At 36.8% G+C, this 142920-nt stretch overlaps 12 protein-coding genes and 1 long non-coding RNA gene across 21 annotated transcripts; 3 read left to right on the top strand and 10 right to left on the bottom strand.

Annotated features, from left to right (window-relative positions):
- Positions 1-23174: 23174 nt before the first annotated feature.
- LOC148697841 (uncharacterized) lies at positions 23175-24489 on the bottom strand. The gene is made up of 4 exons (XM_088690308.1): positions 24204-24489; positions 23899-24102; positions 23389-23484; positions 23175-23215 (listed from the first exon to the last, which is right to left on the bottom strand). The coding sequence occupies exons 1-4, from the start codon at positions 24487-24489 to the stop codon at positions 23175-23177; spliced, it is 627 nt and encodes a 208-aa protein (XP_088546434.1).
- An 829-nt stretch (positions 24490-25318) lies between these two features.
- On the bottom strand, positions 25319-25879 carry LOC137714815 (uncharacterized). Its single transcript, XM_068453946.2, has one exon. It carries the CDS (start codon positions 25877-25879, stop codon positions 25319-25321), a length of 561 nt encoding a protein of 186 aa, XP_068310047.2.
- A 5252-nt stretch (positions 25880-31131) lies between these two features.
- On the top strand, positions 31132-33022 carry LOC137715086 (alpha-1,3-arabinosyltransferase XAT3-like). The gene is made up of 3 exons (XM_068454308.2): positions 31132-31326; positions 31458-31535; positions 31710-33022. The coding sequence occupies exons 1-3, from the start codon at positions 31209-31211 to the stop codon at positions 32873-32875; spliced, it is 1362 nt and encodes a 453-aa protein (XP_068310409.2). The 5' UTR covers positions 31132-31208; the 3' UTR covers positions 32876-33022.
- Positions 33023-34453: 1431 nt separating this feature from the next.
- Positions 34454-39995, bottom strand: LOC137714486 (ribonuclease 3-like protein 2). The gene is made up of 4 exons (XM_068453688.2): positions 39471-39995; positions 37231-37389; positions 36741-37093; positions 34454-35109 (listed from the first exon to the last, which is right to left on the bottom strand). The coding sequence occupies exons 1-4, from the start codon at positions 39840-39842 to the stop codon at positions 34899-34901; spliced, it is 1095 nt and encodes a 364-aa protein (XP_068309789.2). The 5' UTR covers positions 39843-39995; the 3' UTR covers positions 34454-34898.
- Positions 39996-41521: 1526 nt separating this feature from the next.
- On the bottom strand, positions 41522-43496 carry LOC148697840 (ribonuclease 3-like protein 2). Its single transcript, XM_088690849.1, has 4 exons — positions 43009-43496; positions 42541-42696; positions 42072-42448; positions 41522-41953 (listed from the first exon to the last, which is right to left on the bottom strand). Exons 1-4 carry the CDS (start codon positions 43360-43362, stop codon positions 41779-41781), a joined length of 1062 nt encoding a protein of 353 aa, XP_088546975.1. The 5' UTR covers positions 43363-43496; the 3' UTR covers positions 41522-41778.
- A 1390-nt stretch (positions 43497-44886) lies between these two features.
- Positions 44887-49484, bottom strand: LOC137715419 (uncharacterized). The gene is made up of 9 exons (XM_068454748.2): positions 49182-49484; positions 47759-47830; positions 47372-47461; positions 47168-47210; positions 46961-47067; positions 46271-46366; positions 45929-46119; positions 45726-45795; positions 44887-45258 (listed from the first exon to the last, which is right to left on the bottom strand). The coding sequence occupies exons 1-9, from the start codon at positions 49332-49334 to the stop codon at positions 45148-45150; spliced, it is 933 nt and encodes a 310-aa protein (XP_068310849.1). The 5' UTR covers positions 49335-49484; the 3' UTR covers positions 44887-45147.
- Positions 49485-70287: 20803 nt separating this feature from the next.
- LOC137715616 (exopolygalacturonase) lies at positions 70288-74271 on the top strand. Its single transcript, XM_068454960.2, has 5 exons — positions 70288-70430; positions 71500-71575; positions 71827-72138; positions 73137-73676; positions 73876-74271. Exons 1-5 carry the CDS (start codon positions 70288-70290, stop codon positions 74122-74124), a joined length of 1320 nt encoding a protein of 439 aa, XP_068311061.2. The 3' UTR covers positions 74125-74271.
- Positions 74272-74438: 167 nt separating this feature from the next.
- Positions 74439-78257, bottom strand: LOC137715615 (Putative pyridoxal phosphate-dependent enzyme, YBL036C type). Of its 3 annotated transcripts, none has more exons than XR_011065575.2 (8): positions 77938-78257; positions 77768-77834; positions 77244-77290; positions 76933-77020; positions 76295-76428; positions 75692-75790; positions 75355-75492; positions 74439-74651 (listed from the first exon to the last, which is right to left on the bottom strand). XR_011065575.2 is itself a non-coding variant. In XM_068454959.2 (7 exons), exons 1-7 carry the CDS (start codon positions 78157-78159, stop codon positions 75412-75414), a joined length of 738 nt encoding a protein of 245 aa, XP_068311060.2. In that variant the 5' UTR covers positions 78160-78257; the 3' UTR covers positions 75211-75411. The 3 variants fall into 3 exon arrangements, 1 of the variants encoding a protein (XP_068311060.2); XR_011065576.2 differs by lacking the exon at positions 74439-74651 and adding an exon at positions 75211-75237; XM_068454959.2 differs by lacking the exon at positions 74439-74651 and having other exon boundaries at positions 75211-75492.
- Positions 78258-87230: 8973 nt separating this feature from the next.
- LOC137714487 (cytochrome b561 and DOMON domain-containing protein At4g12980-like) lies at positions 87231-90070 on the bottom strand. Its single transcript, XM_068453689.2, has 3 exons — positions 89401-90070; positions 88709-88963; positions 87231-87910 (listed from the first exon to the last, which is right to left on the bottom strand). The coding sequence occupies exons 1-3, from the start codon at positions 90046-90048 to the stop codon at positions 87614-87616; spliced, it is 1200 nt and encodes a 399-aa protein (XP_068309790.2). The 5' UTR covers positions 90049-90070; the 3' UTR covers positions 87231-87613.
- Positions 90071-96938: 6868 nt separating this feature from the next.
- On the bottom strand, positions 96939-105726 carry LOC148697839 (uncharacterized). Of its 2 annotated transcripts, none has more exons than XR_015960588.1 (5): positions 105553-105726; positions 97676-101248; positions 97319-97537; positions 97107-97208; positions 96939-97020 (listed from the first exon to the last, which is right to left on the bottom strand). It is a non-coding gene; the product is annotated as an uncharacterized LOC148697839 (long non-coding RNA). The 2 variants fall into 2 exon arrangements; XR_015960587.1 differs by having other exon boundaries at positions 97107-97205.
- A 4226-nt stretch (positions 105727-109952) lies between these two features.
- Positions 109953-110798, bottom strand: LOC137714928 (uncharacterized). The gene has a single exon (XM_068454089.2). It carries the CDS (start codon positions 110759-110761, stop codon positions 110267-110269), a length of 495 nt encoding a protein of 164 aa, XP_068310190.2. The 5' UTR covers positions 110762-110798; the 3' UTR covers positions 109953-110266.
- A 3273-nt stretch (positions 110799-114071) lies between these two features.
- On the top strand, positions 114072-125687 carry LOC137716518 (uncharacterized). 3 transcript variants are annotated; one of them, XM_068455976.2, is made up of 23 exons: positions 114072-114317; positions 114823-115044; positions 115641-115671; positions 115797-115981; positions 116612-116747; positions 117171-117267; positions 118033-118202; positions 118601-118761; positions 119213-119401; positions 119609-119695; positions 119857-119937; positions 121055-121198; positions 121368-121450; positions 121870-122005; positions 122111-122194; positions 122420-122578; positions 122658-122745; positions 123748-123825; positions 124046-124112; positions 124224-124323; positions 124600-124716; positions 124802-124858; positions 125342-125687. In XM_068455976.2, the coding sequence occupies exons 1-23, from the start codon at positions 114207-114209 to the stop codon at positions 125474-125476; spliced, it is 2718 nt and encodes a 905-aa protein (XP_068312077.2). In that variant the 5' UTR covers positions 114072-114206; the 3' UTR covers positions 125477-125687. The 3 variants fall into 3 exon arrangements, 2 of the variants coding, with proteins under 2 accessions (XP_068312077.2, XP_068312076.2); XR_011065687.2 differs by having other exon boundaries at positions 114093-114317; positions 116612-116771; positions 124041-124112; positions 125342-125538; XM_068455975.2 differs by having other exon boundaries at positions 114094-114317; positions 116612-116771.
- LOC137715991 (tRNAse Z TRZ4, mitochondrial) lies at positions 125603-134448 on the bottom strand. Of its 4 annotated transcripts, XM_088690847.1 has the most exons (15): positions 134199-134423; positions 131980-132029; positions 131506-131870; positions 131033-131122; positions 130809-130853; positions 130630-130684; positions 130371-130414; positions 129752-130249; positions 129372-129637; positions 129136-129283; positions 128927-128977; positions 127921-128324; positions 127150-127828; positions 126673-126997; positions 125603-125741 (listed from the first exon to the last, which is right to left on the bottom strand). In XM_088690847.1, the coding sequence occupies exons 3-14, from the start codon at positions 131653-131655 to the stop codon at positions 126680-126682; spliced, it is 2748 nt and encodes a 915-aa protein (XP_088546973.1). In that variant the 5' UTR covers positions 131656-131870; positions 131980-132029; positions 134199-134423; the 3' UTR covers positions 125603-125741; positions 126673-126679. The 4 variants fall into 4 exon arrangements, with proteins under 4 accessions (XP_088546973.1, XP_088546972.1, XP_068311479.2 ...); XM_088690846.1 differs by having other exon boundaries at positions 131506-132029; positions 134199-134411; XM_068455378.2 differs by lacking the exon at positions 125603-125741 and having other exon boundaries at positions 126593-126997.
- Positions 134449-142920: the final 8472 nt, after the last annotated feature.

The raw sequence follows: 142920 nt of genomic DNA, 5'->3' as shown, positions 1-142920 counted from the left end.
AGCAGCCTTGTCTTCAGGTTCTAGAACCTGAAGGCCGAGACGTGTTCCTTCCTTGGCCGCAGTTGCAAGATCAAGAAGTCGATAGCGCGCCCAATGCCACATTAACATATTTTACTCCCCAGCCGAGCTCGGCCGACACAACCGAATGACGTATTTTGCTTATTAATTACTCAGCATGAGCGCCACGTAGGCTTCGTAATTTTTAGGGTCAACAGCTTCATATGTGTTATGTGTGTCTTATGTATTTCATGTATTTTGTGTTTATACATCTCTATCATGATTTTCATGTTCTTCCATAGGGTTTCATGTATCAATTTAGTGATTTTTTAATATTTATTGGAATTTAAATATTTTTAGGTTAAAATGTTCATAAAATTAATTTAGGATAGTCTACATAATTTTTTTGTTAAAGTTAATTTAAAAAAAAAAAAGTCTAAATTCATTCTTTAATAATTTAGGGCTAAAATTTTAGGCTAGAAAGGTTGGAGTAGAAAGCTGTTTCTGGGTTAAAACCTAAATTTTCTGAGCTAAAAATTTTAGGTTTTTAGCCAAGAGTTGGAGATAGTCTTAATAGATAAGAAAAAGAAAATCAAATGGGTGTTTTTTTCTTTCCACACCCAATAACCCTAAACCCACCACCACTATTTTATTTTGTGGATGACTTTGAGCATATACAAGTTCTAATTGTTTTAAAATCTTTTTATTTATTTCAGGCCACATTTGGAATTTTATTAAATAATTTTTTAAGTTGGGTGTAAAGATAAGATATGACACACCCTGATAAAAAATTTGGAGCGTGTTGGCCATCACGTGAGGGTGATGTAACCAAGTGCACAATGCAGAAGAAAAAGAGTGAAAATACGAGAAAAATAAAGTCGACAAGATAATTTACAATAAAAAGATCAGTGAGCACTAGTGACAAACACGGAAGGAAAATGCAAAGTAGGAGTTCAAGTATCCTAGATGCAATCCAGAAAAAACAAACACTACACAAGTGAAACTAGAAAATCCTACATGGAGGGTACTCTGTCAGAAATGCCTCGATGCCTCTTCTGTCACCCACGTCCTCGCTACCTAAAACCTGGAGGGGCGCAAAACAGAAAACGTGAGTGGGCAAAAAAAAAGTTTGTTTTTCAAACCATTTCAATATCAAGTAATAACCCCTCTCTGTAAAACCCGTATACTTTCCAGAAAATATTATATGTACTCGTATATCAAATCATGCTAAAACGATAAAGCTCAAATATGTCATGCCGGAATATGCCGTGTCAGAATATCCAGACAAATAGTATAAACATCAAGCAGGTGAGATAAAACAAAATCACAATATGCCAATAATATCAATATGTAAGCCAAAGTCACCTATAGTAACCTGTACGGCTGAAACTATAGCTCCTCAACTACTGTCCTGCATACAAGTCAGAACCACCTATAGTGGTCTGTATGATAGGCTGGTGTATCTAATTACGCTTAGTGCTACGATCACGTGAAGGCTGTGCAATGTATCGCAAGTTACCTATGAGTCGGAACCACCTAAAGTGGTCTGTACGACAGGGTGGTACCTGCCTTGGATCCAAGCTAAGCGTACGGTGCGAGAGGTGAACGATCACGTGAAGGCTAGGCCCTACTCTGGCGGAGCACAATCACTTAGGTGCAAGAATATAAGCTATAACTCAATCTCATCATCACCAAATCTAACATTAACAACATACTCACCTGACTTACTTGAGCGTTTGCAGCACCAAAGCATACATGTATGCAACTACTGATGCATAACTAAATATGCAACACTATGCATGGCATTTAAAAACATAAAAAACATTTAATTTCATTTTCTGGAAAAATTCTCAAGTATACAGGTATATACGGAAAACCAAAAGCCCACTCACTGATACATAGAAGGGTCATAAGCCCCGAGCCTCACGTGGCTACACTCGTCTTCCGGATAGTCCTCACCTATATGCGAAACAACTATAAAAACGTCAATTTAACGCACATAACCAACCTTAGGCAATAACTTCTCATATATTGCTCAAATGGGGTGTTTGAATATACCAACGTGCTCTACTCAACCTCACGAACATCCCCACATTTTTAAAATAATTTTCTGGCCTCCCACACGCCTCCATGCGCTGGCAACGTGCCTAGCACGCGTGTGGAACCTTAACGCCATTAGGGAATATTCCGTTAAAACCCTAACAGACGTTAACGGCCGTTACATGACCTCGTTAGAATATTCCGTTAACTCTGACGAAATATTCTCCTTCTTCTCCGGTGAGCCTCGTCGATCACCGCCGTTTGCAACTCGAATTCTCGCGGGAATTGGGAAAAACTTCAACCTTTAATATCTTCTTCATTTCTCAACCAAATTCCATTAAATTTGTTCCAAAATGAAGCTTACAACGAGTACAACAAAACCTTACCACTTTGGGGGACCTAAAACCAACGGAATTTCGCCGAAGAAGCCTCAATATTTTGGCCAAACCTGCAACTCGATGAACTCGAGCTTCTCGACGTCCAAAACATTTCAAAATTATTCCCCGAGCTTCGAGCAAAGATTCTAAAGCTCCCTATAACCTTAGAAACATCTAAAAACCTCACAATCACGTGTGCATGAACAGTGCACCAAATTGGGGTTCTCGGGTTTTCAAAGGTCTCACGTCCTAAAAATGGTATGGATGAGTTCCTAGGCTTTCAAAGAGTCCAAAACTAACCTTTAAACCTTTGATCCGTGCGTGGAAAGTTAGTTTGAAGTTCGTTCGTACACGTGCAAAGGCAATGGGAGAAAATGGAAGAAAGTCCGAGAGAGAAGGGAGAGAAGAAAGTCACGGTGCGTGTGTGTGTGGTGTGTGGTCCAGATGGCAGCCCACCAACCAAAAACAAAACAAACCAAACACCCTATAACACTAAATAACGTCCAGGGGCAAAATTGTCTTTTCACACATACGATACAAATAATTCGGGACGGGCTGTCACAAGGTAAATGAGTTATTGCGATTAATTTCATTTACCTTTGAATTATGACCTGCTTAATCTTTTTCATTTATTAATGGGAATTGTTATTAGCACTCCAAAAATCTCATTCTACACTCCAAACTTTCTATATTAGGAAATAAAAATACACTTGTGAGGAATGTAGAATGAGATTTTTGGAGTGCCAATAACACTTCCCTTATTAATTATTTTTAATTAATTTCCTATACGGTAGTTTGAAATATAACCATCTATTCATTATTCATTTCATATTGGGGATGATATTGAATTAGACATGATGATAGAAGTTGTATTCATTTAATTTAGCCTCATAAAGAATAATGGATTGTTTTTATAAGAGGAAATTAATTTTTATTCCGTTTTTCTTTTTGTTTAATTTTAGTTTGTGTACCAGATTTCAATTTTTCTACCCATTCTAGGTCCAAAGTGATACGTTCTCTCGAGAGGACTTTCTCTTCCTATATACGAGTCAGGATCTCTTCGTTCTCCTTAGTTCGGTTTTTCTGATACTTTATTTTAAATTTAAGGTTCCATCACAATAGCCCATTAACCACAGGTTGAGAAGATCACTCTAATGACAATAGTTCAGACGCGATGACCAAGTCTTTACCAAAGTCAAGGATCAATGTTGCATAAGTTCGATAGGAATGATTGTTTCATCCACATAAGTTGGGAGAGGGAGATGACCCCTCCTTATTTGATGAAGAGAAACAATGACGTTAAAAGAATGAGTAAAGGATAATAAAAGAAAGAGAATTAAGGTGGCTAATGCATGGCTATTGGTGATGAAGAGTAAAGTAAGGAAAGCTCATGTCATGTAACATGACATCTGAGTACGCAGTGATGGATTAGATGTCTTTGGTAAATGTTTCTTGCAAATAACCCATAGCAAGAGTGATATTACCTCTAGATGAACCTTAGTCCAGTTTAGGTATGAACACAGTTACTTTCTATATAATACACGCTTCATATGGCCAAAATACCACTTTAGATTCAATTAATTTTATGTGGCCGCATATTGCTTCCATAAATATACTCTTAAAAAATCAACAACAAAAAAAAAAAAAAAAAAAAAAAAAAAAAAAAAAAAAAAGAAGGTGAAAATCATGTTTAAATAAGTTTTCCTATTATAAGTAAGTATCTTCATGTTTAAATAAGGTTTTTGTTAGCGTGAGTCAATATTAGGAAAAATAAGGAATGTAAATAATAGGAGTCCTTTATTAAGTAGGTTTGTGTATATGTTTTTTGTTTCCTTGTAAAGCTATGATAGCACATGTATATATTTCAAAACAAGTAATAGAAGATTATATCCCGTAAAAGTTCTATTTGGTATCAAGAGCCAAAACCCTAGTTTTTTTTTTTTTTTTTTTCTTTTCCGCTATGCTTGGTTGACCTTATTTCTGCAAATCTTCTGCAGAAAACAGGTTGCCGTGTGGGTGTGGTGCTGCGGTGTGTATTGTTGCCGTGTGGGTGTGTGCTGCTGCTGTGTGTGCAGACTGTGTGTGGTGTGTGCTGCTGCTGTGCAGCACAATACCTTGCTGCTGCCGTGTGGGTTGTGGACAGATTGCTGGGGTTTCTGCAAATTGCTGTTTTTTTTTTTCTGCAACTTGGGGCTGCTGCCGTGCAGGTTGTGTACGAATCAGAATTGGTTATCCGTTTGTACTGCTTCAGTTTTTTATCTGTGTGGTATCGTGTTGGACTTCTCTGCACAGTTTTTTGTCTGTGTGGTGTGGTTGCGTGTACGTAGTATCGTGTTGTTTTTTGGGTTGATTTGGTGATTTGGTGAGCAACACCGAATGGATTCAGGAGGCAGTGGTGTGATGCGGTTAGAGGGCAGTAACTCAACCAATAATCAAGTCGTGAATTCTATCGTTATTCAGAGTGATGCGTCTGCTGTACCCAATACCGTGAAGTTAAATGGATCAAACTATCCTCTTTGGTCCAAGGTTTTGGAGATGCACATCGCTGGACGCGGTAGGAAGGGCTTTGTGACTGGGAGTACCAAGGAGCCGGCTGAGGCTAGTGCTGAGTATGAGACGTGGGAGACAGGGAATGCAATAGTAAAAGGGTGGTTGATCAACTCCATGGAACCTACTATTATGGGTTTTTTCATTCACCTACGTACTGCTAAAGAAGTGTGGGAAGAGGTAGCTCGGACCTACTATGATGGGTCAGATATTTCTCAGATTTATGAATTAAAGGTGAAATCATTCAGACTCCGTCAAGAGGGTCGGCCAGTTGGTGTGTATTATGCTGATCTCAAGTCCGTTTGGCAGGAGTTAGATCAGCGGAGACCAATCCGGATGGTATGTGCTGTGGATCTCAAGACGCTTCGAGAAGAAATTCAGATTGATCGTGTGTACGCTTTTTTGGCGGGATTGGATGATGTGTTTGATAAAGTGCGTAGTGATATTTTACGTACTCAACCTTTACCTTCTGTTGAGGAGGTGTTTTCTGTTGTTCGACGTGAAGCTCAACGACATGCTACCATGATGGGTGGAAGTAACACTCAAGGAGGGTTGTCGTCCATGGCAATGATATCTCGGCCGGCTGGTACAAATCGTTCTAGTAATTATTCTAATCAATCCTTAAATTCTCGTCCCTTCAACCGCAAAAATAAAGATGATTTGAAGTGTAATTTCTGTGGACAAACCCGTCATACTGAGGATACATGCTTTACTAAGCATGGAGTGCCTGATTGGTTCCCAGAGTTAAAGAAAAAATTGCGTGCCAAGGAGCGTGGAGCAGCCGGGTCCAGTAGAGGCCGTGCCTCCCTTGCTGCGGCTACACCCACTGTTCAGGAAGCCGTGCCTAGCCCCAGTGCCTCTGGTCAGAATTTGTTGACTCGTACTCAGGGTGCCTCGTCGTCCGACACAGGTACCATGGGACATGTTCTCTTAGCCTCCGAGAAACAGCACCATACAGGTTGGATTCTGGACTCTGGGGCAACGGATCATATGACATATGATAAAAATATGTTTCAATACATGACTACATTTCACAGGAAAAATATATCTACTGCTAATGGTACTTTGGCACCCGTGTGTGGTGCCGGCACTGTGCATCTCACCCCATCACTTCCCTTACATCATTGCTTGCTTGTTCCGTCTTTATCCCATCATCTATTATCCATACCACAGGCTACTGAACAATTGGATTGTGTTGTTCTAATGTATCCGTCTTTTTGTCTACTCCAGGATATTCAGACCAAGGAGATAATTGGGCGTGGCACTAAGAGAGAGGGGTTGTACTACGTGGACGACGTCGTTTCTGGAAGAGCAAATGCAGTTCGCGCATCCCGGTCTAGTAATTTACAAGCAGTGTGGTTGTTGCATCGTCGGTTAGGCCATGCATCTTTTGGGTATTTAAGGCATATGTTACCTAGTTTATTTAGTGGAATAAATGAATCAGACTTACATTGTGAAGTATGTATTCTTGCTAAAAGCCATCGTGCTTCTTTTCCGCCTAGTATGAATAAAAGAGCTTTACCGTTTGAACTTGTGCACTCTGATGTTTGGGGGCCATCTCCGGTTGTTACTTCTTCTGGGATTAAGTGGTTTGTTACGTTTGTTGATGATTGCACTCGTATGACGTGGCTATATGTGTTACAAAATAAGAGTGATGTTGGTATGGTATTTCGGAATTTCTCTCAAATGCTTCGGACCCAATACTTCTCTGTGATTAAAGTTCTTCGTTCTGATAATGGTGGTGAATATATTAATCGTGAGTTGTCAGAGTTTCTTGGTGATCAAGGCATTCTCCATGAAACAACTTGCCCCTATACTCCACAGCAAAATGGGGTGGCTGAAAGGAAAAATCGCCATATCTTAGAAACGGCACGTGCACTACTTCTGGGTGCTTCTGTTCCTAAGGTTTTTTGGCCTGAAGCGGTTACTTATGCCGTCTACGTGATTAATCGTATGCCCTCTCGGGTGGTTCAGTTTCAAACTCCGTTTCAAGTCCTCACTCAACATGTTCCTGTGGTGTCTTCTCATACTCTCCAACCCCGGGTCTTTGGGTGTGTGGCGTACGTGCATATTCAGAAAATTCATCGCACTAAGTTGGATCCGTGTGCACTTCGCTGTGTGTTTGTTGGTTTCTCCCCTCACCAAAAAGGATATAAATGTTATCACCCTGCGACTCGTCATATGTATGTTACCATGGATGTGACTTTCTCTGAATCCGAGTATTTTTATGCGCCCGTATCTTCATCTTCAGATCCCTAGGGGGAGAGCTCTAGTGATGATCTGAAATGGTTGGACTTGGAAGGAATCCCTGTGGTTGATGCCGTGCATAATGGGGCAGTGATTATACATGCTGAGAATGATAAATCTGCAATTGTTGCCGATAGCAGCATGCAGTCAGGACCGGTTCCAGATGAGAGTGATCCCGAGAGTGATAAATCTCCAACAGTCACTGAGAGCAGCATGCAGTCAGGACAGGTTGTTGACGAACCTACTAATGTACCCCCTTCTCTCTCTAGCTCCACAGTGCTGCCCAATGAATCTTCTCTGGATATACCTGAGGTAAGTATTGTGGATGATTATGTAACTAATACAAGTAATGATGTAAATACATATAAGCTGCCACCGAGACAAAATCGGGGTGTGCCTCCTAACAGGTTTTCTCCGGAAGGCAAAGTGAAGTATCCAATAGCCAACTATGTCTCATGCAATGGTCTTGCACCAGAGCGCAAGACTTTGGTGGACAATATGGAGGCTACTCGAGTACCAACCCGTGTGGAGGAGGCTCTAAAGGATCAAAAATGGGCAAACGCAATGGATGAAGAAATGTTGGCGCTACAGAAGAATAATACCTGGGAGGTGACGTGTTTACCAGAGGGAAAAAAAACAGTTGGCTGTCGTTGGGTGTTCACTGTCAAATACAAAGCCAATGGATCAATCGACAGGTACAAAGCAAGGTTGGTAGCTAAAGGATACACCCAAACATATGGTGTAGATTATCAAGAAACGTTCTCTCCGGTTGCCAAGATGAATACGGTACGAGTTCTGATATCTTTAGCTGCTAATATGAACTGGCCATTAAAACAGTTTGATGTGAAAAATGCCTTTCTTCATGGGAACTTGGAGGAAGAAGTATATATGGATTTTCCTCCTGGGTACAGTGCTGGTAGAAGTACCGGAGTATGTCGGTTGCGTAAGTCTCTTTATGGGCTTAAGCAATCGCCTCGTGCGTGGTTTGATAGGTTTACTCAAGTCATGAAAAAGATTGGGTATTACCAAAGTCATTCTGATCATACATTGTTTGTCAAACGGAGACAGGAAAAAGTGACGGCTCTAATCATCTATGTAGATGACATGATTATTACTGGGGATGATTGTGATGAGATTTCAAGGTTGCAGAGAAATCTTGCGGCTGAGTTTGAAATGAAGAACCTAGGGGATTTGAAGTATTTTCTTGGAGTCGAAGTTGCTCGATCGTCGAAAGGTATTTTCTTGTCACAACGTAAGTATGTTTTGGATTTGTTAAAAGAAACTGGTATGCTGGGATGTAAGCCAGTTGATACTCCTATTGTTGAAAAACATCATCTATGTTTGGATCCGAATCAGAAATCAGTTGATAAGGGGAGATATCAGAGACTTGTAGGGAGACTAATTTATTTGGCTCATACACGTCCAGATATTGCCTATGCAGTAAGTGTAGTAAGTCAATTTATGCATTCACTGAGTGAAGATCATATGGCTGCTGTTATGCGTATCTTAGCTTATTTAAAGTCTGCACCTGGAAAAGGAGTTCTCTATCGGAAGCATGGACATTTAAGGATTGAGGGGTTCACGGATGCTGATTGGGCAGGAAGTGTAGGTGACAGACGGTCTACTTCGGGATACTTTACTTTTGTAGGAGGAAATTTGGTTACATGGAGAAGTAAAAAACAGAAGGTAGTATCAAGATCCTCGGCTGAGGCCGAGTATCGAGGAATGGCTCATGGCATTTGTGAGATTCTCTGGCTTCGAAAGCTTCTTGAGGGGCTTGGGTTCAAGCCAAAGGAAACCATGAGACTCTACTGTGATAATAAGTCAGCAAGAGATATAGCTGATAATCCGGTACAGCATGATAGGACAAAACATGTGGAAGTTGATCGACATTTTATTAAAGAGAAGCTTGAAAGGAAGATTGTGTCAATACCTTTTGTGAAGTCAGAGGAGCAACTTGCAGACGTTCTAACTCATGCAGTATGTAGTCGAAGGTTTGATGACTCACTTGTCAAGTTGGGCATGTGTGATATCTATGCACCAACTTGAGGGGGAGTGTTAGCGTGAGTCAATATTAGGAAAAATAAGGAATGTAAATAATAGGAGTCCTTTATTAAGTAGGTTTGTGTATATGTTTTTTGTTTCCTTGTAAAGCTATGATAGCACATGTATATATTTCAAAACAAGTAATAGAAGATTATATCCCGTAAAAGTTCTATTGTTTTTTCAATAACTTAGTCTAACTTGGAAGTCAGGCTTGTCTAGTTGGTTAAAAGTTGCCTCAAGTTTCCCTTATTAGATATCCTAGTGCATCACTGAATATCATTGAAGTAATATCTTGTTACATGTTTTTTACTGCATGACATTCTTGTTTTTAGCTGCTTTGTTGAGAGCATAGATGTTGAATAATATATGTCTCGTAATAAACCTCAGTATCTTGTTAGTTGACACAAAATAAATAATAACCACCCTCTCTGTTTAGACTAATGATACCATTCCTTTTGTTATCATCATTGTTATGTTACAAGAAAATATAAGGTAGTTCATTTTGGACTTTGTGTACATGTTGTTTGGTCTACCAATATAAATCAACCACGTACAGACGGTAGGGTCCTGTGATCACTAAGTTCTCATACAGATTCTTGAACTTTTGGACAAGAAACGATAAGGGCCGTCCATCAAGAACTATATATACTTCGACATCTCCAATGGAAGAAACCCTAGACTGTTCAATTTCTCAATCTGCGGCTGTTTCCTCTTTCTTTTTCTCCTATCCTCCTTCGTTACAGTCTATTTTCTTTCGTTCCAGTTTGTGTGTGTAACCAAAACTCAGCCAAAAACAAATATAACGACCTCACAATCAAGCCACGGAGAAGGATCATCCAAGGGGAACCAAAAGGCTAACAGAACAGGTAATTATTTGGATAATCGTTGTAACAACCGTCCCTAATTTTACTATTTTATTAATTTTAAAACAATGGATTGACGAAAATGCCCTATAGGCAAGATTGTTGACTTTTGTTGACTGTCATTTCGTGACGTGTATGAGCTACTAATTTACCGTATCCTCGAAGTACAAGATGGTACGAACGCGTAGGCGCATGCAGAATTGAAATCAGAGTTACGTTGGAGATTTTACGGAACTACGAATCTGAAAGGTTATTTTTGGAAAAAAAAATTATCATCTTAGTTATTAATATATTATTTTAAGTAGGGTTTTTATGTTGTGGGGCCCACACCCACCACTCATCTCTGCCACGTGTCATTCCTCTCCAACTCTCTCGGAACACTCGATCAATTCTCCCTCACTCCACCTCTCTCTCTCTCTCTCCCTCTCCCGTAAGACTCCCTTTCTTTCTACCTCAGTGAAACCTAGCAACACCAAGAACAACCACCACCTTGCCGCTGCAACTTCAGTGAATTACACCAACCAACCTAGGCCAGCGCACCATCGTCCTTTTCTTCCTCGTTTCAACCTCCACTTCTATGGTGAGGATCGTAATTTTCTGGTGAAAGTGAGTCGAAAATGCATCGGGATAAATATTTCTCGTCTTTTAGCTTAAATCTAAATGTGATAAGTGGTTTTGGACTGGTTTTATGACAGCAAATAGCTCAGGGAAACTATTTCCTAGATTCCAATGAAGTCTGCAAGTTTCAGACTTTTTTTCTGGCCAACTCCGGCCACGATGAGATACCACAATGGTATAATCTTACTCCTTATCTCCCGAGCTTCAATTTGACTACTTATATGTTGATAATGGTTGAGTTTTGATCCTGATTGGAGTTGGGATTTTCCGCCTTTCTCTTTCGTTAATTCCGGCGACTGAACCCACGATTGGGACCAGGTAGACTCAACCAAAAAAAAAAAAAAAGGGCCCAAGCCCAAACCCGACCCAAGTCTTTGGGCTGTTGACCCAATCTGGCCCTTTTTAAAAAATATTCCTAGAATATTCTTGAAATATTCCTTGTGTTGACTTTTGTGAAATTTTCTTGGAGACCCTCCTAGGTTAATTTCGATGCCACGAGTCCATTTTTGACATCCATTTAGTGAAATTTCGAAGTTTTAATGTAGTTGACTGGCTCGGCGTCTCAATTGACTTTTTTAGGGTTGACCGTTGACTTTTTACGAAAATTGTCCGGGACCTTTCTTAGCGTATTTCGTCGTCTTGATTCCAAATCACCACTCTATTTTCCCAAATTAAGTTGTTTTAGTTGAGTTTTACTAATGGGTCCCAATATTATGCTTAGGTGCAATTACTATCGAAAACTCCGACTTCCTTCGATCAAACGGCTACGACTTCGTAAGTATCTATGAGTGAGTTTTTTCTTTTATATATATATATAGTGTGTGTGTGTGTGTGTGTGTGTGTGTGTATGTGTGTGTGTGTGTATTTGTTTAGTTTCCATATATACATCTAATAACGAATTTTGTATGTGATGCCATAATTAAATTAGCGTTTATAAGAAATGTCGTAATAATAAGAATTAGGAAATCATTATCATCTTACGAGATACACAGGTAAGCATACTATACGGGGATACCTTAATTATATTTACAGCCAGGAATACTATTATATTGACTAGAATTATTGAATTATTGTGGCATGATCATATTTACGTTATTTGCTCATCGTGTGCTACACTGGTGTTAATACTCGCCAGGGCCAGGGCCATGCTTCATGTGTATGTTCACATCGCACTGCACGCTCACTTTGGATCTATTGTAGGTGCTAGTCCTATCCTAGATTTCTATAGGCAATTAGGACTCATATGTGATGTGTATAGCGCCAGTCTTCACGCGATTGTAATACTATAGCGTAAATCATTATTACACCCAGTCCTATTTATGTCAGAATACCTCTGCATGACCTCATGTGTCAGTATATGTTGATGAGCACTTGACACGATATGTTGTTATGCGAGATTATGTGATTATCAAACATTAAACATTCATGAAATATTGTGACGTATTGAATTCTTAAGATATTGCAGGTTACGATAAGTATTTTCATACTATACGTGGTATGTATATTTTGAAAACTGTACTCATTTTATGGCGAGGGGTTATTATATTTTCGAAAAGGTTTTTACAAAGCTTTATTTTTAGGCCCACTCACCCTTATTTTTCGCCCCTCCAAGTTTTAGTGGTAGAGCTTTCGTGTCGACGAGAACTTTCTAGCAAAACATTGTTACGGGGATACTTCCGATGGTATAATACTTCTTCTACCTTTACTATACTTTACTTATGCTTTGCATCACGTGTGATTTGGGTTCAAACCTGCTCACATGCGCACTCTTATATTTAGGCACTTTTAGGTTTAAATTTATTCACATTTTTCATGTCACTACACTTTATGGCTTTATCACCTTCCTGGTGTCGGCCATCACAGTTCGATTCAGAGTTTAGGTGGACATCCTTGGTCGAGGTGTGTCAATCATGTCCAGAAAAAATTACAATTCTAAACTCAATGTCTTCGGCAATCCTCGCCTTACACCTATAAAAATTGAAGGTCATGTGATGTGATGTATGATGAATGGTGCAACTGTAACTTTTGCTCATATCATGTATCATACGATTCTTTCTCAAGCCAGGACATACAGGCCCAGTTGGACTGTCAAACTTCCCTAGTTCACAAAATTTGTCTACATCAGGACATTCAGTCCGACTTAAATGAAATACCTGTCCACAATTCTCCTCCTCTCAAAAGAAAGCATGTGCATGACTCTTTAGAAGCAATTGAAAAGATCAATGATGCAATTGTACCTTTTGCTCATAACATGTATCATAGGATTCTCTCTCAAGCCAGGAGATACAGGTCCAGTTTGGCTGTCAAACTTCCCTGGTTCACAAAATTTGTCTATATTAGGACATTCATTCCAACTTAAATGACATATATGTCCAAAATTCTTATCCTCTCAAAAGAAAGCATGTGCATGACTCTTTAGAAGCAATTGAAAAATGAGTGATAAATTTGAAGGAGAAATTTGTGAAGTATGCTGCGAACCATGCAAAGTTTATCATCCTGGTCTCTCCCTTTGAGGAAGGTGAATCCACTGGAAGCGACTTTGGTTTTGATGATGGTGTCTCATCTGATGATGGAGATATTCAAGAGTTGGAAGATGAAGGTGATAATGATGAAGACGAATACTTCCAGGGAATGATAGAGTACAAGTGAATGATGTCTCTTCTAGTGGTCATTTGCTGATAAGGCTTTTTATGTTGGTCGATGGAGTTAACAATGTTACAGTAACATGGACATTGTTTGACTTGTTTTGACATTATTTCCACCCTATTTGGCCATGGAAAGACAAATAGAGAAAAAGTAAGACAAAGCTGCTAGAAGGGAGATAACACTCTTATAGATAATAGCATGCATATGCAAATAGATTAGCATAATATACAAGTCAACAATCATAATAAACAGTACAAACAGATGAAACAACATGTATGATGCGCACAGATCTGACAAGTATAAACATAATCAAAATGTCAATAAATTAAGCAAAGTATACTAGCCAACAAGCAGTTAAATGGACACAATTAAATACACACTGCAATCATTAGAAGAAGTGGAGACTCTCCATAAGTTTATACTTATTATACTTAAAAGAAGTGGAAACTCCTCCAAAATTAAAAGGCGGTTAGTAATATGTTCAACAAAACAATAAACGATTTAAAAAGAAAATCAAGTATCCTATAGTAAGTGGATAAGATGTTACAGAATTAATAGAACTAAATAAAATGACTTAAAAAACCTAAACATCATCGACAAACATAAAAAGCCTCATCAGTAACGACCACCACTTGATTGTTTGGATCTTGTAAAGCTTAATTCCTCTTCCAGTCCTGCACCCTTCTCTTGTCCTTTATCATTCCCAGAAAGTAATTGTCTTCGTCAATATCACCATCATCCTCCAACTTTTAGTATCTTTATCCGCAGATGATGCACCATCATCAGAAACAGAGGCATTTCCAACGGATTCACCTTCCACAAAGATAAAGACCATGTTGATAAACTCTACATGGTTCACTGCATACTCTGCAAATTTCTCCTTCAAATTTATCCCTTTTTTTTCAATTGCTTATAGAGAGTCATGCACATGCTTTCTTTTGAGAGGAGGAGGAATTTGGGCAAATATGTCATTCAAGTCGAAATAGATATCCTAATTTAGACAAATGTTGTGAACAAGACAGGGAAGTTTGATAGTTCCACTAGACCTGTATATCCTGGCTTGAGAGAGAATCATATGATACATGATATGAGCAAAAGGTACATGTGCTCCATTCATGATACACAAAATCACTTGACCTTCAATTTTTGTAGGTGCAGGGCAAGGATTGTTGAAGAAATTGAGTGCAAGAAAGTTCTAGGTACAGCTAGAAATAGGTTTCTCACTTGTTCTCACAAAAATCCAGACTAAAATATTTGACCAACTTCAGAAAGACTGTAAAATCATCATGAGATGTGTAGGGAAGTTTCAGTACCTAACTAATAATTTGGGGGGAGAACTTGATGAACTTTCCTCTAATATACACCACATGGTCGTTTTCAAAAACGCATGTGGAAAATTGCTATAGAATCCTTGGACGATAGACAGGTTGGAGGAGTATTCACTGCATGTTGAGAGATATTTGTGGGACCGTGGTTTTTTCTGCCCCATGACACGTGGCACATTGGGGTGAAAAGGGCCAAAATGCTAATAGCCCATAAGGCATAGTTCGACAGTCTTAGTCCAACATGCTAGAGTTAAGTCCATTGAAAATGTTACTTCTCGTACTAGACTTGTATATCCTGGCTTGAGAGATAATCATATGATACATGATATGAGCAAAATGTAAGGTGCACCATTCATGATACAAAAAATCACTTAACCTTCAATTTTTATAGGTGCGGGGCGAGGATTGTTGAAGACATTTAGTGTAAGAAAGTTCCAAGTACAGCTATGAACAAGTTTCTCACAAAAAATCCAGACTGAAATGTTTGGCTGACTTCAAAAAGACTGTATAATCATCATCAGATATGTAGGGAAGTTTTAGTTCCAAACTAATATTTGTGGAGAGAACTTGATGAACTTTCCTCTGACATATACCACATGATCGTTTTTCGAGAACACATGTGGAAATTTGCTATAGAATCCTTGGACAATAAACATGTTGAAGTTCTTTGGAGGAGTATACACTGCATGCTGGAGATATTTGTGGGACCATGATTTTCCGGCCCATGACCTTGGGGTGAAAAGGGCCAGATTGCCAATGGCCCAGGTGTAGTCCGACAATCTTAGTCCAACATGCTAGGCTTAAGCCTATTGAAGATATTACTTGTCGTAAGGAAACCCTAGTTCAAGTCAAATTAGGATATCATGGGGATTTAGGCAACATAATCATAACACTAGGAGAATTAGATTCTTTCCTAGATATCTCCCAAATTAATTGGGATTACTTTCCTTACAAGGACTCTCAAGATCTCTATAAATACCCCAACCTGAGTATTTATCCACTGAAATTTTTTATAATCCAAACTTTCTCTAGACTTTTCACTTCTCCAATATACACTTATTCTCTCTACGCCTAACATACGCTCATCTTGCATATATGCTGCTATCTACGCGTAGACACATCCATGGAAACCCCATCTCTTAATGCCTCTCTAAGGGTTATTCGTCATCTAAGAATGCACTGGCACTCATACCTTCTCGCAACCCTGGAATGTTAGTGAATTCTACTTTCCCTTCTGAAACCATCGTCCACTTATAGACCTTCTGATACAAGTCTGCATCTGACTGAGTTTGGGGTCGCAAATTTCCCTGAACACGATCATCCAAATAATTACCTGTTCTGTTAGCCTTTTGGTTGCCCTTAGATGATCTTTTCTCGTAGCGTGATGGTGAGGCCATTTGATTTGTCTTTTTTTTTTTGTTTTTTCTTTAACACACACAAACTAGACGAAAGGAAAATAGGAAACAAGAAAGAGGAAACTGCAACAGATTGAGAAAGTGAACAACCTAAGGTTTCTTCCCTTGGAGATGTCGAAGTATAAATACGTCATGATGGACGACCTTGATCGTTTCTTGTCCAAACGTCCAAGAATCTGTAGGAAAACTTAATGAACATGACTCCACCATCTTTGAACGTGGTTGCTTAGTATTGGTAGATCAAATAACACATACACGGAGTCTAGAATAAACTATATCATATGAGTATATTTTCTTGTAACCAGACAATGATGATAACAAAGGGAATGATATCATATGAGTATATTTTCTTGTAACCAGACAATGATGATAACAAAGGGTGATTATTATTTATTTTGAGTTAACTAACAAGCAACTGAGATATACTGCAAGACATATATTATTCAATATATATACTCTTAACAAATTAGTTTAAAACAAGAATGTCTTGCATTAAAAAACGTAACAAGATATCGTGTATTACTTTAATGATATCTAGTAATGCACTAGAATATCGAATAAGGGAAACTTGATGCCATTTTTAACCCTCGAGACAAGTCTGACTTCCAAGTTGGACTAATTTCTTGAAGAAACCTTGTTTAAGCATGAAGATACTATTACATCTTGCATAATAAGAAACATAATGATTTTTCCCCTTTTGGTTGTTATTTTAGAGTACATTTATGGAAGCAATAGGCAGTCACATAAGATCAATTGAATTTAAAGAGGCATTTTGGCCATATGAAGCATGTATTATACAGAAAATAACTGTCTTCATACCTAAAACAGGACCAAGGTTCATCTAGAACCATTACCAGTGAAGACATCCTAAACCATCACTAAGTACTCATATATTCAGATAGGTGTTGTCATGTTGCACAACATGATACTTTCAGGACATGTAAAATTTTTAATGATGAAAACTGTTCATTGCAAGGGTGACTTCTCAGTTGTTAAGCTTCAATACACCCATAATTTCTCAGGGATATCTCAATTGCTACAACAATGTAAATCAGACTGGAAGGAATGATGACAGAATGGAAACTTCAGTGAATGAACATGTGATATTTGAGTAGTATGGAACTACAATCAAGTATCAGAGTACATCAAGCTTCTTGTGGTATAGATAAGATCCTCAAGATCCGAATAGAGAACATGAGTATCACAAGAGCACCCAAAGATTTAGTTCAACGTTTAAGTACCAGACTAGATGTTTCAGAAGTCTTTCTATTAGAGATGTGGTTGAAGAAAAATTATATGCAGGAACTAAGAAGTTACTGATAGATACAAAAATCTCATGACAATTGGTCATAAACATATATTTTTCAGTAGTTATGCTCTTAAAAAAAAAAAAAAAAAACCTTTTTGCTTGATTTATACATTTTGATCACATGCTCTTAGAAAAAATTACTAAACAACTGTCCAGATCCATAGGCCAAAGTTAACAGAGGTGAGGAACCTTGAATATCAGTGATGAGTTTCTTTATTTTTGAACAAATGATAATATAGCCCAAGATTTTCTCGTTGTGACTTGCTAGTGCTTTTCATCTTTTAAAGTGAAAGAACTGATACTTGTGTGCAGTGTTTAAAAATTTGGCGATTAATGCTACTCCTTCACAACAATTCTAGACCTGGCAATTTTTTACATGATCTGTTAACACAATACGAAAATAACAAATTTTGGGTCAACATAATAGCTAATCAGGTCGTTATCGGGTCACATGATGAGGACCCGTTAATAATGGATCACATGATGAGGACCTGTTAATAACGGGTCCTTAACATGTTTACACGAGAATAACATGCGGGTAACCCGTTTTGACATGTTAAGAAACAAGTTATTTTGATGATTTTAATTTTTTTAAACAACTAAAAACAATTACTATAAAATACAATAGTCATAGAGAATATGTATATATGTATATTAATTTGTATTATTGTATTTTATTCTATATAAATTTAAAAATTTATTTTTTATTTCTATAGTATACTATAGGCAAGTAGTGAGATTACAAAATTATAAAACACCTTAAACATAAAAATATCAAGTAAAAATACCAAAGCATTGAAAATAGAAATATCAAGTAATTTAAAAATACCAAACACATGTGAATGGTTGACGATGTTTGGTTTTTTATTCTTAGTTTATGTGCAAGAGAGTGTTAATGTGGAAAGCATTAATGAAAACATCGCCAATATAACTCTTGAAGACGATATATCAAGCCAAAGTTCCAATACTATTTTCTTAATGATTGATGAAAATTGAAGGGTTTTATTGTTAAAAACATGCAAGGTTTCTCAACCTTGAAACGCAACTTCCTTTATTTTGCATATCTTTAAATATTTGGTATTTTGTAGTAATGTACTACCTGGGCTTTAAGCCATTCGAAGGAAGAATCGAAAGGGCGATCCGGAAATCAGCCGAGGGAGCATAATCAAGACATTTTGTGTTTGATTTCCAGACATATTTCGCTCACACCTATGTTTTAAACATTGATAGGCCATTATTAAGCGTCGGGTAGGGTCCTAACTGGTGGCCTAGGGTTTTTTTTTTTTTTTCTTATCTTAATTATTAAATTTATTATATGACATATAAATAAGTGCATATTTATACTTAAAACAAATAAATAAATAAAAACTATACTTCTAATGGGGAAATATAAAATGCAAAATATAAATCAATTATAAAGTACTACAATTTGTTGACAACATCAAAGAGCTATGGCAAAGATAGACGAACACATTGCATCCTTGGTTTTCTTTTTTTGTTTGGGAAAGAGTGAGTCAAGATTCAAAGTCAATTAAAAAAAAAAAAGACAATCACCTATTCCACCTAGGCCCGCTTAGGCGCCATACCTGATTTTCTAACCAACTAGTATTTAATCGTGGTGCTAGCCAGCTGTATAAACCCTTTTTTAGAACATCGATTCACACTGCTTTCATCATCTGTCCTTCGCCTTTCTTCATTGGTCATTAGACCACATATTTTTCATCAATCTATAGAATTAAAAATAAAAATTAAAAACTTCAAACGAATTGGTTAACAAACTAGCTCTTAAGTTTTAATTTTGTACCAAAATGTAGTGAAGACTTATAGAAACCTAAAGTATTCCACTGTCCAAGTCGAAGTCCATATTGAAAGCTACCAATTTGTATTTACTACAACGGATGTGATCGATATTAAGATTTTACTAGTCTCTAAGAGAGGAATACGACTTGCTAGAATATACCCACCAGTTTTCCAATGGTGGAAAGTACTGCCCTTTGCTTCTAGTAGAGTCAGCTGGACCTTGAGTTTGGAAGTGGTATGGTGGAGCGCGGTCCTTTTCTTTGAGTTGTTGAAATTCCCAGTGCCTCAACAAATTCTATTTCTTTCTTGCACAGGTAGGGATGGAGGTTGAGATATTCACAGCACCGCGATAATTCAATGAGCAAGCCAACTTCGTCCCTGAACTCAAGTCTTCCCCTTGACCCATGTATCCTATCAAGGGAAGGGTGATCGACGGGACCAGACTTTACATCTCTTCCTTGCCAATTGGCTTTTTCTTCGTATGATTGTGTACCCAAAACTCATTGAGAACTGAAAGCAGTAGAAAAGTGGAGAAAAATAAAATCCAAACCTCAAAACTCGGAAGTGTAATTGTATCAGTATCAATGTGACTCCTTATTGTCTTTAAAGTGTTGCGGTCATTTGTGGAAGAATTTAAGCTAGGGTTGTAAACATTGATTGCATAAACTCAACTCAATTAATTATGAGTGAGGTATGGACTTCATTATATAGAGATTACAAGATGAGGTTGGTTACAGTATAAACATATTATCTGATTACATGTGAAATTCAAAACTAAGTTACACATGAGTTTTAGATGAGGAAGGATTGTGATTCATTTCTATCTGTTGAAGAGGTTGAAGAGTATCCAACTTGTGTAGCTGACTTGGAGAGACCTTTACCATGCATTTCTGACGTGGAGAAAGATCTTGAATAGTTGGTTTATCACGCCCCGTAAGCTGAGTGGGCGTTGACAAACATGAAGCTTGGAAATGAGATAACTAAAACGAGCTGTGGATAAACCCTTGGTTAAGAGATCTGCGATTTGGTCAGCGGATGAAACATATCCCATAACCAGTTCATTGCGAATTACTTTTTCTCTAACATAATGATAATCAACTTCCACATGATGCATACGAGCCTGATAAACTGGATTGGAAGCTACTACCAATGCACTGATATTGTCACATCACAATCGTGGTGGATTGAGAGGCAGATGAAGATCACGGAATATGTGGCGGAACCAAGACAAAGTGGCAGAGGTATAGGCCATTTTTCGATACTCAGTCTCTGTACTAGAGCGAGACACACCTCTTTGTTTTTTAGAACTCCAAGAGATTAAGTTATCCCCTAGAAAAATGCAATGACCACCAGTGGAGCGACGATCATCGGGGTCACCAGCATAGTTTGCATCTGCAAAGGCTGTTAGGGACAACGAACTGGGTTTGTAAACTATACCGCGATCATGAGTGGCTTTCAAATAACGAAGAATGCGCTTGACTGCAACCCAATGTGTAGTGGTGGGTGAATGCATATACTGACAGACTTGATTTACAGCGAAAGCAATGTCAGGTCGTGTGAATAAGAGGTATTGGAGAGCCCCAACAACACTTCGAAAATTTGTACCATCATCCAAGGGCTCACCCTCATACAGTCTAAACTTGCGGCTAGGAAGGGCTGGAGTAGACAATGGTTTGGCGTCAGCCATTTTAGTGCGTTTGAGTAGGTCCAGGATATATTTTGATTGTGTTAAATACATGGCCGTCGATGTTCTCGTAATTTCCATTCCCAAAAAATAATGCAAGGCCCCAAGGTCCTTCATTGAAAATTTGTTTCCCAATTGTTGAATCAATGTGGAGATGTGGGATGGATTATTACCTGTAACAAGAATGTCATCAACGTAGATGAGTAAATAAATAACAGTAGTTCTATTGAAGTAAATGAACAGCGAAGAATCTTCCATTGATGCATGAAACCCGAGCTCTTCCAAATGTTGAGAGAAACACTGAAACCAGGCACGGGGGGCCTATTTTAAGCCGTATAAGGACCGTCGAAGACGACATACATGTGTTGGAAATTGTGGATCGACAAAGCCAGAAGGTTGGCGCATGTATACTTCCTCAGTTAAAGAACCATGGAGAAACGCATTTTTGACATCAAGCTGGCGTATTTGCCAATTAAAATGAAGAGCCACAGAGAGAATAAGTCTGATGGTAGCATGAGTGACGACAGGACTAAACGTCTCGCTGTAATCGATTCCTTCTTGTTGACGAAAAAAATTAGCAACAAGACGTGCTTTAAATCTTTCAATGGAACCGTCAGATTTACGTTTAATACGGTACACCCATTTATTTGGTAGAACATTCATGGCAGAATGAAAAGGAACCAGGGACCACATTTCTGTTTGTTGCAGAGCATTGAACTCTTCTGCCATTGCCATACGCCATTCAGGGTACCTATTTGCCTGTGTAAAACAAGTAGGCTCAACTATTTCATTAGTCACATCAGAAACAAGCGCATATTTGGGATTGGGTTTTTGAATGCCATCCTTTGAACGTGTGACCATGGAGTGAACAGGTTGAATGTGTCCTGGAGAGGAAGATGAGACAGGAGCAACACCTATTGCATTCGTAGAGGATAGGATTGGGGATAGGGCAGGTATAGAGTGTACAGGTGAGATGGGTGATGGTGATGGAATAGGATTGTTTAATATAGGTGAATAGGTAAGATGAGGTTGTGTGGATGATATAGTGGGAGGGATGGGGGGTGCAGATTTCGTGGGAAAGTAGGTGGAATAGGGTTAGGTTGTGTGGATGTTATGGTGTGATGCATGGGATGGTGTGGGTTTTGAGGGAAAGTAGGAGAAATAGGGTTAGGTTGGGTGGATAGTAAGGTGGGATGCGGATTTGGTGGGAAAGTAATGGAGCTAGGATTCCTAAGGGGATTTATTAAAGGATAGGGATCAATGGTCAGTACCGTAGATGACTGGGAGGATGAAGGCTTTGTAGAAATGGATTCTTTGTAGGGAAAAGTGGTTTCATCAAATAAGACATGACGTGACAAAAATATGCGACCCGTGGACATATCTAAACACCTATAACCTTGTTGATTTAATGAATAACCTAAGTAAACACAACGTTTGGAACGAAATTGTAACTTATTAGTATTATAGGGACGAAGATATGGAAAATATGCACACCCAAAAACTTTAAGAAAATCATATTTAGGAGATTTGTGAAACAACTTTTGGAATGGAGACTCATTATGGAGAACTCTAGTTGGTAAACGATTGATCAAATAAGTTGCTGTATGAAAAACATCATCCCAAAATGAAGTTAGTAAGGATGAATGAGCAAGTAGTGTGAGACCAGTTTCAACTATATGACGATGTTTACATTCAGAAATGCTGTTTTGTTCGGGATGATGTGGACATGTAAAGCGATGTAAAACTCCATGTTGAGTCAAAAAGGTTTTAAAAGTGTTGTTTACGTACTCTCCTCCTCCATCGGTTTGGAGTGATTTAATTTTAGTATTAAACATGTTTTCAACTAGTTTCTTGAATGACGCAAAAGTAGAAAAAAACATCGGATTTTAATTTTAATGGATATAACCAAGAGTAGCGAGAATAATCATCAATAAATACTACATAATATTTAAAACCATTGATAGAAAATGAAGGTGAAGTCCATACATCGGAATGAACCAATTCTAATGGAGACAAAGACCTAGAAGCTGACAATTGAAAAGGTAACTTGTGACTCTTACCCATGGGACATGAGTGACAGAACTCACTAGTGACAACGCCTTTAATGGGCAATTTATTCCTAGAAACCAAACTTTTTAAAATATGAGTAGATGGATGACCTAACCTAGAGTGCCAAATTGAATTGGACACTCTAGTACCTAAAAATGCAGACACACCTTTATTTGATGATGAAACACCAGAGAAGGGGTATAAACCATTTCTACTCGGGCTTTGTAAAAGCATCCTCCCCGTGTGAAGGTCCTGAACAGAATACGAATTAGGATATAAGGTTAGAGAGCAGTTATTTTCATTTGTAAAGCGATGGATGGAAATAATATTGGTTGATGCATGTGGGCATAGGAGGGTATTGGGTAATCTAAATGTGGAGTTAGGTGTACGAATGCAAGTGTTGCCTATGTGTGAAACTGTCAAACCTGTTCCACCAACAACTCTATTGACTTGGTCCATGCCATTATAAGGATGAGGATTTGAAATATTGGCAGAATTATTTGTGATGTGAGCATTGGCCCCTGAGTCAAACAACCACTCCTATATGGCAGGTGCTGTGGCAGAAGCAGAAGGTGCCGTAGCAGCAAAAGCTTGCAATCGGGGTGCAAGGATGCGTCCCTCATAAGACATGTTTAGGTGGTTGAAACATTCGATCGCAGAATGGCCATGACGACTACAGATTTGACATTGAATGCGTCTAGTAGTTAAAGTACCTTGGGAAGGAGCTGTGCCGAGAATCCCATCATTTTGGCGAGAGTGGGAGCCTGGGTGAGGGTTAGACCCGTGGTGAGAGTGTGACCCTTGATTAGAGTTGGACCCTTGGTGAGAGTGAGGAGAGTTGCAGTGGCGATTGGAAGATCCACGACCACTATTGAAATGACTACGACTTCGAAACCCAGTAGAGGATCCTCGTCCTCAAAAATATGCAAGTGTACGATTGCCATAGCGGCCTGCTACAAGGGCAGTGAGGCTGTTGTCAGTACCAAATGCAGAATGCATTTTCTGTCGTCTTTCAGTGCTAAGGAGAAGTGATTCCAAAGCACTGTAGGTAATGGCCTCATCACGAGCTTGGGCTGAGGCAACGGTGCTTTCATAGGCAGGGCCTACATTGTTGAGAATGATGGCAACAACGTCGGAGTCTGAAATAGGAGCACCAGAGAGAGAGTATTTGCGAGACAATTAATTTTATCCAAAAATTCGGAAATGGAAGAATCACCTATGTGAGTATTCATCAACTCACTGTGGAGTTGGAGAAGACGACCGGTTGACTGAGAAGCATATCGATCACGTAGGGTTGTCCATGCAGAATGGGAGCTAGTTTTCCCAATTAAAGCAGCAAGTACGGTAGGGTGAATAGAAGAGTTGATCCAGGACATAACAGTGGCATCCTGTTGGATTGAAGTTTCGAAGTCGGGATTGACTGTGTCATTGATGTTGCCATCATCATCTTTCAGGAATGCTGGAGGACACTTACTGGTTCCTTCTACAAAGGAAACAAGATTGCGACTGCGGAGGAGATGTAGCATTTAGGCGTGCCAGAGGGGGTAGTTGGTACGATCAAGTTTGATCGTGAGAAAATTGGAGACATTTGGGAGGGGAATGGGAAAGGAAGAATGAGAAGCCATGGAAGGAGAGAAAAACAAAAATTTTGTCATTAGACTTTAGCTTAGAGATACCATGAAAGAATTTAAGCTAGGGTTGTAAACATTGATTGCATAAACTCAACTCAATTAATTATGAGTGAGGTATGGACTTCATTATATAGAGATTACAAGATGAGGTTGGTTACAGTATAAACATATCATCTGATTACATTTGAAATTCAAAACTAAGTTACACATGAGTTTTAGATAAGGAAGGATTGTGATTCCTTTCTATCTGTTGAAGAGGTTGAAGAGTATCCAACTTGTGTAGCTGACTTGGAGAGACCTTTACCATGCATTTCTGACGTGAAGAGAGATCTTGAATAGTTGGTTTATCAATTTGAAATGCTATCATAGTTATATATGCACATTGTCTTGCGTTTTTTTCCTTCATATTTTCAAATTTGAATAATCAACAAAGAATTATAGTTTGAAAGTTTCCACTGATGCTGTCAAGAATAAAAATGCATAGCATATTGTGTTCTTAAGATTTTCACGTGTCGTATATCTGGGTGTATGTGTAATATGGACAGCCAAAAGAGCAACACAGAAGGATTCAATATTAAAACAGCTTTTTGTTTTCTTACATTCGTTTTTCGTTCTTTTCTTTTCTTTTACAAATTAAATATATAGTAATCATATGTATTTTATTTAGCATGTAAATAATACATATTAAATTTAATACATTGTTCACGTATCTTTTCTAGATATTTCATAATTGGGAAGTAATAAGGAATGCGACATCCCTACACAACGTGGTTAAAAAGTTTGTCGAAGATACTAAATCAGGAAGTTCAATTTCGGCAGAGCTCAATGCGTTTTCGCAATGAACAATTTCGTCTTGTACTTGTGTGAGTATTTGGGAGACCGATTTGTCATTATCTTTGATCCCTCTCACTGAGAAAGCAAAACCGTCTACGGCAAAATCATATGAATCTGCACATTGTTTTACTGCTTCGAAGCTCTTAGCAATACCTTTGCCGGTGGTATTGAGCGCATTGACAAAGAAAGCTTTGCTTTTTTGAGCATTTGTTAGTGCTAATTTAACAATGGTTGTATCAAGATCTTTGAGATTAGATGCTGATCGAGTTGGAATATCTTTCCAAAGAGATTTTACACATTGATTGTAGTTGTAGCCGAATCGGTCTTGGGTTTGCTTGCAAACACTACTAATCAATGAAGACGTTGTTGCATTTACAAATGGTGTTGGAGACGATGAGAGACATAAGAGCAAGGATGCAATGAAAGTTGCATATCCAATTGAGGAGTCCATTGCTCAAGGTATATATTTCTTAAATTGATGCTAAAGTGATCACAAATTATTTGTTTGATTTAAGCAATGGATGAATGGAGATCATATTTATAATTAAACAACTCAAGGAGGGGGTACGCGCAGGTCTAAATTTAAGAGCACAAAAGGTAAAGAAACCCATTTCTTTTGACGTGTTTAGTTTTCTGTTCCCTTAGTTTTTGTTTTTTCTCTTACGTACTAAATAATAACGCATTGGATGCAAACCACCTAACCTATTCTAGTTTAATTAACCAACTCCTCCTTTCTAGAAACTCCAACATAACCAAAAGTGATGCATGCTTATCAAAAAGATTTATTTCATTACATCGCAAAGATTAATTTAAGCCATTTCGTTTGTTTTTTTTTTTTTTTTTTTTTTTTTTTTTTTTTTTTTTTTTTTTAACAAATTCATCTACATCCATTTTTACTTATCAATATATATGATGTTAGAAGAATAAAAAAAATTCGCATTGACAATGTTAAAAGAGTCTCTTTTAGCCTATTTTGTCTTGTTCGGTTAGCAGTTTAGGAGGCTCGAGCCTTATTAAGCGCAGTTACGATAGGTGGCCTATGGGCGTGGGAACATGGACGTAGACCTGACAATTTCTTATACGACATGTTAACACGACATGTAAATGACACAAAAATAATGGGTTTCGGGTCAACACGATAACTAATTGGGTCGTTATCGGGTTACACGATAAAGACCCGTTATTAACTGGTCTTTAACAGGTTTACACAAGAGTGATGTAAGATCACACATCGCTTAAGGGAGTGATCTTTATATGTATATTCCCATCTCTACCTAGCACAAGGCCTTTTGGGAGCTCACTGGCTTCGGGTTCCATGGGAACTCCGAAGTTAAGTGAGTAGCGCGCGAGAACACTCCCATGATGGGTGACCCACTGGGAAGTTCCCAGGCCCACTCCACCACCATAGCACAATAGGTGGCCTATGGGCGTGGGAACATGGTCGTGGCCCAAAGCGGACAATATCGTGCTATGGTGGTGGAGCAGGCTCGGGATGTGGTGGACCCTAGGCTGGGATGTGACAGTGACATGCGGGTAACCCGTTTCGACATGTTAAGAAAAAAGTTATATTGATGATTTATTAGCAACCCCCACTTAATGTTGAATAAACCCCACAATTTAAATGATTTATATATCTAATATGTAATGACAATTTCGACCTTATAAGATTTAAAAATAAATAAAATTCTAAATACACCCCAAATCATTTTTTATATGCATATCCCAAATTTTTTTTTTTTTTTTTTTTTTTTGTTTTTTTGTTTTATAAGATTTCAACTCTCAAAATCACTCTTAACCTCCATTGGTAGAACACGTCCACTCATTCTCTAGGGTCGGGCATGTTGGGATGCCATTAACTTACATAATGCTAGTGGCAAAACACGTCCACTTATTCTTCAGAGCCATTGTTGATCTTTACATGCGCTTTCAATTACCATTATTTTTGTGGCAACAAATTAATTTTCACCAATCAGAAATTTACTCAAGATTAAGCTCAACTTTCTCCACTAGCAAACTTTGACAAACTTTGAAAAGAAAAAGAGCAAAGTTTGACTACCATGTGTCTACATGTCAGAACAGTTGTGTCTCGTGGTTCAGATAGGCAAATTATGTGCGTCACCTTCAACTGAATTACTAATGCCATATATCTCATGTAGTTCATACTTCATCCCATTCACCCAAAGAATCTACTTGACAACCCTAAGCCTAACTTGGAATTCACCTTTCTCTATCTAAAACAATTTTAGTTATCTAGGAGTATGTTGTTATAGACACGAGGCTTCCCTCTGATCTATCATAGGCAAAAGGGCACATCTATAGGATTTATATCCAAGTCAGCTACTTTTAGTAACATTGTATCCTCAAACATTGAGAAGTTAATTCTAGCTCTGTGGGGCTACCTGAACTTGTGGCCTAAACCTTGTTCAAAATGTACCGTCACAGGTGGATGAAAGTTAAAATGTATTGTCATTTTTAGGATACAACTCCTCGCTGATAAATGTTCATTAGTTAGAAAAACGTTGAGCAAATCCTTGTTACTAAACAATAATGTAAGGGAAAAAGTTGAGCAAATCGATCCTTGTATGACGTGAATGATTTTGTATCAAATGGTACATAGCACAGACAAAAAACGAAGAAAGAAACTATTGTGAAGAGTATGAGATGTATGTAGAAAATGCAAGGTGTATGTAGAAAATTTAAGGTGTATGTTGATAGTGTGAGGTGTGAGGGTATTATGGGAATACACGTGGGGTGTATTAAGATAAATTTAATTGAAAAAGCAAATGTGGGGTGTATTAAGTTTGTGGGGTGCTAATATAATAAGCCTTTTTTAACTATTGAAAACACTTACTATAAAATACAATAGCCATAGAGTATATGTATATATGTATATTAATATGTATTAGTGTATTGTTATTCTATATAAATTTAAAATTTTAATTTTAATTTATTTATTTTATAGTATACTATAGGCAAATAGTGAGATTAAAAAATTATAAAACACATTAAACATAAAAATATCAAGTAATTTAAAAATACCAAAGACATTAAAATTAAAAATATCAAGTAATTTAAAAATACCAAACACATTTTAATGGTTTATGATGTTTGGTTTTTTATGCTTGGTTTATGTGGAAGAGTGTTAATGTGGAAAGCATTAATGAAAACATCGTCAATATAACTCTTGAAAACAATATCTCAAGCCAAAGTTCCAATACCATTTCTTTGATGATTGATGAAAATTGAAGGGTTTTATTGTTAAAAACGTGCAAGGCTTCTCAACCTCGAAACGCAACTCCCTTCATTTTGCATATCTTTAAACATTTGGTATTTTGTAGTAATGTACTAATGTTTTTTCATTAAGCTCTTATTTTGGGGGTGTTGGAAATTATATATTGTAATATATAATTATCCAAGTTTGTCAGTTATTCTAACTTTTTCTCTAGTTGTTTATATTAATCTCATATATAATTGATGTCGTGAATTTCTTTATGATTATTATCATTGGAATTATATTGTTATTTTTCATATTTTCTAATATTGCTCCAATAGGGGGTATGTAATACTTGAAAGTCAAATGCTTTTTTCTTTTCTTTTTTTTAATGTTTTGAAGTAATATTTATGTGACAACGTGGTATGCATATACTAATTTAGTATTATGTTTTTCATTTTTTGGGATCAAATTAGGTTTTTCATAAAATAGATTTTCTTTAACGGGTAGCGGGTCGAATCATTTGGGTCATATTACCCGTTTACTTTAACGGATCTTACACGACACGACCTGTTAAGATATCAGGTATGTCACGAAAACGACATGAATGCCAGGTCTAAACAATTCACATATAGGTAGCAGTTCATAAGCAATTTACGTAGACATGTATAATTAAACAGATTAAATAAAATAAAAATGAAATACTCATCTGTTTGGGACGAATAATTTGATCTTCATGGCACTTGATTTGTATAAGATTTCAGATTATAAACGTATAAATTCACTGTTCTTAAGATTATATTTTGTCGGAGCTTGGTGTAACAGGTTATGGTGCCCTACCCTCCAAAGTACAAAAACATGATATCCTCATAAGCACACATTCGCAATACTCATGTCAAATGAAGAACTCAATTCTTTCCTTTGACATTGGCAACTATATGTTCAACGACACAATAAATAGAGCTATTTATATAGAACAATGTCGGAAAACGCAAGTTCGACAACGTCACAATAGAATTTATAACAAGGATTATTAATGGGAAGGAATGACGTTTCACAAAGTATAACTCCTACACTTGACTTCAATTATAAAATAAATGGAATGAATTAGCTAGCAACATATTTGGGTGTAAATGAAAATTTTCTGCAGGTACACCATCTTCTATTGATATAAATGAAAATACAAGGTAAGGCAATGATGATGAAAAGAAACGTGTGAAAAGAAAAGAAACAATAATCATAAAAGGAGGGATTGCAATGCAGGAACCATTCGATATTAATTAGTCTGACCTTATAGTGTTTCATTCATTAGTATTTACTATCACTTTGAATCTCATGTTTTTTGGGTTACAAGACGAGGGCATGTATCTAAAGTGAGAATACTTCACAATTATGCAGCCTTATGTTCCACACTCATTCACAACCTCCTCATTTTGCTGCTTCTATATTACAACCCCAATCACAACGTACTCAAGTTGCTGCTTCTTCATCACAGGTTCAGCCTCACTCAGTCACTACAAATGACAATAGGCGTAGGTAAAAGGCTCCAGTCAAACAAGGAAGGCCATGGAAAGTGTAGTTGATCAGAAAGTGTGATCTGTGTTTTGAATATAACATTGATGATCTTGTTTTGTTAACTAAAACCTTATTTTGCTTGCGTTTGGTTGAGTGGAATTGCTCTTGTTCATTATTTGTCAAAGAGAAAAAAAAAAAAAATATGGTAATACCTGCTCCAAGAAAAAGAGTAATTTCGCTGTTCTTGAAGGCAATCACGCCATATGCTAATTCTCATACCAGGGCATGTGATGTGTGGATTGAAAAGAAGGGAAAAATAAAATGAAAGATAGGAGTTGGTGGGTAGAAAGACGGGGGAAGTTTTGTTTTTATTTTATTTTTCAGTTTTTCAATTACTTTTAAAAGTGAAACAACTTATCTACCCTTATATATTGTGCTTCTTCCATTTACTCAATTGGGATGGAATATATGAAAAACTGAAATTGGCTAAAAGAATTAGTTTGAATTCTTAGTTTTCCAATAGAAAAGTTTAGGGGAAAAATTAAAAGCTAAGTGAAAGTTCAAAAATCAACAATTTACTCGATTAAATAAACCAAAAGAACAAGAGCCAGAGGCATCAATGACAGTGTTCCCAAAGAAGATGATTGAACCATTAAGCCACATGACCGATTGGTCTAGATCACAAAGCCGCCAGTTACTTGGAGGAGGTCTTATGCTGGACTCACGCAAATGATGTTTATCAAAATTAAAATATTCATTAAGCAATTATAAAAATAGGGGCTAACGACCATCACGTAAACAAACATTATGTTTATACGACTCCAGCAAATGTTACCAAAAACTGGTTCTGCAAAAACTGCAGTGCAGCTCACGTTGCGCTATCTGTGAATTAAATATATCAAATTTAATATAAACAACTAGGAATAAACAAAGTTGATGCCTGCATCTTAACAAACTGAGAGGGAAAAAATATTGCTAAGTCTTTGGATAATAATTTCTAAATTGTCTTTGATACATGACTTGAAAATTTTGAGGAGTTTTGGATCATAGATCGATGATGGCGAAGGACTCAAAAACTGGGGTGGTTGGTTCAACAATTTCAATGATTTTCTTGCTTACAATTGGTTTGCTTTATGCTGCATTCACCCCCAATATTAATCCCTTTGAAACATGTAAGTTTTCTTAATTTTCGATTTAGTTTAGTCACATTTCGTTAATTAAGCGAAGGTAATGGTTGTGATTAAGATTATCCTTGTTTCACTGTAGCCATGATTTCACTAATTTTTGAGTTTTGAAATTGAAGGGATGCACGCCAGAAAAGATGATAAAGTCATTGGAGTGGAAGAGCCTCTCAATTCTCTCTTCAGAAGACTAGTTAGAGGTTTCTTTTTCGTTCATTACCATTCTGATTATGTACTTATTTTTTCATGAATCGAACGTAAAACATGGGGTGCTGAATTAAAATGTTTTTAACCACTTGAGCTACCATTATGGCTGACCCAATTCATGATTTCTTGTTTTGATTGCGTAAGTAATATGAAATTATGAACTGCAGGGGTAGATCGAATTCAACTCGAAACCACCGGGTTTTCTTGCCACTCCGACGTTCACTCGGAAGTGTGCGTGGCTAATAGACCAGTTATAGTTGACAAGAATGCTTTAACAGTTTATGTACCTTCAAATGAAGCCCAAGTTGAATACAAGGTTCAGCCATATGCAAGGAAAGAGGATGGGACTGCAATGAAGGCTGTCACACCAGTGCAAATACTGCATGGAAACATTAGTACTCCTCCGGCTTGCAATTTTTCTTACAACATCCCAGCTATAATATTCTCTTCTGGTGGCTTCACCGGAAACCTATTTCACGAATTCAATGAGATCATCATCCCCTTGTTCATCATGTCACGCCGCTTTCGATCCCAGCTTCAGTTTGTCATAACTGATTTTAAGCCATGGTGGGTTAGCAAGTACGAACGAATTCTATCATCGTTGTCCAGTTATGATGTGATAAATTCGGTTGAGAATGGAAGTGCTCACTGCTATCCTGGAGCTGTCATAGGCCTTAAGTTTCATGACAACTTAGCGCTAAATTCTTCCGACATTCCAGGAGGGTACTCCATGTTTGACTTCAAGCAGTTCCTAAGAGAATCATACATGCTGAAAATGAAGGATGTCTCAAATCAGATGGGGGAAAAACCAGTGCTGGTTCTTATATCTCGTCGCAAAACAAGGAAGTTTTTGAATGAAGATAAGATGGTGGAAATGATGGAAGAATTAGGCTTTCAGGTTATCGCTGCAACGCCTAACCAGACATCTAACTTGGACACATTTTCGGGCTTAGTGAACTCTTGTAGCGTCATGGTTGGGGCTCACGGTGCTGGCCTTACAAATGCACTGTTCTTGCCAGCTGGGGCAGTGTTGGTGCAAGTGGTACCGCTGGGCCTAGATTGGCCATCAGCTAACTATTATGGTGGACCGGCGAGTGAAATGGGGCTAAATTACTTGGAATACAAGATTAAACCAGAGGAGAGTTCACTGATTGATGACTATGGTCCAGATCACCCGGTCATCACGGATCCCATGTCTATTTCCTTGAAGGGCTATCGGGCTTTTAGGGCTGTGTACGTTGATGGACAAAATCTGAAGGTTAACATGGTGAGGTTCCGAGAAACCCTCGCTGAAGCTCTAAAACTTGTTGGAGGCTCCACTCCTTCAAATTAAAGAACCAAACATTGTAGTACTTGGTAGAATTCAACTGTTTGCAAATATGTATCAAATGTTGATAGCCATTTATTGTAAGTAGCTTCCTGTCAGGCTCAAGTTCTAAGCAATCATAATTGGGCATGAAAACACAATAATTTCCTACAATTGATTGAAGGAGCCTCCAGCATTCTCTGATTTCATTCCCATGACATAAATAAATGCGTATCATCTAAAAACAAAAATTGCATATCAAAATGCTAAGTTGATAAAAAACTTTGCACTAATAATATTTGTAGGTCGAAGTTCACATAGGCAAAAAATTACTCCTCAAGAAATAAATCCACTAGCACTAAATTTGGAAGTGGTGCTACAATCAAGCAACATGTTTTTACATTTTCAATCATGTTCATGCATGAATTTTCTATCTCATCTCATAACTTCATTCATGATCACACACAAATGAAATCATGTGGTTAGCGCAACTTGATGCCCTAAACACCCACTATCATGTGTTCATGACGTAAGACATGAAGCGCAAGAAGGACCAATTAACAACACAAGAAAAGAGAGTGATAAATTCATCACCATCATTTCTCCTTCTCAACCTATCCTGCCACCCTTATCTTAAAACTCCAGTACTATGCCATCACCATCACCCTTGGAATGCCTGCCTCCATAGTAAGTGATAGAGATCCTGTATTTCTGAGTGCATTTTGGAAGGAGTTCTTCAAACTCCAAGGTTCTAAACTTTGTTTAAGCTCTGGTTGTCACCCCCAAACTGATGGGTAGACTGAGGTGCTCAATAGGTGCTTAGAAACCTATTTGAGGTGTTTTACCAGTGCTCACCCTAGGAAGTGGTTGCATTGGCTTACATGGGCTGAGTGGAGTTACAGTCGAGCAACATGTTTTTACATTTTCAATCATGTTCCTGCATGATTTTTCTATCTCGTCTCATAACTTCATTCATGATCACACACGAATGAAATCATGTGATTAGTGAGACTTGATGCCCTAATCACCCACCATCATGTGCTCATGACATAGGATCTGAAGCGCAAGAAAGACCAATTAACAACACAAGAAAAGAGAAGGATAAATTGATCACTATCATTTCTCCTTCTTCTCCACCTATCCCGCCACCCTCATCTTCAAACACCAGTACTATACCATCACCATCACCCTCCCCACCATCAACACAACCACCCCCACCCCCTCCTTCTCTTCCCCCAACTTCTATTCATCTTGTGCAGACTAGATCCAAATCTGGGATCTTTAAACCCAAAGTTTTCTCAGCCACTAAACATCCCTACCCTCTCATCTTTTTCTCGATTATACCTTCTACCTATATTCAAGCCTCTCGATTATATACCTTCTACCTATATCTAGTTTTTTCTTAATTCTATGCTACCCATAAAAATATCTCCTTATCATGGGTTGCGACATATAACATGATTAACATTCACTCCATGACCAACAATCTTATTCAGTAATGAACATCAAACAAGGCCATACAAACAAGCTCTTCAAATTCCAAGAGGAATCAAAAGTGGCCTGCAAACGTGGAAATCAACGGAAATCAAGCGAAAGGCTATCCGATAACTAATTGAGAGCCCCTACTATACTCTATAAGGCTATTCTTTGTTATATGAAAGTATTCCAGACAAGTTTCAACCAAAAAAAAAGTATTCCAGACAAGAACCGACCACAGCAAAGAAATAACCAACAGAATTATTCCTGTGAAACAAAAAACAAGCAGCCTTATCACCCAACGAATCATTACCCAAAGTTTGTAGAGTACTGAGGGAAAATAGCCACCCTTAATTTTAGCTGCTTCTGGAAATTCAGGTCCTTTAAGGAAAGGGATTCCTATTTTTCAAAAAAAATAGAAACACCCTCTTGACCATTATATTTGACTTTAACGAAATTTTATACCTGAGATTAAATCATAGGCCACAGAATTTCAATCACAGGTTTCATTAAAGCCAAATATAATGATTAAGAGGATGTTCCTATTTTTTTCGAAAAATAGGAATCCCTTCCCTTAAAAGGCTTCCTCTAGAAAATAGCCACCCTTAATTTTAGTTGCTTCTTTAGTGTTCATCATAATGATCATCAAGGAAGCCGCAGAATTCTCCGCATCTCGTTTTCTTGGCTTTTCATCTCCTGTCTTATGTAGCACACCATCCAAAGTTTCAATTTCAACTGATGATACAAATCTCTTCTCATGCTCAGGACCAAATTCTTTCTCAATTCTACAGTAGAAAAGGTAAATGTATGCGTGGATTATTTATAAATATTATTGACAACATAATTCTAAAGGTAAATTATCTATTGCATCCTCAAGTTTGGATGCAATTACAACTTCTTACATCTTTAAAACATTTCAATTTCATACATTTGTTATTATTTCATTTCAATTCCGTACAACCGTCTCAATTTCTCTTAATTTTCTATTATCTACTTACGCGATCTCACGGGTCCATTATACTTGTGCCATGTGGATTAAAAATTACTAAAATAACTTTTACTTATAGAAAGTGCCCATTCTCTCCTTCTCCACCCCACCCTTTCCTTTCTGTCTCTTCTTCTCTTGGCCTCCGTCCACCCCTCACTATTCTCTCTCTTCTTCTCTGGGAGCCACTCGACTCCCTCGCTTCCCTTGACCAACTCTGCCTCTTACGATATGCACCGGCATGGTGGTGCTTTGTCTTTCTTCTTCCTCCCTTTCTATTTGCGCTGCTCCCATCTCAGAGTCCCCGCCTTGCTAGCACTAAGCACTAAAATAGAAACTCCATTGCAACCCACCCATTTGCAAACCCAAAACAACCAAAAATGCTAGAAAATCTATGAATTTCGAAGCATTGAAGCAAAGATTGAAAAGTGGCTCAAATCACAAAAATCCATCACAACCCACCAAACTATGAGAACCCAGATCCGCACCAACCAAGGAAAACCCACAGGTTATGCAAGAACCCAGAAAACGGGGCAAACTCGACTGCGTTCGACCACTACATGACAGAAGCCGGAGGCAGAGAAAGAGGCTTCAACAAGGGATCTGATTGAGATTTGTTATTTCTCTTTAAGGCGGCTCCGAATTTCCTACGGATCCGCTTCGATTTACCGTACGAGCCAACGAAATCGACGAGGAAGAGTCCGCTGCGAAGAGGCTGGATGGCAGGGGAGCGACCATTACTGGAGTATTGAACGAGCTTCGAAATCGGCGTCACTGACCGTAACGCCATTGTTGGAAGTCACAGAAAGCACAGAAAGAGAAAGAGTGGGGTGGGGGTTGAGTTAGAGAGAGAAGGAGAAGTGTGTGGCAGCGGAAAGGGAGATAGAGGTGTGGCTGGATGAAGATTACGGCTGGGGTTGAAGGGGGAGGAGCTGACGGAGAGGTTGAAGAGAAGTGTAGAAGTAAGGGTGGACCCACTATTATTTGAAATCAAATTATACTTTAATTTATTTTTCTTTTTATATTAACATTTCTAAGTAAAATTATTTTTGTATTAATTTTTAATCAACATGGCACAAGTATAATGGGCCCGTGAGATCCATCTAAGCAGATAATGAAAAAATTAACGAAATTGAAATGAAATAATAGCAAAGGTATGAAATTGAAATATTTTAAAGATGTTGTAAACGTTGTAATTACATCCACACTTGAGGGTGCAAGATGTAATTTACCCTAATTCTAAAAGGAAAGTGTTATTTGTATTCCAAAAATATCATTTCACACTCCTCACAAATATATTTTTCTTTTTTAACATAGAAAGTTTGGAACGTAGAATGAGATTTTCGAAGTGCTAATAACAATTTCCTTCTAAAAACACAATTTTTTTTTTTTTTTTTTTTTTTTTTTTTTGGTTTTTGAATATGTTCATACCTGTAAGTTGGTTTACGGATCCTCTTCTTCTCACAAAGCTCCTTCAAAATCTTTTTAGGTTCATTTTCAGCAACAACTTCAAACGACCCATAGCTTATGCCGAATTTGGACAACTTAGATAGGGCTTCTCTTGCAGCATGACGCTTGGCAATTGAAATATTTTTACCATAAGCCGAGGCAATGCGGTTTCCATCAACATACACATGACAAATACTTATATTTTTATCATAATTTCTCGCCTTCTCAATCTCAAAGCGCTTTCCATGCTTTTGGCAAAACTTAAACAACTTTGACACAGGGTGATCCAGCAAGTCTTCAAGAGTAACCATAGGCTCCAAAATATGCTTAAATGTCTACAAATGTACCACAGCAGATAACACAAAAACCACTAGTTAAAGTTCAAACCAACTTACAAACCCTAATTACAAACTCAATAAGAGGTTTCCATAATTGTCATATAAAATGAAACAAGCTATAATGAAATACGCACCTTCCATAGTTTGTGCAGATCAAAGTTCAAGTCAATGTATATGGCAGCTGCCACTGCTTCCACAATATCTGCAAGAGGATGATTGGGTTGCATAGTCCCACCATATAAAAGATCCGTCTCATCTTCTTCATTCGAAACCGCTTTGGCAAACTCCCCAACCTAAAACTTAAATCAAAATATTGCTCATAAAACTAAGAGTAAAAGTACCATTACTTAACGACAAATGATTTATACAAATTTCAAAAAGGAAAACTTACATCAAAAGAGGTAAATATATACAACGCTAGAGACACCAGCTTTTAAAATACTAACTATTGTGACAGCGTTTAGAAATAAGAAAGAAAGTTTCACACTAGTTAATTAATTGGTAACCAAAAGTGCATGTAATATGCTAATGTCTCTAGCTAATTATATATGAGTATACCCTTTGGAATTCAATTTTTTTTTCAACTAAAACCGACCATGATAAATTTTTCTAATAATAACTAAATGATTAGGCTCTAACTAAGCAATAACCAAACTTAATTACACCTCATATGATTGACTTTGTGTCTATTATAGGAATGTCAACGATTCAATTTGGGGATAGAAATGCTATATCCATCTCCATAACCACGAAAATTAACCATATCTATAACCGCCAATTAACCATCGGGTATTATCCATAGCCATACCCACCGGGTAACGGATTCCTTATCGGTTAACTGTTATACCCATCTTTGCCAATACAAAAAATATATTCGTTTAATTGACTCATGATAATTTAGTAAATATTAATTTCGTCATTAAATATTTGATATATAAAATGATTTAATGAATGGATCTTGTGGAGCATAAAAATTAAAGCTAAACATTGATAAAGTTGGCTGATTTTTTATATCTCTCATAAGTATTATTGGTCTGGATTCTCATAGATTTTGATTCATATCAAAACTTTTTAACTTACCCACAAAATGTAACTCACACAGTGCAACTTTTGTATTCTCAATGTAATGGATTCGGTGAATATAAAAAAAAATATATATATATATTATATATAATTATATATTTACTATTATATTATATATAATTCGGTTCGGATTTGAGAACGGATACGGATTGAGAACTCTTATAACCATATCCAAAACCATAACCGAATATTTTCACGGTTTTTCCCCATATCCAAATTATATCCGAATTTTCATACTCAAATCCAATCAATTCGGACAGTTATTCACTGTTATTAGATTTAACGGTTAAGAATTGTCATCCCTAATCAATTACTTGTTATCTACGTTTATTTTGCATTATTTCATTCAATTAAACCTTCTCAAATGCACATTCTCAAATGCTTATGCGGACTTTTAGTTTTATTCAAACTTATATGGAGTTGATGTAACTTTGTTTTGAGGATAGCTAACTTTCAAAGTTGTTTGTGCGAGACACTGTTTTTCCTTTCGATCGGATTGAAATTTCTGGTAAGGTTTTTTTCGAGACTCATTTATGCACCTTATCCTCATTTTGTACGAATTCCACTCACTTCAATAAATATTGTACTTGTTCTAAAAAAAAAAATTTGCTTATGTGGACTTGGAAAAGAAAATTTTAAATGTCATAATTTCAATGCATATTAATAACAAAAATTACATGATATTAGACTTTTGATTCCTTATATGGTTGTTTTCACATTTGTGTAAAAATGAGCATTTTTTTTCCTTTTCAAATAATTGTAACAGGTACATTAGTATTTCTTACAATATAAAAATATTTTTTTTTGTTAATTTAACCACGTCGACATGCATTGGCTCAATTCCTTTACACTAATATGGTAAAAGGCCATTTGCATAAACATGCTATTGTATTCAAACTTACCACTATTTTACATATAAATATAAATATTTTACATTTTTTTTCTTTCTTCAGGTTATATATATTAGGATATATCAGTAATTTAAAAAAAAAAAAAAAGGGAAGATGGTATTTGCCTAAAAAAAAAAAAAAAAAAAAAAAAAAAAAAAAAAAAAAAAAAAAAAAAAAAAAAAAAAAAAAAAAAAAAAAACTCACTCTGCACGATTCCATTTCCTTATATTTTGTGTACTTTTTTAGTGTGTCAATAAAAGCTTAAGCTCCTGTGGAAATTAAAAATTAAAAAAATTAAAAAAAAAACCTCCACAAATTGCAAAATGCAAATTCAACTTGCAAAGTACTAAAATAATAATGTATGAAATAATTAAAAGAAACCAGAGAGCACAAACAATGACCTGAATTTCGAGAGCAGGAGAATTGTGACGAAGGCAGTGATCAAACCCATGTTTTACAGCAGCGCGTGCGAACTTCATCGTACTAACATTGGTGGACCGGAGCTTAGAGAAGTCACCTTGATTCATGTCGGGGTAAACAAGAAAGAGGTGCTTACTCATAGCCATGCCAAGGGCAGCGTCACCGAGCACAGCTAAACGCTCATACGATGGGAAGTTTGTGACGGAGGGGTGTGTGAGAGCTTCCTCTAGAAGCCTCTTGTTCTTGAAGTTGTGGCCTACGATTTTCTCCATGGCCGTCACTTTATCTTTCATTTCAGGCGATGGCGGGAGCTCGCGATCGAGGGATGCTGAGGTAGTGCTGAAGACTGTCATGTTGCTGAATTGGAAGATCGTCGTTGATGTATGTTGAAGCAAAACTAGCTAGTTGGATTTGGAATTGGATACCAGAAAATAACTCTTGAGTTGTGATGGAAAGCAATTAGGTTAAGCAACCTTAATAGTAAAAGTAAAGTAAGGAATAAGAATGTTAAAGGAAAACAGAAAGAGAAAGGGTAAAACAGTTTAGCCGATGTTGTCATCTGGGGATTGGTTGATGAATCATCGGATTCTATTCCCCGTTTGCGTCCAGATCCAATGGTCTGGCAGCCAGCTGGCATGATAATATTTTTATTTAAAATTAAACACAAACATTAATTAATAAAAACTGATTATAAGATGTACGATAAATTAACACGATTTACGAATTCTTATAATTCTCACCAAAATGATCCAGAGAGGATCCTGTTGGAGATATTACAGCCTCAAATATAATTCCTAACCTAACCTTAAAGAGATGAAACGCAACAATTTCTTAGTAGGGTGATGCTATCCTCATATTCTCATACGCTTTCTGGTAAATTTTCAAATTTAACACGTGAACAACACAAATAGAATGACGTAGAACGCATGTGGCCATTAGTGGATCAACATGCTCTAACACTACGATAGCATAAAGAAATTTTAGAGAGAGATAGATAGAGAACTTTAGGGTGAGAAAGTGAGAGAATGAATTCTTTTCTTTCTATTTACAGAATGTGATTAATACAACGATAATAAGAGTATTTATACTATTTGCACTCATTCTAACTGACTCTAGCATGACTAACATAAACCATTGGATCAATGACATCTGTCACAATCCTATACAAACTAACATATCAGTTTTTATACACTTATCACACATGTTTCTTAATTTTCAATCGTCCGATTGAATTAATTGAAGAATATTAAAAGACAAAAATTAACAAGGAGTGTGAAAGAGGTAAAAATGAGTGTGAGTAGTAGCCTTTCCACTGATCCATGGCTGTCTTTGCAGGAGCTACATCTTCATCCTAAATGTTTGATTCTTAGTTTTCGTTTTTGGTCTCCTCTCATCATGTAAACCAAAACAATCACATATTCAGAAGAGAAACAGCCACATTTCTTTATGACGAGAGCCGTCACTAGCATTATGTTTTACTTTTGTTGATATTTTTTTTATTTGTAATTGAGAAGTATAAGCTTCGACTCATATATGAATGTCGAGTTCGATATCTAATCGTTACGATTTACCAATTGTGTGGCTTAATCTAGTTCTTCCCATAATATTACACCTATTACATTTTTAAAACCACATAGGTTCTTTACTCACGAGAGCCGTCACTAGCACTACACTCAATTAACATCTAATCAGATAAACTCAAATCTTCATGAGATAAATATCCACATTAAATGAGTTAAAATAGATTTATTTATCACATCATGTAGTATAAAAATGTGGTATGAATGTCATTAATCTACACACATTTCACTATCAAATTTGTTACTTAACATTATATTATAAAATTTTATTTACCAGAAAACAAAACAATACTAATTTATCGATGTTGAGAGTATAGCCTTGTGCAGCACTGTGGGTTTGGGTCAATATGGGAGTCTTAGTTGAGTGAAAATCAGATTGTGCTGGTTCCAAGTGCTGGTTAAAGAGCTCAAGGTTGCTATGGAGGTAGAGAGAGAAGAAGATGGACCACCAGTAAACTCCATCCAATCAAACAATCACTTGAAACAGGGGATAAACAGTCTGAAAACTACAACGTCCACAAACAAATGTTACAGGCTCAAATCCTAACCGAAATCTATTGGGCATGAAACGCAACATGTTCCTATAATCCATCGTTGTTATTGCATAATTGCAAGCTCTTATGTTGCATACAGAGTTTTCCTCTAAACTAAGCATTCAAATTTCAAATGCAGCAGGAGGTACAAGAAAATAAAAAGAATTAGAGTTGCATCATATATAACCAGATTCTTGCAAAGCACAGATCATTGACGAAGCTGCAGAGTTGTCGGCATCTTTTATTCTCGGCCTTTCATCTCCTGTTATGTATAGTACACCATCCGCAGTTGCAATTTTGACTGAGGATACAAATCTCTTCTCATGTGAAGGACCTTCATCTTTCTCAATGCTGCATTAGAAAAACAGAAAATTTACATAACTACAGAATAGACAACATTAATTCCAACAATAGAGTGTTTTTCTTCCAATATGTTCAGAGGTCATGATCAGGGCAAAGAGATTCATACGTGTAAATTGGTTTAGGCCACTTCTTCTTGTCACAAAGCTCATGCAACTTCTGTTTTGCTTCTTCAATTTGAAACTTTCCATCAATTCCCGCAATAAATGTCATCGACCTGCCACTTACCCCCAACGATTTTGACAACTTTAAAAGAGCTATCTTAGCAGCATCAAACTTGGCAATCTCCTTCTGCTCAGAAGAACCCGAGGCAACAAACACGCCATCAACATAGACACTAGCAATACTTTTGGTCTCATCTCTCCAATGTTTGATATCAACATGTTTCCCGTGCTTCTGGCAAAGCTCAAACAACACTGTAACAGGTTGAGGTTGACCTTGCACTTCTTCAAGAGTAACTATAGGCTCCAAAAGGCACCTAAATTTCTACAAATGCATATCAACAACAACGAAAACTAACAGGTTATATCCAACTTCTAAACGCTTGGAAACTTAACAGAAGGTAATCAAATACATACCATCCATAATTTTTCCAGATCAAAATTCACGTCAACATACATTGCTGCTGCCACAGACTCCACCATATCTGCAAGAACCTTAGGAGCTCTCACAGAACCACGATATACAAGCGGCATCTCGTCTTCTCCAGTGACAGCTTCAGTAAACTCCCTAACCTAAAATTTAGAACAAATTGCAGACAAATCTTAAAATTACACCATTGATTGACAACAACAATCCTTTTAAGAAAATTAACCCGGAAAAAAAAATGGGAAAAATATTAACAGATAACAAAATTAATACCTATGAAACAATTAAACTTTTCTGACACAAATCCAGGCAACAAGAAAATATAAACAAAAACAAAAACCCAGGTAAAATGTTCCTCCTTTTGTTCTTTCTTTCCACACATAAAACAGAGAATCAGAAAAAATGAAATTGATTGAGAACAAAGAGAATAATTAATTAATTAATTAATAGTAACGAACCTTATCCCGGAGAGCAGGTGCATTGTGGCGGAGGTGGCAGTAAAGGCCGTGCCGGACAGCCACACGTGCGAGCTTCTCGGTGCTGACGTTGGCGGAGCGCAGCAGAGAGAGAGTGCCGGGTTCGACCCCAGGATAAGCAAGGAAGAAGTGGTTGCTGAGGGCGAGGCTGAGTACGGCGTCGCCGACGAATTCGAGGCGCTGGTACGACGGCGATTCGGAGTAAGAGGAGTGGGTCAGAGCTTCTTCTAGAAGCCTCTTGTTCCTAAAATCGTAGCCCACGATTTGCTCCACGGCTGCCACGGATTGCTGCATTTCCAGCGATGGCTGGACCGTACGATCCTTGATTGAAATCATGATTTGCGGAGTTTTTTATTTAATTTATTTTATAGGTTTTTGATGGGTTTGATGCAGGTTGGAAGTTGGAGTTTACTCTGAAGTCGTCGTTCTGAGTTTGAAGCACCCGGTCCGTGATGGGTTCGAATGCAAGTACATCTTTATTTAAAGTGACCAGCTTTAAACGACAAAAAAATAAAAAAATAAAAAATAATAAAAAATAAAAAAGACCTAAGGACAGATGGACGAGGGGCAGTGTGGAAACGGGTTGCATCAAATTACATTCCAGATTCCATCTCACTTGACTTGAGTACTTGGTGTTTAAACAGTACGTTACTCGTTCAATAAATAATTTAAGTGTGGTTGAAAATGCTAAAATTTAAAACGACATGATACGTTCATATTTTAACTGCACTTTCTGCACAGATACAAGTTTTGTAGATCTCGTCGTTCTTTTCAAATCTATATATTATGGGCCTAAGACTAGTATGTCAAAATAATGCTACATTAATTCAGACAGCTTGAAAAGTTCAAAACATTAACTTTCAGGAAAGAACAGCAACAAATGACCTATGAACTCATGAATTACCAATTCTCTAAGCACTTTTATCGATTAATTGTTGCTTTCTTCTTTTAATGTTCCTTTACTTAAAAAATGATATACTTGCTACATTTTATATATTACATTTGTATCAAATCTTCAATATAAATGAGACCTACTGTATTGATAGGTCTAATATTTGTTAGAGAAAAAATGTAGGACCTATTAATACAATAGGTCCTGCCTCTATTAAATAGTTTAATAGGTCCTGCCTCTATTAAATAGTTGGACAAATGGAATATACAAGGGGATTTTCTAGCAAGTATAACGGTTGGGACTTTCTCGAGCACCCAGTACAATTAGTGTTTTAGATTTATGTTTAAATATACAAAAATTATGATTTAACAGTTAAAACACTTAGAATACCTGGTATTTCAGAGCATTTAAGAATTTTTGGTAGCGGTTTTATATATCATACAAAATTGTACGGTCAGTTGAGCTGCAAATGTGGATTCATTCATTTAAGTACTACAGGTATGAGTATGATAATTTTAGATTTTCAGTATGAAACGTTTTTAGGTACTATGTTCTAACCGTTAGATAATTGTTTAATAATACAAAAACTAAAATATATTGATTAAAACACTTAGAATATCAAATACTCCGGAGCACTCAAGAATTTTTGTTTCATCATTGTATTTCTAGATAAGTACGGTCAGTTGGTTCAAGTACGGCAGGTACGAGTGTAAAATGCTCCACCACCACCGACACTATCACAACTACTTACTAACTAATAGGTTTCAAAACAAAAGAATGGCAAAACAAGATTCTGGTTATCTTGGAAATCATGATCATCCACCTTTGAATTTAAAATGTTAAGATTAAAACAACAAAAGAACGTCAATCAATCCATTCTCCACAATCAATATCAAATCCAAAGATATGTAACTATACATCCCGTTGTCACCGGATGATCATGAGAACATTTCTATTAAAAAAAAATGTTTATGAAAAAAAGTTCACTTTATTTATAATTTTACCAAAATAAGACGACATTTGTTTCTTTAGCGAACAATTGACATCAAGCGACGTCAATAGTTTAAACTTGGCCCGAACAGGCCAAGTCACAGAAGAAACATTTTGTAAATTACAGACAGATGAAGACTGCCAATTAGCATCGAGACAGATAAATTAAAAAGCATCCAGCCCTCTCTGATGCATTAAGCAACAGACGGCAGCCCAAAGATGACACCGAATTATTTGTATTAGTTCACCATCATATGATCAAATCCTCCTCCAGCCTGAAGCGCAGGAACCCGACTAACACCAACGTTGTGAAGTAGCTGCTGCAACCATCTCCTTGTAGTTGGATCTTCCTGAAATCGTGACGCAAATAATTAACTTTGAAAGCAGACCACACAACTGCGTCCAAATAAAACAGTAGGGGATACCGAAAACAAACAGTAAATCAAACTCAAGGTATATTTTTCCAATATCTCACAAACTATGTCTGGTAACTATATGTACCCTCGACGATGGGAGCAAGAAAAAAAATACAGGACTAACTCAGTAACTCCTATGAGCAACCACCAAACATGCGAGTTATCACACCCTATTTTCAGACAAGCTAATATGACTTCACAAACACCTCAATGGCAACCATGCAAGTACAAGGAGATGCAGCAGGAAAATTCAAGGACACTACCACAAAGAACATCTGCATACCAATATGTCCTCATCTGAAGATGAAACGCATTAGTTTTTTACTTTTTTTTTTTTTTCCAAACTACTCGTTAAGATCAATTATGAATTAAACAGCATAGGCATCCAGAAAGGTGCTTACACGGAGGGAAACACTGAAGGTAGTATCTCTCAACATATCGGGAAGACAGCTCCTCAAAGCATCACAAGCCCTGATGATAAAAAAAATAAAAAATAAAAATAAAATAAAAATAAAAAAAACAGATCAAATCAAATGATTAACACAAGATATTGAAGAAACAAAAAAACAAAAAAGAAATAATAAATCTACTTCATTCGACCAACCTATGGTTATCTGACAATCGAAGATAACATCGAATAATGTGTTTTAGTAAGCGAGACGAATGCTGGTCAGCAAGTGATGCAACCATGGTTCCCAAGACTCGACCCACTGCGAAAAACCGCTCAGCTGTAGTACAGATATAATCCAAGCCCACATCATCCAACAAAATCTTTTGAACAATAAATGTAGCCACCTGCGAAGATAACAACTTTTGTCAGGCAACCTCGGGCAAACTCGGGCAATCGGGGAAAGGCCTTGCATAAATGCTATATACTGAGATCTAATGAAACATACAATGATGGGAAGAAAAAAAAGAAGTGAAGAAACAGACACGGACACTCAACTGTTTTTGACAGTTCACTACCCATTTCCATAGTTCGCAGGCACAACGGAATTATTTCAGTTGATAGAAGAAAACTAATCACTTCTGTATCATCGACCTGGTAAAACGGAGTAAAAAGAATTAATATTCCAAAATCCAAATATTTTTTAATTACAAATATGTCTGTCATAAAAATGCTATAAACTTCAGGTTCACATGTGAAAAAGAGTGAGAAGACCAGCTGCACATAAAGGTGCACGTGCAGGACAATATTACAAGTTGAATCTAATACCCATGCAAATAAAGCAATGTTAACTATTTTCTCGTCCAAGTTCACGCTCCAGTTAAATCCTTCACTAAATGATGGAGCTAGTAAAGCCACCTATTTCAATCAACGTTATAAAATAAATAAATAAAATAGATAAAAACTAAGCATTCTTTTTATCCCCTCATCTATCTCACGTTAGATTCTGCTAGTCCTTTTATTTCTCAGATCAGCTACACAAGCAAGAATGGAAAGAGTGCTTTTAGTTAGGGCATGCATGAAATTTTCACATTTACACTCTTTTAAACATCATTTCTCAAAACGTGTAGCAGTATACCTATCCAGTTATACTTGTATATCAGCTGGTAATTTACTCTTGTACATTTTATCACACAAACAAATAAAAAGAAAATATACCCATCAGTTTGTCAAATAAGAATAACATACCTTCACTAAGGCACCAATGACTCCTAAGCTAGTAAGCCTCAAGTACTCGAAAGGCCTTGACTTGCTTGTTGTATTAAGAAAAGGGTACAAATATAAAGGTATATGAGCTGCCAACGACAAGAAATATGAAAAAATTATGCTTCTATGTACAAGCACGTTATAAAGGACATTTCAAGCTTTGAATTTAAACAAGATAAAGGTTATTACCATTAAGGAATAACATCCTTGTGTCTGGGTGCGATGCCACACACTACAAGAAGATACAAAAGGAATATGAAGCATACAATAATAATGAGAAGTGTAAAATATACGCCAAGCCTCTTTCATAGGGAAGGTAACTGTCGTTTAGGAAAAAAAATGAAGTGCATCAATAAAGATTAGATATATAATTTAAAGGCAACAACAATGGACCTGAAGAAGCGCTAGAGCATTGCAAACTCGATTTGATTGGACAGGAGTTAAATTTGGTGGTGAAAGAACAGGGTATATTGAAACTATCTCCTGCACAAAGGATAAAAAGTAGAATGAGAATCCATCATCAGGGAACAAGAAAAAAGAGAGTATCCAGTATTGTTGATTATCAAACAGACAGTCAAATGATGGTAAGTCAACGATGCATGGACATATGTATAACACATAGGTCCTACTCCTACATACAGAAGGAAACCTGCTACCCTTGTAGATGAACGAATTTATAAAACAAGTGAACAGCAACTGACCCACAACAGCATAAAAAAAAATAAAAAATAAAAAAGGAACAATAAGAATGACATGAATATAAAACCACAAAACGCATACCTGTAACAGAGCAGCAATAGTACCAAAAGAATTCCACAACAATGGAGCCAAATCTTGAAATAATTCTCTCTTCTGAAAATTGGAACATGAAAGGAAACAGGGGTTTAACTAGGAGTATGTGTATATGTACATATATAGTACCAAAAGGATTCAATATGAAAAAAATAAAAATCTATTGCAAATGAAAACTAAAACCAAGAAAGGCAAATCCAAGTCCACTTTCAGCTCAAAAATGTTTAACAGTAAGAACTAAGAACTTATTTTCTCGGTGAAGAACACATGAGCATAACAAACAAAGGGGTGGCAACTTTATCGTCGTATCGCAGGTATAATCTATCCATTTTTTTCTTTTCTTATTCCTTTAAAAATAAAAGAGAAAATAAGGTCAAAATAACATTTTGGCTACTTGCTTTAAGGCACTGTCAGGCTCTTCACAATAGGTGGGAACAATAATCCTTTGGCCAACGTGCTATTATGGATGGAAACTAACTTCTTTCCAGATCTGATATGCAACTGTCACCAAAGTAGTCAATGAAAACTTCAAACTAATAAAGCAAAATTAACAAATTATGAAGCCTATTTAACATGTTATAATGGGATTTATATCACTTTCATTCCCACACCACCGATAGAATTATAGCACCCAACCCAGGACCAATTGGCAATGTGTTGAGCAGCCCAAGATCGTAAATATATTCTTATGTGAGATTTCACATTCCAACTGTGTAAACATACTCAACACACCCCTCATCTCTAGTGGAGGGTAACTTGAGCTAAACACATGGAGCTAAACGCGCGGACAACACATACATGGGATGACATGGGAGCACGTATAGCCATTGGGGCATGACACGTAGACTGCGTGCAGGTTCCCTGATATCTAGTGATCCCTAAACCCTTTCAAAACCACTACACCATTCCAAACCTAGACACACAAAAGAGATTGCAGCTATGCACCTTCTCCATATCTACCTAACCAACCAATACGTACCAGAAACGTAAAACAAATGGCATCAAAATCCAATTTTGATCCTACCCTAGGAACAACTACATTAAGGTGGGACCCACATGCATGCTGTGATTACAATGAAGCTAACTTGAAGTCTCAACTCTAACAAGAAAAAAGAACGAGCAAACCCTCTTCGCACGAACACGTCATGCAAAACTAATCATCTCATTACCCCAATTGCCTTGGTTTTCTCAGCAAAACTAACATGATTACAGAGCAAAGAAATGAAGCTAAAACAAAACAAAACTCAATAGAATCCAAATTACAAAACCCTAATCCAAATTTTAAACTTTATCATCATATCAACAAGCTACATAAACCCTAAAACAAAAATTAAACAAAAACCCTAACAGGGATCAATCAAACACAGAGGAATTCAATTGTCCAGACCCAATGAAAGCAAAAAGATTAGACCTTAGAGAGTTCAAGGAGCGCGTTTTCACGAAGTTGAGGGTTGCTGAGTTCGAGCACCAACTGCTCCGCCGACGCCATGTTAGGGTCCCTGTTCGGCTGGGCTCCGGCAGCACTGGGGTTGGAACCGATCGGACCTCCAAACGGTGCACTCATCTCCACAAACTAACAGAGATTCTCCATTTCATAGCAGGAAGTTGTCCAAGCCCTAAAATTTTGCCATTGCTTTCTCACAGTTTGCTCTCAGCTTTCTGTAGAGAGAGAGAGAAAGAGAGAGAGACAGAGAGTGAAGAAGACAAGTTCAATTTCGAGAGGAGCAGGAATTGGCTTCATATTTGAAGACACGTACTCGACATGCGCGTGGTAATCGCCCTTGATGTTGACACCTCATTTTGGATTGAACTGATTTAGCATATCCGCTTGGAAAGGGAAGTGTGTCTACGCTCCTCCACTGTCGCATGGATGCTATTTTAAATGCTTCCCAGAGCAAGTCCACGGGGGACCATTAGGCCGTCATCCAGCCAATCCCCTCAAGCCCAGTAGATTAGGCCGGCTGACAGCTAAAGCCATTCAGAATGTGCTGAGTTAAGGTCCGGCCTATATGACGTCATAGACCTTTTTAATTTTTTTTTTTTTTTTTTTTTTTACGCCAAGCACGTGGGAAACACGCGCACGTGATCGTGAATGGCCAACAGCATTGTAGATGCGAGGCCCACTGTGCAGGCACAATATGGGGTTCCAACGTGGGGACATGTGGCTCCTTTCTGTCTGTTGGATTTCCAACGGCTAGTTTTATGGGCCGTTGGATTTCCAACGGCTAGTTTTATGGGCCGTTGGATTTCCAACGGTAAAAAAAAAAAAATTGAAATTTAAAATTAATTGCTACTGACATGGCACAATGAGAACCATTTGATTTTCAAATCAACAGTCCAGATTTTTCCACCGAAAAAACTTTAAAAAAATAAATAAAATGTCAGAAATTAATAATATTTTTTTATAAAGTCAAAAATAAAAAATAATAAAATTTTAATAAAATTGACTAGGCTATTTCTTTTAGGGGTGGAGATGCATTTGGCCTATTATTGTTCATTAGGGTTTATCATTGTTCACTGAATGGATTAAATAGGTTGGATGCTGTGTCATTTTTTTAAGGATGGACTTGCTTTTAATTGCATGACTCATGTGTGACAAAACTCGCTAGCTTGTTATGATAGGACACGACTAGATTCGACATGATGGTTAACAAATTGGGATTGACCATTAATTGGATGATCGTATACGATAAGACCTGCTAGCTCATTATAATAGAGCATGATTCAAATCCAACAATAAGCTCAATGAATTGGGATTAACCATTAATTGCACAAGCTCATGTACAAGGCTTTTTGAATTACACATGATAAGAGTTTTGAATTTGTTCACCATCGTAATTAGCTGACGAGCATTCCCACCTTCTTAAAGTGTGCAACGTGTTAGCGACTTAACTATAGTTAATTAGTTTAGTTTTTACATATGTAAACATGGTTACACCACTAACATGCAACACGTTCTAAGAATGGTGATAACGCTCATCAATAATTAGGGTGGTGAGCAAATTTAGACTCCACATGATAGCTAATAGGATTTTTGCCACCTGCATAACTAGGGGTTAAATTATATAGAAATAATTGCAAGAGAACATGGTTACCGTAGTTTAAACGACTCAAGCACGATCGATTTTCACAAGAACTAGTGTGAATAACTTGTGCTTAAGAACAATTCTTAGTTAACTTTCAAATACAAGATTTATAAGCTTGAAATTTGAATTGAAATAACAAGTGCAAATTAATAAAAGGATTAAAATCAACACAATAATAATTATGAGTTAACATATGCAAACTTTGAAGGTTAGGTTTTCCTAATGCATATTCTACTTGGGCATTCAACCTAGAACATACATCTAACATGTAATTCGTATGTGACATTTGTAAGATTGTGAATATGATAGAACCGGTCATAGTGGTTAAGATTGATACAGAAAAGTCTTGATTAAAACTATTAGGTTGTCCTAAATGTATTAGGATGACATAATTGAGAGAAGTTCTGATTGGTTCTAGAAAAGGATTTAGTGTTGGAACTTTGTAAGGTCTCATAATTCTTTATGGTTTGTATAGTTTGAATCCTAGTCCAATTCTAATAGGGAATGGATAGAGGATTACTATATATATATATATATATATATATATATATATATATATATATATGTGTCTCAAACCACTGCTCTTGCATTCGTTGTCTTATTTTGTGCTAAGACCTATTGATTAGAAGAGTTGTTATCACCGCAAAAGAGGAGAAGGTTTTGAGCACAGAGGTTGCAATGGCTTCTTCATCAGGATTGAATAATGCAGGTATGTTTTAAGGCTTTGGTTCTTAATGTGTTCAATAAAAGGTTTATGAGTTATGTTTCAATTGGATGAATTCTTGTTCCTTGGATAAGAAGTTATAATCTTGTTCTTACATGTAGTATTAGAGCCATTAGGTTTCAACCATTGAATTCAACTAAAATTAAAATCGAATGCATGAAAACATACTAGCTGGGTTTCAGACTGAGTTCTTAGGGTTCTTAAAATCTTTAGTTTGAAACGGTGTCATTTTCGTTATAGAGCCATTGGAAAGTTAAGCTACAAAAACGGTGTCGTTTCGTGAGATGTTTAAATAACTAAAAATTTGACCGTTGGGAAATCTGGGTTTCTGTTTTCGCTATGTTCTTCGAAGAGGGTTTCTTCTCCATCATCTTCGATTGACCTATTCCTTCCTTGTTGTTCTCTAAAACGCAATTTTGAGTCAAGATAGATGCTGGAATTGACAAATTTCAGAAGCTAACGACGAAAAGGTATGTATTTTGAAATTCAAATTTTTTCTGATTATGCAGAATGTTTGGGTTGAGTTTATATGAATTTAATGTTGGAAATTGGTTACTTGATCATAATAAAGGTTTAAAACATTAACAAGATTCATATTAATGTTGAATAATTTGAATTGCACATATTGTCTTTATAAACTGCATCTGCTAATATATCTGATATAAGAGGCTTGAAATTCTTCAATAGTTACCTTGTTGATTCATGTATATATGTATATATACACACATACATATGTATATTGTACAATCTGTGTTGATCTAAAGCAGAAATTAGAGAATTTTGTTGGATTCTATCCTCTATATATGTCTTTAAAAAATAAGATCATATATATGAATAAGTTGATTCAGTGGACAAATTTGGTAGTGAAAAGACTGAAATCAAGAATCATTGAGATTCATGGTGCTGATTTCATTGTTGTCTAATGCAATTTCACTAAAATCGCTTAACTTATCAGCAGTGCCAATACTCACTAGTGGAAGAAGTTACAAAAAGTGGAGAAGAGAGATTGAATTGCATTTGACATTGAATGAGTATGACATTGCCCTTGACAATCCGCAACTTGAGGCCTTGACAGACAAAAGCACCAAGGCTAAAAAGACTGATTTTGAGAGATGGACTAGGGCCAACAAAGTAGCTTTATCCATACTAGAAAGTGGTATGACAAACACTATGCATGGAGGAATAAATAAGTAAGCTTTTGCAAAAGATTACCTCCAAGCCATTGAGAATAAATTTAAAGAATCAGAGAAGACTGAGATTGCTCAATATATGTCCCTCTTGAATTTCTACAAGTTTGAAGGTGGAGGTTGGATCAAAGATCACATTATGAAAATGACTGATGGAGCTAAGAAACTTAACTCTATGGAAGTTAACATTGGAGAAAAACAACTTGTGTTCATGATACTCCAAGCACTAACGCATAAATTCAGTCAACTCAAGGTGTCCTACAATACTCAAGACAAGAATTGGACTGTGGATGAACTCATTGCTCAATGTGTGCAAGAAGAGAACAGATAGAAACAAGAGAATGGGGAAGGAGCCTGAAACTATCAATTTTGTCAAACCTGCAAAATGGAAAAAAAAAAAGTCAAATGTTGGTAAAACTTCTAAATCCCAATTTTATGATAAATCTGTTATGATTGCTAAAAATTTTGATTCCTCTAAGTCTAACAAATTTAAGATGAAAACAAAGTGTTGAAAAGGTTAGATGTCATCACTGCAAAACTAAGAATCACTATAAAAAAGACTATGAAATATTCAAGGATTGGCTGAGATCTAAGGGTAGAATTGATATCTATGTCTATGAGGAGACAAATCTTGTTAATATTCCCACAAACTCGTTGTGGTTTGATACTGGTGCATTTGTGCATGTCACTAATTCTTTACATGGTTGTAAAGAACAAAGGAAGACAAACAGTTTTAATGTTTTCGTTGGAGAATGAACCAAAATGTTTGTTGAATCCATAGGTACTGTCAAATTGAAATTAGACACTTGGTTTACAATGTAACTAAATGATGTGTTATATGTGCCCAAAATGAGGAGGAATTTGGTTTATGCATCAAAGTTGGTTAAACAAGGCTTTTGTTTTATGGGAGATGATGAGTTTGTCAAGTTTTTCAAAAGGGGATCCTTGCACAGAAAAACATTTTTGCATTACTATCTTAGGAAAATACAATGCAATGTAGATTTTGAAAACCTGCATGTTTGAATACTACAACTAAAAGGATGCATGCTTCTGATCAATCCTTCATACTTTGGCACAAGAGGCTAGGATACATTTCAAAAGAAAGAGTTTTTCAGTTATCTAAATTGAATTTGATCCCTGCAATAGACATTAAAATTGCTATAGAATGTGTTGATTGCATCAGGGCAAGATGACTAATGTTAGAAAGTTAGATGTCAAAAAGAGTAAAGGCTTGCTCAAAGTCATTCACATAGATATTTGTGTACCTTTTCCTGTCAAAACTATTTGTGGGAATATTTATTTTGTGAACTTTATAGATGACTCTCAAGATTCAGTTATATTTACCTTATAAGTAAAAAGTCTACAATCCTTGAATGTTTCAAAGTTTTTAAAAGTGAAGTTGAAAAACAGTTAAACCATGTGATTAAAATTGTTAGATCAGAAAAGGGTGGTGAATACTTTGGCAAGCATACAAAAGCAGGGCAACAAAATGGTCCATTTGCTCACTTTCTTGAAAGTCAAGGGATTGTGGCTCAATATACCACTCATGGTACCCCACAACAGAATGGAGTGGCAGAAATAAGAAATAGAACTTTTATGGAAATGGTGAGAAGCATGATTTCAAGATTTCAAGGTCAAGGCTCCCAAATTTTCTTTGGGGAAAGGCATTGAAGACTGCAAGTTACATTCTACATCGAGTGTTCTCAAAGTTTGTGCCTAAGACACCTTTTGAACTATGGTATGGGAGAAAGCCAAGCTTCAATCATTTTCATGTATGGGGCTACAAAGTAGAGGCAAAATTATACAATCCAAATGAAAAAAAGCTGGACCCTAGAACAACTACATGTTATTTCGTTGGTTACTCAGAGTAGTCAAAGGGTTTTAAATTCTATTATACACAGGCATATACACGAATTCAAGAAATTCAAAATGACATTTTTCTGGAGGATGAAGATGTATTAGACATAACTCAAGATAAATTCAACTTTGAGGAAATAGTGCAATTAGAAAATTCTACTCATCTAAACTACAATCAAGTACATGTATTTCAAAGACCTCACTCAGAAATTGCTGACCTTGATGATGACATGGTAGAAACTGAGAATGAAAATGATGATCATACAAATGTTAAGAATCAAATAGGAACTCAAGATCAAAATCTCAATGTTCAAACAACTGAAAATTCGATTGGTTAACCACAGCTAAGGAAGTCCAACAAAATCAAGAAACCTGTAATCTCAGCAAACTATGTATATCTCTAAGAGACAAAATTTGATTATGGTGACATAGATGACCCTGTAACTTGTCAACAAGCTATGAAAAGTCCTCAAGTAGCTATATGGTAGCAAGCAATGGTAGAAGAACTTGAGTCAATGTCTAAAAGCAATGTTTGGTCTTTAATGAAACCATCAATTAACACTAAAGCAGATAATTGCAAATGAGTGTTTAAGACCAAGAGAGATGATGAGGGAAGAATTAAGAGATATAAGGCTTGATTAGTTGCAAAGGGATTCACACAAAGGGAGGGTGTTGATTACAATGACACATTTTCACCCGTTCTTCCAAGGACTCAATGCGAGTAATAATGGCTTTAACAGCTCATTTTGACTTAGAATTGCACCAGATAAATGTCAAAACTGCATCCTTGAATGGTGAACTTGATCAGGATATTTTTATATCTCGACATCCTGGATTTGTTGAAAGAGGGAAAGAATATATGGTTTGCAAATTGAATAAATCGATATATGGTTTAAAACAGGCTTCAAGGCGTTTTTGAAATTTGATTAAGTAGTTACTTCACAAAGGGTTTATTGAAAACAAGATGGATGATTGTGTCTACCTTAAGTTCAAATGATCCAAGTTTAGATGTACAACTGTTAAAAGAGACCAAATGCATGCTGAGTTCAAACTTTGAAATAAAGGATCTTGGTGAAGCTCATTATGTTCTAGGAATTGAGATTGTGAGAAACAGAAAATGAAAACTCCTTGGTTTATCTCAGAAAGGCTATATAAAGAGAGTGCTTAACAAATTTAACATGGAAACTTGCAACAATGATGATGTTCCAGTGAACAAGGGTGACAAGTTGTCTCGAGATCAATGTCCCAAGAATGAACTTGAGACTAAGCTAATGAAGATGAAACCGTATGGTTCATTAGTTGGTAGTCTCATGTATGCTAATATTTGCACAAGACCTGATTTGGTTTTCATTGTTGGACTTTTGAGAAAATTTCAATCAAATCCTGGATTAGCTCACTGGTTGGTAGCTAAGAAGATGTTGAGATATTTGTAGAGAAAGGGTTTAAGCTTGTTTATGGGCACGGTGATTCATTAGAGTTGATTGAATTTACTGATTCTGATCTTGCTCGGGATGTGGATAAGAGAAAATCAATTGGTGGATATATTTTTAAGTTGAGTGGAGCTGCTTGTGTCATGGAAAAGTGCTAAGCAGACTATAGTGTCAACTTCAACTATGGAAGCTGAGTTTATAGCATGTTTTGAGGGGATGAAGCAAGCTGTTTGGCTTAGAAATTTAATTACTGATATGAAGCTTGTAGATTCAGTTAAGAGGCCTATAAAAATGTTATGTGATAACAATGTTATTGTGTTTTTCTCAAAGAATAACAAAAGAACTTCGGCTTCAAGGTTAATGGATGTGAAGTTTCTTAAGGTTAGAAAAATGGTCAAGAAATGGGATATTGATATTCAGTACTTATCTTCTGGTGCAATGATTGCAGATCCTCTCATTAAAGCTTTGCCAAACAATGGGTACAAGGAGCATGTTACACAGATGGGGGTTGTAGTGTCTTTTGAACAGTGGGTGTAAAACTGCTTTGAGATTTGGAAGATTGTCGAAGTGTTTCATTAGTGTATGATGACATTAAGACAACAGGTCTTCACCATTAGGTAGTTTTGTTTGTTTGAATATTGGTAGTATTTTTTTTAGCTAGTCTTATAGCTTATTTTATTTTCAGTTAGTGTTCAATTCTTCCAATGTGATCAATTGTTCCAAAAAACAAGTTTGTTCAATAATAATGAGTTTGCTAGAAAAATCAATTTTGCGATTTTGTCTAGTGCATACTTATTGGAATTATTGATGTGTTGATTTAGTTAATGTATAACCAAGAGCTTAATGTTATTGAGTTGAGAGCTGTTTTACTCAAAATAGGAGTAATACATTATGTGCTTTGCATTTTAGTTCACATAAGTATTGATTGCATATTGAATATGTAGTGATTGTTGAATTGTTTATGTAATGTACATAGTAGATTCTTCAATTCCTTATTTTGAAATGCATGACTATATTGTACATGAGTATGAATATGGCTTGAATAAGACTTAGTGATCACTTCTATAAATCTTAAAGATTGGCTATTGTGTTTCATACTCAAGTGGGAGAATGTAAGATTGTGAGTATGATACATATTATAAAACCAATCATAGTGGTTAAGATTGATATGGAAAAGTCTTGATTAAAGCTATTAGGTTGTCCTAAATGTTTTAAGATGACAGAATTGAGAAAAGTTCTGATTAGTTCTAGAAAAGGATTTAGTGTTGGAACTTTGTAAGGTCTCATAATTCTTTATGGTTTGTATAGTTTGAATCCTAGTCCAATTCTGATAAGGAATGGACATAGGAATATTGTATATATGTGTCTCAAACCACTGCTCTTGCGTTCGTTGGTTTATTTTGTTCTAAGACCTATTGATTAGAAAAGTTGTTATCACCGCAAAATAGGAAAAGGTTTTGAGCACAGAGGTTGCAATGGCTTTTTCATCAGGATCGAATAATGCAGGTATGTTTTAAGGCTTTGGCTCTTAAGCGTGTTCAATAAAAGGTTTATGAGTTGTGATTCAATTGGATGAATTCTTGTTCCTTGGATAAGAAGTTATAATCTTGTTCTTATACTATTCAGATCAAATATAAATATGCAAGACTCATTAAATTTTGTGAAAATCTTTTGAAAAACCATGTAACTCTTAAGAGTGTGACATCCGCCTTAAGTTACAATTTCCAACCACAAGAAGCATTAACAAGTTTCAGAGTGACATTCCAACAGAAATTGCATCCAATTACTTGTGTAAAGAATTTCGATGACAAAATTCTCTCAGGAGAAGAATGTACTTCTTGGTTCATGCTTATTCTATGAATTATTTTGATTGGTTGTGTTGACAGTTGATTATCTTATAGAGCAAATTGGGATTTAAACCAAAAGTTTGGAGGTTTTAAATAAATAAATAAAAGTAGTGTTTAGTAATGGTTAAGAAACTATAGTAAGAGAAAATGGGAGATACCCTATTACGGCTAGAAAATTATGACTAAAGTAGTTGTGCTATTAGAAGTTGTGAAATTTTAGAGCTTTAAGGTATTTTTTTATTGTTAAAAAAAAGTATTTTTTTAATATGTCGAGTTATAATGGTGCTTTAAATTACATTTCTAAAGGTGACAAGGATTATCCTATAATATTGAAAGAGTAGAGAACAAGGATAGGCCTTGCCCTGTGATGCGAAATATATTAAGCACACAAATTAAACCCTCTTCTGACAATTGTAGCAAAGTATGTAAGTAGGGATCGTTCAAAACCGGGGATTAGGAGGGATTGCTAAACTCTTGAAAACTGACCTAAGAACTCCAAAACAAAGTTAAAAACACTAATTTGGACTCAAAGAATGAAAAACCAAAGTTAAAACACTAAAACAAAACAAAAACTCAAAACAGCAACTAGAAGACTCAAAACTGCCTAAAAACCACTTTCTGGGCAGTTTTGAGCACCTACACTAATTTGGACGAAATTGGTTGAAAACTTGACTCAAAACACTTAAAAACATGAACCAAAATAATTTCTAACTAAATTGAGACTTCAAAGTAAAGGGGGATTTGATTTGGACGAAATTAAAGTTGAGAAAACAGATTGCAAAGTAAAACTGATTTTGAAACGTTTTTGGGGTTTTTAATGGATGATGGACTAGTTAGGGGTTCTTTCTCCACAGATGACAAGTATGCAAATGACTCGATTTCCAGTTATTCCTTCATAGAATTATGAATGACAATGCCCCAAATTAACCGTGACATCACTAGTTAATTCTCAAGTTTTCCTTGTGTTATTGAATTGGATGACATCATACGACAACCCAAAGCATTCTTCAAAAGTTCCTTACATGACATCATAATAAAGATACAATCAAAGATCATTACGTTCAATGAAAACTATAAGCATTGACAAAGCACTTGTGACTATGACATCATGACACTTGTGCTAGGAATTGAACTTAACGCGATTGTGACTAGCAACCTTCACTACTTGTAAATATAAGTGTGTGACAATTATGTGAAACAAACTTATATTCTAGCATCATATTCATGCAAGCCAATTAAGTGTCGACCCCTAATTAACAAACACAAATACGTTATTACTCGCACAGTTAAGCCAATTGCATTCACGATTCAAGAACTCATAACTGGAATTTATCAAATCAACTTGCACACATAGTTATGGCTTCGAAATCACCCCTAACCAATAGGGGTTTAGCCACTCATGTTCATAGCAAAATGAAAGGAAAATAAATTAAACATTGAAATCATAAAACGAATTACACCTAGAATGCACCAACGACGAAGCTTGAGCATCCAAGAGTCTTTCCTTCTTTCTCCTTGCTACGGCACAAAGGTGGATGGGATGGTTGGGATGTGTTTTAGGATCAGGGATTATGGAATTGGATGGAGGATAGGCACGGCAAGGTGTATTGTTTGGCTGGAATTGTGTTTCTAGGATTTTAGGATGTGTAGAGTGGTGTGGCTAGATGAATGGACGAAAATTGGGTGAATGAGTGATCCCCTTAGTGCCTTGCTGCAAAGCCTTATTTATAGGGCTAGGAAAGGTTTAGAACTTAGTTGAAACCAAAAGGTTTTGTACCAGAAATTCTATACATGAAACACTTAAAAGGATATATGTGTGTAGCTTGGACAAGGTAGGAGACAAGATAGGACGGCTAGGAGACAAGGTAGGACGGCTAGGAGACAAGCTAGGACGGCTAGGAGACAAGCTAGGACGACTAGTGACAAGCTAGGACGGCTAGTGACAAGCTAGGACGGCTAGTGACAAGCTAGGAGACAAGGTAGGACGGCTAGGAGACAAGCTAGGACGGCTAGGAGACAAGGTAGGACGGCTAGTGACAAGCTAGGACGGCTAGTTCTTCCAATACAGAAATTAGGCACCATGTGTGAATAGATAAAGCCTTCTAGAAATAAGGTTTTTAGGCCCCCTTCCAGCTCCCTAACTGAATTCAAGCCTTCAAATTCGTCCATCCTCATGCCTCCATGCTTGCACTATCCAATCTTGGCCCAAAAATGCTCTAGAATGCTCCAAATTGCTTCTTTTTGCATGGTTTGACACTAAAACCTGAAATTGCACGAAAATGACTTTAAACACTAAACTAACTAAGGAAAAACAACATAAATGCATGAGAACAAGCCAATTAAGTCGCATAAAAATGCTCCTATCACCCTGCCCTACCATGTTAAACAAATCAAAACAGTAGTAAGTGCAAAAGAAAGGTTTCTGCTGTCCGCAATAAGACTAATCTAAAGAACACATACTAGTTTGCAAGAGGGATGAAGGATTGGAAATAAATGATTATTCAAATTCCGTTTTGATAGATTATATTCTTCTAAAGTCTATTTCTAGTTTTGTGTTTGTATAAGGAGGTGCAATAACAAGGACAAATGTTAAGCAGTCAACAATTATTTTTCTCTACTATGTATGCTTCATTAGTGGGATGTTATGGAACTTTAATGCATGCATATTAGGGAATGATATACAAGTGTTGATTACATTAACACTACAAATATGACTGCATACATGTTAAATAGAGTTTTTCCTCATTTAGTTTCCTCATTAAGTGTGATACTCACCCTTAAGCTCATTTATCATATTTATATGTTGTCCATGACTTGTTAGTACATTATGTGAATGTCGTTTCATGTATGTGATTATAGAGGTATATGTATCCGCCGTATATGATATCATTGTCTATAGTCCTACGAGCTAATGACATTTAACATTGATTGATATTCTTATCAAGTAGTCTTTCAAAGTTGTGCACATAAGGATATAAATTCTTGATCTTAAAGAGAGCTTCTTGAATAGATGTTACACCCATATAGGAGAATGTAAGACTTTTATTGGGCTTACATCTATTTAAGAGACCTAATTAATTGATTAAGAACACAAGATAGGAAGCAATAATTGATTTTCCCGGATTACTTGACAGTGAAGCAAAGTAATAATAATGTGAATATTCGTCATTAGGTCATGGATTTTGAAAGTGCTAAATATATGTATTAGGGTTTTCTTTATGGGCAAGAAACCTAAAACTTTCACCTATAAATATGAGGCTTAGGTCCTCACTCTCAACGCATTATTCTAGCACAAAACCTACCCTATATAAGAGTGCATAAAGCGTGTAAAGAGAGGAAGACTTTGCTTGTTCCTTGTTGCTCATGGTTCAGTCTTGTTCATATCAATTGCTGTCAAATTAGTACTGTTAGAGTTATATTATAGATCAACTTACATCAGACTCTCTGTCTCCCCTCTATTTTATTTTGGATTACAAAAGAGTTGGTGAGAGTTTTTCTCTCCCTTTGTGAGAGCTCTTTCCTTTCCTTCTTTTCAGATCCAGTTTGCTTTTATTTTGTTTGTTGTTTTGAGAGTTGGCGGCCTGGGCATCTAGTGTTTGTCCCTATCTTTTCTATTTTGTTTTCTTCTTTTCTCTAGTTTTTCTATTTTCTTTTCAAACCCCAATCTCAATTTTCAGGCTCATTTCTTTCAACCCCATCCTTTCTATATTCCCATCAAATTTCTGCATCTACTTCCTTTTCTCCCATTTTCTTCCCCACCACCTTCCCTTTCTCTTAATCAAACATAAGATTTTGCAGTATTGGATCCAATTTGGGATTTCAATTTTTAGGTCTAGGTTGGCGGCGAGAATGTAAGATTAGATTTTTGTTTTAGGAAAGTTTGTCATTTTAGGGTTGTTTTGGACATGTAGTGGTTTTTGTGAACCCACCTTGGCTCAAAAGCTACTCCAAACGTGGTTGGCAAGAGACAAGCAATGAGATGTAGATTAATATAGACTAGGGCATCTGAGACTAGAAGAGTGGATTGGTGACTAGACAACTTCAACCCTGCTTTTTCTGATTTCTTATATCTTAATTTTGTTGTATTAGATTGAATAGTATTTGATAGTAAATAAGCTGGATTAAAGAACGTTTGCCCGAAAAAAGTAAGTCATCGGGTAAGAATTTTACATTTTACATTTTTCTTTATTTAACGCTTTCTCGATAAAATCTTGGTCGGGCTATTATATTTTATCATTTTTTTTTTCATAAATGTAAACTTTTCTATGTCAAAAACTTTTGTCAGGCATGAGTAGTTCGTCAAGCATGGTTGGGCAATGCAGTTTTGTGCAACGAAATGGCGGCTGGAAATTCAATCAAGAAAAATATAATTGCCAAACGATTTTTAAGTTTCGTAGTGTAAAAATTTGAGCGATGATGACTTTTGTGCGACTAACTTTTTCGAATAGAGTTTCGTTAGCTAAAAGTTTAGGCAATGAAACAATAGGTGACACGATGAGCAGATAACGAAAGTATGATCATGCAATGGTAAATTGATAATTCGATAATTCAAAAACCCTAGTCAATGAAATACTATTTGTAACCGTAAATACTATTGAAGCATCCCTTCTAATACGCATATCTGTGCATCCCATAGGGCGTAGTATAATTGCATGAATTTCGTCAATATGGTAATTTATACACGTTACCCTAATCTAGGTGTAACGTAGAAAATTCTTTTTCAAGTATATTAATGGAAACTAACAAACACACACACACACATTGTATAAAAGAAAAGACCCACTCACAGATCTTGTCGTTGGGTCGAACCCGCCTCGCGGGCATCGAAGATCCTTGCAATGCGTTTCACCTAGAAACGAAACCATTTACATAAATATGACGTACTAACATAATTACGCGTTTTCGTACAAAGTACGATTAATAAAAGAACTATTTTAAAATGGTCAAATTTGGGAAAACGGACGGCGGATTCGAATTCGGCACGTCGAGAAACCTAAGGAAGGACCTTAGGTTCCTCCACACGCCGCCATAAGGTGGTTGCATAGGCAGCCACGCGTTGGATGCGCCATTCACAGTGGATTCCTCATGCGTGCCCACACATCTGCGAGTACGACAATACTCGCCTTCCTCGCGAAGGCTTGCATTATGCAGGTTTTTTGTTCTACTTCAGAGCTCCAAATGAGCTCAAATCTTAGTCATTTTTAGTGATTTAAAAACCAGAGTAAAGCTAGGAATGTGAGCAATTAGTTTATACCTAATGGGAGCTTAATCGTGGTCGGTGTTGGCCGGGAATTTGGTTTTAAAGTGGTCGGATGGCCACGGTTTTACTTTACCAGAAAACTGGGGAAAGCCTCTCATTCATCTCTACAATCTCATAACCCTATCGAAAAGGAAGGGAAATAGAGTGTTCCCGAGGTTTACCTTGGTTGGAGTAGATGAGAACTCATCAAAGAAGATGATGAACAGTGGCAATGGCCACTATGCAGTGTAAGCTCCATGTCTAGGTTGACGTTCACTGTTTAAGCTTAACAAAGATGGGGAATAACAAGTTGTGGTAAGGGTTTAATGGTTTGGCTCACCGAAGCCAGCGAGTGATGGTGCACAGAGGGCGAGAAAGTTTGAGATGGGGAAGAGTGAAGTAATGGCAGAGAAAGAAAACATGGTGAAGGTGCCGGCTCGCCATCGTGGTAAGTGGTGGCTCGCCTTACGGCCGGTCAATGTTGCAGGCAGAGGAGAGGGCTAAAGGAGAAAGAGGAGTCGGGAAAGGAGAGAAAGCTGAGAGGTTTAGAAGAAAGAGGTAAGCCAGAGAATAGAGGAAGTGAGGTAAGGGAGATTTGAAAAAAAAGAAGATAATCCCGAGAGATAGAGACACGGGAGAGGTGTGGAGGAATGGGGCGTGGGCCCACGTGATACACAGCCCAAGGCCAAAAAGACAAAATCGAATTATCTCCTGAAAGCATGAAATTGCTAAAACACCCATCACACTTCATAGTTTGTAAAATCTTCGCCGTAACTCCAAATTTAGTTCCACTTACGCCTACTCGTTCATACCATTGAGTTCTTCGAGAATATGGTAAAATAGTAGCTCATACACGTCGCAAAAAGATGGTTAACAAAAGTCAACAATCTCTCCTCTATGGGCATTTTCGTCAATTCACTATTTTAAAATTAATAAAATTGTAAACTTAAGGACTGGTTGTCAAAATCTACCCACCTAAAAAAAAAATTTGTCCTCGAAATTTGAAATAAGTTGCTATATAAAAATAGTGAAAAGATAGCCAAAAATAATATATATATAATAGATATCAACTTAGAGAGGTTGCATGAAAGAGAATGTCATTCCATCGCGATCGGATTGCAATGATTCCTCTTTCATGCCTCTAAGCTAATACTTTCCTTCTCCTTCAGTACACTACTAAAATATAAAACCTTTAGAAAGGTATAAAGTAAAAAATATATACATAATAACAGAACATCAAAAATACATATGTAGTGAAGTGAAGTTAAAATAGTTGTACTGAAATTAAAACCGAACATAGAAATATTCCACTTACACACTCGTAGTGTAACGTACTCTGAGAATAAGTGTATTATCCTTAGGTCAAGCCCAACAATAGATAACTAAATAAAAATACTAACGTAGACGACCTAATTTTCCACTTGCTTAACGATTCCAATGAATAAGTTATCGATATTACGGTCTGCAACCCATAATACTGGTAACTCATTGTTGTCATGATAAGCAAGCAAATAATTCTCGAGGATGCAATATTACCATCATGCCCCTCATTGGGAAATACACATAAATCAACTGAATAATGTCTCGATCACGCTCACGTACTACCCTCTTGGGTGTCAACGTCAATAGCACACAATTTTGCTATATCGTAATCTCGATCATTCAAATACCTATTTGCAAAATTCTTCTGTCAATCATGTAATGTGTATAGAATTTATATGCCATATCTCAAATGGTGCCATACGCCTAAATAAAATAGTAACTGTAGTTACACACAACTCCAATAAAAATAAATGTTTGTTACAACCATACTGTCTGTAGAACGAACAAAACACAATATGTACACTAAGGTCTGAGTAGTTCGTTCAGACTAACCGTTAGTTTGAGCGTGAAATGTGGTACTAGCGGAAAAAAAACTTAGTACACCTGGCTTTCAACAAGACTGCCAAAGACTTAGAAGTAAAACGCACATCATAGTGAGATCCATTAGTAGCACGCACATCATGTAGCTGAACAATGTAGTTCACAAGTACTTTAGGGCACAGGTTCATTGTGTCTTTCTCTCGAATTTAGCAAAAAGCTACACCGAAAAGGTTGAAGGAATACTCAAGAATTTGATAGTCAAAACAAATCCATCAGATCAACAATATAAGGTAACTGGAATGAATGTATGACATCTCGCTACAACGGTAGCTTCTGAAAGATTCAATCACCAACGGTAAAGATTCATTTAGCAAGGTATTTATTGGGTGATTAAGGAATTAATTGTCACAACTAAAATTTTAATGTCCGAGTTATTCTCTTAGACAATCTGTTTGCCTCAGAAATAATACGAAGTGTAGTAGGGTAGACACGTACCTAGGGTTGACTGAAATGCCTTTTGGCATAAGAAGGTGAATATGGAATCCTAGTTACAGTAGATGTTGATCAAAACACCGGAAAGCCTAATAATCTCAAGAATGAGGAATTTTTAATAAGTGGTAAAAAATGTAGTCCCCATGGAACCAACATACAGTGAGATGACATGTCGAGTCAGTCAATAATGATCGAAATATTATCATAATCTCCACATGTACAAGATACCTCGCACTGGAAGCTTATGGTGATATTTCCCATCTCCATACAGATACAGGAAGTGATTATAACCACTCAAATGATTTCTTGATGGTTTGTAAGTAATGCCATATCAATACTCGTGAGTTCTAGCTAAAATGGGATAGGACATGCTAAAAGTGTTCAAGGGTATATATGTTTTTTGTTGCGGTAACAGTAATTACGTTTGCACAACCGGGGTGACACACGATAGTGCAATCGTAGACATTGATTTGGTATCTCCATCGTTGTTGTAAAAAATTTAGCTCTTTTCAAAAGAATGTGTATTTGAGAAGTTTGTGAGGTTGGTAAAGATTTTGGACATGTTTCTCCACAGAGAAGTGTCATCCGATTTTTCAAGTAAGAATGATAATTATTGACTCAAGGTCATGAGTAAGATGGTTCATTTCATACGATTCCAATCATTGGGAAACATAAGTGATACCCCGTCATGTTGCATCTACCCAGCCAAATTATCCAGATAAAATGTCATTGTGGATTTCCAAATTATCAACGTTGTCAAAAAATGTAAGAATAATGCTCCGAAAGAGACAACACTTAGGTTGTCAGAAAGCTTATTCATATCCAACATCTCAAACTAAACTAACTTTCCTCAGTCAATAAGTGAGGAAAAACATAACAGCAAAAAAAATCGCTAAGAAATTGTCGATAAAATCGACAAGACCAAAGATATCTCGAATTTCACAACACTTTGTGAGAATTTCAAGTTTCTCCCGCTACAACCTTTTTGGTAAAAGAAAAGAATATCGTCTGCTGAGATCACGTCTCCTAAGAAAAGTACCAACTTAATCAAAGTTAAGAGTTGAGGAATTTGGTATAAAGTTTACTGTCGGTGTTTAGAAAATTTGCTCTCATTGCTAGGATAGGTGAGAAAGTCATCGGTAAGACCACCACGAAGTCGATAAGTTACAAAAGAAAACTTGAGTTCCAAAAGTTGGTCAGGTAGACCATCAATTCAAAATATGGGTTAATGGTTTTAATCGTCACCTGATTAAGTTGCTAAAATCTAGTTACGATTCTAAGGTTCAATCTTTCGCCTTTGCGGATAGATTTGAGGTTCCCTAGATGAAGTGTTTGGTTAGGTAAATTCCTAATTGGTAAGCTCTTGTAACTAAGTTCTCTCAAGGATGTAGGAATCATTTGGAAATGCGCAATGAAAACTGGTGTAGTACGAGAAAATGGATTGATGGTGTACTTCATTTCTCAATTTAGTGATATCCTAAGTTTTGGGAAATGATGCCAAAGGTATACGTCCTCGAAACGTACCATACTACTTCCTTCCTATACGCCATGTACTCAAAGATCTACATAATTTTCTCAATGCTCAATTCGCTCTTACAGCAGGAAAATAACTTGTGCCTCAATTCTAATATTTGCATGTGGAAGTGACAAAAAAGTGACTGGTTGAAAAGGTTTTGGTTACCTAAATGGATAATATGGTTAACACAACCATGAGTTTACTGTCCTAATACAAAGCTTGCTCCTAAGTTTCCACGATTTAAATTTCTCTGGCCCAAGTAGTCACTGTTAATTAGTCTATCAGTTAGGCCGCTAATTAACACTTTTAAGACATTTTGATATTGTTCACTACCTTGAAACTGTGAACTGGCGTTCTGGCACAAAAGTATCACTCCCAGATACTAGAATGTGGTTGGTATCAGAAATCATACCGTCAGAGTACTAGTTGATTACTTCGGGATATCAGACAACATCATCACTTAGTAGCGCCATTGTAGGCTGATTATAGGTTAGAGCCCACTCAGGAGGATGGTTTCAGATGATTGGCAAGGAACTGGTCCTAGTTGATTTTGTTGATTCCAGGAGGAATTGATTACTGCTTTTGGGATTTATGATACCCGAAGGTATAAAAACTCATACTCACAAGCCTATATTCATCGAAATGACAAGTACAACATCCATAGGAAATCTGGGAACTAATGTTGGTTGGAATGTCTTAAGGCCAGTGTTGGCTAATAATCCACTTTAAATGAAAGTCAATCTTCCTCCTGAAGATCCAGAATGGTCACTAGTGCGTTTGAAAAGATTAGTGCTATCGGGGACCAAAAGTGGATGTTCCCCAGATGTTTTTCCGTCGAGTGCTACCATTTTAGCACCATGTTGTCGCTCAAGACATTTATGGAATCTGGACGAAAGTAAACTTTGTAGGAATTCTGATAAATATTATTCTAACGAGTACTGCCAAGAGATCAAAACTATTATTGGTTTCCCAACTTGAAAAGGTTGGTAAAGATGACGCGATAATAGTAGTGGGATTTATGAGTAAAGTCTTCAGTGATACACAATTACCGACACAATAGGCCTCCTTTAAGACCACAAACTCGTTTCCGAATCGAAATTTTTTCCTTGGTAGGAAGGTTCTCTATTTAAAGTCTAGGGATGGTCGCCAAAATGTTCTTCTAGAAGGTCGATAAGCCGTCTAAGTAGCCCATAACTAAGGAAAAACTAACACGTTTTTTCGTATTCAACGAGGTGGTAGGACTCTACACTTAGGTTCAAGAACCAATAATGCTTACATCATGCGTGTGATGAACACAATATTGCCCAAACTTATGCTCTGATACCAAACTGACACACCTCGACCCGGAATGTCCACCTAGGCTCCGAATCTAGCTGTGATGGCTGACACCAGAAGGGTGACGAAGCCATAAAGTGTAGTGATGTGGAAATGTGGGTAAATTTCAACCTAAAGGTGGCTAAATGTAAGAGTGTGCTTGTGAGCGGGAATGAACCTAATTTACACGTGATGTCAAAGTATAAGTAAAGTACATTAAAGTAGGATGAGAATTATACCATCAGTAGTATTCCCACAACAACATTTTGCCAGAAATCCTCGTTGACATGAAAGCTCTGCCATTAATACCTGGAGGGGCGAAAAACAAGGGTAAGTGGGCCTAAAAATAAAGTTTTCTAAAAACCTTTTTGAAAACATTATAACCCCTCACCGTAAAACAAGTATAGTTTCCAAAATATACATACTACATATAATCTGAAAATACTTACCATAGCCTGCAATATCTCAAGAATTTAATGCGTCACAAAATTTGTAAATAGGCATATAACTTCAATAATCACAATATCTCACAAAAATAAACATATCACATCGAGTGCTCATCGACATATGCTAACACACGAGTTCATGCAGAGGTATTCTAACATGAACATGACTGGATGTAATAATGATTTACGCTCTAGTACTACAATCAAGTGAAGATTGGAACTATGCGCATCACATACGAGTTCTAATTACCTCTAGCAACCTAGGACATGACTGGCACCTACAATGGATCCAAAGTGAGCGTATGGTGCGATGTGAACATACACATGAAAGACTAGCCCTGACCCGAGCAAGTACTAACACCAGTGCAGCACACGATGAGCAGATAATGCAAGTATGATCATGCAATGGTAAATCAATAATTCGATAATTCAAAAACCTTAGTCAATGAAATACTATTCATAACCGTAAATACTATTAAAGCATCCCTTCTAATACGCATACTTGTGCATCCCATATGACGTAGTATAATTGCATGAATTTCATCAACACGGTAATTTTATACACGTTACCCTAATCTAGGTGTAACGTAGAAAATTCTTTTTCAAGTATATTAATGGAAACTAACAAAAAAAAAAAAGAAAAAAAAAATATATATATATAAATAAAAGACCCACTCATAGATCATGTTATTGGGTTGAACCTGCCTAGCGGGCATCAAAGATCCTTACAATGAGTTTCACCTAGAAATGAAACCATTTATGTAAATATGACGTACTAACGTAATTATGCGTTTTTGTACAACGTACAACTAATAAAAGAAATATTTTAAAATGGTCAAATTTGGGAAAACGGATGACGGATTCGGATTCGGATTCGGCACGTTAAGAAACCTAAGTAGGGACCTCGGGTTCCTCCACCCGCCACCGCACTCGCCACTCACAATGGCTCCCTTACGCGCGTCTGCGAGTACAACAGTACTTGCCTTCCTCGCGAAGGCTTGTGTTTTGCAGGTTTTTGGTCCAACATCAGGAGCTCCAAACGAACTCAAATCTCAGTCATTTTCAGTGATTTAAAAACCAGAGTAAAGCTAGGAATGCGAGGAATCATTTTATACCTATTGGGAGACCAATTGTGGTCAGATGACCATGGTTTTGCTTTTCCAGAAAACTAGGGAAAGCCTCCAATTCATCCTTATAGTCTCCAAACCCTACCAAAACAAGTGCAAAACCCTAAGATCTTCCACAAACATTAAAAAGGAATAGAAAAAGAGTGTTCCTGAGGCCTACCTTGGTTGGAATCGATGAGAACTCGTCGGAGAATATGATGAACAGTGGTAATGGCCACTGTGCAGTGCAAGCTCCATGTCTGGGTTTGATGTTCACAATCGGAGCTTAACAAAGATGGGGAATAATAAGGTGTGGTGGGGGTTTAATGGTTTGGCTTGCTGGAGCCAGTGAGTGATGGTGGTGCAGTACACGACTACACTAGTTTTCACAGAAGGCGAGAGAGTTTGAGATGGGGAAGAGTAGAGCAATGAAAGAGATGGTGAAGGTGCCGGCTCGCCTCACTACCAATCAATGTTGCAGGCAGAGGAGAGAGCTAAGGGAGAAAGAGGAGTTAGGAAATGAGAGAGAGCTAAGAAGGTTAAAGAGAAAGAGGTGAGTTGGCAGCCAGAGAGTGGAGGAAATGAGGTGAGGGAGAGTTGAAAAAAAAATGAGATAGTCCCGAGAGATAAGGGACACTAGAGAGAGGTGGAGGAATTGGGCGTGGGCCCCACGTGGTACATAGCCCAAGGCCAAAAGACAAAATCAAATTATCTCTCGAAAACGTGAAATTACTAAAACGCCCATCACGCTCCATAGTTTGTAAAATCTTCATCGTATGTGTTTGTACCATCAAGTACTTTGAGAATACGGTAAAATAGTAGCTCATACATGTCGCAAAAAGACAGTCAACAAAAGTCAACAATCTCTCCTCTAGGAGCATTATCGTCAATTCACTCTTTTAAAATTAATAAAATCGTAAAATTAGGGACGGGTTGTCACATGAAACCAATGGGTACATTTAATCATGATTGATGAGTATTCAAATGTGCAGATTTTGTAGGTAAAGGGTACAATATTGTTTTCCTTATGGGTCCGTTTCCTTAACTACTCTTATTTATATGGGTACATTATAAAAAATTTGGTACTTTCTAAAAAAAAGCAATAATAGAATTATCATGAATTTAGATGAAGATAAGAATTTTGTATTTCTATGATTACATTGAATTCTGGCAATTAATTATGATAACTGACGAAGAAATTAATTACCTTGATAAGAATACATTTTTTAATTTAAGAACAAAGAAGGTGACATAGAAATTTATTAATACTAATAATATTGCAGTTCCAAACAATGATATTAGTGGATAGGAACGGCATTCAAAGTCTACCAAAAGCAAAACCAATTGGGGTAAGAAAATTCTCTCATTCCCCTTAAAAGAAATATAATTAAAACAAGATAGAAGACTAGATTTTTTTCCATCAAAATAAAAAGCTACGTTTTAGGGTGCTATATTCAATTTTTTCTACCAAAACAGCCTATAAAAACAACTGCAATAAGGCAGACATATGATTGAAGAAGATCAGTAGCAAATTTTTTTTAAAAAAAAAAAAACGATAAAATGGGCTCCAGCTTGGTTGTTCTATTTGTTTGCTTAGTGTTTTTGCTAGTGTCACTTTCCAGAGTTCTAGCTCAGCAAAAAATTTTCGATGTGACAAAATACGGTGGTGTTGGTGATGGAATAACTGATAATGTCAAGGTAATTTTTATCTTAATTTAAGATAATTATAAGTTTTCATTTAACACTTTGATTTAATAATATTTGTTTTCATTCGTAAGGAAGATGTCTAAGATTCGACTCCTGTAAAATTCTATATAATTAGCTAGATTATTATTATATTTACTAAACACTAAAATCTAATAATATTCTTCTTTATTTGTAAGTAAGATGTTTGCCACTTAGATTCTATATAATTAGCTACATTCTTACCCCTTTTTGTTTATCTCTAGGCTTTCACCGATGCATGGACTGTAGCTTGCCAAAATAATGGGGGTGGTGTGGTCTTATTCCCACCCGGAGTATACTTGCTGAGCCCGTTGGTTTTGAACGGTAAATGCAAAGGACCAATCGGAGTTCAGATAGAGGGGACTCTACTGGCGCGGGTGGAGAAGGAATATTCGGTTGATATTGACCATTGGATCACCTTCAAATATGTTGACAACTTCGTAATCAACGGTGGTGGTTCGTTGAATGGGCAAGGCCCTTCTGCTTGGCCCTATAACGACTGCAAGAAAAATCCACATTGCAAACGACTTCCCTGTGTAAGTTCTTGCATCAATCACTTGCTTAGTTTGTGCGTATATATTATGGGCTTGCATGGGCAGTGGTGGAGCCATTGTATAACAATGGGGTCATGATAAGTAGGTGTAAAATTAAGTATATTTTTGTTTATAGTTTGTCCACATAGTAATATCATATTTTTGGTTTATATGTAAAGCGCTAAGAAAAAGTAAAAGAAACATCAAGCACCACACATGACAATAAACCACGAATCAAGAAGTCAATACATCCAGGAAATATGTAGTCAAGGACAGAAGTGGAAATTAGAACACGATTTTTTTTTTGGTCAATTAATAAGAATTTGAGTTAAGCACATTATAAGGGACAGAGGAAATCTGAATTAAGAAGAAGATGCAACACAAAAGAAGAAGATAGAGGAAAGAAAGAAGAAAATTGAAGCAACATCAGCAGAGGAGATCATTGAGAAACAAAATGCTAACCTACAAACCATTTCTTTCCCAAACCAGTAGGGGTCAAGACAAAAAAACAAGAGGGAAAACTTTGGGTTATCGGGGTCAAGTGAGTTCAATGACCCCAGTGTGGCTCCACTAGTGTGCATGGGCAATGTGAACCTCATGCACGTCCCATACAGACTTAGTTGATCATTTTATGGTTTTCTAATACAAGATTGATGGAAGTATGTATTAGTATACTAAAATACGATAACATCGTGTGATCATTAATCAGTTCACCAAATATAATCTGAAAATTATTATGCGGTACTAAAATGCCATAACATCTCATAATCATTAATTAGTTCACGCGTAATAAGAACATAAATAAGAGAGTTGATATTTTCGCTTTTTAGGATATAGTCTCAGATTATGAATAAATATTTATTTATGTCATAACATATGGATATATTATACTTGCGTATAATAACCAAACTCTAATGACCTACATTCCTCATCATGAAGGGTTCATAAACGTTGTTAGAAAATTTGAGCTTCTTACCATTACTCCTAATGCTGATTGTTAATGCTTGTGGTTCCCCTTTTTTTTCCAGAGTTTGAGATTGGATTACGTCACAAATGCAAGGATAGATCACATAACGTCGATCAACAGCAAGAACCTCCACATCGGCCTTTTCGCAAGCCACGACATAACAATTAGCAGCATCAACATATCAGCCCCCGCTAACAGCCCCAACACCGACGGAATCCACCTCGGTTTGTCACAAAACATCCAAATCTTGGACGCAGCGATCGCCACCGGCGATGACTGTATAAGCTTCAGCACTGGAACAAACAACGTCAACATCAGCCGCGTTCACTGCGGTCCAGGCCACGGAATAAGCATCGGAAGCCTTGGCAAGATAGTTGGTGACAATGTTTCTTTTGTGGACATAAGAAACTGCACCTTCTTTGGTACTCAAAATGGAGTGAGGATCAAAACATGGGCTCCCTCTGAACCAGGCATTGTGTCACATATTACCTTCGAGCAAATTCAAGTCGATCAGGTCAAAAACCCCGTCATCATCGATCAACAATATTGCCCTTCTCGTATTTGCGATCCAGAGGTACGTAATCGCTAATAAGTACTTATGTACCACTGAATACAAAGTTAATATGATGCTATTGTAAGGTGGGCACAAATGAGTAATTTGCCGCTGTATTAACTTACCGATTTGTTACTGCTTTAGCGCTACTGTATAATGTGATTCGTGTATAAATGTAGCCCTATACCATGATTATACGTATCGCTTTCGATGTGTGCAGGTCTACTCCCGAGTTCAAATCGAAGAAGTTCGGTTCAGTAACATTTGGGGTACTTCAATCACCCAAAATGTAGTTAATCTTAAATGTAGCAAAGCTACACCCTGTCAGAAGATTGGGTTGAATGACATCAACCTAACTTACAGCGGTCGTGAGGGACCGGCTCAATCAACATGTTCAAACGCAGATGTCAGAATTTCTGGCCGGCAAAATCCCCCCGCTTGCACAGGCAAAGATAAAGCTTTAGGATGAACAATGCAGTTTTTCTGTATGCAAGTCTATGTACTTCTTTGTTGCATCCATTTGGTGGAAATGTGAGCCAGTGAAATTGCACCAATATGTCAACTTTCAAATTCTGATTTCGATTCAATATTGTAAACTGCAAGTGGCCCTTTACCATAATGGTAGAAAGGTGTTGAGTTGAGCTATTACATGACGGCGTGGGTTTGAACCCCGTCGGTGGCTAATCTAACATCTAATCTAACAAAATATATCTTTTGACCAAAAAAATAAAATAAAAAAACCATAAACCCTAGGCCTCGTTTGGTGTCTAGAAGAGATTTGGATTGGATACTAAACTATAGATTTGATGAATGTTAAATAAGAAAAAAAGGAATGTCAACTTGTATATCTTGTCCAAGTTAAAAGTAAAAGATGGACTTAGTCATACAGAAAACTTATCCCTCTGGTACCATTTTTGTGGAAATTAAACGATAGAAATTTCCTGCCTGATTATCCACCTTCTAGGCTTCTCCCGAAGATAAAACGGAATCCACCTTCTGAACAAAATATGTCATTCAAGATTCATTAAATTAGCAAGTTATCAATCCAAGGTAATTCCAAACACCAAACGAGGCCTAAGTTCTTAATATACCCAAAGTAACATAGTCGAAATTGCACAAAACTGACGGAACATATAAATTAAAACCACATAATAACCATTTGTATAACCTCGACGTGGATGTTTCAAGTTTAACTAATAAAGAAAGTGATTTCCACACACTCCTTTTTTCTCTTCATGCACACCCATTTTCATTTCTAGTCTTTGAACTCGATAAATCAAAGGAGAGTTTGGGCTTCTGTAACAACATTAATACAAACATGGTGTGCAAACAAAGAAAATGGGTGTGCGGGAAATCATTTCCCTTCAACTAAAACTAATGACTAATGTAAACCAAAAGGCTTTCTGGACAAAATTAATAGCACATGAACGTTTTTCTTTACATAACTAGGAAACCACGTGGACCATTTGTGGTTTTCTTAAACTCTTAATTAGGCTTTGTTTCTTCTTTAAACTCGTCAACTTCTGAAAGTAGGAGATATGGAAGTAGCACCACATGCTCGGTAAGAATGACTTTATAACAACTATAAGAAAGATTTTGTGGTACATAATTTGATTACATTCTTACCGGTATAGAAAGTAATAACAGTCACAAGCTGCATATGAAATGACAAGCAGAGTGACACTTAATGAGTGTTTACCAGGATCCATAAACATGTAGAAAAACATGAACGCATCAAGGCAGGGGTTGGAAGATACTAATCTGTTTGCTTCTTTGGGTACTCCCTAGGGCCAAATATGGTGGATCCGATTCTGACATTGGTGCTGCCCATTTCAATCTGCAAGGATTGAGAATGCTAACGGTTATGAGCAAAAACTCTGTATAATGTCTAGCTCATTTAAGGTTTAAGAATTGCAGCAGAGCCTTTAATGAACATATGAGAAAGGGAAAATGCATGTCTTAGATGTTTTGGACCACCGTTTGGAAAATACGAGTTGCTGTTTCTTTGAAGTTTAACAGTACAGGGCATTTCATACCGCTTGTTCAAAGTCACCAGACATGCCCATTGACAGCTCACAGTGCTCCTCTGCCATAGCAAGTGCCTTGCAGACTTCAGTTCTACACTTTGATAGCATCTACAGAATTACAAGATAACAAATTAATCGACAACAAAAAACACGTGAACACAAGAAATATCAAAAATAAAAAGTAGATAAATGAAACTAATCAGTAATGGAACTTTCTAACATTAACTGGATATTTTATTGGTCCTTGTAGCCAAGGTGATACCATTGACCATGTGAAACCAGTACCTCTCTCCTTTAACAAGCAAAGGTCTCAAGTCCAACAACAATGAGGACTTGGATATGAGAGGAAAAGGTGTCCTCTAAATTGCTTAGTCTACACTTTACCATTTCTACCAAGAGAAAGCAACCTTATACGGGTATGAAATGATTTAATTCTGTTTTAGCTTTTAAGTATATATCAATGGAATTAAAAATATAAGGAAAGAATGAATTTAAAGCACGTGAACTTTGTTTGTGATACAGAACCTAATTTGAATGCTCTGAGAAAAAAGAGCTAAAGAATGCCTTTGTAAGCAGTTTCCATGCAGCCCACTATGCAAGTACAAAGATTACCCTGAAGTTTTCTGGAGTGGATGTATAGTCCGGCATCCCTATGGTCATTAAGCCAGAAAACTGTAGATTTGGGCACTGAAACTTGACGTGTTTTGCAAGTTCAACACAACCAGAAGGATGAATTCCAGATTTCGCTGCAAAAAATATTGGAAAAAAACACGAGGTAGGTGAGGTGGGGAAAATTTGAATTTAACCCAGCATTACTGGCAATAGAAATTCAATTCAGTAGCTAGAGAGAGCATGATCTTTCTTTTTGCAAGTGACCAACTATAGAAATATCATGACTGCAGATGGTTTTGGTAGCTGCCTTACAAGCAGCTGCGTAAAAATTAAATTATTGAAGACCAGGCTAAGTGTCTTCCAGGTTCCGATTGGTATAGGACATGTAAGAAATTGAGACATGAGATGATATAATTGCTAAACTTATGTAGTCGTCTCTTGCAATGAAATATCATGTGTCGCATTTATCTTAGACTAGGAACCAAAAAATCAGAGAGAGTTGTAGGCTTTTATGCAGCTAAAAGGGGGAGCAGGGGCTAAGATTCAAGCAACTTTCGATGCCTCTGATTTATATTAATGCTCAACCAAACAACATGACAGATTAGTGCAGGAATGAATGATGATTTTGAATCACTCACATTCTTCTCCACTGGTATTTACTTGGACCAAAACCTTTAAAGGATTTCTTCCAAGGTTTGACACCGCTCGATCAAGATGATTTGCAAGCTGCGGATTATAAAGACACATTATCATTGTGAGTTGTAACACAAGCATAGCCTCTCTGGAATGACTAATCAACCAAAAGATAGTAAGGTTTCATGACATTTTTAGCAATTTGGTTATTAGTTAACACAAGTATATGAATTTCCTTTAAAAAAAAAAAAAAAAAAAACTGCAGCTCGGATCAATTACCTTCAGAAAATAAAACATACACTGGACTTGTCTTTACCTTCTCATTGTCTACACCTTCAACCAAGGCCAAATTCGGGACTCCAGCTGCATGCAGTTAATGTAAATACAATCACATCCTCAAACAGCTAGATTAGTCACAAACATTCCTCAAAACAATACACAACGGATTTGAAATTAAAATGCAATATCTGAATTTGTAATGACATGATCAAATGAGTGACCAAAACCGTTCATTTCTTATTTTCGCTGGTATAACTCAACGAGTCATTTGAAAGTTTAAGCTTTAATATATTTTAATATCCGAAAGGAACCAAAAAAATTCAATCACAATATTCAAAGTAAGTCAGACAGCCAACTCTCAAAGTTTGAAGATATACGAAATTCGAAATACCAGCAAAGGTAAACAAAGGAATTAGGGTTCATTCGTAACAGCTGCAGATTTTGAAAAACATTGTAAGAAAATGCTTTAAGAAAAGCAGGACATCATAGCTTTTTTCGAATTATCAAAAGTTGGGTTCTTTGCAAATTACCAAAAAATCGAAAGCAAAAACAAAATCATACCCAGAAGCAATTTAGCCTTGTTGGTCTGCAAATGCCCAACGAAATGCCACTCTATGTCATCAGGAAGCTGCAGACACACACACACGTTCATAACAGTTAAACGCCGCCGCCGTTTGAACTTCGGATAGTTGCAGAGAGTAAATCAGATCTACAGAGAGAGAAAAACTCACCTGAGGAGCTTTTTCGAGGATTTCCTGGACGTAATTCTCGCCAAAACAGCGGTGGCCGAAGTTGTACACTTGGCGGATGAGAGAAACGGGCTTGGTCTTCGACACCGCAACCACCCTCACCAGAGCCGGATCCCGACCCGACCGCTCCGCAGCCTGCCGGACCCGGAGCATGACTGACCGGAGCGCCGAGACTCCGGCGTTTTCGACAGCGGAAGCAGCCATGCCGAGGGTGTTTCGAAATCCGGACCGTTAAGCTGTGAACAGAAGAAGTGTCAAGATGTGCGGTGGTGGTGGTGAAATATGAAGATGATAAGCCAGAACATTTGGGTTTTGTTCTTGCCGCACCTCAATTGTGGTCTCCATGCACCGAGGAATTTGACAAAAATACCCTTTTGGTGGACATGTTTCACTCTCTACATTTGACGGGATTCACCTCCAAAAGATGTAAAAAGGTAAAGACAATTTAAAAAACTAGCCAAAATTTGCATCATCAATAGAATTTTAATCAACCATTATAACTTTTCAGAGTTATAACCAAAACAATACATTAAACTACTATAACATCCTTTCTTAACTAATATAATTACAAAATTATATCTTCTGCTTTGTGCAGTCTTTCTCTTCCGATAATTTATGTTAGCCCTCTTCTCTGAGAACTCTTTTTCAATTTTTTCTCTTAAGTACAACGCCTACCCAGCTACCAGTGGCAAAGCTACGTGAGGGCAAGGAGTGGTGGCCGCCCCTTCCCTAGTCGAAAAACATGCCTAGGAGCGTTCCTTCAGCCCCTCCGCTCTAGTCGGAAATGAGAATTCCCACTCCAGTGATCTGGTTTCTGCTGCTGCGTGGGAGACCGTTTTCAGCAATAGCCGCGTTCAAGAGAAGGACGACGAGTCGGTCTTCCCGTAGAAAAGAGTGAGTGGAGGTGGGTCGCCGGAGGAGATAGGGATTGGTGGCGGGTCGCAATGAAATTTGGTTGTTTGTCCATATTTGAAAAAAAAAAATTGGGTCGCCGTCTCCTTCTCCAACCTCTCCTTCGTTAGCACTACTTCTGTCTCCTCGTCCGACCTAGATTTCCCATGGCTCTGCCGTGCTCCCCACAGGCATTTGGTGGGTGAAAGGTTTAAGGGACGTGTTTGGTTAGTGAGAATTCATGGCAAACAAAGGATATTGGTTCTTTGTTTTATTTAGGGTGTGGTGAAGAAAAGCCATAGTAGAAGGGAGGGAGAAGATGGTTTCGCCGAAGATGATTAGGGTTGCGGTCACCGGGAAGAGGGTTGGAACCAATTGAAAAATAGAAGTCGGGAAGAGGAAGATGATGAGTGTTTGGTAACAAAGGTAGTAAGTGTTTTGGGAGATTTTAGCTATGACAAGTGGACTACTTTTATTGGGCCACTTCATAAGTTCAGTATAATGGGTACTCACTAGAGAGTACCCAAGTATTATCCCTTTCTTTTCTCTTCTGATCCCACCTCTGTTTTGTGGTTTGTTAATTAACTCTTTTTTTTTTTTCTCCTTTTTTTTAATTTTTTTTTAATTCTTGTATGTATTTTTATCTTCTTTTTTAAGAGTCCTACAATATTTATCTTAAACTCTCATAATATCTATAAATATTGTATTACTTTTTAAAAACAATGTAAATATTGTTTAAGGCTTATTTTACGATAATTTAAATTCATCTAGGCTCTCGTTTAGATCTCGCCTAGGCTTGTTAGGTCTCAGTCCGCTGTTTGACTAGTGCCTAACATTTTTTAGGATCTAATCCTAACCAATTTAAGCTCCTTACACTGACTTTGATATTATTGCTTACAACCGTTTTGGTAGAGAGACTATTTTTTGCTATGAATATGGACTCAAAACTTTGCACTCCCTAATGTGAAAACAACCGCTTTGATTGAACCTTGCACTCCTTTGAATTTCGCCCCTCCCCTCGACAAATCCTGGCTTCGCCACTACCAGCTACCACGAACACCCCAACGATGAACCTTTAATCCACTCACGCAGCCTTTTGTTTTGCATATAAACAAGGCATAAAGTGGCCAAGTTATTAAAGTTGCAATCATATAATTTGGTAAATGAAGATATGGTTGGTGGTGAGGGGTATTGGATTGTCAGCCAATACCCTGCGTAATGCGATTTGATGGAAAGCTAGGTTTCTTGAGTGAGAGTTTTACAGAAATTTCATGCTTTTGGGGTAATTTTTTTGTTCTACTATGATTGATCAAGAACTTGTTAAGACAAAGTGGGAGTGGATCTCACCGGGGAAAGACGATTAGGACTAGAGAACATAAGTTGCGAAAGTTTCAGTCAACATGGTGGTGCTTAAGTACTTTTATGTCAAAATTTGGTTAGAGTTAATCACAAGAAAAATAATTGACTAAAATTCTACTCATGGTCCAAATTTAATTTCCCAATGCGAATATGTATTTTTATTTACATTTGCTGGTCAAAATGTAAATTTTACATATTTACATTGGAGAAACTTTCAGCCAACCAAAAATTGTTAAATGCCTATTCCCTAAGAACCAAAAAGACATTTGATCTTGTTTTTAAAATTTATAGAACTTTGCTCTTTTTTAGTATAAAATGACCAAGGATAGCCTTAAGGATAGCCGAAGTAGGCACTCGCACCTTCACTCCTAAGGGGCTCCCATTTTTTTTTACAATTTGAATTGAATAAAAATATGAATAGAAGTGGGAGCAGTTTCACTCCAAAGGGGCTCTCACTTTTATTGATTTCAAATCTTAGAGACCAAAGTGATGAGTTATGCAAATCTCAGAGATCATTTTGGCTAAAAAGCCAAAATAATATCATAGGCAATAATATAATTTTTTACAAAAGAATTTTACTATTTTCTTCTTTTCCTTCACCCACATGTAACTATAGTTTTACTCTTCCAAATCTAATTAAAATTTAAAAAAATCAAAATTTCAGTCTTTTTTCTCGACAGAACCCCAATGGAAGTTGTAGGTGAAATAAGTGTGTGATGTAGGTGAAATAAGTGTGTGAGGTTGGTGAAGTAAGTGGAAGTTGTAGGTAAAATGAGTGTGTGATGTTGGTGAAATAAGTGTGTGAGGTTGGTGAAGTAAGTGGAAGTTGTAGGTGAAATGAGTGAAGGTTGTAATTTTAATACATTGGTCAACATTTATTTCACTGAAATTTCAATGTCTACACATACCTAAATCCAGTGCAAATTCAGTGAAACATTATGAAAGGAAGAAGCAAAGAACCATACCAAAATCTGCAGATCCTAATCTTGCCAATAAAAGTGGCCATCAGCATGCAATTGCATATGGGATTGGAATTGGTGAAGCCGCCCTCTCAGTCTCACTTTTCGGACAATGACTCCATCATTTCATACAGTCTCTATCCCTTTTCGTGCGACAATGATTGAACAAATTCGAACCCCTTTATGATTTTTCTTTCCCTTACAATTCTTCGGTCAATTAATTTCCCAAGCCAAGCAAAAATTCTTAATCTTTTTCACGATGCAGCAGTTGCAGAGGTGGAAGAGGAACAAGAAGAAAACCCATGTCCCCGCAGCCCTTTTTTTTTTTGCTTTGAAATTTTCTCCAACTTTCGATCTCTTGCTTTCGATCGGGAACGGGAAGACTCATGAATTTGATCAGAAAGAAATCAACCCAAAAACAAATCAACCTAAAAGAACGATCGTGGAAGCACCCAGAAACTTATCCTAACATCTAATGAAAATTTGGAAAGAAATTAAGCTAGAAACAAATGAAAAATAATGGGAAGTGGAACCACCAGAATCCATGGCGTGAGCCTAGTGGTTCTGATACCATGTTAAATACATTGTAAAAGATGAAGAATTAGTACACAGGAAGAGGAAGATGACAAAGAGAAACAAAAGAGAGTCTACAAAAAGAGTTTAGAGAGAGAAATAGGATTTGTATTAATTGACTAAATGAAGATTACACACACTGTTTTTATAAGAGAACTCCTAACAACCTTGCTAACTATATTACCTACTGTATTTCTAATTGTATTACTGACTTATATACTTAATAAATACTTCAACGGCTTGGTTGATTGAAGAAACTTTGAGATCAAAATATTTTATCAATACAAGACAAATGTAAAGACTTCCAATATGATGGAGGTATGTGATAACGATGATGTGGCTACTTAGGTTTATGAAAGTCTATCAATGCAACCCACAAGATTCCACAATACATTAATATAGAAGTAAAAGTAAAAACCATGCCACAACAATTAGACCTCTAGAACTATCTCAGTTTGACAAATGTGATGACAAATTTGATGTGTTCAACGATGATGTCTCTGGTGCCTGGCGGTCACGGTGGCACAAAATTTGATGCTTCAGATCTAGGATTTGAAAATATGGCCTAAGCTAAAGTATTTGGGGACAACATGCAACTCGAGTCCTCAATGGATGCCCTCTCCTATTTAGTGAGGCTTCCAATGAGCATGAAGATCCTATTGATGTTATACCAGATGCTACTGATATTGATAGTTTGTCTTCTCGCCATAAAAAGGATAAGAACATACAATACGGCGAATATAAATGAAAACAATATGGTTGGCTAATTGTATTCGAATAAGGATTTGCAAATGCAGTTAAGTATGTTCACAATGCTTAAGAGCTTTGAGTTGAAAGTAAAAATTTTGATAAGGAGCGTTTTGTGATAAATGAATTGATGAAAATTACAGATGGCCACTACGCACCATCAAGCATTCAAAATCAGAGTTTCTTTAAGTTAGGAAATATTCTGATGTTCATTTGTTCTTGTAATGTAATCAATCGTGATCATTGTCAAGCAAGTAGTTCCTTCTTCAGGCAATGTATAAAGTCAAAATAAGAAGGGGTTGGTCACATTTATAGACCCAAGGATATCATTAAGGATATGCGAGCAATGTTTAGGGTTAATATGAGCTATGAGAAAGCTTGGAGATCAAGAGAATATTTTCCTTCCCCTTGGATAACTAAAAATACGGAGCTAAATTTTAGGATTTTCCAGCATTGGATATGTTAGAGTATATAAGATATGGAGGGTGTGGATCATGACATATGTCATTAGCCAAATAGATAAGGCAGTTAGGATTGTTGTAGTTGTAAAATTCAGTTAGATTTGTTGCTAGTGTAAGATGCAGATAAGGCAGTTAGGTGAATATCCACTTATATAGCAATTGCATCTTTGTAACCAGAAAATTAATAAGGAAAATACAAGTGAAAAATCATTATCTTTCTCTCTCTAAGTTTTCTTTGTTTCCTTCTTCTTCCTGTACAATCTTTGTTCTCTTTTCTAAATAATGCTTAACATGGTATCATCGTCTTGAAAGTCATTCATGCTTTCTTGATCCTTGGTTTCCTTCCGCTATAATGTCTACATACTAATTCCTTCCCTTTTCTCTAGGATTTTCAGGCTTTTTCCTTGCCCCAATTCTCTTATTTGTTCTTGGTGAGTTCTTGCACACCAGGTGTTTGATTTTTTTGTCTCACTCAAATTTTCTCAAGATGATTATTGCGAATCAATTGCAAATCTTGCAATCACTAATTACCAACTTGATTTCATCAGTTTCTAATTCAGTTACTTTGAAGCTGGATGATTCCAACTACCTTCAATGGCACCAATGTATGTTCGCCTCAACTTTCTTCATTTGGGTCTTCTGATTCATCACTAACCTTTACGTCTTCAACTCCACTAATTGAAACTGATGAGTACAAGATTTGGAAGATGCATGACAGGGCTCTTATGCAACTTCTTACTACAACTTTGTCCTCCTCTGCCATTTCTTATGCCATAGGCAATACCAGCTCACAAGATCTTTGGGTTCGACTTCAAGAATAGTTTTCTACTATTACTCGTACATCTAATTTCCAGATGAAAGTTGATCTTCAGAACATCAAAAAAGGGTTTGATTATGTATTTATGTATCTTGAATGCATCAAAGCAACATGAGATTTTCTTGCAACTGCAGGTGTTGTCTTTGCCGATAAAGATATTGTGATCTTGGCTCTCAATGGTCTTCTTGCAGAATATAACACCTTCAAATGTTTACGCTCAGCTATCCTTTATACCACATCAGTTTGCATCAACTTCAAAAATCATGGCCTGCTTGGGAAAACTAGTCAATTCAACTATTTAGCACAACCGACTAGGTCATCCTTCCAACTCTGTTTCTTTTACAATGCTTAAGAAGTCTAACATAGTCACTATACATGATACATCTTCTACAATGTGTCAAAGTTGTTTACAAAGAAAATTTAGCAAGTTACCCTTTTGGTCTGTTCAAACTAAGTCTGTGGTTCCTTTTAAGGGGTCAATCACCTTGTCAATCTTTAGATGGATAAAAATATTATGTTCTGTTCACAGGTGAATGTACTAGATTCAGTTGGATCTTTTCCTTAATAAATAAATCAGACATTTTCCCTACATTTGTCTCTTTCTATCATTATGTTTGCACTCAGTTTACAATCAAAATTAAAATTCTGCAAAATGATGGAGGAAGAGAGTTTATAGCAAAAAGTTCCAAACATTTCTCATTGAACAAGATGTTTTCCATAAGATTTCATGTCCCTATACCCTTGAACAAAATGGGTTGTCTGAGCGTAAACATAGGCATATTGTAGAAACTGCCCTTACATTGTTGCAAATTGCTTATTTAGCCCCATTGTTTTGGACTTATGCTTGTCATACATCAACCCACTTAATCAATAGAATGCCAACTCCTGTTCTTCATAACAAATTACCCCTTGAATTACTATATGATGTTGTCCCTAAACTTTCTCACTTAAGGGTATTTGGGTGTTCTTGCTATCTTTTCCTTAAACCATATAATACCTCCAAACTACAACCGAAAACCTCTCGATGCTTATTTTTGGGATATGCTCTTCACTATAAAGGATACATCTGTTATCATTTGGAAACCAAAACGATCTACATTTCTAGACATGTAATATTCAATGAACTTGGGTTTCCATTTCCATTACTAACAGTTTATCCTAAAGCTCAAATTCTTACTCCCACTCCATCACTTGACACAGCACCACTACCAACCCCAAACCATCAAAATGTTCTTGTTTCACTAATTTCAAATTCTAGAATGCAAACTTCATCTATATCTAGAGATACTCTATCTACTGGATCCCAAACACCTCAAATGCATGCACAGACACCTCTATCGCATAGTCAATCCCCTCACATTCATACAGAGTCAATTCAAATATCCATTAAGTCCACAGATTTATTATAGCCTTCTAGCTTATATGATATTGATACCCCAACCACACCACAATCTATTATTGATGCTCCATCTCCCTATTCATCAACTCCTGTGGCACTTGAATTTTGTCCTGAGACTCTCCAAGTTGTTCTTAAGATTCCACCTATGAATCTCCACCCAGTGTAGACTCGATCCAAAACTGGTATTGTGAAACATAAAGCTTTATATGCATGAGTTTGTGATTCTGAAGGTGAGGATCTTACTACCACATAGCTTGCAACCTATAAATCAACCTTGAAAGCACCAGTGTGGCATGATACTATGAATAAAAAGATTGCAGCCATAGATTCTCAAGCAACCTAGAGTCTGGTGGATCTTCCTCACAATAAGAATCTTGTAGGCTGCAAGTGGGTGTTTAAAATCAAGAGAAATTCTGATGGTACAATTGCTAGGTACAAAGCAAGACTTGTTGCAAAATGATTTAATCAAGAGCATGGCCTCGATTATGGGGAAACTTTCAGCCCTGTTGTTAAACCAACAACTGTCAAGTTAGTATTAGCTTTGGCAGCTTATCATGATTGGCCTCTACATTAATTAGATGTCAAAAATGTCTTTCTTCATGGCATTCTTCAAGAAGAAGTCGATATGTCCCAACCTCCTAAATTTGAAGATCATAACCACCCTAATAAAGTCTGTAAATTATAAGTCCTTCTATGGACTGAAGCAAGCCCTAAGGGCTTAGAATGATAGGTTCACAAGTTTTCTGCCTAAATTGGGGTTTCACAATACATATGCTAATTCATCACTCTTTGTCAAGAGTTCTGGTTCTACGTAGATGACATCATAATAATTGGGAATGCTACTGAGATGATTGCACAGGTTATTATAGACTTAACTAAAGAATTTGATCTCAAAGATCTGGGGTCTCTCCATTACTTTCTTGGGATCCAAATTACAAGAACGGATGAAAGGTTGTTTCTATCTCAAGAGAAGTATGTGAAAGATTTATTGCAGAAAATTGAAATGTCTGATTCTAAACCATGTGCAACTCCTTGCTTACCTTATAACAAGTTATTGAAGGATGATGGGGAACCTTTTAATAATCCTAGTCTTTATAGGAGCATTGTTGCAGCTTTACAGTACTTGGTCTTCACAAGGCCTGACATAGCCTTTTCAGTTTACCAAGTCTGTCAATTTATGCAATCTCCAATGGCTTCTCATTTTCTGGTTGTGAAAAGAATCTTAAGGTGCCTCAAAGGGACTATGACACATGGAATTCTACATACAAGAGGCAATTTATCACTCCGGTCGTTTAGTGATGCTGATTGGGCTGAAGATCCTAATGATAGGCAATCTACAATAGATTTGGTTGTTGTTTCTCGGTAAAAATCCTATGTCTTGGGCTTCAAAGAAACAATAAACGGTCTCAAGATCATCAACTAAAGCTGAATATACAGCTTTGTCATCCACTATTACTGAATTGGATTAGTTTCAACAACTATTTCACATTCTGCAAGTTCAAATTTCTCACCCACCAGTCCTTTTTTGTGACAGTCTATCTGCAATCACATTGTCCTTTAATCCAGTTCAACATTAGTGCGCAAAACATATTGAAGTAGATGTTCACTTTGTGAGAGAACGAGTTGCAAACAAGAAGCTTTTGGTTCAATTTGTATCTTCATCTGAGCAATTTGCAAACATTCTTACCAAATGCCTGAGTTCACCATTATTCCATACTCACTACAACAGTCTCATGCTTGGAGCAACATGAGTTTGCGGGAGGATGTTAGAATATATAGGATATGGAGGGCGTGGATCATGACACATGTCATTAGTCAAATAGATAAGGCAGTTAGGATTGTTGTTGTTGTAAAGTTCTGTTAGAATTGTTGCTAGTGTAAGATGCGGATAAGGCAGTTAGGTGAATATCCACCTATATAGCAATTGTATCTTTGTAACCAGAAAATTAATAAAGAAAATACAAGTGAAAAATCATTCTCTTTCTCTCTGTAAGTTTTCTCTGTTTCCTTCTTCTTCCTCTACAATCTCTTTGTTATCTTTTCTGCATAATGCTTAACAGGATATAGCCTTAAAAGCCTAAAACGAATCACTTAGATCCAAAAACAACAAAACCATTACAAATGGAGTTAACATAGGAATTTCTTATAACATATCAAGTCAAATGCTAAAAAAACCTAAAATAAAATACGATATTTGCTCAACAATCAAGTATATTATGTATTAATAAGCCACCTTATCTGCAAAGTCCGAAAAGAGCAAACCTAAAGTGGAAAATGGAATTAAGAGGAAAAACATAACTAGCTAACAAGGCAAGTGAGATTCATGAGTTTCTGGACTTGGCTGGACATATTAGGCTTCGAGTTGTTGTAATTGTAAATTTTATCAATATCTTCAGCTTCCGGTAATGTTTCTGGGCGTTGTCCCGCGCCCGACGAGGCTTGAGGTTGAGTACTAGTTCGAGCTGTTGGCCCCGTCATGGAATCCGAGCCTTCTCTTCTTTTCGCGATATAAGTTATATATGAACTTAATCCAAGTGAAAATCTCCAAACCAATTGCAACCAAAGCAAACATTCCAAGGACTCCGACGTAAACCCACAACCAGGTTTTATTCGGCTTCAAAATCGCAATGCCTTGGAATATGTTCACTGAGATCACAGCCAGCAGTGAATACCCTAGAAAATGATGGTACATGTCCCAGTATTTCCGGTAATCATCAGTTTTTGTTGGCGTTAAACGCAGGGCAAGCATCTGCAATGCACAGAAACAATGTCACTCATCTATAAAAGCAACACTAAATTCTAGGGTATGTTGAAAATATTAGTAACATAAATGTTCTTGTCCAAGTTCATGAGTGACGGAAAAACATCAATAGGGAATATGTGTTGAGCATTAAGAAATTATATCGCTTAATTTTAACACTGTCATCTCTTAACTAAATTGTTCTATTACTCAGTATTGTCACGTGATCCGAGCAATCTTACACACTATTTGCTTTGATGCTTGCGATTTAATATCAGACTAATAGCAAAATATTTGCAAGGGAAATGTTCTTGTCGTGTTACAATGTTCATTAGTGGTGGAACAAGGTCAAAAGATGACTGTGTCGAGAAATTAAAAAAATTTGATCGCTAAATTGTAAGACATGTCATATTGTAAGTGAACTGTTATGTCATTCAACATTGTCCCGCGATCAACAGTCTTAAACAGTATTTGCGTTGACACTTCGGACGTAATATGCTGGACTAATAGGAAAAAAAAAAAAAAAAATGTTCTTGTCGTGTTATACAATGTTGATTAATGGTGGAACAAAGTCAAAAGATGACATATGTCAAGAAAATGTCAAGAAACTAAGAAATTTCATCGCTAACCTCGAACACATGTCATATTGTAATTGTTAAGTTACTTAGCACGCACTATCATATTATCTGAACATTTTTATGCATGTTTTTCCTTGATACGTTGGATGTGATATGTCAAGACTCGAATAACAATTTCGTGAGACTCATGGCATAATGGAAGAGAGGGAGAGAGATAAATGTTATATACTTGTAATGTAGTGAAGGCAAATATGCAAATGGCGAGAATTCGATGAGTGGAGAAGCTGTAGTGTCTGGAAGCATGGCCGAGCCAGAGTCCGATCGCCCAACCAGCCGTGCCAAGAGTGTAACCAACAATCTGGCACGAGACATGAACTACATACCACCTTGGACAATGAAAAGGGTATCTTCTGTAGTACCTTGCTATGATCACTCCCAATGGTAACATTGTTCCCCACCCCACAATATTAAGAATCCCATGTACCTATTAGTAAAAAGAGAAAAAGGAATATTAATTATTTACACACAAATAATATGAAAGGAATGTGTATGAAATGATGCACAATAAAAACAAAAAATTATTATCACTTTCAAATTTTTGTTTTCATATAACATCCTTCGGTTACTCCTCCTCCCTTCATTCATCTCCGTTCCTTATTTATTTCATAAATCTTATCTTTATCTTTAGTTATAAAAAATTGTTATTAGACAAGCCCTAAGCTATAACACCAACCGTTAAATAATTTGTTTCAATAGTTGATAATTATATATTCCATAGTCAATCATAACCAATAGATTGTAACTTGGCTACAAATATATACCACATTTAGTATAATTTCTCACAGAGGTGAGACTCACTTGCATATTTGAATTTCATCTTAGGTGAATTTCATGTTATGGTTTGGCATCTTAATTACGTACCGTTCTGAGGTGATGCTGGCGATGTCCAATGCTAAGACCGCGTCCTGTGGTCATGTTTATAGTCTCCGTGCTATCCACATTCTGGAGAGAAGTGGAATGCATCTTAGGCTCCATAAGAGCATCATCAGCCTCAAACCCCACTTGCCATACATGTTTCAACTTCAAAATATTGTACGCAGCTGGATCCGGTGGCAAAATTAGCGTTGCGAATATCGACATGTACCTCCTAGGCTTCACTTCACCTTTCATGTTCTTGACAATAACATCATCAAAATTTTGTGAAGGCTTAAGCCTACAACCTAGCTTGGTGTCACTGGTGATGTTGTATTTTCTGACTGCCACCGTTCCATTAGGCTGTGAAATGCCTATAACAGCCCTGGTCCCGACCATCTCTGGCCTTTGGGGACCTGGGTTCACACCCCATGCTATCCATTTTGCAGGCGGTCTAATGGTGAACAAGATGTCGATTTCGGTGTTGCTGTGAATGTTCCACCCGAATTCTGCTCCTAGAGTGACTAGTTTCTTGCAGTTTGTAATGTTCATGGGATTGATGGGGCTACAATTGGAATATTGCTCAGAAATTGGGAAAAGAAGTGAGGAGGAAACCGTTAATATGATCAGAACTACAGAGTTGGTAGTGCCCAACATGTTTGACTAGTTTCCTAAGGTTAAAGTTTCAGGATATATGATATGTACTTATGAGGAGAAAGCTTTTCACTCTTCTTTTTTAATTCATTTGTAAATTTGGGTGAGATTAAAGAATAAGTCAAGAATAGTTTTTAATTTTATTCTCTTTTTACAGCTTGTTAGGGTCATATCACAGGTGCTTTCGATGTGAGACATTGCTTTCTTCATGAGCAACCCAGCCACTTTTCTATTTTAGCTGTCAGAAAGTTGTGTAATATATGTTTTCATCGACAAAAAATAAAAATATGTACGTTGTTGCTTGTCTAATGTTTCGACAAATGTTCTCATCTACGGTCGAGTTCTTGAGGGTGAAGTTAATTTTGTTCATTTTAAACTTAACAATTTAAATTTGTTTGTTGATCTTGTTCTTGTTCAACCAGCTATCAACCAGCTAGCTGGGTACGTATAAAGGCCATCATAAGTCTTAAGTATAGTTGTGCTTACGGGGAAAATAGGGACTAGTCGTGGAGCCCGTTATACATCAAATTTCAATGATTCAACCTTTCTATTTTTTAAGTCTTTATTCATAGATCATTGAATTCAGTTAGATGTCTAAAGCATTTCCAATTTGACTAATATTTTGCAAAGATGATCAATAAACTGCAATTTGAAAAATAGACGGTTTGGATGATTGAAGTTCGGTGTAGAGGGGGTCCCACAGGGCCACAACTAGTCCCTATTTTTACCAAAAACTGGAAATCCCTTTGGATAAAAGGGGTTTGTCTGTATACATATGGCCTTGGAGATACTATATATACATATCTATAACTTCTTTTTTTTTTAAAAAAAGAGGGACAACTGGTGGCAAGCCACTGTTATCCACCCCTTCCAGAGGCCGGGGGCCGGAAAAACTCACATAGGCATTTCAGCCTCTCCCTAACCACAAATAAATTAAAAAATTTATTGACTAGTGTAATTAACTTCTTTTTATCTAATTTATTAGAATTCGTTCTCATACCGTCAAGGTCATACATAAATTTAAAAAAAAAATATTGCTTGTTATTATTCTATGAACGGAAAGAACTACATATCTAACAAACCTCATTCCTACCAAGTTATTACTGCTTAACATTGACTGAATTGAAAAACTAAATGTTGCAGAAATGAAGCTTGAGAATAAGAAGAGAAGATGGAGCTAAGCATCAGAAGAAGAAGAGTTCTTGAATTAATGGTGTAAACAGACATTTACAACAGTACATATAGTTATACAGTAGTAACTACCTTGCTTCTGTGTTAATCCTATCCAATCCGCCACCTTATTACAACATGGCAATCTCATCTAAAGATAACCAATATACAAATGGCACCATGACTTGGTTATATTTGGTTATTAGTTACAAGGTGTATTTATAAACACCTAATTCTAAACAAACAAGAAAACAATAACCCAAAAACATAAAAAGCAAGTAATCATAATTCTTATGCTAGTAACAAATTCCAACACTTAAGAAAAAATACCCTAAAATAAAATAACACCAAATTATTAACTTTTTCATCACTTTCAGTCAAATTCATGATGATTAACAACATAAATTTACCAAAAAGAAAAGTGATGCTAATTGTTGAAGATGACTTGTCAAATTAAGAGAAAGACCGGTCAAGGCTCAAGATACTGTGCCATCCAACGGGTAAAATATAGGAGGAGGATTCTTTCCCTCCTTATCTATTTTCCTTCCTTCCTATTTGAATGGTTGCGATTAAACCACGTTATATTGACATTTTTATAAAAGTAATAAGACAAAAAACAAATATGAGAGGAAGAGAAGGAAAGAGATGTGAACAGGAGGAGAATAATCATACTCCAAAATTAAGTTCACAATGGACGTAAAAAAGTTTTGAATTTATGAGCTAGGGAACTATGGAAAATCCCGAAATTAAAGCTAGAAACCATTATGGCATCGTACTTTATCGCTGCCCATTAGATGAAGGAAAATTAAAGATCCAAAAAAGAAGTTAAAAACTATATCTCTCCCTCTGAGAGACCTTCTCTCCTCTGTGAGAGTTTTCTTTCCCTTTTAGTGAGGGTCTTCAGCTTTTCCTCCTACTCCGGTGCCGACTCCGGCTTCGGCTGGAGTCGGTTGCCTCTTTTCCTTTTCTTCTTCTGTTTTCTTCTCCTTTCCCCTTCTCTACTCTGTTGTTCTCTTTTCCTTTTCTTCTTCTTTTCTCTTCTCATGTTGCTTTTCTTCCTCCTTCCTCTTCCTTCTGCCCTTCTATGTGAGATTGGCTTTCTCCGGGTTTTTCTGCCCATCTGTTCTGGTAATTCCCCCATTGCGACCTCCAATCTCACTTTTCATCGATCTCGATCTGACAGTCCCACTTCCAACCTTCCCTTTTCTTCTTCTCTCTCACATTTTTCCACCTCCATGACTCTACTCCAACCATTTCCTACCTTTTCCATTTGCTTCTGTCCTACATCATTCTCACAAATGTCTGATTCTGCAACCATCTTTTCCACCCGCGTTGTGCGGTTTTCTAGGAAGGTGTGCAGAGCTTCGACTCATATGGTGTACCCACCACCACCTTCCACTTGTATGCTGTTTTCGGCTTTGTTGCCAGGGGTAAGTTCTTTCCCTCTAGCTTATTCCTTTGGTGGCTGCAGTTTCGATTTGTGTGGTGTATGGTGGAGGACGCTGGCGCCTTCTTCTATGTTTGGTGCGATCTCTGGCCTGGGATACTGGATTGTGGTCGATGGCCGGTTCTTCGACGACAAAGGAGGATGCTAGTATTGTAGGGTTTTATGTTTTGTGTTTTTCTGTTTTGGGCCTTTCTCTCGGGTTGGGCTTTTGTTTAGTGTTGGGGGTTCACTTTTTGTTTTGTATTTGCGCCCCTTTGTCTGTAATTGTGTTCTCTTGGTATTGAATCTCCTTTGTCCAAAAAAAAAAAAAAAAAAAAAAAAACAGGAGAAGTTAATGAAGATGTTGTGCAAAGTACAAGAGATCCCCTAGTGCCCAACCACTACAAGAAGGAGCGCCAGGTGTACCGTATGAACCACAGGAAGTAAGGTCATCTCTAATGGAAAGAACTAAAAGGCCAAGCGACAAAAAATGATCTGATTTGTTTGAAAATTCATCTCCAATCGATGATTGTGCTATAATTCTATAGAGCTCACCAAGCCATTATTTGGCCAAAGGGGCATCAGGCTGGCCAACCGTAGCTCCCCCCCTTCCTTCTTAACTCATTTTTTGGGGCCAGCTCCTCAATTGCAATAATTTATTCAAATTTAACAGCTAGATTTGAAAACATTCAATAGTAATTAATTGAATTAGCCTATAATTTCAAGTATAAACTAAAAACTAATTGATGAGGTTATATTTAGCCCTTTCGGTTGATGATGATATATGAGTATGACGTGACACTGTTTATTTAAAATAATTTTTTGCATGATTATAATTCTGAACGGTGCTATAGTTAGCCCTTCGATCTCAGTTGGAGATGGCCTAAGGCGCTGTCCGCACTTTTGCCATGCAAACATATATGTTGTTAATGTTATGCATATGCATAACAAAATACAAATAAAAGAGCTCTTATTTTCCGACCAAAAAAAAGAAACAGAAAGCTCGTGTTTCATGTTTTGCCCCATATATTCTTTAACCCAGACGAACGAAAGGAAATTATCTTCGCCCTGGCTTTACAATAACACTCGAGGATTCCCCTAAGCAGCTAAGCTTTTCTGCCCAGTTGACATCCTTTGTTCTTTGATTAAGTTTCTAATTATTTGTCTCTTTAATTAAGTGTTTTATGTTGTATCAAATAACTATTGTGGTTTTTTTTTTTTTTTTTTTTTTTGGTTGAAAAAAGTTTAGGGGGAGAGAAGGCTAGGGACAAAATTTACTACAAGTCATTTTTAGTACGTACAAAGGGAGTCTTGGCACTTTTTTTTGATTTTATAGATCTCCCATTAAGGGGGATTGCTGCAGGTGCAGTGCAACTCGAACATAAGCCCTTGGTCTAGCAAATAAAACGATCTTTCCAACTCTATCAACCCTCTTTGACAACTATTGTGTTTATTTGAGACATATATTGCATTGCATATTGATATAGTAGTTTCTTCGCAAATCATAGCACTTGTATTATCATTAGTGTATCAAAAGTACTAAATTCTAGATCGTAAACTCAAGATTTAATAAGCAAATATATATTGTAATTTGAGAGAATATGATGCATCAGTTAGCTTGTGCAAATTTACGGGTCTTGACTCATTGTATGTTTGTGTTAAGGAAGTAGTATGTGGCATTATTTAATTTTTTATTTTTTTTTATTTTTTATTTTTTTGAAAACTAGTATGTGGCATTATTCCCATGAAACTAAATCAACTTTTGCTAACCTAAGAGTGGCCCACATATATAGTGGATGGGTTGGTGGGGATTAGGCATAAGGGCTTCCGGTTAGGCTACTCAAATATAAAACAAATCTTCATGAACATACAGAAAAGATATGCAAAGTGTGAGCACGGAAAATGCACATTGTCCACAATTGTAGAAGTAGAGCATGTAGTGGCTATTATATATTTTCAGACTTATGACCAGAATTCGTTTGTACAAAAAAGGTCTTATCTCAACTTAATAAGGAGTTTCACAGTTCATATGAATCCCAATAATAAAAGAAAACTTTTAGTGCATATTTTGAATCTAAATGTGATAGTGTTTTATTTATTCGTATGTATACACGTAAGATTTATGTTTGAATTCGCTTTATTTCTAACAATTAAAGGGGTAATGTTTGAGCTCCTATTAATTTTTTGACACAAAGAATTAGTGAGAGATGTGAGATTCGAAATCAGAATCTCTAATACAAAAATGAATATGCTTGTTCTATATAATTTTAGTTGATTTTTTCCATCCGTGAAAGTCAGCTTCTCTCCTCCGCGTTTTTCCTTCCAATTGTTTAACAGTCGGATGAATAACAACCTAACTATAGCTCCAAATTTAGTTATTTATTGCTGTGTAGACCACTCCACTGAGATCAAGATACACGGGAGGCAAAAATCTGCAAGTAAGCTTTACTATAAAAACCAACCTCCATTGTCATCCTTAATCAAACATTCCCTCCCATCTAAGCCTCTATTCAGTCTCTAGTTTCCAACATTAAACCTCTCTCTAGCAAGCCTAGCTCTTCACATTATTTCTTTCACCATGAAGTTGATTATATATTGTTTCTTCATATCTATCCTCCTCTTGTCTCCTTTTGTAAGCATTGAATCCAATGACGTACAATCCCAACAATACTACGAAGATGCAACCATTGATGAGTTTTCGAATTCTCAGTTAAACAAAACTGAATCACAACCTTCAAATATGTTACGTGGAAGCGACCGTTTTCTCTTGCCAAAACGCCGGGTGAGATTGACTTGTAACAAGGTCCCCAGGATATGTCATGCTAAGGGAAGCCCAGGGACTCATTGGTGCAAGAAGAAGTGTGTTATTGTGTTCACTGAATCACAACCTTCAAATATGTTACGGGGAAGCGACCGCTTTCTCTTGCAAAAATGCCAGGTGAAATTGACTTGAAACAAGTTCCCCAGGATATGTCCTGCTAAGGGATGCCCAAGGACTCATTGTTGCAAGAAGAAGTGTGTTATTGTGTTCACTGAATCACAACCTTCAAATATGTTAGTGGAAGCAACCGCTTTCTCTTGCAAAAACGCCGGGTGAGATTGACTTGCAACAAGTTCCCCAAGATACGTCGTGCTAAGGGAAGCCCAGGGACTCATTGTTGCAAGAAGTGTGTTATTGTGTTCATTGACCGAGCTAACTGTGGGAAGAAGTGCAAGTACAATTAATGAGATATGCTGCAAAGGGAAATGTGTGAACCCATCTTTCCATAGAAGGCTTTGTGGTGGTTGCAACAGTAGCTGCAAAGATGGAGGGTGTCACTAGTACAAATAACAGTTTGCACGACGAAGCATAGTTCGTCACGCAAAGTCAAAAAGCATTGCCTGAAAATTAGCCCAATGAAAACTTCGTCGCGCGCAAAGGTGGTAAGGGCAGGGTTTGCGACGACAATACCTGCATTGTAACATCAGAAGCTTGGTTGTCGTCATGGTAAGGTTGTTCAGGGTATGGGGAAGGCGTGGGTTTGTGAGATAGGTGTCTCCTCTTTCCAACCGACCACAGGATAGGTCATCGCCTTGACAGAGGAAGCGGAAACCCTAAAAAGTAAGATTACGGCCCAGGAAGCGGCCCGAGATCTCGGGAAGCCCAGATTGCAGCCCAGTTTTCGGCCCAGGATGAGAAAATGAGTGTGATCTTACGGGCCTTAAAGATGTCCGGCCTCCAAATCCCGATGCCAGCACCTAATCTTACTCCACATTCGACCTCCCAGCCACTTCGAAGGTGGAGCAAGATCAGGTGCTGGCATTGGGATTTGGAGGCCGGACATCTGTAAGGCCCGCAAGATCATGTTCATTTTCTCGTTCTAGGCCTAAAATTGGGCTCCAATCTGGTCTTCCCGAGCATCCCAGGGTACTTCTTAGACTACAATCTTACCTTTTAGGGTTTCCACATCCTTCGTCAGGGCGATGACCTATCCTGTGATCAGTCTGGAAGAGGAGGCACCCGTCTCACGAACCCGCGCCTTCCCCATGCCCCGAACAACCTTGCCATGACAACGACCGAGCTTCTGATCCAAGATTTCAGTGAGGATCTACAGACCTGCATCCTTGGGTACAGTGACGTTCTTGATCAGGGTCTCCAAGGGAAGCTGCAATGCTACTTCTTGGAGAACAGCAGTGACCTTCTTCACTGTAGTAGCCTGTAACAATAAAGAAAAAAACATTTAATATTTAATTAAAAAATGTAATTAATATTTGAACGATTCATAAATATAAGAATAATAAGGATTACATATACTTACATGCAGCTGCTTAGTGGTCTCATCGTCGGGTCGAACATAAACGTCCTTGAACATGTCTACCTCTGGGAACTTAGAACCCTCCTAAAGAAAAAAAAAACATTAAGAAAATTTATTAATCAATAATAAAATATAAATTGTATAAAATTTAAAAATTAATATACTTTTACCTAATGTTGTGCCTCAACCTTATATAAGAAGGGCATCGAACCGGAATGGTGGAGAAGTGTCTTTGACTCCCGAGCTTTCTTGCCAACAACAGATTTATTCTGCTAAACACACAATATACATGTTAGTGCGACTATTTGAAAGAAATTATTAAAAAAGCTTAAAAAAATAACTAAAACAGTAATAAATTATGATAAAAATATTATGTACATACCACAAATTTTGTGTGCGTAAAATGTTTGCAGAGCCACTCCCAATCCTCCAGCTACTCTAACAACTCGATTGGGCAACCATCTAGGCGAGCAATCTTCATATCATCCCATTTCTTAAAATGCGTGTGGAGTTCGCACTTCCAATGTTTGTACCGGGTTGCTAAGTTCTCCTCTAAGTAGGCGGCGACCTCAGGGGATATGTTCTCAAGATTATAAATGACCTACAAATATGAAAATAGTAAAATAGTAAGAAATTTAATAATATTAAGATAATATTCTTTGGTTTATAAAATTTGTAAACAAAATTAAAAAATTATAAGGCTAAAAATTAATATACTAACTGACAACACATCTCGCACCAGTTTCTTCGTCCTCTCAGGAATTTCTGCCCAAGATTCCCACTGCATAGGACAATGCCACCGAATAACAAAACCACAGCTAGTAGCGATGCCACTATGTTGTTGTGAGCTAGGCGCTCCACGATGTCACAAGTCATATGCAATCTTAATCAATTTGTTGGACAGACGTACGTTGTGTGCCGGCTTCAGCATTCGATTAGGGCCTCTGGTGTTTTTTTTAGCTGCCCAAAATAACTTAATTGGTGAAAACCCTAATCTTAAATTTCTACAGAAAATTCGACAAAACCTCCCCTAATAGTATATCATTTTCCAAAACCTGAAAACAGTAAAATAACAGTAATTCACACCCACAACACATTTTCACAATCATAAAAATAATAGTTTTAAAATGAAAAAATACAACGTAGTGAGGTACCTGGCTGGGAACCCCTACCCTCGACTGTGGATGCCTAGGAAGTGTGATCAGAAGGCTCTGGATGGCAGCGGTGCCAGTGAGGCCGCCATGCACTGAGCGGCTAAACTGACACTGATGACGCCGATGATGCGGGCACTTGGGACGCCCCAAGAGTAACCTCAGTAAGGGGTGTAGGCTCCCCAATCAATTGAGCACTCACGACTGAAGCAGTAAGTGCTGAAAATGCAGGAGGCACAGTGGTCGCACCCCGACGACAAGTGATCAACTGTGACATCTATACAATTTTTGAACCATAAAAATATAACATTAGAAACTAATCATTTCTTGCATTTGAAACTAATCAATTAGTAGCCAAAGTAATATCATATCCTTTCTTGCATTTGTTCACATATATATAAAGCAGTATTGCAAAGGTAGAAATAATACTAATTCAAAAGTAGTTTTAGAGCAGATGGCTCACAAAGAGGATCCGGAGAGGATCCGGATTTGATTTATATATGTGATGTACTCATTGTTCAAAATATACGGAGCAGATGACTCAAAGCACACATGCAGTAGCATTCACGTGTTTCAATAATGAGCAAGGACCAATAATCGAGCCAATTAATTAAGTGCCTTGCTCATACATATCAACAGAACTATCAACTTCTATAGTCAATAGTTAGCGTTTGGAGAGAACTTTTGGGTGTCTGTAGAATTACCAATATTAGAATTATGAAGTGAATCTGTGACTCAGCCGAATGTAATCTAATCCCAAAGCAACTACAAAAGTCTCTCCTAGGCTTAAACAAATAAACGCTAAAACAAAACAAAATAAACGAAAAATTAAGAGCAATTTGGGCAAATGCATATCAAATAAAAAATCAAAGAAATGTTCTTAGCGCTAATCATGAGTCATTATTTTTGTAGATAAATTACAATTTAACATGTGCATAACAATTTTTATTTTTATAACATTAATGAGTATTTGCAAGCTAAGTAAATAGAAAATCACACCTTACATGTAGAAATTAAGTAAACTAATTCAATAATGCTATGTTCAAAAATAAAATAAAATAAAAGTAATGCTCATCAATTAAGGGTGTATCTTCAGTACAGTTAGTAAGACTACAAACATGTTTCCTCCCACACTCTATAAGGGTGCTGAGCACTTTTTCATCCAAAGAGTATCATGTTTGTAGTCAATTCAATTGCCTAGTTAAACTTTACTCTTTCTTTTTGTAAGTTCTGCAACATAAAAAATTACCAAAAACATTATTCAACAGAGATCATGAGAGATCATGTAAAGAAATGCTTTTCGCACACTTTTTTTTTGCACATACGTGATATCTTTTGTCTTCTAATTCTCTTTTAATTATCAATAGATGGACAAATAAACAAAGTACATATATAGAAAGTAGGGACAGTTAATGGGTGCCCATGGATACTCCATATCCTATCATCATCGTCACAAACACAAACGCCACCACTTACCGCCACTGATAACACATATCTATACTTAAATAGTCCTCTATTTAACTAAATGAGTACCCATTAACCATCCTAATAGCATGTAAGAAGTATGCTGAAATCACTTTCCACCGTTCAGAAGGAAAAGACCAATTAAAGTAATAGTTTTAGCTAGGACCAAGGATTGAAATATCGGCCGATACACCGATATATCAGCGGATATATCGATATTTTCAACTGTCGATACCGATACTGGGGGGTAAGGCCATATCTTCCCCTATATCGACAATATATCCCCAATAAGAGCGATATCTCTGATATTTTGCCGATATTTTCGATATTTCCCGATACCTATAACAAAACCCAAAAAAATTCAAGAGTTTTGAAGCAAATTGAAGCCCAAAAGATTTTTTGGAGATATGTGGGCAGTGATTAGATATGTGTGAAGGCTTTTGGCAATATCCAATTCAAAAGATTTTTTTGGAGCATCCATTAATTATTACTATAAAGAATCTATGCACAATGAATTGAGGGGACATACGTGTCTTATCTGAAGAGAAAGAAATACACAAATCCAAATATTAAATTTCTAGTCAAATATATCTTTAATACTCGCAAGAAAATGATGCACATATGTCTGAGCTTCTTGTGGAACTCTTTATCATTTACCATTTGTTTTGTTTTTTGGTTGTTTCTTTTTCACTTTTTGAAGTCAGGCAATTGGCAATATGCAATGCACTGCCCATATACCTCCAAAAAAATCTGACTACCTTTATTTCCATCAAAGCCAGAGAATCATCCAAATGGAATGCATAAAATAAAGTCTACAAAGCCCATATACCATTGTCCCCTAACCCCCAAAACTTCCCATTGTTATCATGAGAGAAGCCCTCTTTAAATCAGAGGTTGTTTTACTTTTTTTGGGGCACCAAATCTTCACTTCTCTTCTTTCTCTGCGAGCTTTTCAATTTTTATTTAGTTTGTGAGCTTCTTTCCTTGTTTGCAAGTTCTCTTTGACTGCTGTTTTAGGTATGTGGCTCTCCCTCATGGTCTGTATTATTTTTGTGATAGATTTGATATTGTAAGTTAATTTAATATATTTAAGTGTGATAGATTAAAAATGGCAAGTAGTAGTAGATCGAGTGGAGCTAGTGTGCTAGGTGGTCTTGATGTGGCATGAAAATATGCTCGTCCAATAAAAGGCAATAAGCATGGCACAATATGCACATTTTGTGAATCCACATTTCAAAGTGGTGAAATTACATGGTTAAAGTATCATTTGGCCGGATTTGATCCACATAAGAGTGTAAAGAAGTGCAAAGAAGTATCACCGGATATTAAGAAGGAGGTAATTGCATGGATAAAGGATAAAGAGTCTAGCAAACAACATAAGAAATCTGTTGAAGAAAACATAAGATCTACAGCAAGAGGGGGATACATGGGCAATAAAAGTAGCAATCCTGTTGATGATGATGATGAGGATGGATATGCATATCCTCCAAACATGCACCCTACGGAGAAAGAAGATTACCTTGCTGCCATTCGAGCGTCGAAGGAAGAAGAATGGTTTAGACAAGGAGGAGTTTACGGAATGGGAAGCAAACAATTTGCAAGGGGAGCAAGTGGTAGTAGTCAACCGTAATACCATCGCACTCAAAGCCTTCAAAACCCACTCCAGTCTCTTCCGGTACCAATGCCACACAAGAACACTAGAGCAAAACAAAGAACAATCAAAGGCATGATTAGAAACTCAGCAGAGGTACTTGGAAGATACTGTAGCAAATTCTTCATACTTGAGAATGTGGCTCCTCAAAAAGCAAGTTCCCCTCATTTCAAGAACATGATTGTTGCAGCCTAACAAGCAGGTTTTGCTTTATTCCTTATGACTTTCCTTTCTTGAACTTAAATATTCTAAACACACAAATTGCTAATATGAGTTCAATTATATTAGGTCAAGGTGTAGCCACACCATCGCCGTATGAAATAAAGCATAAGTACTTAAATATGGAACACACAGACATGCAAGCCTATGTGGAAAAGGCAAAGGAAGATTGGGGCGTGTATGGATGCACCATCATGAGTGGTGGATGGACTGGGCCGATGAGGTTGTCCATAATAAATTTCATGGTCTACTCAAACGGGAAAACAATTTTTTTGAAATCAATGGATGCTTCAAATAAAACCAAGGATGCAAAGTACATCGCCAAATTGTTGAAGGATGTCATAAAAGAGGTTGGGCCATCGAATGTTGTTCATATTGTCACCGACAATGGTTCAGCCTTTGTTAAGGCTGGAGAGATAATGATGGAGCGGTATCCAATTTATTGGACTCCTTGTGTTGCACATTGCATTGATCTAATATTTGAAGATATTGGGAAGCAAGAGTCGGTGGCTAATGTCATAAATAAAGCTAGGAAATTAACCAACTACATTTACAATCATGGTTGGCTATTGGCTCAGATGAGGATATTCTATCAAGGAGATTTTGTCCGACCTAGTGCAACTCGGTTTACGACAAACTACACCATCAATAACATCTTAAATAAGAAAGCTGGGATGAGGCAACTTTTTACAAGTGAGGAATGGTATAATAGTCGATTTAGTGAATCAGAAGAAGGGAAGAGAATTGAAAGTCGAGTCCTTGATCATAGATTTTGGGATGCCATGGAAGGAGTGCAATCCATCTATGAGCCTTTGTATAGCATCCTGCAAATTGTTGACACAGAGGTAGTTCCTACAATGCGTATCTTATATGATATGTTTCACATAATGAAAGAGAAGATTTCTAAGTTTAAGGATTTAAGGAAAAAAATGGATTCTCAAAATCTTCAATCACAGATGGGATGTCACATTATCTCGTCCATTACATCAAGCTGGTATGTTTTAATCTCTTAGTAAAAATGCGCATGAATTTTTAAATTTATACAACGGGCATTAACTAATCTTCATATTTGTAGCCCACTACTTGAACCCTAGATATCAATATGAAACAGGGGTTGGCCACAATAAAGAGCCTTTCAAGACTCTAACGCGTATTTGAAAGGTTAAATCCAACTAGGGATAGAGGTTTGCAAGCATTTGGGGCCGAGGTGAGTGAACACAAAACAATGTCTTCCTCATTAAGTTTAGTTTTATGCATACTGAAAACAAAACATTGTGAATCCAAATGATAAATTTTAGAGACTGTAGAAAGACATTTCGCATTTAGATGGCTGTCAAATCAAGAAAATCGATCCCCCCAGCATAATGGTTGAATCTTCATGGTGATTCTGCCTCGAACTTGCAAAAAATTGCTATGCGTATATTGTCACAAACAACATCATCATCGGCATGTGAGTGAAATTGAAGTACATTTACACAAAACAAAGGAACCGTCTCGCATATACTAGGCTGGAAAAGATTGTCTTTTGCTATTATAATATGAAACTTAAGCTACGTGATGAAGAGGCCAAAATGAACAAGGTTGCAGAAAATGACTACATAGACCTTCTTGACATTGCAGTGCAACCATCTGATGATGATAATAATCCAATTCAACAATGGATTATGACAGCTCACTTGGATGATGAACAAGGCAACCATGATGCCGTTATAGCACAACATGTTGCCCAAGAAGGAGTTGATATTGATAGAGTCATATCCGAAGATGTTAGGAGTGGAGATACTTCATCATTTGAAAGGGAAATGCTTGGCACTCGGCAAGGTCAAAGATGTCCCTTGAGAGACGATGCCAGTACTAGTAGAAATGAAAGTTCATCCAAATCGTCAGATAATGATGGAGGAAGTAATGCTGGATCAGGAGGTAATGAAGAAGGAAGACAATATAGCCCATTTACTATTGAAGCTGATTTTATTCATGCCACCCAAGATAAGGATCATGGATGCAGAGAAGCTGGACCAGGCATTGGCGCAATTGGGAAACTATACTCAAGGAAAAGAAGCCAACCAATCAATCCATCTGAAGATGACATGGCGATCAGTTTTGGATCTATGAGCATAGGAACTAGACCTAGTACTAACTCAAATGAATCTTATGATGGCTATAGGTATGTCATGTTTGATTATAGTGGAACTAGTTATGGAGCTCAAGATGATGAAACAGACTATGAACCTACTAGTTGGGTTAATCCTAACTATCCCATGTATGGAAGGACAGTAGGGAGCTCAAGAGAGACATATGTGCACCATGTTCAAACATGGCTTACAAACTGCTTGGGTTACATGACTTGGTATGACTATTGTATGAATCTAGATGGTTATTCTTCATTGTTTGAACCTCATAGGAGCTCTTCATTTATGTAGTTGGACACTTATCTAGATTGTAATCTAATGTTTAAACAAACTATGGATTTATGCATGGTTTATTCATTCTAATAAACATTTTATTAGAAAACTTTTCGTTAACGTACATTACATACGACTTATATTTCATTATATGTATATCTTATTATTAGTAAATTTTGAGTTTTATTTGTTCAATACATTCATTGATAATGTACATAACATCTATGAAAGTTTTAGACCAAAATTATGTGTTTCAATGCCTATATCTATCATTTTTGTTGATTTTTTCCCGATACCTAAAACAATAATGATATATCTCCCGAAATATCAGTAAATTAGAGGCCCGATATTATCTGCACGGCCGATATTTTAATCCTTGGCTAGGACCATATCATTTTCTAGGACCAAAAGAGGAGGACCATATTTCATCTTTTGCATGCTCAAATCACAGAGGGTGAAACTAAAAATGAAAGCTATTTCACCAGGTGCATGCATAGCTCAGTTTCAAAACTAATCCTTTCTTGCATTTGAAACTAATCAATTAGCAGCCAAAGTAATATCATATCCTTTCTTGCATTTGAAATTAATCAATTAGCAGCCAAAACTAATCCCATAAATTTTATAGCAACCTATTTCGAAAATTTCATAATATCAACAAAGGTCCAAACATGATTTGAACCCTAAATTCATAATATATGCAGAGAAGATAACGTCACCATGAAATTTTAGATACAGTGCAAGAACCCTAAATTTTAGGAGCAACAAAATCATTAATTTGAAGCTTGACTACATGTGCAACAAAGGTCCAAAACATGAGACAACTAGTGTCCATGCTAGGGCTCCATGCTTTACTATATTTAGTCTTTAATCAGGGCTTAACCATAACTAGTAAAACATACGACATTTTGTGTTACAGATTGTATACAATTATGTGTCTGTTCATCTTATCAAATGCCTAATCAAGTGATTTTATACAACTATTCATGGTGCATAACTATGGGAGCAATTCACCTAACAACACATCTGCTGGATAGTTTGGTTTATTGGGAGCATTAACTAAAGTTGTGAAACCTAGTTAGAAACTTAGGTTCTGAGTGCTCATATAGCTCATTCAAAAGAATTGGGGTTTAACTCCATAACCATGTCCATTTTCGCTTTTGGGAAACGAATCACTAACTGAGCAATCTAATTGAAATCTGAATTCCGATTTTGATGTACCAAGTGTTTTTCTAATTGAAATCTAATTACACAAACTAAAATTGAAATCCGAACCATCCCAGAAGCCCCCCCCCCCCCCCCCCCCCCAAAAAAAAACCACCCCAACTCACTCATCCCAGAAACCCCCCAAAACCACCCCAACTCACTCATATTACCAAATCCTAGCCAACTTTACCAAATCCCAACTCACTCAGATTACCAAAACCACGCCCAAGTGTTTTTCTAATTGAAATCTAATTACACGAGGTACATCAGAATTTGAAAAGCATCGACCCAAGGCATGATTGCCGCTAAGCTGCAATGTTCGACAGCATACAAGTACAAAGAATTGAATGATTTTAGCTTACTGATTATATTTAGACCTAATATTTGCATAGAAACTTAAATTAACAACAAATTCCTGCAACACTCACCAAATAAAACCCTAATTATCATATGGTGAACGATTAAAGCAAAAAGCAAAACATTGAGAGAGAGAGAGAGAGAGAGAGAAAGAGAGATGTGAATGGACCTTTGGAATTGAGGAAACGGCAAGGAGTAGATGGGTGGGTAGTGGCTGCTGTCTTCCTTCGTCTTTGTCTTCGTCTAATGGAGTGGGAGAGAAGAGTGAGACAGAGTGATAGAGGGGGGTGAGATGCGTGAGAGGGAAGAGACAAGAGAGAGACCGAGTGGCAGATAGGTGGGTAGTGTCTGGACTTTTTTCCAATTGCACCCATATTTGTCCAATTAAAAAAAGTAATTTGGGAAAACTAAAAAACATGGCCTATTTTTTTTAATTGCACCGTAAAAATTTTAACAATTGCGCGACGCATGCATACATTATGACGTCGCGTTATTGGTTTTTACGCAACGATCCCATTGTGGCATCGCACAAGTTATATTTAAAAAAAAAAATTATTATAAAATTTATTAAAAATGTGTACTCCCTTCAAATTTTTTTTTTTTTTTTAACATAAAACTCACAATAATATATTTTTCTAACAAAAACCCGATTCAAACTATAATAATAAATTTAAAGCTACTTAATAAATATATGTACCATTCAATTTTTTAAGTGTTATACGTACAGAATAAATAAATTTAAAGCTACTTAATATATATATATATATATATATATATATATATATTATTCAACTTGATAGGATACACATTCTACGGAACTAGTTTCAATGATCCAACTGTCAAACTTGTTTGTATATACTTCGAGATCGCATTCGCAAAAAATGAAAATTCAGAGATCAAGTAACAGGACGAAAAATTTCGACGGTTATAAACGAAAAATCACGATTTAATTGTTATTTTAACTCCGATTTTGATGATTTTTTACAGCTACACTCCTTGACCCTTTATGAATACAATGAATGACCTCGATCTTCAATTTAAAATATTTACACTAGTGGATACCACAAAATCTTATGTTATACTTAATGAAAGTATAAATAAACTCTTAAGTGTTTGTTGAATCTATTGTTTTGATGGGATATGCATTCTACGAAACTATTTTCAACAATCCAACAATCAAATTCGTTTGTATATACTTCGAGATCACATACGCCAAAAATCGCAAAACAAAAAAACATTCAGAGATTAAGTAACGAGACAAAACTTTTCGACAGTTATAAATGAAAAATCACGATTTAACGGTTATTTTAACTCCGATTTTGATGATTTTTTACAGCTACACTCCTTGACTCTATATGAATACAATGAATAAACTCGATCTTCAATTTAAAATATTTACACTAGTGGATACCACAAAATCTTATGTTATACTTAATGAAAGTATAAATAAACTCTTAAGTGTTTGTTGAATCTATTGTTTGGATGGGATACACATTCTACAAAACTAGTTTCAACGATCCAACCTTCAAACTTATTTGTATATACTTCGAGATCAAATACGCCAAAAATCGCAAAAAAATAAACATTAAGAGATCAAGTAAAGGGACAAAACTTTCGACGGTTATAAACGAAAAATTACAATTTAACGGTTATTTTAACTCTGATTTTGATGTTTTTTTACAGCTACACTCCTTGACCCTATATGAATACAATGAATGAACTCTATCTTTAATTTAAAATATTTACACTAGTGGCTACAACAAAATCTTATGTTATACATAATGAAAGTATAAATAAACTCCAAGTGTTTTCTGAATTTATTGTTTTGACAGTGTTGCATATATTGTTTAGCGCAAAACATTACTGCTTCTAGAAAATTGCACGACGGAACAACCACGTATCGCAAAGGCTCTTTGCGCAACAGAGATTTATAACATCGCGCAAACGGTGGTTGCGCGTCACCCTTGTCCATTGCGCAAAAACCCTTTGCGCAATGTGGTTACTCTATCGTACAAACACCCTTTGCATGACGCATTGGTCGGTACATCATGCAAAAACCATTTTTGAGACACATTCGGTCCGTCGTGCAATTTTCTGGTGCCAAACTAAAATTTTACCGCAATTTTTTGTCACAATAATATATTTTGCTAACAAAAACCCGATCCGAACTACAATTATAAATTTAAGGCTACTTGATAAATATATATACCATTCAATCTCTTAAGTGTTATACGTACAAAATAAATAAATTAAAAGCTACTTAATAAATATATATATACCATTCAATTTTACAAGTTTATATTAATCCTAATCCGAACTACAATAATAACTATCGCTATCCTCACTACTATCATTTTCGGATTCCCATCCATCCTCATCTTCGTTTGCCTCTTCTGGTGCATTGTATCGCGGTAGATCACCAAGGTCAATTGAAGTTGCCTCTATTGTATCATGCAAAACTGTTTAGTGCAATGAAGGTGCACCTTCGTTGCGCAATGTTGGAAAAAAAGCGGTAAAACCCATGGTTTGGTGCAAGAAAATTTCACGATCGACCACCTGTGTCACACAAATAGTCTTTGATCAACGGTGAACGAAAACATTGCGCAAAGGCTATTTGCACGATGTGGTTGGTCTGTCGCACAATTTTCTAGCGCCAAACCAAGGGTTTTACCACTTTTTTCCCAACATTGTGTACAACTTCATTGAACTAAACCATTTTGTGCGACGGAATGCTTCGTTGCTCAAAGTCTCATGGTGAAAAAAGGTTTTGCATGACGGAATGCGTCGTCACACAAAATGTCCTTGCGTGACGCTTAATTGTCAATGTTGCGTAAAATGTCCTTGCGGAACGTAATTTGCTCCGTCGCACAAGTTTTCATTGCTCAAATGTGTTTTTGTACTAGTGTTTTGTGCGTTTGGCCAATGCAACTATGTATAGTCAATATTTATTATATTTGATTTCGTTTTTTTCTTGTATGTTTAATTCAAATTCATAAAATTGTATGCAATTCCAAGCGCAAAGCACAGGAGATTAATTTTGAATTACTATTTTTCATTGGAAATTTTAGTTGTGTTGGATATATGTTCTTAATTGCAACAGCAATGGCCTAACACTAGAATCCTCCAAAGATTTTTCGTGTTTGTATGTGTCATGTTATTCAGTTATTGTGTGTGTCTTTTGCCGAATTAGTTTTCAACATAATGCTAGGATATTAAACAACCCTCAATTGGCTGGATGTATATCCCGGTGTAGTACAAAAAATAAAACAACTTTTCTTGTAGGAGAAAAAGATATAATTACACCACCTTGCTTGTGATTTTGAAGTTTTATCGGATAAATTTCTCTAGGTTTGGAAACTCAAAAATGAATTTCAGTCCTAAATTTCAGAATTCTCACATATATATCTCTTTCAGTTTTCTAAAATTTCAAATCTTAGAAATTTAGCAAAGGTGGCAAATCAACCCATTGGGTTATTCATAGGCACCCGTTAAGACTATTTTAATTTGATATGATCATATTATAAAGGTGAGATTGATAGTAATGATGATGGTGTGAAGTGAAACCAAATTACCCATTAACAACCCAATTGAAGCACCATTCTGGGAGGAAGAGATCGGAAACCACGTGCCTTATAAGCGACTTTTCTGGGAAAATGTTATGGTCGTTTGCTTCAATGAGGGTTCATACGTATTTTATGTGAATTCCAAGTGATATTAAAGCTGTATCATGCTTGTTTTGTTTGCTTATCAAGTTATCACTTGACAAACAATGGCCTGATAAAGATTAGCGCATGAATAGAGGGAGACTTTTGACTGGGCGCCACTTTTTATTGCTTCTGATCTGAATTAATGCATCTTTGTATATGCTGCTTATGCTGATGTTTTTCCATAAATATCTATAAAACAAATTATTATTTCAAAGATAATAGAGTCTTTACTACTCCAAAGATTGGTTAAGTAAGTTGGCAGTTATGAAAATTGGATGTAATTTTGATAAAAACTTAAATTTTGGGATTGAGGAAGTATAAGTATTTTGGGATTGATAGGATTGAAAAGATTTTCTCTCCCTTCTTATTAGTTGAATTTTTTTTTATTTTTTTTATTTTTTTTTTTGTCAAATATAAGCTAGGTTATGACAATAAGAAATAAGCATAGAACCTCAAAAACTAATAGAAAACTATGGAGATTTAAATGAAAGGTGCCTTGCCATTTAGTACTTGTAAGTGAGAGGTTTTAAGTTTAATTCTTGCCAAAAATGAAGTTGAACCAGACTCATTGTAAGGTTTAGCCAACTCTTCCAATCCCTTAGTTTATATACTATCGTTTGTTAAAAAAAAAAAAAAAAAAATGAAAGGTGCCTCAGTTTTAAGACATTGGTTAGGGATGTGGGCGGGGTAAATTACTTTTGAAATTATATACGTAAACACTAAAATTAAATCACATATTAGCTGACAATATCTTGTATAGAAAGGAAATAACAAAACCACATGCATGGACCCCAAAGGGATTCCATATTATAACAATCCATATGATATTCAAGTAGCAAACTTTACAGTTGTCTCCATATGTGGACTGTAATTAGCAATACATCTCTAAAAACAAAAAATATGTAAATATATAATATAAAAATTATTGATTTAAAGTCTGAGCTCGTAAAATAAGTTCTTATATAAAGTTATGACATCGATTATTACATTCAAAGAAAGCACTCGAGGACAGTATAATTGATAAGAAAAGAAAACTATATATATATCCGTGTATATAATTAATTGAGAACCACCAATTTTGTTTTTATTTATTTATTTTTTTTTATTTTTATTGTGGTTTTTATTGCATAATCAAATCAAATTACGAACCTCAGGAGTATTAACGAATCACCTTAATCACGCATAATTGCAAAGACCATATACACAGTACTGCCCAAACTTGCAGGGACTGTTGCACTGGCCACAATGCCTCTTGTCATAATTCGTGTTCACGCACTCTCCTCTACAGCACGATTCAGTGTACTTGCACTTCTTGTTGCATGCACCACAGTTATTCTTGTCCTCGGACAAGTCCAGGCACTTGTTGTTGCAACACGTTGAGTTCTTATATCCCGGCGGCGTGTAGGCACATACCTCATTGTCTTTGTGGCAATGGTCAGCTGCTCTAGGGTTTTTGTCAACCAGATCATTTTCAGCTAGGAAACGACTCACCCTCTTGGAAGGTAGTAGCAAGGTGTTTTCATCGACCTCCGGTTGCTGTTTCCACGAGTCGGTGAAAGGGGTTTTTCCTTCTTGCTCTTCTTCTCCATAACCGACCCTTTTCACGGTCATGAGAGTGATAGACAAAGCCATGGTTGTTGCTATGACCAATATTATCTTGATGACCTCCATGGCTTTGTCTCTTTCTTTTTGTTTGTGTGTTTTTTGGGTGGGGGGGGGGGGGGGGATTGTAGTTTCTGAGTTGTGTTTGATTTGATGGTGGGTTGGAAGACTTAGGGCTTATAGTACCTGGCCAGGGAGGGGTTGACGCGGGAAAGGTGGAAAAAGCTTGTGGTTATGTCATCCAAAGAGTGTGGTCGAATTCTAGGCTCTAGGGCATAGTATATTAGTATTACTTCTTAAAAACTTAAATGATTTGGGCACTCAAACCATCCACATTCCAACCGCACTCTTCATCTTGAAGGACCACGTTGCATGCAAAATTAAATGCATGCATTAGGCAATGTACTTACGTATTTTGTATTTGATCGTACTTAATATTAATGTGATAGATGATCAGTGTTTTATTCAGAATTGAACTGTAACCAGTGAATCTATATATATGCCGCATAACAAAAGTTTTTCGTTCAAGTTAGTGCGGTTCAAGGTTATTATGGGACCATAAAATATTTTGATAATGGAAACACGCCACGCATACAACTTATCAGATATGTACTTAGCCCTTGATGAAATATCCAGAAAGTTAGTCAAACCCTGGCTAGTCCCTGGCCCAATTCATCGCAAACGGTCTAAGTCGATCGTCACACAACCTGCTCTTACCTGAGTTTGCCTATCAGTCTCTTAACATGGTAAGATTCTCCGAAGCATATTTTAGGAATCTCATAAGAATATTCCTTCATCGATATGCAAACTAGGTAACACTCTGCTAATAGGTTTAACAAACCTGGATGCTAGAGTTAACTCCTTAGTCCTCTATACATAACCAAGATCAACCATTTTATTTCAGTAATCAAGAATTCGCACAACTCATTACTTCTTACACTCTTTTTAACTTAGCCATCAGAAACTAGTCTTAGTTTGCTGCTTTTCATTGTGGGTGTAAATTTCGTCAATTCAACTTGCTCCCGCAGATGATATCGGTCTATGCTCTAGCATTTCTTTTTCACTTATATCTCTAGTTGTGATCACACTGCGAATGCCACACCCCCATGAAAGTCAAAGGGCAGCTATGAAAATTCACTAATGTGCGGCCACAAGTGAGCCGACATGAAGAAATTTAGGCATGCTGTGAGGGGAAGCAAAGGAGATAGGCCATTAATGAAATGTTATAACACAACGAAGCAATAGAGGTCGTCTAAGTGTTATGCTGTGACGTGTCCTTTCGAACTATAACTTTAGCTCTAAGAACGTCTGCGTACATGTACAGCTTATTATTATTAATTATTAATCAAAAAATTAAACATGTGTTAATGCAAATGCAATTATTCAAGTTAATTAGCTCTCAAGGCTTAATATTTCTACCCGCGTTTATTGTGTAATACGTCATTATAATGCAGAGGCGTACCAAATCAATGACCACCAAATACGTCTTATGGTTTGACATAATTTTTTTCATATACTGTATTGTTTGCATTTTTTAAAATTATGTGTTGTAATTGCTGTCAACGAGTTCATCGTGGTTGTTTGAGTTATTCATGAATCTATTCTGGTTTACAAGGAAGAATTGTGTAATATTCCTAGCTAGTAGCTGGATGGCTTGCTGGCAAAGCGATCGGCTGAGAAAGAGGAGAGTAACTTGAATGGAATATGTTCACCGTCATGTATCATCATGATTCAATACTGTAATGTCATATGATAGAGACTTATATATGATATTCTTTTATTGGACTGAGATGTCATAATGACAATAAATTTGTTGCATGCATATGTAAGTCATTTTCGAGGAATAGACAAGCTCCAACTAATACCATTTTCTAACACTACAAAACTAACCTAGGGAGCTACTTGATGGGCGTGGAATGCATATTACATAAAAATTACATAAGAAATTAAATAAATTAAAATATTGATGTGGGTGGAATGCATATAAATAAATAAAAATATTGTTACCTCATCCGCTAAACTTGTCCCACTACGCAGATTACCAGAAGCATGAGAGAGGGCGTTTTTCCAACAAGTAAAGGATGCGTTGAGTTTTTTCCAACGACCTTGAAGACCTTGACTAGATCTGGCATCTTTTCCATGTACATCGCAAAACGATTTCGTAATTTTACTCCACATTTCTCGCTTATCCATCTCATTACCCGTAATCGGGTCATGAGTAGTGCGAACCCAACATTCACACAATGTAACATCTTCACTGAGCTTCCACGAAGTCATTTTTTTTCTCTCAAAGTGTACAAAATATTCAAATGTAGAAAGTGTAGAAAGTGTAGAAAATATTGAAATGTGGTGTAAGGTGGAAGATGAGGGTTAGGTATTTATAGAAAAAAAAAATTAATTTTTTAAAATTTTTCTGTATTTTTTAAAAAAATTTTGACAATTTTTAATTAATTTTTAATAAATTTTAATGTTGTAATTAATCTGGACCGTTGGATTTGAAAAATAATCAAATCCAACAGCCAACACGTTGCCACGTGGCCAACGGTCAAATTTTTGACCGTTGGGCCTTTTTTTTTTTTTTTTTTTTTTTTTTAATTTTTGGTGAAAAAAAGGTGGACCGTTGATCTGTGATCGGACGGTCCAATTTAAAAGTGAAATTTAAATTTTTTTTACCGTTGGAAATCCAACGGCCTACAAAAACTAGTTCCAACGGCTCTGAGGAGGGCCACGTAGCCCTCAACCGGTCGAACGCAACTTGCCCTGCACGCGGGCCCCACCGCCTGCAATTGCTGTCGGCTACTCGCGGGATGGAGAGCGTGTTGTGCACGTGCCAGGGAAATGGACCGGCCTCTGGGTCTGTCCATTTTGGGCTGGGCTCCTGCCTGGCTTGGGCTGGGTGCCAGCCTGTTTTGCGGGCTGGAGCTGATTCACTTGGTCCCAGTCTATTTTTTTCACTTGGTGCCGGTCCAAATGTGTAGGGCTGGAACTGCTCTAAAGGGCCTAGTCCAACTACTACCTCGTCTAATTATATACATTAAGGGAGGAGAGTGGACTTAGCCTCATAATGCGTTAGCAACAATAATATGATTTAAATTTGTTTTTGGTGAGAATCAAAACTAAAACCTTTCACTTACAAGTGCACAAACATTTCTTAAGAAACAGTTGTTAGTGTCACTAGAGTTCAACTAATTTAATCATTTTTAGTTCAACTGATTTATAAAAATGTCACCCCTCTCTTTTTGTGTTTATGTTTAAAAAAAATTGTTAAATATTTTATACTAGGAAAAGTTATGAGGCCCTTTTCATAACATTTTTTTTTTTTATAAAAAAAATCCTACTATTTCACTGGACCAAGTCGTATGATGGAGGAACTAAACGACATGACGTTCTTCTGTTGTTACGGCCATTTTCCAGAGAAAACGACTTCTGGGAAAAAACGGCCAAACGGCCGTCGCAAGATACCATCTTCCTCCAAAGAAAAGGAAGCGGCCTACTGTGCTGTCGATGCTTGAGCATGGAGTTCAGAACTCGCAACTACATCGCCGAAAAAGGAGCCCACGCGCTTCCTCGCGTACTCGCGGACAGCCACCCTTTCTCCGCTCCATCTTCTCCATCTCAGCTCCAGGTCCAAATCACACCCATCTCACTCTCGATTTTTTGTAATTTAATCGCCCTTGACTCTGCGCATCTGTTTGGTTGCAAGGATAGAGTAGGACATTCAAATCACCAATATTTCTTGATCAGGATACTAATCCGGTGTGCTAAATTTGAGCTATCATATGCTATAATTCCATGTCGAATTATAGTTAATCAGTGTACTAATATGGTTAGAAGCCTATAATTACAATAAATGGAGCAAAATTTCAAGTTAAATACAGTAATTGTGTTGGAATATTTGACGAATGCCAAATGGAAGGGCAAACATTTGGTGGCTAGGAAAGGAGTGGATCTCTTTGCTTCGTTGTAGTTCGCGTGTTCGTTTGGTACCTTGTAACGAAAACATGTGGGATTAAAGAGGAAACAAATAGCATCGGATTAAGAAACTCGAATGCTAATGGTGTATGTATTGGCTGTTTGGTGTTTTGATCATGAAAATTTTGGAATTTACAAAGTTCAGCATCTTAATATAGGTTGAGGTCGTGGATAAAGGGAATGAGGAGTACTTTGACCCCCTCAGAAGGTCAGATAACAATGCCGAAGCTTCTAGAGAGGATTTGGTGGAAATTGAAACAAGTTCTACTGCAGGACTCTCTGGTGAAGCTTCTATTCAAAATCCGTCTAAAGAATGGTCCTTTTTTAAGAGATCCCTGATGCAGAGGTTTCCAGTCTCCAAAACAGTTTTGACTTATTCAGTAAGCATTTCACGCTTCTTGATTTTATTAGTTCCCCATGCTGTTTTATGTTCAAAAGTATGCAATCTTCCGAGGCTTCATTTCGTCTTAAGTAATTGTCAAGCTAGCGAGCATGTTTGGTCGTATCTTAGATGGTGGAGCCCATTTGTGACATCAGTTTCGTTTCTGTGTATTTTGTAATGGCATAGAGTTCGATGTCTGGGTTCCTAGAAGAATTCTTTTTCAATTGTTGCTAGCTATTTTTCAAAAACACAACCATTAAGCATCTTAGCTGGTGGGGCTTGTGTTCTAACCTCACTTTCATATTCTGTATATTTTCTATATTGAAATAGAGTTTGAATTTTGCATTTCCTGGATGAATGTTACTCCAATTATTGTTGGCTAGTTTTCGAAACCATTAAGTATGATATGGGTATTCAGAATGTTCTTATCATATATCGGTTTCTATAACCGTTTTCCTTTCTTAGGTTTTCAAGGGGAAATTTTGGTTTTCCCTACCTTCTATTCTCATTCAGCTATTTACTTCCTTAAGTTTCTCACTGAAAGCTGTAATCTATCTTCTAACTTTTTATTTTCCTTTTTCTTTTTACTTACAGATGTCCGACATGATAGGGAAAGGCAGGAAAAGTATGTCAGCCTCCTTTGTTCCTATAATTTTTTGGAACAAGTATTCTTTTCGCAAGTATTTTTGTTGCTCAACTAGAGCAGCTATGATAATCACTTTGATTTGTTTTACTGATATGAATTTACAGCACATGAGAAATCTTCGACAAGTATGCATTTGGAGGAATTGGAAGATCCAGAAAAATTTGCAGAAGAGGGGGGCAAGGTCATCACGGGCCAGGAATATGTTTCTCGGTTGCATGAGCTTAAAGCTGAATTAACTCATGCATGGCATGCCGATGATCGTGTTACATCCCTGAAATTATCAATAAAAGTAAATTTTAATTGATAATTCAGTTTACCCAATTAATCTTACCTTGAGAGAATTTGTCATAGAAGAAAACATTAAGCAGCTGAGCTTTTAAATAGTTAGCTATGTGTGTTGATAGCCAGAACACTTCCATTTATTTTTGGTAGCCTGATATCGTATTTGCTGATAGCCTGAAGAATTTGTGGTTGAAGAAAAGATTAAGTAGTTGAGATTAAATAGCCTGAAGATTTCCATTTATTTGGCATACAACACTAGGTTTTTGTTGCGCCCTCATATGTAAGAAGTCATTTTTGTTTTATAGTTTTGAAAGGTCATTGGATTACCAGTTCGTGTTAATTATTATTTTCTCTGAGAATTAAGCCATTCAGAGGTTAAATGAGCTATGCATGCTTATAACTTAGCTTGAAGATTTCCATTCATATACACAATATAACTAGTTTTTTCTTTTCCACTTTTTTTAAGAATCTGGGTTGTCTTTTCTCTCCCTAAAAATACAAAATTAGTTTGATTGGCCCTTAGATCATATTACTAGTTGCTGCAACTTCATCTCAGTGGGAGAAATAGGTTTGGGAGTGTATGTAATGCTGGTTTGTGTGGATGCGATTAAATTTTAAAAGCAATTTCTTTTTACAGGTTGCTAGGCTTTTGATGGATACATCTGTTTTACAATGTTATCCTACACTCTTTGCTATTGCTACATATATTTTGGATATTCTTGGGGATATGGTATGGGAGCGAATCAAGTTGAAAGCTGAATTTACCGAAGATGGTACCAGAATCTTCTCCTTACCAGGTATCACTGACATTTCTCCCTCGGCATCATTTTTACTAAGCAATACTCTTTTAAGTTATTCGTAGAATATGTCTATGTATCACATACTTGATATATGGTCTGTAAAGATCAGTTTATGCATTTTGACATGGTTGAAAGTGAAACTTAACTTCCTTGGTCATTTTGCAAAAAGCAGAGCTATCTGGTTGTCAGTTGTAGATACTTGTAACTTTAGGGAAGCCTGAGAAGGAAACAATTTATTACTAATGCCGTTGGGAGCTTGCAAATATATCTGCAATTCTTCATTACGTAGTGTTTTTAATTTAATGAACTTCAATAAGTTTGGAATGGTTGTGTCATTTTTAATGTATCAGTTTTTTTATTTTTATTTTTTATGAAATTTGAATGGATTTATGGCAGAGAACTTTTCAGCAAGTGACATCTGCTTTGATGCCAAAGAAACTTGCAACAACTGGTTCTGCAAAATTGGTGCAGTCCGAGAACTTCTTCCACGCATGTAAGTTCTTGCTCATTATGTTTATGATCCTTTGTTCATTCTTCATCATCATCATCTTCTTCTTCTCCTTCTTCCTCCATGTCACTTTCTCCTAAAAAGTTGATGTAGCACTAAGTAGCCTTACTTTTTGTCTAATGATGATGTAATCTTTCATTGTTTTAATAAAATAATTGATGATGTATTAAGGTACCGTTTGGTATGTGGGATGGGACAGAACAGAGTGGGACAAGGCGTTCCGTCCCACGTTTGGTGCGCCTAAAACGGGTGGAACGAGCTGTTCCACGGGACGAGTTTTGGGTGAATTTTCGTTCCGCCTCAACCCCCTAGAACGACTCGTTCCACATCCGTGGAACACAAAATTATAACCTCTCCATCTCCTTCTTCTTCCTCCTTGTTTCCATCCGAGGGCATCTTTGCTCCCGCTCCGTTCCGTTCCGTCCTGTCCCGTCCCGTCCCATTCCGTTCCGTCCCGTCCCGTCTGCATACCAAACGATACCTAAAGAAATAGAGGAAAGTAAAAGGAGGACCAGACTTTCTTCTGGAGAAGACACAAGATGAGAAAGAAAAGTTTTGACCGATATTTACAGCTTGAAGCATTAGACCTTGAAAATAAAAACAAGAAATGACGTTCGAATAGTGCATTATAAGTTCTTCATACGTGTGCTTTCTACATGCAATAATTTTCTATTGCATCTTCCCTCTTTCCCATCCCCTTTCTTCAAATATGGCATATTCTCTGGCTGTTTATTCGATATTGAATTTCAGTTATTTGGAGCTGGCATTGTTGCCTTGTTGGCGTTTCTTAGTTGATCAACCTCTCAACAGTCTCCGTCGCTTGTTAATGATGACAAGAGGGTTAGGAGATCCATTGGCTTCGGCCTATTGCCGTCTGTATATGGCTCATTGCATGAGGAAGTTGCCTTCACATGATACAGGTATACATTTTCTGTACTAATAATAAATGATGGATTTGATTCAAATTTGATGATATGTAATTGCCAGAATACATGCTCATCTCACAAGACATGTGGCCTCTTATATGCTTATTCTCATTTATTCCAATCATCACTATAATGAAATTGCAAGTAGGATGACATGTCTTGAAGTGAAAATCTAATGTATAGTAAAGTGCAGAGATTATGGTGGAATGTAAACTGTGTCAATATTGAGTTCGACATAGTTCCTTTTAAAACAAAGATATATTTAGGTGTTGGCTGTTTCTCAAATCATTTATCCTTATTGGATTGAGCTTGTAGCTATAGTGATTAAGAGTGCTAGTAATAGCCTTATATATAAATATTTTACAGTCTCATGTTTGATGACTTTGTTACAGGATGTCTGCTCACCTGTGTGAATGACTTGAAAATTGTGTCGATGAGGGTCATGTCAGCACAGGAAACCTCTCATGGAGCTGAAAACAGAAGATTGGTTGTTAGTCTGATGGAACCAACCATTGAGTATATCATGAAATGCATATTTAGGAATGCGTCTGAGGTATATATTGTAATTTCTTGTAGCAATCATAATTGTCTTCGGCACTGTGTATCGCTACATTTTAAATTCCATTGCCCTGGATATATCTAGTTGTGAAAATATGGGAAGCAACCTTATGTATTGATAGAGCATATTGCTGTTTTATTTAACGAGCATTTGATATTTTGTCATGAATTTTATAGTAATTATAAAGCAGAACATAGATATTATTCCATTTGAACTATGTTGGATTTTGTTGTGAGTCACCTATTCATTGTGGACACTCCAAATCCTTCATTTCATTTCTAATAGTTGTAGAGAATGCTGTTGAATCTTTCAAAACATGAATAGCTGGATAGAGATGAATAGGTAGTTGAATCTATCACATCATGAATAGCTGGTGTGACATGAATTCGTAGACTTTATACTATGATGATGTAACAATACTTTTAATCTGTTCAAAACTTGAAAGAAACAAGTAGGTGATGTACTCGTTGAGCTTGGAGTTGGGTTGAATCAAAAGGAGTTGCTTGGAAGGTTCCCATGTGTCTCGATCGTTCTTCATCATCTACTCAAGCAACTTCCATCTGAAGTAGTTAGCTCAAGGGCAGTGGAGATCCTTCATCTTATTGAGTGCAGCAGGGATGATTCCCTTGATCAGGTATTGTTCATGAGAAAGTGGTCAAGTCATAAGCTTTGTTATGTATAGAACATGAAATTTTGTTATCAGCTTCATTCATTGATGTGACTGCCTCCTTAGGATGTGGTGGGTTAACCTCAATGTTAGTTTCAAATTTATCGATGAGAAAGTCTTCAGTGCACAACTCTTAAATCTCTTCTCTCTTGGTTTGGTTTTTGGTTGGGAAAGTGCTTGAATTACAGGTTACTTGGATTTAGGCTGTGTGAAAAATCTCAAATGGACACTGTCAATGCTGTAGTGGACAAAATCATTGAGGTATTTAGAGAGATCTGTTTAGCTGCTTAACTTTAACATTTCATTGGTGTTTATTTCTTCTTCTTCCCTTTTCTTTTATTTTTCATTTCAAAGTGCTTCATTTCTAAAGAATCCTATTGAGATTTCTCATTTAAACCTAATTTATGGTTTTTATAAATCAGGTTATTATTGAATATGATGGACTTGATGACTACTTGAAGGTTGTGGATGCTTTTGTGGATATTGTTCTACAAAATCATATGGTGCGTCTTAGCATATTTGCATATTTATTAAATGAAAAGAAAGTTCCTGTTTGTGACATCATTCCAGTTGACTGATTTTCATCCAAAACCTCTAACAAAAAATAATGGAAACTCCCCATAAAAACAATTAGCAACTCTTATAAATAACATTCTTTCAACCTTAAGTTTCATAACAAGTGAATCACTTGTTTTGGTGATTACAACTGACAAAACAAGTGACATGCCTGGTAAATGATTTTGTTGCTGTATTATTTTTGTTGATTGTTGATTGTTTCCATTGAAGTTGATATGACTTTCCTGTGCTGGAGAATCACTAATCCTAAATGTTTAAACTTTTAGGAAGTAAGCTTATGAACATGTTAGGTTTAAAACCTATTAAGATCCATACCTATGTGTGGGCGTGCCCAACATGTGAGCTTTCCATGTTAAACATGAATATACAAGAAGAGACATCAAGATTTGAGTAAAGGCCTTGGACAGTTGAGATCCGATACCTAGCTGGAGAATTGTCCTAAAAGCTTAAATTGCAAGGAAGTGGATAAACAATGTATATCAACTTAAAATGTACTAACGTGCATCACTTTAGGACTTGTGCAGGTGAAGTAAAACTGAAACTAACACTTTGTTATATCATATTGTCCAAGTACCCGTGCAATGCCTTGCACAATTTAAACAATAATGCTGGATGTAGTTTGTACCTCACTTGAATAGTAACGGACTTTCTCCTTGTTAACTATGAAGAGTAAAGTAGGAGAGCATGTGATGAAGAGTTTCCGTTTCATCTGTATGTATTAAAGCGTATTAGTTAAGACAAATGCTGCTTGCTACTTAGACACTTACGGTTAAACAGTATTGAGGAGTCGCCCCACATTTAGTTATACTCTGTTGCCATTTAATGGGAAAGATGGCGTACCTTAGCTGAGTTAAATTGAAATGTCTCCGGTCTGTTTTTGTGGGACTTCTCTTTAATGTTATTTTATAAGATATTTCTTGTAACTATAATACCTGCTGTTTATTAACTTCATGTTCAGTGATGCATGCGAACTTGTGTATATACACATTAGTATCTTCATGCCGGTTCAGTTTTCTTCCTCTGACTTTTTTGATTTTTTGCCAGGATGACCATCTAAGCTCCATTTTAGAAGGCATTTCAAAACGAGCATGCACTAAGGGTATTGCTGATGATGACCTGGCAACCTTGCAGTCCATTTTGGTGAAGCTTCTTTCATATTGCAAGGACATAGAAGACATATTTTCCATGGTATGCTTCTCCTTGTACTTGTGCAACAAGCCCTTTTTTTTCCTGTTTGTACTGCAGTGTTAGTTTTAACATAATGGTCACTTGGTTTTATTTTTACGGTTGCGTTGTTTAAAACCATAACATCTTATTTCACTACTATGGGCAGTTACCTGTTTTTGTTATTTTGTAGAATCATTTTCTCAAGATCTTGGATCTGATGTATGGAAATTCGCGAAGTATCGTCAATATCCATATCCTTGATATGGGGATAAGGTGCCATTTTAGTTAATCTATATTCAGTATCTAGTTCATCAAGTTAGTGCCTCACTTCGGTGTTATTGTTCCTTTTGAAAGACAAATATACTCTCAATTTCAAAACTTTTTGAAACCAGTCAAATTAGAGTACGGCCTTCCTGATGGTGAATGTTTTCAGCTGCCTTCATGCTATTTCATAATATTTATGTAGAAATGTTTTGATGAATTTGGAAACATGGAGGCTGGATACATGTCTCGGAATCCTGGTTTAGAAACCCAAAGTGTCGTGTTCTAAAATATGAATGCTAAGATCTTCCTAGGTTCCTTACAGTGTCTGTCTTGTGATTCCTCTCTTCTTCTTACTAATATATCAATGGTGTGTGAATCGCTCCTTCAATTTCCTTGGGTAATTTAACATTTGCTTATTCTTTTGGCAGGAAGGGTTGTATACGTGATCCAAGAACTATACAGTTTCTTCTTGAAATTTCTCAGGCTCTGCATCACGACGAAAGTTTTGTGAATCTAAAAGATGATAACCAACCAGGACGTTTGATTTCTCAGTTTGTATCTCTGGTAAAATTAATATTTATCTACATATTAAAATGTTGGGACTGTTTATGGTGGCAAACTGGCAATCCTTCTGGCTGTCTGACCTTTATTGCTGCTCTGCATTGTCAGGTTGATTATGGAGCAGAGATTGAGAGTCAGTTGGCATTCTTAGTTGAATGTCGTGGAACTTTTGGTAGCCTACGCGGGCTTAAGGTTAAATCTCGATGACTCCAATTTCTTTTAATCATACTGATAATTTGTTCTATGCAATTGCATTGAACTTTCTAATGATAAGTTTGCTTAAAAGATGCAATGATTGGACTCTCTTTAAAACGACGTGGATTGTTTTCCAGAAGAGAATTCCCATAGTAGCAAATATTGTACTTCCATTTATAACTATATATTCCTTGCATACTTAAAACTTAAATTCACTTTCAGGAAACTCTCATTCACTCCAGTAATTGTTTAGCGATTAAGGCTTTGAAAGATGCGAAACATCTCAGTTTTGTCAAATCCTGCATAGCATTTTCTGAAGTCACTTTACCTTCTATTGCAAGCCAGATTAGGCAGTTAAATCTTTATCTTGAGACCGCAGAGGTAATGTTCTGTTTTAGTGTGATCGTGTTGCACATCAATTAACCATATATTTTTACTCATTCCTGTATAAATAGTTCAGGTCGCTCTACTGGGTGGCTTAGTTTCTCATTCGGATGGATTGATTGATTCCGCGATCAACTCTTTGCCAAGTTTAGACATAATGGATGGTTAGTTCATGCCTCTCTCTCAGAGTGAAATCATCATATGACTAAGTATTAGCATCATGCCATCATCCTAGATGTTTTTTTTATTTTTTATATATTATGAGTGAAATTTGATTTGATTTTCTTTCATAATAATGGAATTTTCTTTTCTTTTCTTTACTTTAAATGGACTTGATATAGGAACAAAATTTATGTAATATTCATCAATTAAAAAGAAAGGTTTGCGAGCCTTATATAGAATTCTAGTAGGGACTTACATGAACCCTAGACATTAAGCGACTCTTGGCTCCGCAATAAGGCACATATAACAGCAGCTAGTATTGATTGGATGTGTGCAAACCAATTATGCAAGACTCCAAGTATGCCCCAACATCATCCAGCGTATTTTAAATTGGGGCTTCAGCCTTATACCTTCTTACCATGCTTTTGATAAACTTTTAAAGGGTTGCTGCCAGTTAGCTCCTCCATCAACCACACATTCAGTCATGATTTCACCTAATCAAGGGTCTAGAGTGATATGCTAGAAAATAAAAAACAATTTATAACTTTATTAAACTTTCGTTATTAATTGGCAATACAAACTTTTAGATTTACCCGTTTTCTCCAAAATTGAATTATAGTTTGGTAACAGAGCATCGCACCATTTTGGTTCCTACATACCCAACCTTCTCTCATCCAACCATACTACAGCCATCATGTGCATGATCATTCTATTGTACCTATATTATACATACATATACTAGTTGTATTATTGGCATGACATCGATGTGCGATGCCCTCCAATGCCATTGATGGCATTGACTCTCACAATTGACAGCCCACATGGCATGCAGTATTACATAATTGAAAGTCTCGTTGTGTGTATGTACTGTAGCTAATTTCGTTATAAAATTTAAGCTGCTCATAGTAGTATCTATAGATTTTGTTTTATGTAACATCTACGTAGCAAAGGAAACTTGTTCCGTAGCAAATCAAAACACAAATGAACAAAGATTTCTTGTGTAGGCTCCAGACTACCAATTGATACTGATGCGGTACTCTCCTCAGTTCAAAAGTTATTCAGCTTCTTGGTTATGGTTCCAGGTTGTTACACTCTTTTCTTTTTCTTTTTGGTTCCCTTCCATCTTGTTGTAGTTTGTAGATCAGTAAACTATTGCATCTGTGTTTTTATTTTTCTTGGCCACTTTCTGAACATTATCCATTTGCTTTTTTGAGTTTCCCGAGTTATCCCCTCCCCAGTCAAATTATATTAAGAAAAAATAAATTACCTATATTTTGTTTGACTTGTCTTTTCCAAGAAAAGGTAATCCTGAAGATGGAGTTACGTACTTTCCGAAGAACTTGGTGTCGCTACTTAACTCTCAGTCATGGTGAGTCTTCAATGACAACCTTAATATTGAGAACCTTGCATCAATTTATTTTTGAGTAATTCATAGATTTTTGTGTACTTCTCGTTTTGATGTTGTAAGATATTGTTATAGGATGACACCAAGAATGAGGGTGAAAGTTTTTTGTGCAATTATTTCTCTGTTAGCAGCACTTTCTCAACGAAATCTCCCTTATCATGCAGATAGTGGAAAGGTACACAGTTTGATTCTTTGTAGAAATTTGTCGTTCTCAAAAGTTTTCAATTGTCAAAGTTCTAAAAATTCATACATAAAATATTCAGAAATGGGCAGATATGCCTTGAATAAATGTGGGTGGGGGGAAGGGAGGGATGAAGGGAATGGTGCGTCTGCATACACTATCTTGTGCAGCGGTGCTTTTTATATTGTTCTTGTATTTCATGTGAGATCCTGTCATCTGCTGCTTGCTAATATTCAGTTTTTATTTTTCTGGACGAAAAAATGTCATCAGCTTCTAGGAAATGACGTATTGTTCTTTGGTGATTCATCATATTTACATGAGCTTGCGTCATTTTGCGAGTTTGTTCTTCAGAACCTGGTTGATGCTATTCAACAAGAACCTTCCAAGGTAACAATAACTTTCAATGTGGGCTTCCCTTTTCCCCTTCCATTTTGGTGATGCTGATATACGGATGTGATTGATTAAAACTCAGGCTGCTCGCGGGAGCATGGCGCTTGAAGCTTGCAACTGCATTGCATCATCTTTGATTGTAAGTTCCTTGCCATCTGCTGAACTGACTGTATCGAACGCTCTACCATAATATGAACTCCTTTATAATACAGCTATTCAGGTGACGAGGCACATTAAACGCCTCATAACTGTATGAATATATGTGCAATGAAATGGTACTAGCGAGTGGAGTTGATGTTGTCATTTCCACTCCGAGTATGATCTGAGTATTACTGCTCATAGCCTAAAACTTAATTAAGATAACCAGCTGCTAAAAGCTATTGCTCAAAAGCTCCATGTCTTCTTGGAGACAATCTTTGTGGAATGCATCCTGCACATGATGATGCCGGAAGAGAGCATGGCTAACGCGATGCTGCTTAAGCAATGTTTATAAAATGACCACCCCGTCCTTGATCACGGAACTAACTTTGATGTCTGCATATTTTGTTTCTTGGACCTAACATCATATACAATATTTTCTCCACATATTATCTTAATTGCTTTTGTCTGCTCTGTTTGGCAGCTAAGTCAGGAAATATCATCAATTTGCTCGAATCTGATAGAGACCGGGAAGTCGTGTATGAGCACAAACAACAGATATCTGCAATCGACAATTAAATTTATGGATCACTTGCAAGATTCATCTGTTGCATTGTGATAAAATATTAACGTCTTTCAGTTCGTTGCATCATCGTTTGGCTTGGGAAAGATTTACTGGAATTCTTTGGGTTATCCGCCCGATTTTGCGATTTTGCGTTTTTCCTCTCCCTGTACATGTACAAACTTACAGCCAAAAGCCTGTACAATTGTAACATATGCTAACAGACACAAGCCAAAAGCATTTATCTTCGATTGCGAATGTGGTTGCTCGTCTGGTTGCAGTTTGATTTTCGAATTCCGTATCTGCTGTAAATTTCTTGGCTCTTCATTGATAGAAATGCAGTTCAAACAATTCAATCAGCTTGGTAAAAGTTACACTAGTACTATTTTGGAGTGTTGATAACAAAAGGAAACAAGGGTTGGGATTATTAGTCTCTGTGATGATAGAACAGTTGGAAGATAGCTCCTGTGACTAGGTGAAATCTATTAGGATTTATGCGAGGGGGGTCTTGCTTCGTAAGTCAACTTACATTAGAAATACGGTAGGTTAAAAGATTAGTTTGAAAACCATTGAAATTAAATTAGTCATGCCACATGATTAAACACACAATAAATTCAAAGCTAAGTTCAACTTTCTAAACCAAACCTATCACCTCATGAATTAAAGGCTCGGTTGCTCATAATACTACTAAAACTTTATAAAAAATAGCCATATAATTTTTCAAAAATCCGTGCAATATCGTCTAGTTATCGAAGAAAATTTTAGAAACTGTGTTGAGCGAAAAAAATAGGTGCAAATAGGAGCACTGCCGCACGAGATATACCAAAACCTCTTCCATGTTTCTTTCAGAGAAGAAAAATGAAAATTAATTAGTTTTAGACGGATATAGCACTGCCGTTGAACTTTTTGAACGCCAAAAAAATATCACTATACTTTAGTACTAGATAGGGGGCAAAGAGAAACTTAACTGCAAGTAAAAGATGATACTGCAATATTCTACTAATCTCATCTACTAATTTTAACTACTAATTATAGCCTAATGGGGACTATGCTATCAATCAGTGGCCCAGCTGTGTGTGTGTAGCTGCTGGTGCTGGTTCATTTTTCGCCGGAATCTTGTAGTGTAGGATTTAGGGTTAAGTCCACTACCTAAAGAGGTGAAAATCCTAAATATGCACAACCACTTTTGCTTCTGAATTCATAACACATTAAGTATTGAAAGAATAAGGAAATTACAAGAGAAAATGACGTACTTTCTTATCAAGAAGCCACACTTGCAGCCTCTATCAACTCATCTTCCTCGTCAACAATCATCTCGTCTCTAAAAAGCAGTTTCAAGTATGGAAGTACCTTTGGGGCCACAGGCAAATCAGCAATGTTAATACTCATCATGTCAAATCCAATGCATGTCTTATGCATGTGTGTATCATCAAGTACTGGGATTTTAGGATATCGCTGGCTGAAGTGAGTGAGGATGATACGATAAACTCCAGCAGAGTTCCCAACTTCTATGGCTTCCTTTGTTGTGCTATGGTTTCTTGCTACAGCCTCGTCCACCATGCCATCCTCAAAAGTTGCCTGCAAGAGTCAGAAGTGAAATTGATCAACTGCAATCCTCCTCCTTTTCAGTTCCACATTTTTTTGCTAATTGCACAAGTTTATTCCTCGGACAAAAAAAAAAAAAAAAAAAAAAAAAAAAAAAAAAAAAACCGCAATACGTCATAACTTGCCTCATGTATTAGAACTGTTGCACCACGAGATGCGTCTCTAAGTTCCGGACAGGGCCTAGTGTCACCTGAGTATACAACCTTCCAACCTGGAATCATTTTTCCAACACTATTCAATCTCTCTGAAGCTTGCAAGACAACACCAAATGCCTGCGGACAGTGGATGACAGGAAAACTAATCAAGGCTTCCAAACCAGTTTCATTGAGCACTTTTTGCAAGCTCTTTACAATTGGAACTACACTGTTGTCAATAGGACTACCCGGCCTCTTCCAATAGCTCTGCATACGGGATCCTTTAGCAAATAGAGTGGAATCAACTCTCTCCGCTAATTGCCTCTCTGTATTTTTAATGCTCATGTCCTCAAAACGGGTTGGACTTGCTGGAGAAGAGTAGTCCCTATTGAGTTCAGTAACACCCTCAAAAGCAAGTAAAGAGGCTTCTGTGGTGTGCTTACAATCAAGGAACTGCATATCTAAATCTTCGAGTCTCTGGTACGCATCCAAAAAGAACTTAAGCTTTCTCGGTCCAACAACAAGTAATGGCTCATGAGGCACCCCCTTCAACAAATCACGTCGTAGAGTAAGTATTCTTGCCAACCCGGTATGGTGATCAGCATGAATATGAGAAATCCATACACAGCTAAGACCTCTCACAGCATTATCAGCACCTTCTACACCATATCTGTTGTTGATGTACATAAAACATAATATCTTAAAGTGGGGAATGGATTTCAGTACTAGTATATGTATTTCAAAATTTTCAAATGGTGTTACCTTCTTTTCAGCTGTCCCAGTGTTCCTTCACCGCAATCTAAAAGTAAACCTCCTTTGGAGAATAGATTGATATGGATAGAAGTGACATTGCGATACTTAGATGGCTGAGATGATCCAGTCCCTAAAAGAACTATCTCCAAGTCATCTCTCCTTATATTTTCCAAACAACTAGGAAGCGTATTCTCATTATACCATGGCTCTTCAACCAAAACTTCATCATCTTTAGTTAAACTTATCTCTCCGTTTATTTCTGCAGACTGGTGCCAGAACCGACTAACACAATGGGCAGCGTCTACAACCTCTGGAATCTCTGAAATTAACTCATCAATGATGTCTGAGGAAGCCACTTGACTTGGAATAACGGACCTATCTAATCCAAGACGAGCAAATGGACGCAAAGTGAACTGTTCAACACACACGAAAATCACCATTATTAACATTTGTACATCAGTAAAGTGATTGCAGAGCTTGCAATACTCCAAAGATATTAAATTAAAAAAAAAAAAAAAAAAAAAAAAAAAAGCAGTCATGCTAATGAGAACACACGTTCAGACATGTAGTAGAAACATAACCCTTCACTGCTGGACACCTTTATTAGCAGCTTGGGAAAAAGGAAAGAAAAATAAAAGGAGATATGATGCAATTAAAACAAAAGCTCTGTTAAACTATCAGGAGCAAATCGCTATCCCCAGGTAGCCAAATTGCTCTCTGGACTGTTGGTTGTACAAGCAGCCAGTCATAATCCTTCTAAAACTTCTATAGTATTTATCAGATTAATCATATAAGCTTCTCCCATTTATATTAGAAACTTTAAAAAATAATAAATAAAAAGAATAACACTGAATCAAGGACAGAAGAAAAATTCTATTTCGAATGGAAATTTATGCAATAAAGCTGTGTTAAAGAAGAAAAACATTGTATCGATTAGGAAAGAAAGCAGGCACATAGGATCTAGGCCACAAAAGCCTACTTACTAGATGCATCCAAGTAAATCAACCATTTATACCTTGAGGAGGTTTTCAGCGGAAATGCTTTCACAAGACTTTGAAACAGAACCCTGGTAAAACAAAACCAAATTATCAACAGCATCAGCCCCAATTTTAAAAAGCATAACCATTAATGCCTAATAGTATAAACATACGATCATGGTCCTGGAAAACTTCCAGACATTCTAATAAACCTAATTTATGCAAAAGAAATGATATTACAACAAACCTCACTTGAAGCAGTGGATTCTGGTGCCAAACAATCAAGGTTCTGAAGAGACCAAAAACCTGGAGCTGGAAAGAACTGTGGACATAGATAGTTAAGTCGAGCTGCAATTCTTGCACTCGCTCTTAGGATTGGAATCTCCACATTCTTCCTGGAAACAGACAGAAGCAAAGAGGGCTTTTCACTAACAAACAACAAGAAGCTCCTAATTAATCTTCTGCATGGGAAAAGCTACTTACCTTTCATTCCCAGCCATGATATGTTGGGCTAAACCAAATCTCTTCATCCAGCTCTGGTAGTTCGGACTGCTAATTAGAGATGCAGGACCCAAATGAATGACACAAGTCACGCCCTTAGCATTCTCAGGCGGGCCTGAGAAATCCACATAATAGCGGCTGAGACATTTTATGGATACCAGCTCCTCCAAATGAGATTCCGTTGGGCAGTCTACAAGTAATACAATCGGACCAGGAATGGAGGGTTCCATTACATCACTTGGATGAACCTAAACAAATAAGGTCAATAAACTAAGTTTAAATACACAATAAAGTTTTTGATGAAGTACATCATTGCCCAGAGCTACTATATATATCTCTATTTCATAGTTTTCGGAACCAACCGTGATATTTTGAAAATCTGAGTGCACAGAATTTCCAAGTTGCAGTTCCCGATATTTTGACCCTGGTTTAAGACCCAAAGCCTTAGCTTTTTCAGGGTCAAATTTCCCTTTAATCTCAGGTAATTCACAGATGTAAACGACAGACATGTCACCAGGCTTTGCATTAGGTCTACTGTTTCCATTTAGTCTAAAGGGTTGTGAAGCATGATCCATCCTATCATCAAGAACCTTTTCTGTCGGATTCTGTGTACTGGTTACTTCATGTGGGAGTCGAGTCCCTTTTGAGAAATTTGGGAGTAGAAGAATGGCTGATATTTTGACAACCTCATCATCAACAAGAACAATCGGCTCTTTAAACTTAGTTTGATCATCCATAAAACCCCCCAAAGAACCGAGAGTCGGCCCAAAGCTCCGAGTGTGAACCATGGCAGCATTTGGGATGAAACACCTCATGGCATCTACCAAATACTTGAGATCTGACGGACCCCATACATTGACCTTCAAAACAATTCAAAATATGATTTAAACTCATATTTGGAAGGGTGGATCTAAATGAAATAAAATTTAAGGTGAAGTACAGAAAAGAAGAAAATGGATAGGAAGAAAATCTGATACTCACAGACATTCCTTCTTCACCCATGCCAGCCAAAGTTAACAGCAAACCTGTGAGGTCAAGTAAAAAAATTAAAAATTGAGCAATTTAGGATCAGCAAGAATAACCTCTTTTGAATAACCAGTGCAGATACTGAAAGCACAATAATAATGCTTAAAAGCTTCATCATAGACTTAGTAAACATGTTACTGGTGATAACAGATAACAAAATAAACAATCTTTAATTGCAAGTGCAACAAAATAGTTGATCTTTCAAGCAACAAACCTGGAAGTCCACCTGCAGTCTCTGAGCAGACGCGAGAGAGAAAAATGTGATCAATCTGAAGAAGCATCAAGAACATCGATAAGGCATCTCAACAATAGGAAGGAACCTCATGAACGAAGATGAAGAGCACTTCAAGTTCCCACAGCAGAAAATGGGTAAAGATTTCAGATATCATATACCTTTGACAACTTAATCTTATGTTCTGTGCAGAACCTTTGCAAACCCTGCAGTGAGAGTTATATAGTAAGAGACACTACTTTACTCCACAAAGGGTTTATCATTGATTTGTAATTACTATTTCATACAGACAGTGACAGAATCATCACCTTATTTAATATTACAAACTAACTAGATGTAAATGTATATAATTGAGTTCCTAATGCAACTATCACCTGACACTTACCTCTCCAGCATTAAATATAAATCTCTGTTTGTCAAAGAATAGCAACACTGAAGGAGATGTATCATGAGTATCCATTCCAGTCCCTAGTATCTGCAATGAGTTTGCATGGGCAAATTATTAGACCATAAATAAGAAAAAGTCTTACTCGAAAATGAAAAGGAAATAAAAGAATTATAGGACCAAACACTTCTTTCTAGAATCAAGACACATACCAACTTTTTTGTTTTCAGGAACTCTTTATTCAGTACAAAAATCGGTAGAAATCCGATTAGTCCTATTCAACAAGCACAACTATTCCAAAAGCAAAGAAATGAACTCAACTGAATAACCAATACTATGAATTGCAGTCTACTCAATCACACAATTGAAGATAACCCATAAATCAAGTCAACAAATTCAAACCAAAAATGCTACGAATTTATTCAACAATTAACAAAACCCATAAATCCAAAACCTGATTAAATCAAAATTACCTGCACATAAGATAGGGTATTGATGGGATTAAGGGAGCGCACTTTCCGCTGAAGGTTCTTCTTCGGCCTATCATTCTTGTCGTTGCCCTCAGCTCTTCGCTTGTTGAACCCAGCAGTGTCAGCCTTCTTAGCCTCCGTGGCCTCCTCCATTGCTTCGTCTCTGCCTCCTCCGCTCTCTCTGAGAGTGCTTTTGTTCCTGGCACGGAGGTTGGGAGGGTGGTTGTTGGGAAGGGGATGGTGTCGTTTTCGGTAGGAGGAGGCGAGGGCAGTGAAGAGAGAGCGGGGTTTATAGGGTTTAAGGGTGAGAGGAGAGAGGGAGGAGAGACGAGGGAAAGGGGAAAAGAAGAGGAGACGGAGGTTTGGGACTTGCGGAATAAGCATTTGCATTGCAACGACTCAATTGTTATTCATTTGGTCTCCATAAAATTTAATTGATCCACTTAACTAGAAACAGTTTTCATACATAGATGATACCTTTTTAAGGTGTTCCTTCTCTTTATCAGCAGCTTTTTTCCTTGAACAATCTAGCAGCAAAATTCAGATATTGAAAATTAAAATCTTGTATTAATTAATAATAAAAAGAAATAAAATGCTCTCTTATTAAGGCTTACATATGTTTAAAATTCCAAATATGTCACATGCTATAAAAAAAAAAAAGGAGGATATAACAACAACAACAACAACAACAAAGCCTTTTCTCACAAAGTGGGGTTGGCTATATGAATCCTAAAACGCCATTGTGCTCGGTTCTGTGTCACGTCTTCCGTTAGATCTAAGTACAAGTCTTTTCTTAGAGCCTTTTCCAAAGTCTTCCTAGGTCTTCCTCTACCCCTTCGGCCCTAAACTTCTGTCCCGTAATCGCATCTTCTAACCAGAACGTTAGTAGGCCTTCGTTTCACATGTCCAAACCACCATAATCGATTTTCTCTCATCTTTCCTTCAATTTCGGCTACTCCTACTTTGCCCACACATCCAACAAAGCATTCTCATCTCCACTACACCCATTTTATGTACGTGTTGATGCTTCACCATGCAACATTTCGTGCCATAAAGCATTGCCGGCCTTATTGCCGTCCTATAAAATTTTCCATTGAGCTTTAGTGGCATACAACGGCCACACAACACGCTGGATGCACTCTTCCACTTCATCCATCCAGCTTGTATTCTATGGTTCAGGTCTCCATCCAACTCTCCGTTCTTTTGCAAGATAGATCATAGGTAGCAAAAGCAATCACTCAATTCACTCCATAAAATCAAATGCAACAAGGTTCTTCTTATATGCATCCCCTTTGCACCACAGAAATAAATAAAAAGCAAAATAAATCTGTATAAATTAAAACAAGAATATGCAAATGTCCTTGGCACCAAGCAAACAAAAAAAGAAACACAATTTAAAAGTCTTTGGCAGCAACAGCAAGCAAAACAAAAAAAATCTAGTATAGTAAGATTGAAGAACAATAAGTCTGGAAATTCTCCAGAATTACAAAGAGCTCAACATGAAGTCTTTTTGGGACACTACAAGTGTGTTTGTTGCATCGGACTATCTCGGACTAGACTAGCTTGAAGGACTAAGCCGAACGGGCTTTTAGACTAGACTAAGCTGGACTGACTTAATGAACGGTTTGGTGCAATGTCAGACTAAAGAAATAGGATAATCAACAAACTATAATGTTATATTATTTAATACATTTCCAATAATATTTTATTATTAATTTAACAATTTTCTTTCTTTCTTTCCTAAAAAACTCTACCCCTCTTTTTCTTTTTTCTGCAAAACCCAAATACTTCCCATCTTTCCTTTGAACTCTATAATCTATAGTCTATACAACCAATCAACCATCATCTCTATCAATTATTTGACGGACTCCATTGATTTTCCTAATTTATTGATTTTCTTTTTCCAGCGAGTTGGTCAAAGTGAGGATCGAAGAAGAAAGAAGCTTTGAGCATTATCTGAAACAGAGAAATGGGTTTTTAGAATGGGTAGAAAAAGAAAGCAAAGCCCAGGGATTTTCTGTTCGTCCCCAAAGCTAACCATCTAGGTGGTTTTTTTTTTTTGGGAAAAAGGATTAACAAGCACGGCCGACTGCTGGCCACGGTGACAACACCACAGAAGAAGAAGGATGCCCAAGGACTGAATGTCGCTGTTTAGCAAGCAAAAGCTGGGGTCTGGATCTCAGTCTCAATTTCCTTTTTAGTCCCACTTAATACCAAGCGAAAGTATGGGACAAGATAGCGGGGTTTAGCGAAGTGGGGAGGGCCTCATAGTCGAGGCGAATCCCATTTATTGTAGGCCAAGACCTTACCAAACATAGAATTATAACCCCAGTTAAGTCAGTTCCTCCTAAGGAGGTGTAACAAATGCACAAGTCTGGGAATTCTCTTGGAACCTCTGTTCAATGAATGGAAAAGCAAAAAACCCAAAAAAAAAAAAATCCCTAATCTGACAATACCTAAATCATATATGAGGAAGAAACACATTAATCTCACATGAGCAGAGCAGCCAATCAATATTTAACAAACAGCAAGGAAGAAAAATCCCAAAGTTATGAAAATACTTAAATTAGAAAAATAAAAATTCCTATCTGGAAATAAAAACCAAAAATTTAAAACCCTAATCCTACATTCAGAGAAATTTTTAAAGCAAAAAAATATGAAAGGAAGTCAAAACTGAGGAAATATGGAGAAAATACCGAGGAGAATGAGAGAAGGAGATGCTGTGAGCCTGTGAGGTGTCCCGTAGGAGGGAGGGGGTGGATGAAGGCTTGTCGGCGGCTGAGGGCGGCTGCTGATGTGCCGATGTAGTGAGGGTGCGGGCAGCGTGAATCCTGCTAAGGTGTGAGGGTGAGAGCCGTGCGGCAGGTATCGATAGTTTAGTTGATGTTCTGTGAAAGTGAATTGTAATTGAGAAGGGGTTCAGGGTTTTGGAATAGGTGAAACCACATATTTCAACCAGTCATTAAATAACACGTATATACATATACATATTACAATATATAAATAACTAAATTAATTACGTAAGCATAATGGCTTGATAGGGTTTGAATGAGGGGAATTAATTTTAAAATGCCATATCCAAATCCTAATCATTTATATCAATCTTCTATAGGATTATATATATATATATATATATATATATATATTATAAACTTTCCTAATTTAAGTTTGATTGTGTAAATCCTAAATTATATTTAATTCTAGTTATTCTTTCATATATCTATATGTACTTGTATTTCTTGGGGATGAAAGAATTTTTCTCCCTCTTATTTCTATAAATAAAGACACTATATAGGAGGGAATAACACAGACATTCCCCTACAATTCTACAAACACATCAATAGTCTCTCTCCCCTTGTCGCCAGCCCTTCCCCTTAGTCAGATAAAATAGGCTACAACACGTTACCAACACGCTCCTATCGCTGCGCTTAGGAATCTGACGTCGAAGCTTTTTCTGCATCAAACAAGTTCATCCATATCAATACGCAATCAGGTTCTTCCAAAACAATGATTTTTATCTCGATATTCTTACAACTTTACGTTTTTCGAATTTTAGATTCTACATAAATTGTGTATGTATTATATTCATAATTGTTAAATTATGTGAATTTGATATTGCCATGAATGGCATCAAATATAAGTACATGCATTAAAATATTTGAATTATATGATATGCATTGAATTAAAAAAAAAAAAAAAAAAAAAAAAAAGAAAAAAAAGGAAAAAACAGAAATCGATAGACGCTAGGGTTCTTTGAACCCATGACCTCGAGCTGCTCGCCTAGGCCTGCAGCCTGTGTGGTTGAGTCGAGTCAAGCCATAACCCAAGAGCTAGCAGCTCTTTTTCTCCATGAAAACCAAAACGACGTAGTCCATGGCATCGTCCCCAAACCTTCACTCGCCTGAAGACGAGTCACGGCACCAACACCGACTTTCATTGAGAACCACGACCTGAAGTAGTGATTTTTGGGACAAATTTATCGTCGAAATTCCCACAGAATTTCATTAAGTTTTTGAGGATTTTGATTTGAAACCTCCATGGTTTTCACACCCAATGTCGAGAAATCGAACTTTCTTCGTTCAAAATAGGGTTCCATGTTGAACCCGTGTTTCCCTCAACCAATATTCACCAAGAACACAACCACCAGCAGTGGCGGCGCTAGCCTCAACTCCGGCGATCTTACCCAGCAACACTGGGTTATTTTTTTGTTCTTAGCCGAACCCACTTGGGCTTCGCTACACTTAGTCCAAACACCAGCCCTTTGGGCTTTGATGTTCTTTTTTAAGCTTATTAGATAGATTTATCAATATGGGCTCACAAATTGCAACCCACAAATTAAAACCCGGCCTAAGTGTGACATCAACCCGCAGGGCTATGGTGTCTTATACGTCTGTGACTCACTGGATCGCGTCCTCCCATAGGTTTACCTGTCCATGCTGCACACAATCCCAGCTCGCTACTAGAGACTTGGTGCACTACTCCACGCCGCACCGGATATGTACCCTTTCATAGGTTCTCCTTTAGATCCAACCCCTTTTTTTCTCTCTCGCCTTGGGCCTGCAGCTCATCCGAGACCAAACTAGTCTAATCTGGGCCTGCACCTCACGACAAATATTTACTCAGCCCACCCATGGGCTTTGGTCTATGTTTTTGGGCCCCCGAGCTTAATTGCCTAATTATTTTAGGCCCAATGAGTTTTATATTTTTTTCACCCACACTTTAAATTTGGCCCGAAGTCCAAATAATTAATTCAATTATAATTTTTAGACCTGAAGTCCTGTATGCATATCTCTTGTTGCATATTTCTGCTTATATATTTGCGTTTGTCTACTGGAACATATGAACTTGAAGTTCATAATTATTTTGAAACTTGAAGTTTCTAAAAACATGCCTTGTTTGAAAACCTTAAGTTTTCCTTAAAAACATCACCCATGAAAACCTGAAGTTTTTCATGCAAATTTTAACCAATACATGTCTATTAGAACTTGAATGCTCTACTCTTATGTGAATGGATTGATATTTTTCTCCATTGCACGAACCACATCTTGTTCATCTATTTTGTGATAGGAACATGTTGAATTTGAACAAACTCGACTTCACCGCTTTAGAGGTCTTTGGAAGGAACTACCTCAAATGGGTCCAATATGTGAATCTCCACCTCATTGCAAAGGGTTTGCGTCCTGCCATTGAAGATGAGATAGACAACCATGTTGGCGAAGTTGAGAACGTCACCGCTATGATCTTCATTCAAAGACATATTCATGATGCACTATAAACCGAGTATCTTGCTGAGAAGGATCCACAAGCATTATGGGTTGCTTTGGCAGATTGTTTTGATCACCAAAAGGACATATTCTTGCCTGAAGCAAGACATGACTAGCATCATTTGCGTTTCCAAGACTTTAAGTTTGTGAATGAATATAATTCTAAAGTTTGTCGAATCCAATCACTTCTCAAGTCTTGTAATGAAACTTTAACCGAAGAAGATCTCTTGGAGAAGACCTATTCGACCTTCTCTGATACTAATATTGTCCTGCAGCAACAATATAGAGCTTAGAAGTTCACTAAGTTCTCAGATTTGATCTCTATTTTACTTCTTGCTGAAAAGCAGAATCAACTATTGATGAAGAATCATTAAGCTCTACATACTGGGGTGACAGATGTGCTTGAAGCACACTATAGCACAAACCAACACCCAAAACACCAAAAGTGGCATGGTAAGGGCTGCCAGAAGCCACCCCGTCAAGGTCAACAAAGTCAAGGCCCATCTAAGGGAGGAAACAAAGCCCAGAAGCACCCTAACCTCACTCCCAAGGCCCCAAACTTCAAGAATAAGGGCAAAGCACCTGAAACCATGGATATATATATGTGTTATCACTGTGGTTCAGGGGACCATTGGTCCCGTGTTTGCTGAGGTCCCCAGAAGGTTGTAGTTAAATATCGTTCTCGTCGTAAGAAGTTTGAATCAAACTTTATGTAAGTGGACGAATCAGAGAGTATCCAGATGGAGGTTTCTGACTTTCAAGAAGCCGTTACCCCTATGGAAGATTAGAATCTTAGACATAAACTATCTTTTTTAGCTAAAATAAGACATTGGGGCTGAATTCCACAGTAGTGAGCGAAACCCCTTTGTGTTTTTAGCTAATTTTGAACAAATTTCCTTTGTGTTTGGATTATTTATTGGTGATTTATCTTTGGATATTAAGTTTTTAATTAATTTCCATCCTTGAATACTTAAAATTATTTTGAATGGATATTTGTTTTAAGAACTTTTATGCATGTGACCGATTCAAATTAATTTTCATTCTAGGTATGACTGGTGGGGAAGTTACTTGTCTGGCAGATAATGCAACCACACACATCGTTTTGTGTAAACACATCTATTTTACTAACTTAATACTTAAGAATGCACCTCTGATAATCCTCTCAGGCCTATCCACCTGATCGAATGATATGGTAAGGCACGTATAATGTTTTACAATGGTACAATTCTGACCATTGACACTTTATTCTCTGCGTTCTGGAAGAATGTTGTTGAGTTTTAAGGACATTAGAGATAACAATTACCACGCTGAAACCCACATAGAAAATGGAGTTGAATTTATGTGCCTAACTTCTTACGAATATGGTCAGAAGTGTATTCTAGGGAAGATTGAGCGTTTCTTGAGTGGCCTATGTATTACAACCATACACCCCATAGAGAGCCACTATGTGGCCAGCCCTACCTTTGAGACCGCTCACAAAATTACACTTTGGTATGATCGTTTGGGACATCCTAACTGAATAGCAATGCGCTGTATCCTTAAATCATCACATGGGCATCCACTAACCCAAAATTTAGGTTCGATCCAAGGAATTGCATGTCAAACATGTTCAACGGGAAAGTTTATTACTAAGCCTTCTTATGACAAGATTTGTACGAATCCTCATATTTTTCTACAAAAGATTCAAAGGGACATTTATAGACCGATTTACCCTCTATGTTGACCATTTAGATATTTTATGGTTTTGGTTAACGCTTCTATACGTTGGTCACACGTGTGCTTATTGTCCACAAGGAATGTTGCATTCTCCAAACTGTTGGCTCAGGTTATCAAGCTCAAGGCTCACAAACTTAAATATCCAATCAAATTTATTTGATTGGATAATACTAGAGAATTCACATTTAAAACTTTTGATGACTATTGCATATCGGTTGAGGTTGAAGTTGAACATCATGTACCCCATGTTCACACCCAAAACGGCCTGGCAGAGGCATTTATTAAGCGCTTACAAATAATTGCTCGATTTTTGGTCATACGTACCAAGCTCCCGATTGCTGTTTAGGGCTATGCAACATTACTCGCAACTATGTTAGTCCGCCTGAGGCATGTTGTGACCGAACCATATATCACCCTTCAGTTAGTTACCGGATACGAACCCGACATATCGCATTTGCTAGTTTTTGGTTGTGTGGTCTATGTGCCGATTTCGCCACCCTTACGTACAAAAAATAGGGCCTAAACGAAGGATGGGAATCTATGTCAGATATAATTCTCATTCGATTATTCGTTGCTTAGAACATTTGGCAGGCGATCTATTTATCGCTCATTTAGTGGATTGTCACTTCTATAAGACATTCTTTCAGTCATTAGGATAAGATAATAACATCAATGTTCCTGAAGAACGACACGAATTATCATGGATGACTCCCATTTTGTCTCATTTAGATCTCTACACAACTCAGTCTAAAACTGAAGTGCATCGTATATTAGATCTTCACAGCATAGCTCAGAGCATGCAGATGTTTTCAACTTTCTAGCGCGAGTGATAAGATCGCATATTCCAACTGTGAATGTGCATGGAAAGATGGATGTACCAAATATAAGACGAATTTCCCTTCTGAAGGCCTTGGACGCCAATGTAGGTGATCGGCGTACATTAGCGGCTAGCCAATAATCTACCCCTACACAAAAGTGTGGTAGACCTCTTGGTTTAAAAGATTCACACCCCCAGAAAAGGAAATCCACGACACAGGCTTCTGAAGAGCTTACCGTGAATCTCTTATTCATTTTATCCAACTCATAAAGAAATTCTAGATTACGGAAGCATCATTGAAGAGACGAATCCTCATCCCGAGAATCGTGAGATTTCGGTATATTATGCTAGCTTATATGATGAGTGGTGTAGAAATGAGATGATTGTTGACGATGCATTAGCATATGCAGTAGAGATCATGTTGAGCGATGACATTGAATCCCGTTCCGTGTATGAATGTCGATGTAGAACTGATTGGTCAAACTGGAAACAAGTAATCTATGTCAAACTCGATTCGCTTGCGAAACATAAGGTGTTTGGACTTATAGCTCCTACTCCTTCACATGTGAAGCCCGTTGGCTACAAGTGGGTTTTTGTTCAGAAGTGTAATGAGAAGAACGAAATTGTGCGTTATAAAGCTTGTCATGTTGCGTAAGGCTTCTCATAACGCCCTGTGATTGACTATGATGAAACTTATTCACATGTTACGGATGTGATTACTTTTCGCTACCTTATCAGTTTAGTAGTTTCTAAAAAATTGAGTATGATGAATGTAGTAACTGCGTATCTCTATGGAGATCTTGATATGAAAATTTATATGAAAATTTTCGAAGGACTTACATTGATTGGATCAAATATTTCCAAACCCCGGAACACGCTCTCAATTTGGCTGAAGCGTTCACTCTATGGTTTGAAAGCAATGGAGCCTAAAGTTCCTTATCTAAGTGCGATAGGCGCCTTACTGTACTTAGCTCAATGCACTAGACCCTACATCTCCTTCGCTGTTAATCTTTTGGCAAAATACAGTAATGCGCCAATACGTAGACACTGGACTGGTATTAAAGACATCTTTCATTACCTTAAGGTACTACGGATTTAGGCTTGTTCTATCCCTATAGATCCTCGAGTGATGCTGCACCCCCCATTTCTCGAGTCGATTCTCACCTTGTTCGATATGTTGACGCAGGATACTTATTTAATCTGCACAAGGCACGCTCTTAAACGGGTTATGTCATTACCACTTGAGGCACCGTAATCTCTTGGAGGTCAACTAAACAAACTTGAGTTACCACTTCATTTAACCATGCTGAAATTTTTGCCTTACATGAAGCAACTCGGGAATGCTTTTGTTAAGAGTAGTTGTGGGCCATATTCGAAGCTTCTGCGATCTATGAAGACAACGCAGGATGCATCGAACAACTCAATAAGGGTTACATCAAAGGAAACAACACCAAGCACATTGCGCCGAAGTTCTTCTTCTTACATCAACAACTAGAGCATCAGAAGATTGAAGTCACACAAATCCATTCACAAAACAATCTGGTCGACCTCTTAACCAAATCACTACCGAAGGCAACGTTTCAGAAGCTTGTTCAAGGAATTTGTATGTGTAAACCTTCTGAGTTGTAACATTGCTACTTCTTTTTGGAATTGTTTCAAACTCAAGGGGAGTATCCTAAAGTATACTTGCTTGATCTTAATGTATTTTTTTCCTACGATTACGAGCATTTTTCCCACTGAATTTTTGCTACCTAACTAGGTTTTAACAAGGCACCCACCTTGGGTTGATCATATCCCTAATGACGTCCCGTAGATGTTTCTTTTGACTTTGCATTTCTCACGCATTTTTCCTTAGACTATGGATTTTGTCCCTACTCGGGTTTTTGCCATAGCCATAGGGTCTTTTAGTGAGAATTACTTCCTTGTGCAAGTTCCTACTTTATTGAGAAAAACGTTTTTCTCAGAATCAATGCTGACGAGTCGACTTCCTCAACTTTTGCATGATGCTAAAATCTACCTTGAGTATTTAAACACTCAAGGGGGAGTGTTATAACTTTCCTAGTTTAAGTGTGATTGTGTATATCATAGATTAGATTTGATTCTAGTTATTATTTCCTATATGGACTTGTATTCCTTGGGGATGAAGGAATTCTTCTCTCTCTTATTACTATAAATGTAGGCACTACGTAGAAGGGAATAACACACACATTCCCCTTACAATTCTACAAACACATCTTTCATCTCTCTCCCCTTGCCGCTGGCCCTTCCCCTTAGTCAGATATATATATAGGGATATGATCAAGGGACAAATATTTTAACAAACATTTTTACACTTTTTTATAGCCTTTAGATTTTATAACATTCAACGGTCTAGACTAAGAGTGATGTGAAAAAATTTAAACGTTAATTGACTTGAATGATGATGTGGATAATAATTAGTAAAGAAAATGTGAATCTAAATTAAAACAAATACCTCATATATATATAAAAATAATAAATAATAAATAAAATAAAAAATAAAAACATTTGAACCCTGATAACAAAAAATCATGAAATCTCTCATTTGCCGATGAGGTCTGCAGTGCCTCTCTTCTTTCATTTTATAAAAAATAATCCTAATAATAACAAAAAACACGATTTGAGAGTAGAAAAATCATGAATCATGAACTGACAAAACTTAATTTTATCACCTACATATATGAACAATAATAGAGAATTTAGGGTTTTATTTAGCTTACGTAATGAAGATTCAAGGCATAGAAGTTGCAAACCTGGGGGAGATGGAGGTTGCAGACCTCCTTTCTTATTTTCACGATTATAGCTACGGTTTTTTTCCCCTTTTAATTTTCTTCCTAATTTTATGTTTTTTCAATTTTTTTTTTTAATATTAGTTAAAATCCACATAAGTATCCAAGTCATTTAATGAATAAATAAGAACCTTTAGATGTTATAAAATCCAAAGGCTACAAAGAAGTGTAAAAATGGTTGTAAAAATATTTGTCCCTTGATCATATCCCATATATATAAGAAGCTTTTAAGGGAATGGATCTCCATTTTTTATAAATTAAAAAAAAATAATAGGGGTTAGTTGGTGGGCTGACATCACATCAAACTTTTTAACAATCTGAATCATCTACTTTTTCAAGTTGTACCTTATAGATCATCTTTACAAAATATTAGCCAAATGGAAAATATTTGAGACATCTAATTGAGTTGAAAGAAATTGACGAATACTTTATTGACTAAGAAACATTGAAATTTTATTATGATAATTAAATAGGCAAATGGTTTCGGATTTGATTAAATTTTTGCCAGAATAATCTATGAATCGAGACTTATAATAGTAAATGTATAGAGTAGTATGGCTTTTAGTAGGGAAAATCATATGATGTAAGGGTTTTTCATTTGAGTCTATAGCGTTTATTCAGTATCTACTCTATCAAGTTAGTACCTTACTTCAATGTTACTGTACCTTCTATTTCAAGTCAGATTTGGCAGTTAAATCTTTATCTTGAGACTACAGAGGTAATGTTCTATTTTAGTGTGATCGTGTTATTGCACATCAATTAACCATATATTTCTACTCATTCATGTATAAATAGTTCAGGTTGCTCTACTGGG

This window comes from Pyrus communis, chromosome 3 (assembly GCF_041283825.1).
Source record: "Pyrus communis isolate YQ-2024b chromosome 3, ASM4128382v1, whole genome shotgun sequence".
Classification (NCBI taxonomy): Eukaryota; Viridiplantae; Streptophyta; class Magnoliopsida; order Rosales; family Rosaceae; genus Pyrus; species Pyrus communis.
Note: the sequence above shows the minus strand (reverse complement) of the source record. Positions and strands in the feature narration are given on the sequence as shown.

Bases quoted from the DNA above. Each gene is read 5' to 3' on its own strand.
- LOC137715086 (XM_068454308.2), top strand. From the start codon at position 31,209: ATGATGGCGAAGGACTCAAAAACTGGGGTGGTTGGTTCAACAATTTCA. The intron at 31,327-31,457 runs GTAAGTTTTCTT...TTGAAATTGAAG, and splicing joins TATTAATCCCTTTGAAACAT to GGATGCACGCCAGAAAAGAT. The intron at 31,536-31,709 runs GTTTCTTTTTCG...TATGAACTGCAG, and splicing joins CTTCAGAAGACTAGTTAGAG to GGGTAGATCGAATTCAACTC.
- LOC137714928 (XM_068454089.2), bottom strand. From the start codon at position 110,761: ATGGAGGTCATCAAGATAATATTGGTCATAGCAACAACCATGGCTTTG.
- LOC137714815 (XM_068453946.2), bottom strand. From the start codon at position 25,879: ATGGACTCCTCAATTGGATATGCAACTTTCATTGCATCCTTGCTCTTA.
- LOC137715615 (XM_068454959.2), bottom strand. From the start codon at position 78,159: ATGGCTGCTTCCGCTGTCGAAAACGCCGGAGTCTCGGCGCTCCGGTCA. The intron at 77,835-77,937 runs GTGAGTTTTTCT...GTGTGTCTGCAG, and splicing joins TCCTCGAAAAAGCTCCTCAG to CTTCCTGATGACATAGAGTG. The intron at 77,291-77,767 runs GTATGATTTTGT...AACTGCATGCAG, and splicing joins CAAGGCTAAATTGCTTCTGG to CTGGAGTCCCGAATTTGGCC.
- LOC148697840 (XM_088690849.1), bottom strand. From the start codon at position 43,362: ATGATTTCAATCAAGGATCGTACGGTCCAGCCATCGCTGGAAATGCAG. The intron at 42,697-43,008 runs GTTCGTTACTAT...TCTAAATTTTAG, and splicing joins CACCTGCTCTCCGGGATAAG to GTTAGGGAGTTTACTGAAGC. The intron at 41,954-42,071 runs GTATGAATCTCT...TTTCTAATGCAG, and splicing joins TGGCCTAAACCAATTTACAC to CATTGAGAAAGATGAAGGTC.
- LOC137715616 (XM_068454960.2), top strand. From the start codon at position 70,288: ATGGGGAAGAGTAGAGCAATGAAAGAGATGGTGAAGGTGCCGGCTCGC. The intron at 70,431-71,499 runs GTGAGTTGGCAG...GTCACTTTCCAG, and splicing joins AGAAGGTTAAAGAGAAAGAG to AGTTCTAGCTCAGCAAAAAA. The intron at 73,677-73,875 runs GTACGTAATCGC...CGATGTGTGCAG, and splicing joins CTCGTATTTGCGATCCAGAG to GTCTACTCCCGAGTTCAAAT.
- LOC137714486 (XM_068453688.2), bottom strand. From the start codon at position 39,842: ATGACAGTCTTCAGCACTACCTCAGCATCCCTCGATCGCGAGCTCCCG. The intron at 37,390-39,470 runs GTCATTGTTTGT...TTTAAGTTTTAG, and splicing joins CTCCTGCTCTCGAAATTCAG to GTTGGGGAGTTTGCCAAAGC. The intron at 35,110-36,740 runs GTATGAACATAT...TTTCTACTGTAG, and splicing joins ATCCGTAAACCAACTTACAG to AATTGAGAAAGAATTTGGTC.
- LOC137715419 (XM_068454748.2), bottom strand. From the start codon at position 49,334: ATGAGTGCACCGTTTGGAGGTCCGATCGGTTCCAACCCCAGTGCTGCC. The intron at 47,462-47,758 runs GTATGCGTTTTG...TCCTTTGTGCAG, and splicing joins CTATTGCTGCTCTGTTACAG to GAGATAGTTTCAATATACCC. The intron at 47,211-47,371 runs GTCCATTGTTGT...ATCTTCTTGTAG, and splicing joins ATGCTCTAGCGCTTCTTCAG to TGTGTGGCATCGCACCCAGA.
- LOC137714487 (XM_068453689.2), bottom strand. From the start codon at position 90,048: ATGTTGGGCACTACCAACTCTGTAGTTCTGATCATATTAACGGTTTCC. The intron at 88,964-89,400 runs GTACGTAATTAA...TTTTACTAATAG, and splicing joins GCCAGCATCACCTCAGAACG to GTACATGGGATTCTTAATAT. The intron at 87,911-88,708 runs GTATATAACATT...TGTGCATTGCAG, and splicing joins TTGCCTTCACTACATTACAA to ATGCTTGCCCTGCGTTTAAC.
- LOC137716518 (XM_068455975.2), top strand. From the start codon at position 114,207: ATGGAGTTCAGAACTCGCAACTACATCGCCGAAAAAGGAGCCCACGCG. The intron at 118,762-119,212 runs GTATATATTGTA...AAAACTTGAAAG, and splicing joins TATTTAGGAATGCGTCTGAG to AAACAAGTAGGTGATGTACT. The intron at 123,826-124,045 runs GTTGTTACACTC...TTCCAAGAAAAG, and splicing joins CTTCTTGGTTATGGTTCCAG to GTAATCCTGAAGATGGAGTT.
- LOC148697841 (XM_088690308.1), bottom strand. From the start codon at position 24,489: ATGCTACATCTCCTCCGCAGTCGCAATCTTGTTTCCTTTGTAGAAGGA. The intron at 23,485-23,898 runs GTACACTTGCAT...TGTTTGACTCAG, and splicing joins AGCAGGCCGCTATGGCAATC to GGGCCAATGCTCACATCACA. The intron at 23,216-23,388 runs GTTTGACAGTTT...TATTCTGTTCAG, and splicing joins TAGAGTTGTTGGTGGAACAG to GACCTTCACACGGGGAGGAT.
- LOC137715991 (XM_068455377.2), bottom strand. From the start codon at position 131,892: ATGCAAATGCTTATTCCGCAAGTCCCAAACCTCCGTCTCCTCTTCTTT. The intron at 130,250-130,370 runs GTGAGTATCAGA...ATTGTTTTGAAG, and splicing joins TGGGTGAAGAAGGAATGTCT to GTCAATGTATGGGGTCCGTC. The intron at 129,638-129,751 runs GTTGGTTCCGAA...TTATTTGTTTAG, and splicing joins CAGATTTTCAAAATATCACG to GTTCATCCAAGTGATGTAAT.